The 133,059-nt window shown below is 37.0% G+C and overlaps 16 protein-coding genes and 1 long non-coding RNA gene across 29 annotated transcripts; 7 read left to right on the top strand and 10 right to left on the bottom strand.

Moving 5' to 3' along the window:
* The first annotated feature begins 4,118 nt into the window (after positions 1–4,118).
* On the top strand, positions 4,119–8,024 carry LOC133698172 (U-box domain-containing protein 15-like). The gene is made up of 4 exons (XM_062121020.1): positions 4,119–4,761; positions 4,886–5,002; positions 5,663–6,088; positions 6,263–8,024. Exons 1-4 carry the CDS (start codon positions 4,426–4,428, stop codon positions 7,316–7,318), a joined length of 1,935 nt encoding a protein of 644 aa, XP_061977004.1. The 5' UTR covers positions 4,119–4,425; the 3' UTR covers positions 7,319–8,024.
* Positions 8,025–11,851: 3,827 nt separating this feature from the next.
* On the top strand, positions 11,852–15,403 carry LOC133699494 (ubiquitin domain-containing protein DSK2b-like). Its single transcript, XM_062122750.1, has 8 exons — positions 11,852–12,338; positions 12,720–13,514; positions 13,819–14,036; positions 14,121–14,234; positions 14,396–14,451; positions 14,622–14,650; positions 14,782–14,871; positions 14,964–15,403. Exons 1-8 carry the CDS (start codon positions 12,086–12,088, stop codon positions 15,110–15,112), a joined length of 1,704 nt encoding a protein of 567 aa, XP_061978734.1. The 5' UTR covers positions 11,852–12,085; the 3' UTR covers positions 15,113–15,403.
* Positions 15,404–16,426: 1,023 nt separating this feature from the next.
* Positions 16,427–19,299, top strand: LOC133698613 (uncharacterized). 9 transcript variants are annotated; one of them, XM_062121597.1, is made up of 6 exons: positions 16,427–16,544; positions 16,752–16,794; positions 17,437–18,085; positions 18,171–18,254; positions 18,763–18,817; positions 18,941–19,299. In XM_062121597.1, exons 3-6 carry the CDS (start codon positions 17,437–17,439, stop codon positions 18,999–19,001), a joined length of 849 nt encoding a protein of 282 aa, XP_061977581.1. In that variant the 5' UTR covers positions 16,427–16,544; positions 16,752–16,794; the 3' UTR covers positions 19,002–19,299. The 9 variants fall into 9 exon arrangements, with proteins under 9 accessions (XP_061977581.1, XP_061977584.1, XP_061977589.1 ...); XM_062121600.1 differs by having other exon boundaries at positions 16,439–16,544; positions 18,763–18,785; XM_062121605.1 differs by having other exon boundaries at positions 16,439–16,544; positions 18,742–18,785.
* Positions 19,300–19,994: 695 nt separating this feature from the next.
* On the top strand, positions 19,995–20,951 carry LOC133698907 (zinc finger protein ZAT3-like). Its single transcript, XM_062122015.1, has one exon. It carries the CDS (start codon positions 19,995–19,997, stop codon positions 20,949–20,951), a length of 957 nt encoding a protein of 318 aa, XP_061977999.1.
* A 30,367-nt stretch (positions 20,952–51,318) lies between these two features.
* Positions 51,319–56,647, top strand: LOC133698355 (protein NLP2-like). 4 transcript variants are annotated; one of them, XM_062121249.1, is made up of 5 exons: positions 51,319–51,591; positions 52,186–53,090; positions 53,526–53,573; positions 53,674–54,682; positions 55,464–56,647. In XM_062121249.1, the coding sequence occupies exons 2-5, from the start codon at positions 52,233–52,235 to the stop codon at positions 56,384–56,386; spliced, it is 2,838 nt and encodes a 945-aa protein (XP_061977233.1). In that variant the 5' UTR covers positions 51,319–51,591; positions 52,186–52,232; the 3' UTR covers positions 56,387–56,647. The 4 variants fall into 4 exon arrangements, with proteins under 4 accessions (XP_061977233.1, XP_061977231.1, XP_061977230.1 ...); XM_062121247.1 differs by having other exon boundaries at positions 52,027–53,090; XM_062121246.1 differs by having other exon boundaries at positions 52,024–53,090.
* A 362-nt stretch (positions 56,648–57,009) lies between these two features.
* LOC133698884 (pentatricopeptide repeat-containing protein At2g17140) lies at positions 57,010–60,937 on the bottom strand. The gene is made up of 2 exons (XM_062121987.1): positions 58,206–60,937; positions 57,010–57,819 (listed from the first exon to the last, which is right to left on the bottom strand). The coding sequence occupies exons 1-2, from the start codon at positions 60,701–60,703 to the stop codon at positions 57,693–57,695; spliced, it is 2,625 nt and encodes an 874-aa protein (XP_061977971.1). The 5' UTR covers positions 60,704–60,937; the 3' UTR covers positions 57,010–57,692.
* Positions 60,938–62,602: 1,665 nt separating this feature from the next.
* LOC133699593 (pentatricopeptide repeat-containing protein At2g17210) lies at positions 62,603–65,068 on the bottom strand. Its single transcript, XM_062122893.1, has one exon. The coding sequence runs from the start codon at positions 65,050–65,052 to the stop codon at positions 62,803–62,805; it is 2,250 nt and encodes a 749-aa protein (XP_061978877.1). The 5' UTR covers positions 65,053–65,068; the 3' UTR covers positions 62,603–62,802.
* A 144-nt stretch (positions 65,069–65,212) lies between these two features.
* LOC133699594 (probable galacturonosyltransferase 3) lies at positions 65,213–69,501 on the bottom strand. 2 transcript variants are annotated; one of them, XM_062122894.1, is made up of 9 exons: positions 69,237–69,501; positions 69,094–69,131; positions 68,953–68,992; positions 68,173–68,223; positions 67,967–68,104; positions 67,611–67,754; positions 67,189–67,526; positions 66,150–67,095; positions 65,213–65,678 (listed from the first exon to the last, which is right to left on the bottom strand). In XM_062122894.1, exons 1-9 carry the CDS (start codon positions 69,312–69,314, stop codon positions 65,400–65,402), a joined length of 2,052 nt encoding a protein of 683 aa, XP_061978878.1. In that variant the 5' UTR covers positions 69,315–69,501; the 3' UTR covers positions 65,213–65,399. The 2 variants fall into 2 exon arrangements, with proteins under 2 accessions (XP_061978878.1, XP_061978879.1); XM_062122895.1 differs by lacking the exon at positions 69,237–69,501 and adding an exon at positions 68,653–68,720.
* Positions 69,502–71,097: 1,596 nt separating this feature from the next.
* LOC133698454 (probable serine/threonine-protein kinase PIX13) lies at positions 71,098–74,844 on the bottom strand. Its single transcript, XM_062121375.1, has 6 exons — positions 74,305–74,844; positions 73,443–73,792; positions 72,507–72,642; positions 72,209–72,351; positions 72,004–72,127; positions 71,098–71,859 (listed from the first exon to the last, which is right to left on the bottom strand). Exons 1-6 carry the CDS (start codon positions 74,372–74,374, stop codon positions 71,408–71,410), a joined length of 1,275 nt encoding a protein of 424 aa, XP_061977359.1. The 5' UTR covers positions 74,375–74,844; the 3' UTR covers positions 71,098–71,407.
* A 2,112-nt stretch (positions 74,845–76,956) lies between these two features.
* Positions 76,957–82,696, bottom strand: LOC133699059 (uncharacterized). Its single transcript, XM_062122188.1, has 9 exons — positions 82,110–82,696; positions 81,640–81,688; positions 81,483–81,549; positions 81,320–81,365; positions 81,128–81,226; positions 79,307–79,375; positions 78,915–79,227; positions 78,655–78,803; positions 76,957–78,323 (listed from the first exon to the last, which is right to left on the bottom strand). The coding sequence occupies exons 1-9, from the start codon at positions 82,602–82,604 to the stop codon at positions 77,313–77,315; spliced, it is 2,298 nt and encodes a 765-aa protein (XP_061978172.1). The 5' UTR covers positions 82,605–82,696; the 3' UTR covers positions 76,957–77,312.
* Positions 82,697–85,779: 3,083 nt separating this feature from the next.
* On the top strand, positions 85,780–87,910 carry LOC133698688 (uncharacterized). The gene is made up of 5 exons (XM_062121709.1): positions 85,780–86,000; positions 86,125–86,308; positions 86,858–87,064; positions 87,303–87,494; positions 87,582–87,910. The coding sequence occupies exons 1-5, from the start codon at positions 85,918–85,920 to the stop codon at positions 87,723–87,725; spliced, it is 810 nt and encodes a 269-aa protein (XP_061977693.1). The 5' UTR covers positions 85,780–85,917; the 3' UTR covers positions 87,726–87,910.
* A 4,361-nt stretch (positions 87,911–92,271) lies between these two features.
* LOC133699200 (uncharacterized) lies at positions 92,272–94,265 on the bottom strand. Its single transcript, XR_009843247.1, has 2 exons — positions 92,563–94,265; positions 92,272–92,457 (listed from the first exon to the last, which is right to left on the bottom strand). It is a non-coding gene; the product is annotated as an uncharacterized LOC133699200 (long non-coding RNA).
* A 1,235-nt stretch (positions 94,266–95,500) lies between these two features.
* Positions 95,501–97,011, bottom strand: LOC133699882 (protein EXORDIUM-like 5). Its single transcript, XM_062123386.1, has one exon. The coding sequence runs from the start codon at positions 96,931–96,933 to the stop codon at positions 95,863–95,865; it is 1,071 nt and encodes a 356-aa protein (XP_061979370.1). The 5' UTR covers positions 96,934–97,011; the 3' UTR covers positions 95,501–95,862.
* A 4,916-nt stretch (positions 97,012–101,927) lies between these two features.
* Positions 101,928–103,612, bottom strand: LOC133700198 (uncharacterized). Its single transcript, XM_062123742.1, has 3 exons — positions 102,910–103,612; positions 102,695–102,763; positions 101,928–102,284 (listed from the first exon to the last, which is right to left on the bottom strand). The coding sequence occupies exons 1-3, from the start codon at positions 103,429–103,431 to the stop codon at positions 102,216–102,218; spliced, it is 660 nt and encodes a 219-aa protein (XP_061979726.1). The 5' UTR covers positions 103,432–103,612; the 3' UTR covers positions 101,928–102,215.
* Positions 103,613–106,985: 3,373 nt separating this feature from the next.
* LOC133699173 (uncharacterized) lies at positions 106,986–108,542 on the bottom strand. The gene is made up of 3 exons (XM_062122330.1): positions 107,993–108,542; positions 107,765–107,821; positions 106,986–107,353 (listed from the first exon to the last, which is right to left on the bottom strand). Exons 1-3 carry the CDS (start codon positions 108,491–108,493, stop codon positions 107,285–107,287), a joined length of 627 nt encoding a protein of 208 aa, XP_061978314.1. The 5' UTR covers positions 108,494–108,542; the 3' UTR covers positions 106,986–107,284.
* A 1,928-nt stretch (positions 108,543–110,470) lies between these two features.
* LOC133699170 (uncharacterized) lies at positions 110,471–112,031 on the bottom strand. The gene is made up of 3 exons (XM_062122328.1): positions 111,482–112,031; positions 111,254–111,310; positions 110,471–110,838 (listed from the first exon to the last, which is right to left on the bottom strand). The coding sequence occupies exons 1-3, from the start codon at positions 111,980–111,982 to the stop codon at positions 110,770–110,772; spliced, it is 627 nt and encodes a 208-aa protein (XP_061978312.1). The 5' UTR covers positions 111,983–112,031; the 3' UTR covers positions 110,471–110,769.
* Positions 112,032–128,139: 16,108 nt separating this feature from the next.
* On the top strand, positions 128,140–130,632 carry LOC133699361 (uncharacterized). The gene is made up of 2 exons (XM_062122597.1): positions 128,140–128,276; positions 130,188–130,632. Exons 1-2 carry the CDS (start codon positions 128,140–128,142, stop codon positions 130,630–130,632), a joined length of 582 nt encoding a protein of 193 aa, XP_061978581.1.
* Positions 130,633–133,059: the final 2,427 nt, after the last annotated feature.

Below are 133,059 nucleotides of genomic sequence, written 5' to 3'. Positions count from 1 at the left end.
TGAATTAATAATGATATTTTGATTGGATTAATAGTTCTTTTCCTACGTCCACGTGGGCTGGCAACCGCAAAGAAAAGAGAACAGGTTAATAAGTCGTCATTAACTTTATTTCCCAGTCAAATCAATCATTAATTGATCAATTACCTCAGTCAATGGGTCCAAGACAGCAGCAGGCAACCTGAGCTGGCTCCCATTAAAGTCCACGCACTCCAACTTTTCATTGACCCCATGATGCCAATCAAGCAGGACTTTGGAATTAATTTGCGTTATGGGGATGAAAAGTCAAAAGGTCACTGCATGCTTTTATCGACAAACCAGGCGAGAACCAGTCAGACCACCCCTCTGTACTCACCAAAAATGGGAAGAGAAACACAAAAAGGAGCTCAAAAGTCATGTTTGGTGGTGATGTTGAATCTACTTTTGTTAAAAAAAAAATTAAAATTAAATTTTTTTTAATGTTTTAATGTTAAAAATAATTTTTAAAAAATAAAATAAAATAAAAATTTAATATATTTTTAAACAAAAAATATACTTTGAAAAATAATGTACAAGAGGCTAGATAATGGAAACCTATGCATGCATTGTTTAGTTAACAATATATTATTTTTTTCTCATGCTATACCAGAGGTTGAGTTAAAAAAATTTAATATAAAAAAATCCAAACTATGATAATCTAAATTAATCTAGGTTAACTTAACGAATACATGAGATATAAGGTCAAGATACCCTATATAATGGAAAGCAAAAAAAACCTATAAAACTCAAGGGCTAACAACTTAATCTCAAATGATAAAAAAAAAAATCAGAGGAAAGACTCGAGTCAACCTTAGTTTACTCTACTAACCCACCACCCACAACATGAGATTGAGATTAAAAAATTACACAGAAAAAATTATCAAATTTAAATAAATAAAAGCAAAACTTGAGTCACCCTGCGTTAGTTTGATTAACCCACGACCTAGGATAGCCTTATAAAAAAAAGACATAAAAAATATAAAAGCTCAAGACCTCATAGTCTAATGTTAAAGGGTGAAAATGATTTTTAAAAAAAAAACATTGATTTTTTAAAAAAAAAATGGGTTAATTTGACTAACTCATTACTCGGGATAACGCCATAAAATAAAAAAATAACAATTAAAAGAATGAGTATTATATTTGATATAAAAAATAAATAAAACTAAATGGAAAGAGATGAAATTGAAAAAAAATCCAAAACAAATAAAGACCAATAAAAAAAGAAGGACCACACTTGAAAGAAAAAATAAATGGGAGAACAACTTTGAATTTTGGCTAGCCTAACATGGATTTCAATAAGAGAAGAGAGAAAAAAGGAGGGAGGATAAAAAAATCTCACTGGCGTCAAACCATCGTGAATTATACTACACACGCTACTCCATTATCTTTATCGCCACTGGACTTTTCGCACGACACAACAGTTGGTCCTTTTTGACCATCGCAAGACACCACACTTGTTGCCTGAAAGGTGCAGGCCATGTCCAATATAGCATGTGCCACAACCACATTTTCTTTTCTTTTTTTTTATTCTTTTTATATGTTAAAAGACTTATTTTCTCTTAATTCAAATAGATCATAACAAAAAGAACCACGAGGAAAATATGAAAATACCCCTTGACTTCTTTATTTATTTTTACTTGAAGGACAATAAAGTAATTTTATTATGAAAAAAAAATGAAGCAAAAGACTTTGTTTACTTTTTAAGAGCATTTATATCATTTAACTATGCAAAAAAAGTTAATTAACTATTATATCCTCGATTAATTTCGTAATACTAGATAAATCTTCTATAAAAGACCATTTTACCTTGTAGATAAGAAAAAAATATTATTATATTGTAGTGATCCACAATACAATGAGTCTGGCTCAACAATAAAAGATCAATGGAGTTTAGATTTTTTCTTAATAAGATATGATGATGTATACAAGAGCGAGGTATAATGAGGTTTCTTACCGGTCAAAATATTAATATTCACTAAAAATACTATAATTATAAAAAAACAATCAAAATATTTAATTTTTTATTCAACTGTGTCTTCACTAATCATAACTCTTTATATCAAAAAATTAAAACCAAATAACTAGAAAATCATAATAATATAGAATAGAAAAATAAAAGAAAACAAAACTAAATGAAAAACTCGTAGACTAGTGTTTTCAATTATTATTTCCGGTCGAATTAGTGTTCCTTGCAATAATTCTAAATTACATAACACTTTTTTTATTTTTGTTGGGAGGCTTGAATTAATGCCTTCTGATGAAACACGTCATCACATGATCATAAAGTGCATAACAAATATGCATATTCTCGACCAAAAATAAAGAAAAGCAATGGTGTACCCTCATCAAGTTTTTCAATTATAATTCACGTGGGATAATTGAATTATTCCAACCTTAATTAAAATTATTATATAATTTTAATTATCCACAATAATAAAAAATAAGATATGTGTAATAAAAGTTGCTTTTCAAAGTTATTTTTATATTAATATATCAAAACAATTAAAAATCATTAAAAAAATTAATTTAAATTAAAAAAATTTCAAAAACATGATCAAATCACAAAATCAAAACAACTTTAACGCTTTAATGTGACACAAACATATATATATATATATATATATATATATATATATATATATATATATATATATATATATATATATATATATAACACGTACCACTTCAATCATATTTACATATTGGCGTGACTTTTTTTTACTTCTTTTTATCCCTTAAATAATTTCTTAATTAAGTAGTACACATTGAACTGGATTTATTCTTGCTATATAGTAAACAAAAATATATAATTTATATTGTCAATATGAGTTTTCCAACAAACAATACAAGAACAATTGTATAAATTAGAATCTTCATCTGAAAATAATAATAATAATAATATGGGGGTGTTATTTGCATGAAAGTTAGGATTTATGTAAAAAGTTAGTAAAAAAGTAATAATTTAGGGACCCATATATATATATATATATATATATATAAATAAAAGAAGCAAAGTGGGGTAGGCTTGCAGCTGTGGTGCTGCATGATCTATGTACGTAGATAGGACCGAAAAGCTACACGTGAAAACGCGTCACATTGTCTAAAAACCGCGTCTAGACTTTTAACTGTTTTTCAAATTCCCTTTTTACCTTCTTTTTTTCCCCACTCTGTAACCCCTGAAAACCCGCGAAACCTATTTGCATACCGTTAATCTCACTCCAGAGAGAGAGACTCATCGGGTTACTTTTTTTTTTGGAACATAATTTTATGATAAAACAAATCATTAAGAAATCAGCTTTATGTAACATAATTATTTAGTACGTGGTCTATCTAGTTCTAAAAATTTATTTTTTCTGTAGTATCAGGTTCGAGTCCTTTGATTGCTAATATAATAGCCACCGAAGACTTATATGGTCGTTAATTTTAGAGTCCGTGAAATTAGTCGAGGTATACGCAAGATAATCCAGACACCTACGTTAATAATAATAATAAAAAATAACAACATCAATTTTTTTCTTCTATAAAAGTACCGAACCAAAAAAAATAAAAATCTGATTTTCTGTATCTTTTGTTTTAAAAACTTAAAAATTTATTCTAAAATTATCTAAAAATAATTTTATTTTACTTATATTTTTGCTTTTTATTTTTCAATTAAACACGTTTTTATATCCATCCCATTCACATTAATTATTTGTTTATATCAAACCATTTTAAAGATGCATCTCTTATATCAATATGATATATTAAAAATAATAAATTCCACTAAATATTATTGATCTTAAGATTTTAATTAATAGCAATATCAATTACAATCTAATAACATGTGGTAAAGAAATTAATCCTTAAGTTATCACTGCAATTTATTCATGATATTTTACTGATCTTATTTATTTTAAAAAAATATGTGATTTTAAACCATTTAAAATGGATGTAATATACCAATAAATTTTAAATAAAAAAGCTTATATTTCATGGGCGCCGTTTATTTTACCTAAAAAGAACTTTCACTGTTGCAAACACCACCCAATATCGGTTCTCGTGCATGTATTTCACAGTAACATTGACAGACCATACATTGGATATAGACATAGCATATGGACGCGCGCATATGATACATCTGTCAAGTTTAGCAGTATCTTTGCAAATTTCCAAACCATTTATCCTTGTTTCAAGCTACCTAGCAAGCTACTGCTGTTTCTTACATTCTTTTCGAGAGGAATCAATGTATTTGTTTTTTATTCCAGTCATGAGTTGATTGGCATGTTTGTATATTATTTCTTTTTGGGATCCATCTATGTGTTGTCTTAATATTATAAGTTTGTCAGCAATTGTTTGATTGATTTAAGATATATTTTATAACTTAAAGATCCCCTTTGGGGCATTGAGCTTGGCTTGTGTGGCTAGTGAGAAATGGAGTGGCAGAAAGTGATGGAAAGAGGAGAGAGGGCAGGTGTGTCAAGTTCATCCAATGGTGGAGATGGAGTTGATGTTGTAAAGGAAATGATGGATGTGATTGAGACCGTTGGATTATATGTGGGGTACAGGAGGACACAGAGAAAGGAGTGCTTGAACTTGGTGAGGAGATTGAAGCTGTTAGTTCCTCTTTTAGAGGAGATAAAGGAGATTGATCATCATAAATTGAGCTCCAGTGAGGGTTTGAAAACTAGTCTGGTTAATTTGAAGAAAGCCCTTTTGGGTGCTAAGAAGTTGTTGAAGAAATGCAGCTGTGGAAGCAAGATTTATCTGGTTAGTATTTGTTTTTGTCTTTTGTATTCTTGTCTCTCTCTTGGTTTCTGCAAGTGGGTTTGTGTTTCTTATTGCTGTTTTTCAAGCTTTTGAAGTTTTCATTAATTGTGTTCAACTCAATCAGGCAATGGAGAGTGAGGCAGTGATGAGTAGCTTTCATGCTGTATATGACCGCTTAAATCAGGCTTTGGATGATTTGCAGTATGATGAGCTAGGGATCTCAGTTGAAGTTAAAGAGCAAGTCAGTCCTCCTCCTCTTCTATTTCTTTTCTTTGCCTTTAATTTCACTTTTGGTTCCTTTTGACTCGGTGTTTCTTGAGAATTCGGGCTTAATTAGTCAAGTAGTGCCCATTTTTTGTGACTACAGTGGGGGAAAGATTTGGCAAAACACGGTGATGGTTTCTTTCGGTCTTTTCCCACCTATATTATTATGTAAGAATGATTGCAAATCGAGCATTGGCATTGAATCATGCAGTGACAGATGAAGGGGACTTGGGTTAACAACTGATTTTGTTCAGATCTCCTATCAAACGCAATTATCTTGATGATTTATTACCTGCTTGATTGTTGCAATGTTCTTACGATTGGCATACCATACATGTTGATTGCCTGAAATATTCTGTAGTCAGATAAATGGTCCGTGTCAATTAATGGTACTGTTTCGATGTATCGAAAGTTTTCTGGTGACTTGTCTGACTGAAGATTATGTTGCCAAACATTATAAGAGCGTTCGGTTTGCACATACTAATAAAGATGATGTGGTTCATGAGTAGAAACTTTTCGCGTAAAATGGTCTGCATCATTGATTATTGAGAAAATAAATTTTGAACTGTTAGTTGCGATTCCAATTTTATCATATATCCAGTTTTACATTTGTGGTTGTGCAATTGATATGATTCAGGTTGAGCTAACACGGATGCAACTTAAAAGAGCTAAGAGGCGAACCGACACTCAGGATATAGAGCTGGCAATGGATATGATGGTTGTATTTTCCAAAAAGGATGACAGGAACGCAGATAGTGCAATACTAGAGAGACTGGCCAGCAAGTTAGAGCTACATACTATTTCAGATTTGAAAGCAGAAGAAGTAGCTGTCAGAAAACTAGTTAAACAGAGAGGGGTGCAGAATGCTGAAAGCATCCAGCAAATTAAAGATTTTCTGGGAAAATTCAGACATATTGCTGGGGTTGATGAAACCATTGATCTTGACGGTCCTATATCTTCAAAAAGCCTCCAGAAGTGTCAGTCTTTGCTTATCCCTCATGAATTCCTTTGTCCAATTACTCTGGAGATCATGGTGGATCCTGTCATTGTGGCAAGTGGACAGGTACTCTCATATTAAATGACTAAAATCCTTTCTGTCACACATGTCACAGTTGAACAAACAAATTTTCAAACAAAATTTTAATGTTACAGAAACTGAAGTAGAAACTTTAGATATTCCAGTTACTATGCTATGGAAGCTGAACCATTTTTTTTTGTTTTGTTTTTGTTTTAAAAGACTTATGAAAGAGAGAGCATACAGAAGTGGCTAAATTCTAATCATAGAACCTGCCCGAAGACTGGCCAAATTTTGGATCATTTATCTTTAGCGCCGAATTTTGCCCTCAGGAATCTTATACTGCAATGGTGTGAGAAAAATAAATATGAACTACCCAAGAAGGATTCTTGTTTGCGCTCTGATGGCTTTTCTGCTGAGTCTATAGAGGAAATCTCTTTCTTGGTCCAAAACCTGTCCTCCCATGAGTTTGAAGTGCGAAGAGAGGCAGTTATGAATATCCGTATGCTTGCAAAGGAGAATCCAGGCAACAGAATTTTGATTGCCAACTATGGAGGGATTCCTCCATTGGTTCAGCTCTTGTCCTACCAAGATTCCAAGATTCAAGAACACACTGTAACAGCTCTTTTGAACTTGTCAATCGATGAAACAAACAAAAGACTTGTAGCCAGAGAGGGAGCCATTCCAGCTATCATTGAGATTTTGCAGAATGGAACGGATGAGGCAAGAGAAAACTCTGCTGCAGCTTTGTTTAGCTTGTCGATGCTCGATGAAAACAAAGTGCTAATAGGAGCTTTGAAAGGAATCCGTCCCTTGGTGTACCTTTTGCAGAATGGGACTGTCCGAGGTAAAAAAGATGCTGCAACTGCACTCTTCAACCTATCTCTGAACCAAACCAACAAGTCCAGGGCCATTAAAGCAGGTATCATACCAGCGTTGCTCTGTTTGCTGGAGGAGAATAACCTAGGAATGATTGACGAAGCCCTCTCCATACTGCTTCTCCTAGCATCACATCCTGAAGGGAGAAATGAAATTGGTAGACTATCTTTCATCGAAACCCTTGTTGGAATCATAAGAAACGGGACTCCCAAGAACAAGGAATGTGCCGCATCCGTTCTTCTCGAGTTGGGGTTGAATAATTCATCGATCATCTTAGCAGCACTTCAGTATGGTGTGTATGAACATTTGGCAGAGCTTACAAAAAATGGAACCAACAGGGCTCAAAGGAAAGCAAACTCTCTATTGCAGCACATGTGTAAGTACGAACACCTTCCATGAAAATCTCCCACCAAATTAACAGATTGATATCTAGCTTCCTACAGAGAGGATGCCTACATGTGTGTATGAGGGCATACAGTACAAAGTTCTTGGGTGTCTAGCACCCAATGTGGCTCGCCTCTACAGGACATGTGCAACTGCAGAAGGTAGTCAGTTTTTTGCCCCCTTTACATCGGATTGACTCTGTATGTATTGTGAATACAGCAGTGAAAGAAACTTTTACAATGCTGGGGATGATAGAAATGTATGTAAAAGGGTGCCGAACGCAAATGAATGGTATGCCATTTAGTAATTTTATCAAAGCTTTTTATCAGACAAGTGAGAGACAGCTCAGTTGCTACTTGTTTGCAAAATGTAAAGCGACAAGGGCTGAAGAAGTGAAGCTCTTGATGGGATTGGGACGGAGGCTACAGGAGGTAGGGTAGGAATGTCAACAGCAGTACGCAACATATTAAGCCTTTCACCATCAAAGAAAATGGGACGAGCCCCTGTTGATAACCCTACAACTATTTGTCTGACAGCCTCCCCACTTGTATCACATTACAGTAATCAAACCTTTGCAGCCCCGAACCATTATGATATCCAATCTACTCGGTTACATTCCAGTTTTGGAGGCATAGTAATGAGCTTGTAATAACTCCCTCAGGCACACTGCTTGGGCTAGATCTTGAAAAACCATTGATCCCATAGCATGTCACTTTTGACTCGTCTTTTCTCCTTGAGTTTTGCAGTTGAAATGACCTTCTCAAAACCATAATCAACCACCCCTCCATCATCCCCATAACACCAACTTTTCTTCTCTTAGTATAAAATGGGCAGGTGTTTGTATAGTTATTAATCAAGAACAAAACAACATGTTATTAAGTATTGACATGCCGAACCCTTCATTTGGCTTGTTAATTTCCTGCAATCGGAAAACATCAACACCTTCTCGACCAAAGTACATAGGGTTTACTACAACATTGCCTATGAGTTTTTCAATGGAAAGCAAAGTTTTAGGTTCGAATAACTGATGTTATACACGAATCCTAACAACACTAACCTGACGAGGTTGGTTTAATAGCACTTCATCTTCCTTAATCATTAAGATCCAAACCTGAATTCCATTGAAAATACATTACCTTTTTGATCTATTTCTTTAATATCCATTGCTTTTCTAGTTTTGTTAGTTCTATGTTTTCCTTACTATGAATGGGTAATTCCTTGTGAATCTAGTTAACTAAAAAACTTGGCATGCCCTAGTGATCATGCATGAAACTTAAAAGAGTGTTTGAAAGTGTAGTAGCGGTTGTTTTTTAAAGTTTTTTTTGTTCAGAAATGTATTAAAATTTCTTTTTTATTTTTTAAAAATTATTTTTGATATCAACATATCAAAACGATCTGAAAATATAAAAAAAATTATTTAAAAAAAAAAGTCAAAATTTGGCCAATTTGAAATGCAATACCAAACAGAGGCTAAGTTATGGGCTAAGCACTACAACAACTACTAAAAGAACTCAGTGTATGACTGTTCACCCTTTCACTATTTACTTAGACACAAATTACTGTGGATTGGAGCAGTGTCATGGTGGAATTGTTCTTGCCAAAGAAACTTGTTAAGCATGCAGTTGGGGATAAGATTGTTAAGCTACAATATAGATACTGATTTGCCTTTTAGGGCACAAAATTTTAACCTTTGAGTTGAAAGCTTTTTTTTTTCTTTTTTTTTTAAAATAAAAATAGTGAAGATACAACCATGCTCATGAGGGGGGAAATATGCATGTGTTGAGGGGTTTCTCCATCCTTTTCTTTTATTAAAACAATTCAAATACAAAATTACCCTTGAGTTTCAACAAAAACAAGGTTGTATGTAGGGGTGTTTTCGTTGTTTTCATATGGTTTTATTGTAAATATCATGTGAGGTCAGAGGTAATTGAGTATTTGTATATATATAAATTATTATTTATATTCAGAAATGACTGACATGTGTTGAGCACGTACTAGCGGGCAGACGCTGCCCGTGCCATTCAGGTGGTGTGTGCCGCCTCGAAACAGAACTGAGCACCACTTTACAGGGCGACATTCGATGCGCCTCACTACCCCAGGCATAGTGGCGAGGCGCGTGTGCCGAGATGGCCCACAGAGGAGCTCTGATCAGGGGTTTTTCCCTCCCTCCCTCCCTTCTCTCCTTTTAGAAAATTATGTTGTCCATTGCAAAAAAACGTGGATCGGATATGATTGCCAAACCCAAGTAATGTGGAATTGACATGTTGCTAGATCCAAGATTTGAACTTGGCGGCCAGCCAGGTCCAAAGTAAAGTGGGTCAGACATGTTTGCTAGACCCAAGTAAATGAAGGGCAGATATGCTTGCTAGAACCAAGTAAACGTGGGTCTGACATGCTTGTCAGACCTAAGGCACCAGCCATATCCAAAGTGCGTGGACTTGATGGTCAGCCAAGTTCAAAGTAACGTGAGTCTGACATGCTTACTAGAACCAAGTAAACATGGGTCAGACATTATTACCAGACCCAAGACGTTTGGACTTGGCGCCAAGAAAGTTCAAAGAGCGTGAATATAGCGGTTAGCTAAATCCAAAGTAATGAGGGTGTGACATGTTTGCCAAACCCAAGTAAACGTGAGTCTGACATGTTTACTTATTACTGTTACTATTACAATTACTATTGCTATTACAATTACTATTGCTATCACAATTACTACTACTACTATTGTTGTTGTTGTTGTTATAAATATTATTATTTTTATTACTATTAATAAATTTTTAAAAAAATATTATTACTATTAAAAAAACCTATAAATTTGATTTGAGGGGTAAAATTAAAAATTATTATTATTATTGTTATTGTTATTGCTATCACAAACACAATTACAATTAACTATTACTATATTATTATTATTATTAATAATAAATTTTTTAAAAAATATTATTACTATTGAAAAAAAACCATAACTTTGATTTGCAAGGTAAAATTAAAAACTATAAGAACTTTGAAAAAAGAGCCAAGAAAAAAAAAGAAATCAAAAGTAGAAGGATTGGATTGAAAAACATAATATACACAAATTAGAATTGAAAAGTTAAATTGTAAACAAATAAAACTCACACAAAAGAGAAAAGGACCGAAATAAAAAATCAAAACAAAGATGATGGATTCTGAAACACCAACAAATAATAAGGATGAATTTAGGAGGATTGAAACTAAAAAGGAATAAAAACAAAATAAGAAATTAAAAGAATGAAAGCTAAAATGAAAAACAAAACATATAAGAAACTATAATTGAATGATAAAATTGAAAGAAAACAAAACTTCTATAAAAGAAATAAGGACGAAATAAGAAATGGGTCTGGCATGTTTGCCAGACCTAGGTAACGTGCGCTTGAATGTGGCGCCAACTAAGTCCAAAATGCATGGACCTAGCGGTTAGCCAAGTCCAAAGTAACGTGGATGTTACATGTTTGCAGACCAAAGTAAACGTAAGGCGCTTGGACTTGGCGTCAACCATGTCTAAAGTGCATGACTTGGCGGGCAGCCAAGTTTAGTAACGTGGGTCTGACATCATTGCGATATCCAAGTTAACGTGGGTCATATATGTTTGTTAGACTCAAGAGCCTAGCTTACTAAACCCACAAACGCCCGACCTGGATCTTTTTTTTTAATATATATATATATATATTAATTTTTCAGTTTGGAAAAAAATAATGCATTATTTTTGTATATTTTTTTTCAAATAAAATTTTGGTTTATATTCTTAATTTGATTCTTATATGAAATTCGAGATAGTTAAATAATTGTTTTTTCATGTTACTTATCCGTTGCTTGAAAGTCAAATCATATACCTCTTAATAGTGTTAACTCTTGATTGCATATTTAGAAAATGTTTTTTTTCTTTTAATTGTCTTACAATTAAAAAAAACACGTGTTTTTAAAAATAGCCTATGATAACACATGTCAACTTATCTCCTCTATGTTTATTTTAAGTTAAAAAATATTATTTTAAAAATTAAATAAAATATTATTTAAATTTTAACCGGGTAAAGTAGATCATAAGTTGATCCACTGAGTTAGCTGTGATTTGTCATAAAACTAAACCTAACTAATGTCTTAGATCGGTAATTATAAAAGGCAACCTGTCCAAATTTTACAATAAAAAATCAAATTAATAATTTCTTGAATAGAGCGGTATTCAATCTGAATTGAAAATATTTTGTTCATTATACTTCATTTATTAAAAAACAAAAAATGACATATTTACAAAAAAAGAAAATCTTTGGAAGCTGTAAAAAGGTCTTCTCATGAATATTTTAAACTCCAGTAAATTAGTCTGTTTTTAGCCAAATTAAAAATATAAATAGCAATAGGCCGTAAAAGAAAAACAAAGGCCCAAATAAGTCCGAAAAGCCCATCATTGCTGGCATGATTTCGTGGTACCAACATTCAAGAAAATACGTATATTCATACATTCATACATACGGATACAAGTATTGAATGACCAAAATTCGTACAAAGGAAAAGAATATTCTAGATATATTATAAAAACGAAAAAAAAAAAACTCAAATCTCTCGATCCTCTCTTTCGATTCCCAATTCCCTCTGATTTTCCATTTCTCTTTTCTTTTTGCCCCCCCCCCCCCTGAAATTCCTCTTCGATCTCTCTTACTTCGATCTCGATTTCACATAGAAACAAAATCACACTCGATTTTTATTTTTCTTAAAAAATTGATTAATTAATTCTAGGGTTAGGGTTTTTGATCGATTCTGCTGTAAAATAATATGGGAGGTGCTGGCGATTCGAGCGAGTCAAAAGTGAGTAATGAACAGGGGCAAGGGCAGGGAGAGGAGGGAGGTGTGGTGATTAACGTTCGGTGCTCTAATGGTACAAAATTTACTGTGAGGACGAGCTTGGAATCAACGGTTGGGGTTTTCAAATCTGTTCTGGCTCGAAATTGTGATGTTCCAGCTGATCAACAGAGGTTGATTTATAAAGGTCGGATTTTGAAGGATGACCAGACCCTTCTTAGTTATGGTGAGCTCTTTTCTTTCTTGTAATTGTCGTTTTCTTCCGGGTTTTTTTTTGTTTTAAAGGGGAAATGGGTTTTTAGCAATCTTTGGGTCTGATGATGAAAGACAAGAACTTTGGAAAAAAAGTAGGATTTTTCGTTGACTTATAGAGGGAAAAAGGAAAGAAAAATGCTGCAGCTTTTTGGTCTGTTTAATGGTTAGATGATGGTAAGAGCCTTGATTAGAAAAGGAAAGATCTGGGTTTTTTTATTTTTTAATCTTCTGATTGATTTTTTTTTTCATTATGAATCGAAGAAGGATGCAGTTATTTCATGTAGGATAAAGTTTGGAACTTCTTTAGCCCTTTTGTTTACATGTTTTGTTCGTTCTTAACTTTTTTCTGAAGGTTTGCAAGCTGATCACACCGTTCATATGGTTCGTGGTTTTGCCCCTGCTTCGTCGACTCCTGCTCCTGCTGCTGCTGCCACCGCCACCGCTGCTGCTGGTGGAAATCCTGATACTACAACAGGGGTTACACCGGGTGTTGGTTCTAATGAAGGTGGGGCTTTTGGACTTGGAGGTGCCGGTTTGGGGGCATCTTTGTTCCCTGGACTTGGGTCACTAGGTGGCGGGGGCGCGACTGGTTCATTTGGAGCTGGTTTTTCTGAATTGGAACAAGTGCAGCAACGGCTAACTCAGAATCCCAACATGATGAGGGAAATAATGAATACACCTGCTATGCAGAGTCTGATGAATAACCCCGAGTTGATACGGTCCTTGATGATGAGTAATCCTCAGATGCGCGAGATTATGGACCGGAATCCTGAGCTTGCACATGTGCTTAATGATCCTAGCATTCTTCGACAGACATTAGAAGCTGCTAGAAACCCTGAGCTCATGCGTGAGATGATGAGACACACTGACAGGGCTATGAGTAATATTGAATCGACTCCTGAAGGATTTAACATGCTCCGGAGAATGTATGAAAATGTTCAAGAACCATTTTTAAATGCTACAACAATGGGTGGAAATGCTGGCAGTGATTTGGGTTCAAATCCATTTGCAGCCCTCCTGGGGAACCAAGGTGGGACTCAAGTCAGGGATGCATCAAACAACCCTTCAACCACTGGTTCTGAAGCAACTGGAGGGCTCACTGCTCCTAATACAAACCCACTGCCCAACCCTTGGAACAATGCTGCTGGTGAGCTTCACACCTCTTTGCTTCTGGCAAATCATTTATGTATCTATTATTGTTCAAACCCATACTCTGAGGTCTGATTTAGGAAGTTCTAACAGAAAAAGACGATAATCTTTAAGACGCCTATGAAACTTGATCTTTGCTTTGGGAAACATAGTTCATGGTCCCGAGCAATTCTTGTTCGTGCACATTTATTTAGCTTTTCTTGAACATCTTTCTCTACACTTTGCTGGAAGAAGCTTTTTAGCACAGTTGCTGTTTTTAAATGATAACTAAAATGTTCTTGATGTTTAAAATGGTGAAATAGGAGGTACCCAGACAAACAGTACTACAAGGCCAAATCCTGCTGGGAATGTGAGGGCCTCAGGTCTTGGTGATTTGGGTCTGGGAGGGCTTGGTCTCCCAGGAATGGAAAGCATGTTTAATGGCATGCCTGATTCTAATCAAATGAATCAGTTGTTGCAAAATCCAGCTGTATCACAGATGATGCAAACCGTACTCTCCAATCCTGAATACATGAACCAGGTACTATTGTTGTTGAAAGTGATTTTAGCTTACACAATGATAATTGGCTGGGTTCAGTTTAGACATTTTTCTCTTGAATTTTAGATGCTCAATTTCAATCCTCAACTACGAAGCATGGTTGATTCAAATCCTCAATTGAGAGAAATGATGCAAAACCCAGAGCTTCTTCGCCAATTAACTTCTCCCGAAACAATGCAGGTATGTCCCTTTGAGCAATCCACATGAATGGACTTCCAACCACCCCCTCTCATCTGCATACACTCACACACACAAATCTTTTTCATTTTTTCCCTACAAGTGCTATGGGATGGTTTGTGCATTAGGATATGCTTGACCCTTTGTTACTCTTTTTTCAACAGCAAATGCTTGCTTTACAACAGTCACTTCTTCCGCAGCTCCGACAGCAATCAACCCAGTAAGTGAGGACATTCGTTTTGGGTTTTTTACCATGGCTGAAATCTTAGTTGCCTAACAACTGTACACTAGTCTCGAGATCATTAAAGGACTTATAGTTCATGCTCCCATTGCTCGACAAAATCATATTTTTGTTCGGTCAATACTTATCCTTTATTTGCTCATTTTCAGGGAAGCGGCACAGCCTGGCGCCCCTACAGGTACCCAAATAAATAAGAAATCTAGTCTGCATTTTATAATTTTCTTGAGCATTTCATTAGTGGTTTTATGATCTCTTTTAGACTCGTCTCTTTCCCTTCTAAGATTATACTAAAGTTTCTTAAATTAACAGGAACACCTAATAATACTGGGCTGGAGATGTTGATGAACATGTTTGGTGGTCTTGGAGCAGGCAGCTTATCTGCACCTAACCAACCTGATGGTCATTTTCATTTTTCCTTTCTCTCTCTATTTTATGTAATATTACACCATGTCAGTTTCTCATCATTACTGAAAATTTTGTTTCTTTTCTAGTGCCCCCGGAAGAACTTTATGCAACTCAACTATCACAGCTACAAGAAATGGGTTTCTTTGACACCCAAGAGAATATCAGGGCACTGCGTGCTACAGCTGGAAATGTACATGCTGCAGTAGAGCGTCTTCTGGGGAATCTTGGCCAATGAGCTGTTCTGGAAAGCAAAACCTTGGAAAGGGGGAAGGGAGGATCTTTCTGAGCAAGGGGTTCGCTATTTTCATGTTGAAGTCTCCGAAAACCTACAGCAGAATTGCCATCGTGAGGACACAAGAGTAGAAATTAAAAAAAGAAAATGTACAAATTAGTATTTTTCGCATGGCCACTGCATTTGATTCTCCATTTCTTCTCATCCCTCCTCTTCAGTTTCTTGGAAACCTATTTCTTTTTCTATGTAGAAATTATTATTAATGATCAACAGTGGATTTATTTTACAGCTCAATTGACTTTGTTACTCAGCGATATTATTTAGTTGGTCTTTAAGCGTATCATTGTTGGATTAAACAGTGAGATAATCCCTTTCCTCTAAAGTTTAAGCTTTTATCGATGTTGACTGTTTCTCTTGTCACGGTCAGGCTCAGCTGGATCGTTTATTACAAGATCGTAGGTAAAGCTAAATACCTCATTAAGGTTATGTTGGCAATGCGCTGTGAAATGCAGTATCTACTGGATTAGGAGGATCATCCCTTTCCGGGCATCCTTCTATCTTTCCGTGCAATGGTATGGACTAGCTTGGAGTTGCAAACAGTTGTGATTTTGGCATTCCTTCTAAGAGTCGACTACAAAGCTCACAAGCAAAACATTACTGGCCAGCCATGTAGAAGTCTAAACATCTTTATTCATCCAATAGTGAGTATTATCAAATATAATTACCATGGAAGTGGAGGAGTCTCCATCTCAGTAAGCATAGTAAGGCTACAATGGAATTGGTGAACAATTATTATGCATGCATGCACTTATTTGGTGCTGGTTTTGCTGTCGTATTCCTAATTTAAGAGTAACTTCAGCTACCCCAAACACATCAAGAGCTGTGACATAAAAAACCAGTTCCTTAGATTTGAGTCTAATAAAAAACCAACACTCCATCTCATTAGGCATTATTCTAAATTCCTCAATTGTTAGCGCAAGTGCTTGACAATTCCCCCATAAATCAACAATGAGTGTTTAGAAACGTGTTTTTGAAAAATTTAATTTTTTTTTGTTTTAAATTATATTTTTAGTGTTTTTAAATCGTTTTAATGTATTAAAAAATATAAAACATTATTTTAATATATTTTTAAACAAAAATAATTTTAAAATACAATTTTTATCTTCCTTTCAATCAGCCCTGAATAAAATGCGCTTAAGAGGATTAAAAAATAAGAAGTAATTTTTGTGGCACTTTTTTGAAAAAGAAGCTCAGAAGTTGGGACCCATCATAAATAGCTAGACCTACCGAGGCCTAAACAAAATAATTACAAAATAGAGGACTAATAAATCTCTTTAACTTTTTTTTTTAGAGCCAAAGCTTCTTTTGCTTTTGAAAACCCTCTCATCTCTCTATCTCGCTCTCGCTTTCCCACACTGCGCTTCAATGAGCTAATGTAATATTGCCTTTCTGTCTCTGATTTTAATTAGAGACCCTTTATTCTCTCTAGTCTAATACTCTTATTCTCTCATTTAATTCTTCCTTTTAAGGTTTTTCTTGGAGATTAACGATGAAAAATTGTCCAAAATGGATAAATTTTTAACTGCTTGTAGGCTATTTTTTTTTTTATTTGAATTTTGATTTGACGGGACTTTTTTTTTAGGTAATAAACATAACCCATGCTTCAAAATTGCTGATTTATCGTTGTAAGTGACGTATTTTCTACTCTGGCTTTCTGGTTTTTAGGCCACTTCTGCTTATTTTATCTTTAATGCTACTCAAAGATTAAGGTTTTGTGTAAGAAGAAAAGGAATTATCAAGTTTATGTTGCTATCACTTCTTTTGGTTTGTTTGTTCGCATTGTTGTTGCTGTAATGTTAATTTATTGGAGTTCAGCTTTTGCTGGTTATGCTTAATAAATGCCTTAATTGTGTTTTTTGGTTTAGTTGAAATTTTAAGATGGGATTTGTTGGGATTTACTTGTGAATCTAATGAAAAAGGAAAAATGCTGCCTTATGGCTTTGTTGATAGTGAGTATGGTGGATGAGTGTTCGGGAATGGTCGTCCCATGAGATTAAGCTCTGCAGCCAGCCTATGCCTTTCAGGCAGTTGATTTTCCCTTCTAGCTGTAATAACTAAGAAAGAAAAAGAAATTGTATTTGTTGGATCTGCTTCTCTTGGGTTCAATATTCGTTGACTTGGTGTTAAGAAATCTGAAACTTCCATCTTTTATTTCACTTACATGGGTGATTATACTAAACACAATGACTTCTTTTATTAGCTTGGCTTGTATTGTTTTCGTAGATTTCCAAGTTCCTCTGGATTTCTCATATATGTCTTTACTCCAGATGGTTCAACAAACGATAGATTCAAAATCTGGTGAGCATGGGCTTGGCAATGCTGACAATAACTCGTCCATACACGATAAGCACTTTCCACTTGTTGTAAAGAAGACAGCATTAAGAGATGTGCAGAATGAAAACAGAATTCCCAAATCTGTTGAAAACTCTCCTTTATCAAAGGATGGAGGAAAGACTATGAATGGCATTAAGGTTTCTGGAGCCAAGAGACCATCATCTGAGGACCTGATGTACCGTCCACTTCCATGCTATGAATCTTCTACTAGTGGCGCTCCAAATTTTCGTCTTGTTGATGCACGTGGGAAATCTGAGGCAGAAGTCGGCAAGCTTAGTCATCCAGAGGAGACTGCTCAACCAAAGCGTCCCCAGATAGAGTCAACGGTCTCTACTTTTCCAGCTTTGGTACCTATGCCCGTGGCTCCTCCAATAATTTCATCTGGAAAACCTTCAGTTCCTCTTCCTCTTGGACAGTCTAGCACGTTTTCACCAGCAGAATCCAGTTATCTTCCTGTTGGTTCTATTGTCCCTTCATCTAATCCAAAGGGAGAGAAAAATATGCATTGGGAAGAGCGGTATCATCAATTGCAGATTTCATTGAAGAAATCGGATGAATCTGATCTAGACGAATACGTCCAGAGTAAGTCCTAGAGCTTCAAACTAAGATAATCTATTTAGCCACTGCTAATCACTGATTTGCCTTCTCTTTTTTTTTTTGGCTGCAGTGCTCCAGTCAGTTTCCTCAGTTGAGCTTAGCAAGCATGCTATTGAGGTAGAAAAGAGATCAATTCAACTTTCACTGGAGGAAGGTAATGTGAATCTCTGTTTTTTCCGTACCTCTGTTTTCCTTTGAATGTGCGTGTGATAAGGTGGTCAAACACAACCTTCATAAACTGTAAGATGGATATGGCTGGGGAGAGTCTGCATGTTTGAGGTGGGCTTAATGTGCACCACATGTAAATGAAAGTGGCCTGCATGGGCATTATACTGCATGAGTTGCACAACACTATTCCAAATGGGACAATGGAGTCTTTCTAATGTTGGGGATCATTAAATAGTTTATCAATTAAATTCATGTAACCCAAATGCGATTGTCATATCTTCACTAGGGTTTCATTATGCATTTGTGACTTTGCCATCTTAATTTTTTACACTTCATTTGATTGCTGAGCAGACATCAGCAACTTTTACAGTTAGGTTGGACTGGCTGTTGTAGGATGGTGTGCTTTTTTTAGTTTTGAGTAAGTTTTTCCGCACATCTGTATTTTATATTTGCCAGCTATGTCTTTTTCACAGTGACTACGTAAGTTGTAACAGGTGGTGCCATTGCCTACTTTGAGGTCCGTAACTGTTGCAAATCTACATTTTCTTGGTACCATTCAAAGAGACATATTTGTTGCTAATTATGTTTGTGCATGCTTGATAAATTCTAGTCCAATATTCTGAGATTTCAGGAGGCTAATATATCTCTCTAATTCATTCCCAATTTTTACAGCAAAGGAGGTGCAAAGAGTTGCGATTTTAAATTTCCTGGGGAAATCCTTGAAGAATTTTAAAGCACCCTCAGCTCATCAAAGCCTATCAGAGAAATAAGAGGACGTTTGAATACCTTGCTCTGTTATATACTCTTGACTAAAGAAGGGTAAAAAAAGAAGAAAAAAGAAAACCTGTCTGCGCTTATTTTGACTCGACCGCAGTGGCCGTCCTCCTGCTAGACTGCCAATATTCGCCGTAATATTGCACTTGCAGCATCATCCATTCTTTAATCTCTAGTCCCAAAATATATTGACGTACCTGAATCCGAACCGTGTTGTAATATAATGTTAGTAATGTTCATTTTTATCCTTTTGTTTTTGTTCTCCCTTCTATCCCATGCTTCTAGCTAGTTTTGTATTGTTATATTTGTGGCTCTATTGAAAAAAACAAGTATCCCTTTGCAAGGGATTAATACAAATTAGCGTTGAACAATTGAAAGAATCGATGCCCTTTTGTAGAAGTCATCTGTAAATCCTGTAGTATCACTAGAAATTTGTGTTAATGGCGAATTGCCCCACCTGCTTTGGAACCCCATGTGGTTTCCAATACTATACTTCGTGATCAAAGTGGGTTCAGCTTGCCAAGTAGTGGGCTTCAAGCATTGCCCTCATGTTCCCACACTCACCCTCCAAACACGAAACAGAACTCGCCTACCACCTCCTAATTAGCCTCCACTAATCTTAGTTGGAGACGAGCTCAGATTTTTCAGAGAAATTTATTGGTATTTCTGTTGCTTAATTAATTAGCACAAAATCCTTTTTATGGCCACATGCAACCACAATCTGAGATTTTTGTGGATTAGGCAGTTAGATTAGTGCTAACAGATTAAGAGTCACCTTGTTTCAAGCACCTTGTGGATAACTACAAAACAAAAGCATAGAAACCGCCACTTTCTCAACTGCCTATACAACTGCCATTACATCTACATAAGCAACCTCTTCTCCTTTGGTTACACTTCTTTTTTCTTGTCCTTTCGAAATTCAATCTCCTTAACCTTAACTTCTCAAACAGGGATGACAAACCACAATACCGATCCCGACCCTGATTTCGGCCTTCCATCATCTTCTTCTATCCCTACCACATACTACCATCAAAATCCACGTAAAAAACGAACTAAGTTGATCAAGATTGAACCAAGTTTGCTCCCTTCTAGTACAATATCGAAGCCAAAATATTACAAAAAGCCTGACCCTTCTGCACCCAAGATCACAAGACCTTGTACCGAGTGTGGCAAGAAGTTTTGGTCATGGAAAGCACTCTTTGGTCACATGAGATGTCACCCTGAAAGACAGTGGCGTGGAATTAATCCACCACCCAATTATCGCAGGCCTACTTCGCCTATTCAACTGTTAAGTATTGTTAGTCCTACTAATTGGGAAGACATGTTGACCGCAGAGGATCATGAGGTGGCTTCATGTTTGTTAATGTTGGCTAATAGTGATGGTGCAATAATGTTGGAGCGTAACGAGTTTGGTGGTGGGGTTGTTGCTGGTAGTTCTCATCAAGCTCAAGATCATGATCAAGTGAATTGTACTCGTGTCGAGTGTTCGAGTTGCGAGAAGGTTTTTGGGTCACACCTGGCACTAGGGGGTCGTAGGGCCAGTCACAAGAATGTGAAGGGTTGTTTTGCTATAAAGAGGAATGATGGTTGTGAGGTAGTTGAGGATCATAGTGGGAGTGGTGATGTGAAGGAGAATGTGGAAGATAATAGCAAGGCATTGATGGTGTTAGGGCACAAGTGTAGTATTTGCTCGAGGGTGTTTCCTAGTGGACAGGCACTGGGCGGACACAAGAGATGCCATTGGGAGAAAGGGGAAGAAATCTCATCATCCATGAATCAAGGAGGACTTCATGTTCTTACAGAAAAGGAAGGTTGTGTGTTGGACCTCAATTTGCCAGCCCCAGTGGAAGATGAATCATCCTCTTTTTATTCCTCAGGTCTCACTTTGGACTTGAGATTGGGCCTCTGAAGGAAGACTGCATTCTTTTTCTTGTAAGGGTTCTTTTACCAAAACTTGGTATGTGATCACTGATCTGTAACGTTAGCTTTAATTAGTACATATTAGCATTCTGTATCATTGATGCTCCCGCGTCCCAAATTTGTTAAAGAGGCCGTATATGTATGCACTGACAAGTATGCAAAAACTCTTTATTACTGCCTATCAATAATCAGGACTGGTTTATGCTTGACGTAATATTACAGCCTACAAAAATTGGCTCCTGCCCTCATATTCTTAGTTGCTCTACTCTTTCACTGTGGTTATCAGTTTTTAGGTTATGTTAGCTTCAAAGTTAGAAATATGAACAAAAGTCAGATTTGTTTTGATCAGTCGGGAGTACTTAAGGTCCTTTGTCACACTGATAAGTAAGTGATAAGCTATATGAATGCAGTCCATGATTTGAATGTTCGAGCATAATCAGATTTATTATGGTTAATGAATTGCCAGATAAAATATATGAAAATGGTTCGGCTTTGGAGTTAGTAAAGGTCATGTCCGAGAAAGCAAGGGATTAAACTCATTGTTTCTGGTGATAATAACCTACATATATACACAAGTGGTCTTCCATTTGATTCGTTGATCAGTACAATATAGCTTAAACACATCGGTACGCGGCAAGTGGATGTGGACAAAATGGTATCTGTTGATTGTATGTTCTAAGAAATGATTTAGACCTGAACATTTAGCAGAAAGTGATGAATAAAGGAGAAGGTAAGAAATATGCAATCCAGGACTAGATATTGAAGTAGAAGGATGGAAAGTAAGCAGAAGAACAAAGACAATAATAGAGTACTAAAACAAGGTTGCAATATATATATATATATATATATATATATATATATATATATATATATATTAAAGGGAAGGATATGTGAAAGCTAAAAAAAAAAACCTGAATAAAGACAAATAGCAAATGAACTAATTGACTGATTTCTGAAAACTTTTTAATTGGTCAACTAGTTAATTATATATGAAAATATACTAAATAAAATCTCAATATTGGTATCTCATAACTCTCGAATGTGCCTAATGGATCATAAAAATAGGGCTTTATTAAATAGGATCGAACCAAATAAAAAATATCCTCACAAACATCTCGATGAGATTGATAAATCTGATGAAAAACTTAGTTATTTCTCTTATACTAGATAAAGTAAATCAAGGCTTAGAAGGCTAACCAAGCAAGTAGATATGTAAATTTCTTCTTCTTTTTCAGGTACGTGTATGCCAACTGAAATAGCTGACGCCATGTCAAAAAAGACCAACTCATAAGGGTCATGCTCGTGATAGCATGCCAAATTATAATAGAGAAAAGATACTGAAAGAATAAATATTCATGTGTTTCAACTTGTGACCCACAAAGAATACATATCAAAAAAGGAATGATCTGAAAAACATATAATCTATCTATAGTGTTGAGACGACTCATAGAGGCAGACCATATAATAAAAAAATATCTCAGCATGAAACTTGAGAATCTAAAACTTGAGAACAAGAAAAGATAATGCATAGAGTCTGTGAATTTAGAATCTCTAAAAACTTCTCATGCCAAGTCAATAAAAAACCTCCCCGATAAGTGTCCATTCTAGACATAGTGGTCTCATGAAGTTAAAAAATAATTGAGTTTTAAATAGGCTGGAGCCATAGACTGTATGATAGAAAAGCTCAAGTATACCATTAATAATGTTTGAGAACTTAATATTCCAAGGCAGCCCAGTTGAAATCAGCACCTTAAAAGTCACTAGTTGCATGTAGATTAATTTAAATATCAAATGATTTTTCTAGCTTTGCCATCTAACATGTTGCAGCTTTCAGGCCCCCCACTTTGAAATGATAATCATTTTTATAATGCAGCTTTTTAAAAAAAGCACCACAAACAGAATGATATGTTATTTTTTTGATCTGATAGGAAAATAATGCTGGTTTGCAAGTGTTGTGCACAATGATAAGAGGAAGGTTGGGTATCCTACGTCATGAATGCTGTAATCCAATCCAATCAGGAATCAGGAATCTATTTCTTACTAGAAATCCTTACAAAAATATATTGTCAAGTGATGCCCCCATTATTAGTTTAGTTTCTTTTGAACTGATTAGTCCTGACATGTCTCTGAAGAAGCAAACTCGATCTCTTGCAAGGAATCTACACAAGCTAATATTCCTCAACAGCTGCTTCTCAATTGGGTTGGTTATAGATTCTTGATGGTACAATATTGACCTAAGAAGTACAACGTTACCATTGCAAACAAGTTATGCTATGAAGGTGAGGTTTCAGGTCTTCTTTGTTGCCTCCAGGCTGTGGCACAAGCTGGCAAAACTTGCATGGCCAGTAGAGTTCAAGAGTCCTAGAAATAGGGTTAGTTTTATATCTATGAATCTTGATTGCAGTTATGCAGAAAACTAAAACCTGATTATTTCTGGTTTTGTTCCTGAACAGTTTTATTAGAGTTAATTTATTCACCGAATCAGTTAAAATATTCGGAATTTCTAACGTTTCGTAGAGAATGAGACCTAGTTATTGGGGTCCTTGGCTTGCATCATTGATAAAAAAGCTGTCAAGAAGCATTCCAGCTGAGTAAAATCTATCAAACAAGGACCGATCAATTCTAAGAATTGAAGCCAGAATGAGCACATCAGGGATAATCGAATTGTAAAAAAAAAAAAAAAACAAGAAATCACAGATCGATCACCACAAGGCTCCTAGTTGTCTGAAGGTCAAATCTAGATGACCACAATAGCTTGAAGGTATATGTTGTAACCCATTTTTGGGTCCAGCACAAAAAATAATAAAATACAAAAAAATCAGGAAAATATTATCAAAAAATAAATAAACAGTGAAAAAAGGATGCCAGAACACTCAGAAAATGTTCAAAAATTGGTTGAGGAGGTTTCAAAATACAAAAATTAAAATTTAACAATATTTTGTTGACTGATGAGAGCCCTGTTGACAAAGAAAATTCAATTTGAGGAAGAAAAGTCCAAAATCATGTGTTTATGGACTCAATTAAATTTTATTGAAGGTTTAATTGAATTTATGGAGAGTTTGATTGCAAGAAAAAATTGATTTTGGAGTCAATTTAGGCTTTAATTAGAAGAAATTAAAGTTCTGGCGTCAAATTATAATTTTTGGAAGTTAATTTGGTCAAATTAGGGGCTTAATTGCATAAATATTGAAGTTTTATGGCCAATTAGGGACTTAATTGAAGAAATCCGAGACCAAGGATCAAAATGCAAAAAGCGCGCAAATTGAAGGCTTGATTTTGAATCTGACGCGTATTGGGCGCCAAAATCCATTTAAATGAAACAACGCGTTTTGGGAAAAACGGCGCCGTTTCATATACTGTTCACCAGAAAAAAAAGAGAAGAAAGCTAGAAACGGTGCCGTTTTGAAACGGCACCATCTTCTTCTTCCCCTGGATGCGCGGAACAGGGGAAGAAGAAGATTTTTCTTCCTTCCTCTATCACCGCCCTCAGCTTTCCAGCCGACACCTTCAAAAAGACACCGACACCGCTTTCCACGTGTGGGACAGACGGTGGAGGGGCGGCAGCACAGTGGCCGCCCCGTCCACTTGCTCCCCTGTTTTTCGCCTATAAAAACAGGGGGGGGACGATGAAAAAAAAAGAGACAGAACAGAGAAGGGAGGGAAGAGAGAGACTGAAAGACTGAGAGAAAGAGACAGAGCAGAGGAGAGAAGAGAAAAGAGAGGGGAAAAGCTGAAAAAAGAAGAAGAAGAGAAAAGCAGAAAGAGAGCGTAAAACAGAGGAGAGAGAGAGAAGAAAAACAGTGTCGCCGACCACCAGCGCCGCCGCCTGTCGCCTCCAGTAGCACAGCCAACGGTTGCAGCCACCACATGTCAGCCCTTCTCCCCTTCTTCTTTCTCCTGTTTCATTCCTGCTACACCTCCACTGTTCACGTAGCATGTGAACAGTGGAGGGCACTGTTCACATGGGCTGGGCTGAGTATTTGGGCCTGATTCGGCCCATTGCAAGAAAAAAAATCAAAAATATTTATTTCAGTGTTTTATAATTTTTCCACGTAGTTTTTATGTTATTTTGATTAATATCAGGCAGTATTTTACATCATAAAAATACGAATCTAGTATTAAAATACCTAGTTTTCGTCAAAACTTTCAAAAATACAAAAAAACATTGAAAAATAAAAAAATATTTTTGTGCATACGGCCAAGTGTCTCAAAGCTAAAAAATTATATTGTGTTTTTCATACACCAATAAAAAAAACAATGTTTTAGCATGTATTTTGGCTTTAATAACCAGTTTATTAAAGTCAAGAGAACACTGGTCAAAATTTCAAAAACAACAAAAATTTTATTTTGTTTCTCATTTAGTATCCAGGATATGACATTACACGTAATGCGTATTCCGGATATTTAATTCTTTTTCGGACAATAGAACGATTAGGTTTTATCGCATTAAGATAATAATCTTCTTATTAAGAAGGACTTGTTTTGACCTTTAGACAGACCAACAATTAGAAATCACAACACGACTTTAAATTTTATCAGACAACAAAATAATGCAACCTATCTTAGGTAGGGCATAGTTGGGGTGCTAATACCTTCCCTTTACGCAACCAGTTTTCGTACCCGATCTCTGAGACCAGTTAGGGTTCTTAATGACCAGAATACTAGGTGGCGACTCCCAGTCCATATTTTAATGATAAAAGACAAGAATTCCTTGTCTCTTTATATTTTGCCAGAAATACACCACATTTCCATATTTTTTCCCTGAGAAGGGTGGATGATCGCCGCACACGTGCGACAGTATATATGAGATTTGCCCTATATTTTATCTTAGATTTCTTAATGTTTGTTATTATTAATTTCCCTCATGCATGAAATATTAACAGGTCTTGATATTGGTTTCTCCAAGAAAATGAAATATTAACAGGCACCCTAAACAAGAACACCACAAGCCTTGACTCATGAGGTTTCCACCTGTTCATGACCATTAACATTAAACTAACTATTTAACTTTGTAATTATTTCTAATCAGTAGTAATTAAATGCAGCAAATCGATCGGGCGTGAATAAAAAACAACTCATGGCCCCTAAATCTGGAGTGGAGAGGCATAACATGAAGTCATGAATAAATGATCCATCCATTTTATTATTTGTATGGCTGCGGTAGTTTTTTTTTTAAAATAAATAAATAAAAGCTGTAATTAATATTATAGGTGTTTTTAAACCAAAGTTTTAAGAAATTTGTTTAAATAAGATCCATACAAAATTATTATATGTCTAAATATTTTTAAATCTATAACTAATATAAGAATAAATCACACCACACCACACCGCATCGCAAAAATCAAATAGAACTTACTTTGATATTAACCTACCAAACTTGTCCCTCTTAACATATTATTATTTTATTATCTAGTGTATTCTGAAATGACTTGAAAATCAATTAATTTCATTTTTTTTATTGATTAGAATAACATATTGTATTTTTTTTTACTTTCTTGGATTTTGAAACAATATCAATGAAATTTCTCTAGAAAACATGGTGTACTTATACCATTAGATGAAAAAAAAAAAGCACACATAATATAGAAGAAGATATGCACGTAGTGAAAGCAGAAGAAATTATTTTTATAAGCATGAAGTGTCCGAACTTTTTGGGATCAAATGCATGCATGCTGGTTCCTGCTGATAAGAAAGGCAGAAAAGAAAACCTTGAGTTAATAACCTAGCTAGGTAGGTTAAGGTTAAAATGATTAACAATTAATCTTCCACTGAAAGAACTCGGTTTTTGATCAGTTGATTTAAATAAAAGCATGAGACCCTAATTCTCTGTTTACTTTAATAAGCATCGCTTCAGTTTTTGTACTTCAAATATTAATTTAAAGGCTTCATCTCCCTCTCCCTTTCTCTATGATCATAGGTCCCAATTAAAGTTGTTGATTATAATAACAGAGTATTCTCTGTGGGTGAGAATTAAACCATGGATGAAGATGGAAATCTTTGCTTAATTGCCCTTTGTTAATGCATCTAGCTGTTGTATACACACACAAATGCTAACAGCCTTCCTAACTTCAAACAAGAATAAATGACTGATAGTAACTAATAGAATGAAGCAACTTTGTCCTATTCTAAGGCAAGTAATTGTTGGAGCTGATCCATGTTTAACAGCAACACATGCCCACGTAGCTTTAGCCTTAATGCCCACGTAGCTTCATCCTGATGTATGGAGCTTAATTGCTTGCCTTCTCTGCATGAATGTGAACGTGGCTTGTTATCAATACCCCTCTCTTTCACTGGATCCTTGAATTTCTCTTGCATCTTATAAGTATTTTCCCAGGTAGCATCTTCAGCTGGAAAACCACGCCATTTAACTAAACTTTCCTCCGTTAACTTTGAGCCATGCTTAACCCATCGTGCCTCCAAAATGGATTCTGGAAATAATGTAATTAAGCTGTCCTTCATCCGTAACAGGTCGAAATGTGGAACTCGGTGTACAAGATTCACCACTTTTCTTTTCAGGCAAAGAAACGTGAAAAATAGGTTGAATACGTGACCCTTCTGGCAGCTTGAGAGGATAAGCTACTTTGCCAAGTCGCCTCTCAATCAAATAAGGGCTTCTGAAATGCATGTTTGAACACTGTTTGTTGCCGATGAGGATGTAATTTTAAATAAATTAAATCCCCTTCCTGAAACTTGATATCACATCATTTGGAGTCAGCAAGTTCTGCTTTAATTGCTGTAGCAGCACATCTCGCGCTAGCAACTATTGATCAATCTTATGAACTGGAGATTGGCCAATGTGATAATGAGGAATAGGAGGAGGTGAGCGACCATACAACGCCTGAAAGGGTGTCATTCCTGTAGAACCATGATAAGCTATATTATACCAGTATTCTTCCCATGGGAGCAAGGGGTTCCACTTTTACGGTTAGTCATGAACCAAGCAGCGTAGGTACTGCTCAAGTACCCGCTGTTCTGCTCGAGTAAAACACCAATATCACCGGTTCAAGCAATGAAGTATGTGCTTCAGTAGGAGAAACCTCGAATGGAGCTTTAAAGAGGACTTGCAGCTTTGAATTAGCAGAAATGCATTCCTTGAATAACCAAGGTGAACCAACCTTTCTAATTGTAAGCTCACAAATTCACAAAATAAGGTCAACCAATGAGCATATTCATCAAAGTCAGCTAGAAATTCCACCGCATTTTTGCCAGAGCTCACAAGGAGGAGGTGCCTTGAGAAGAGAATTAGGCTTGCAACCGAACTGGGGTTTAAGGGACTTGCAAAAAGTGATTGGTAAACGTTTCAAGATAGATGATTTCACAGGCATTGTTCTCAAGTATATGGATGATGATGGTGAATGGATTCGTCTGACCTGTGATGGTGATCTTGAGGAGTGCGAAGAGATACAGAGACTCTCTCAGAGCAACACAATCAAGATATACCATCACAAATATTCTTCTGCATTTGGTTGCCGAGACTCATTGTATGGCTTCAATTGATCTTGTAGCTAGTCTCTAGGACATGACTGGTTTGATTTGATTAGCACAATTCCCTTTCTGCTAACACAATTTCAAACTAATCGTGGTTAATTGGATCCCCAACCGAAGTGTTAATCATTAACACTTTATAGAAAGATGGATCCAAAATTTTGGACTTCTACAATCTTGATATACGCTTTTTTTTTTCATATATAGTAATTGAGAGAATATTAATAAGATTTAGTCAGTGCCATTAAAAAATTAACAAAAGGACTAAAAAAAAACTTATAGTTAAAAAAGCAAAGAAACAACAAAAAAAAATGTTAATCATTAGTAATGAAGTATGTGTAAAAATGTTAATCCTCATCATGCAATCTGAACATTTAGCTAGATTAATACCAGATTAATACCTGTATAAGTAAAATTTTGAAATCTAACTCAAAATCATTGAGCTAAACGATAAAAATTTAAATCATAAACTTTATCCCAATCAGGATCAACAACATTAAATACTAATTTGTTATGGGTAATCTAAAAAGACCACAGGATACCACAATAAAGCGTATAGATAGCTTTGTACTGAAATTTTCCATATAACAAATGATTTCATTCCTATAAAAGAAGCTAAACAGTTTTCGGTATACACCAATCATACTCAATTCATTGCATAAAACAATTATAAAACCTTCAAGTTACAGAATAATGAATAAAAAGATGATCAATGATCTGAGTTTCCATACCACAAAAAGAACAACAAGCATCATTATAATTAATAATTCTTTTATAGGCAAGAAATCCCCCAATACTCATACTGCCTTGCAATAATAATCTCAGAAATATCTTAATTTTAGGAGGAAATATACCTTGCTAGAGCAAAGTACCAAAATATTTAGATCCTGGATGTCGAATATCATCAATGAGAGCATAAGCCGATTTGACTGTGAAAATCCTATTTTTCTCTAATTGCCACACTCTTCTGTCAATTGAATCAAAAATAGATAAATTTCTTTCTACTTCAACAAGAAAAGGCTCCAATTGCTGACACTCTCTATCCCTCAGAGGCTGATTCCATGCCAATGTGACTAAATTGGTATTAGAATTATACATATCCCGTAACATCCTAATGGATTGAAGCTAAACCACCTGTTCAACCAAAACTGAATTGTCATGCCATTATAACAAACTTTATAGCAACAAGAAGTGGACAACTTCAACAATTCTCTCATTAGAAGTTAACACCATAACAATCCCTCTCTAGGTTAAAGAAAGATGATGAGCAAACATAGGAAGCCTATTTTCAAAAGTGGGTTGATATTTATGCACAATATAATCTTGCTAGCCTTCTAAATTACCAACCCTTAAATGTCATATCCATTTTAAAAGTAACGTCATGTTTTTATTATACAACGATCCAAACCCTAACCCACCTCCCCTCTTTGGCCAAATGACCTTGAATCATGTTACCTTACACATCTTGAAAGTATCTGAGCTACTACTTTACAAAAAACCTCTGAATAATAGCTGATATGGATCCAATGATACCCTTAGGCACAAGAAACATTGACATGTAAAACAAAGGCAAAGAATTCAATACTGACTTGATTAAGCTGACACGACCAACTATGCTCAGCATTTTACCTTTCTATTAAGCTAATATGAACCTGGTATTGGAAATGATTGGTTTTCATATAGATAAACGGTAAGGATTAACACTTAGAGGCAGCCCAAGATACTTCATTGGAAAAGCATCATCGCGACAAGAAAAACTACTAGCCATCCCTGAGATATAATCATAATCTAAATTAATCTCAATCAAAGAACTTTTAAAATAATTAACCCAAAGGCTAGATATGAGATCAAACCAGTGAAGGATCCTCTTAACATGTAGAAGAGAACCATAATCATTCGACAAAAAAAATAAGTGTGTCATTTGTATATTGAAAGAGAGATAAAAGCATACCATCATCCTCTTTTAGACCTCTAAAATGCCCAACATCTGCAGCTAAACTAAAAGGATAAAAGGACATTCAACTACTATATCAAAGAGAAATAGGGATAAAAGACCTCCTATCAAAGACCCCTCTGAAGACTGAATTCTCTACTTGGCGACCCGTTAATAAGGATGGCCATTTTAGATGAAGATAAGCATTCCTTATTCAGACTCCTTCATGGAATGCTAAACCTTATATAGACCATAACATCATCAAAGTAGTCCTACAAGACCGAGTCGAAGGCCTTGTGAAAGTCTACTTTGAACAAAAAATCATGATCTCTTCTGTTCTTAACTCCATAGACCCTTATTGACAATCATGAACCTATCTAAAATCTGTCTTATAGTAATAAAAATAGTTTAAAAAACACTAAAAACACTAGTAAGTACATATTTAAGTTTGAAAGATAACAATTTTGCCATAATTTTGTACAATTTGTTGATGAGAATGATTGGTCTAAACTCGGAAAAACATCTAGGAGATGATCTTTTAGGAATTAGCACCGCAAATGAGGAACTAGTCCCTTTAGGGAGTGTTCCACTATGAAAAGGCTATTAACCATAGCAAAGATGTCTGAATTGAGAAAAAACCATGTATTTTTGTAAAAGGAGAAAGTAAACCCATCTGGTCCTAAAGCCTTAGACCCATTACAATCCCGGACAACTTGTTTAACCTTTTCTATGGTAGGAAGACGTTTTAGCCAAGCCAATCAATAACTGAAAGTTTTTTTGAAACCTGAAGCACCGATGGCAACTTTATCAGTATTCAACATAGTGAACAAATGAGAGAAAAAATGAACAGCCGCCTCTTTTACATCTATAGGAGAGAAATAAATCTTGCCATTATATTCAATGTCTTTTATGGAGTTTCTAGACTTTAATAAGCAGAAATGTGGAAGAATTTGGTGTTCCTATCACCTAACTTACACCAATTAAGCCTAGAATTGTGCCTCCAAATGCCTTCAACCTTCTTGCGCACATCCCACTGCTCTGAAATAAGACTACTAAGCCGTTGCTTTTCAGATTCTATGAGGCCATGCTGCTGACCCAATCCTTCTAGAGCCTTAATGTCCTGTTGCATAACAAACAATTTTTGATCCTGGTGATCGAAAACTGTTTTTCTTGGTATACATACTAAGTTTAATTCTTGTTAGGACTTGAATCAGACACCTGCGCAGGTTTTACTGTCCTTTTATTACTAGGAGGAGAACTACGTCCGTGAATGCACGTGTATATGTATATGTATACATTTGATCCATTGTTGAGAACTGATGATGCTACTAAATATTGGTGAAGAGAAAAACTTGACCCTGGCCAGATTGATGAATATTGCTTAAAAAAAAACCCAGTCATCAATCGAAATCCAAACACAATCAGATCCTTGGACAAACCCTAACCATATAAAATTAAGAAATTTGATTTGTTACGAGTAGTCGTAGACGAAAGGAAAGTGCAGTCCTTTTTGTTGAAGTATCTGGTCTTATAGCCCAGAGAATAACAAGGGCTTTTGCTTCTGTTGGCTGATGTTCCTTGTTGGCCTGAGTCCATGACTTTTCTCTTTTGTGCTAGCTTGTCCATTATTACCTGATGCCTTTAGCATTTTGCACTCTGGAACCTTGTTAAACGAAGGAACCCACTGCTTTTTTTCTTGTTTTTTTTTTCTTTCTTAGGAAGTCCCAATATCTATTTTATATTTTATATATTTCTAATCAAATATATATATTTTTTCTGTTTTTTATATCACGAACGCAACCAAGATATTTTTTGTTTGGAGAAAAACTTCTCATTCCTTGTCACATAACAAAATATTGCTTAATGGACATAATTTTCCTAGTGTGAGCAAACTAAAAATATCCCTTAAAATCCATTTGCAAGACATGATGTTGCTGATATTTGTTGCTACCCAATTTTTGACCCATCTTTTGATAATTTTTTAGAAAAAAACCAAAAATAGCAAAAAAACAATGAAAACCCAAAAAATGCATTTTTTGATATATTTGTATCGTTTTTAGCATTTTCAACGTCATCTCAAAAGAATTTAAATTTTCAAAGGTATTTGAAACGCGTTCAACTTTTAACGCATAAATTTTATGATCATTGATTTTCCTTGTTGAGTTGACGTTGATATTGCTCGCTTTCAAAAAATACAAAAAAAATAAGAAAAATCAAAATTTACAAAAAAAAAAGAGGAAAAGAGAAGGAAAGGAAAGGTTGAGGGACTAGTTTGAAAACCTAGTAAAACTTTTCCTATAAATACCATGCTATACCGATTATGTAGGGGGGGCAATTTTGCAATTTGAAGGAGGCAACACAAAAGAGGGGAAAACCCTACTCTCTTCTTCCGAAAACCGCCGCCAGCCCCCCCATCCTGCTGAGGATTTTATTTTCTTCTCCCTCAACCAGCCATAGGATCAGCCCTCCCTATTGAAAAACTCTCACCCAAGCGGCCGATTCGTTTTCCAGCCGAAACCAGAGAAGCCAAGGCAAACCCCCCACCCTCCGTTCATTGGTCCTCCTCTCGGCCAAAAACAAACCAAACAGCGCCCCCTAGTCTTGATTTTTTTTTTCAGCCACCCGAAGACTCCACACAGCCCCTTTCCTCTGCATACAACCCCTCGGCCAGCACCATATTTTTGCCAAAGACAAACCAAACAGACCCCCCTGGTTTTGATTTTTCCAGCCGGCTGCAGGACTGACGTTCCCTTCTCCACCAGCCTCCATCGCCACTCTCCCCAGCTTTGGGATTCTTTTTTTTTCTTCCACACCCATTTCCTTCCCCACAGCAACCGAACACCTTCGTCTCCCAACACCAGCACCCCTTCACCAGATCGTCCTCCTCCCATCTCAGCCCTCATTTTCCTTTGGCCTTTGGACCACAACAGCTTCACTTCCCTCTCAGTTGCAGGAGCAAGAGACGAACCGAGCGGAGACCCAGCTCTCTCTCCACACGGCGGCGCCCGCAGACCCAACAGCCTCCAGCGGCAGCCCGAGCACAGCGGCGACACTAGCTGCTCCGGCCCCAGCAGCGCCACTCCCTCTTGGCCGTCACACCTTCCAGCCGCCAGATCGGCCACCGTGGAGTAACCCTCGTTCACAGCAGATCCAAAGCAAAGGGCTCTCCTTCACAGCAAAATCGTCTCCGGAGGAGAAGAAAAATGGAACCAAAAGCAGATCTGTAAAAATGAGGAAGTAAAATCGACTGGCTTGTGTTTTTTCTTCTTGTGCAGGTGACGGTGGGTGTCACTGCCGGCAGAAAAGTGAAGAGGGGAGGAAGCCGCTCCATGCACCCCTGACTTCTTAGATTTTCCAGCAGCGGCGCGTGAGCCCACGCGCCGCCAGTGGCGGTGGCGCGTGGAGCAACGCGCCCCTACTGTTCAGGCAGACCCAGAATGCATCCCATAATTGTTTTCCTGATTTCTTTGGATTTTTTTTTGTAATTTTCAAATTGTTTAATGTAATATTGGTGTAATTTTGAGTTTTTTTTTTTTTGTATAATTTGTACTTTGTGTAAATGTGGAGGTAAAGGAAAAAAAGAGAAGAGAAGAGAAGAAAAAAGAAATAATAATAGAAAAAAAGTTGTGTGTGTTTGAATTTTTTTTTTGTTATGTATGTTATTGAATAAAAAGAAAAAAAATGAATTTAATTTATATGCACAAATATCTAAAGGACAGATAAATATCTAAAGGACAGATAAAAATCATGTTGTATTTCCCATGAAAATGTAGAACATGTATCTACATATATTTTGGGAACTAATAACTGATTTATCAAAGCCTTAGAATTGGGCTAAAATTTTATTTTTTTAAAAAAAACATATCAAGTCCACGAAGCAGCTTACCTCAGGTAAGGTGCGTTAGGGGTGCTCATACCTTCCCTAATCACAACCAGTCCCTTACCCGTGAATCTCTGACAAGACCAGTATATCAGGTTTCCTAGTAGCCCTCAATAAATTACTAGGTGGCGACTCCAACGAACCAATCAAATCAAACAAAAAGCATAACAACGATAAGATCACCAGCCGTTGCCGCGCGTGATTTTCTGACGTGCGACAGAATGGCGACTCCACTGGGGACGGTATTGTTTTTGACTTTATTGGACTAAGCTTTGTGTATTTGATGTGTTTATGTTTTTGCATTTTGTCTTGTTTTATTTTTTTTTATTCATGCATTTTGTAGAATTGTCTCATGCATCACATATTTAATTTTTTAAAGCACACACAAGCTTCAGGTTAGGTGGGGGACTAGCAGCTTACCTTATGACTTTTAGTCAAGGTTTAAGTTTGTGTAAACCCTAACTCTTCGTTGAGTGCTTAGACTGGTAATAGTTGGACACGTGCCATCTCATTGCCTACAAGCCCCCATATTGCCTCCACGAGGGCAAATCACTGGGACAACAAGAGACCATTTTTAGAGACCAAATAGTAAACCTACCTTTTGTCTCACTTAAAAAGATTAGAACCTGCCTTTAGGATGTGTGCTCCGTATACATTGTTTTGCATCAGGGCAAATCCTTCTTGAGGCATCTTGAACTCAAGACTTTTGGGTGACCCAATGGCCGTCACTCAGAAAATTTTCATTGTAGAGTTTGGGCAAGAATCAAGATTCTTGTTTCATCATACAAGAGTTACGACCATATGTCACCCCTCGAAGGGCGAGTTGATCATATAGTTTACATGTTCATACATTTATCATGCATGTACCGAGAAGAAAAATAGGTTCCCCCGTCCGAGCTTTGCTACACTTGATTGAACAAAGATGATGGGAAAGGGGTCAGGGAGAGGCACAATGTCAAAATGAAGTTGAGAGCAGCAAAAGTGAAGTAGCTAGACTCAGATCTGCTTGAACAAGTGTTGAGCATCAAATGAAAAGAGAATGTCTGCACAGTCTTCTGTGGGAACACCGCTCGTCCACGTCCCAGTGAAGTTGCACCTCTCCTTTTCAGTCATGAATAACGACAACAATGCCTTCAGTCAGCAACTAATGACAACTTTTATTCTTGGTCAGATGCCCTGTTAATTGTTCATCACATCACATCTTCCAATGGCACTAAACAATTGTTAGCCTTCTGTGCATGGTTCATTAGCCTTATCTGAAGTTAACCCCACTGTGAGCTAAATTCCAGTTCAACATGATTAGACACTGAACTTCTATGTGGCAGAGCTCTCTCTGTAGAGATTTGTTTGGGGATCTGCAAGTGGGGAATGTAAGAGGGGATGGAGTACTTTCATACGCTACAAAAATTTGTCTCATCAGTTTCAACACTGAAACACTGGAGTAGGCCGAAGAGTCAGACCTAGTCTGAAAAAATGAGCAGTCGTTGAACTTTGACGTGTCAGAGCTCTCTCTACAAAAACCCGTTTATGGCTCTGCAAGTGGGGAATTCAAGAGGGGATGTAGTACTTTCAAATGCTACAAAACTTTGGCTCATCAGTTTCCGCACTGAAATACTGGAGTAGGCCGAAGAGTCAGACCTAGTCTGAAAACATAAGCAGACATCAAACTTCTATGTGGCAGAGCTCTCTCTGTAGAGATTTGTTTGTGGATCTGCAAGTGGAGAATCCAAGAAGGGATGCAGTAGTTTATGATCATCTATAATTTTCTCTCATCAGTGTTAGCTTGAAAATGCAAAAGTAGGGAAAAGAGACAGACCTCGGCTGAAAAATAGAAAGAAGCTTGAAACTTCAACAGAGCAGAGCTCCCTCTACAGGCGTCTATTTGATGTACCGTCAGTGAGGAATCAAAGAGGAGACAAATGAGTTTCATATTCATCAGTTTCTCCTCCAATAAAAACAATGCATGGTTTCACACATCGGCAGTGGCAGTGCTGCATGTTTCTGTGTGCTGCCAAGATTACCTAGCTGTTGGAAGGTTTCCAACAATCCTAAAACAACAACCACAGCATTGAAGGATTGACATGATGTTGTGAGGATTGCTGAAAGAACTAAACAAGCTAGAAAGAAGGGAAAGATTGAAGGTTCTGGCACGGATTCCAGAACAATGATGAGAGATGAATCAGAGGATGACTATGAAGGTGGGAAACCTTACTTATGAGGTCTAGTCAGATCTCGTTGTAGCATCAATTGCTCAAGTACCTTTGTCAGGATTGACTTCCCTCTGCCATGGGAGTTTATTTACCAGCATTTGCCAGATTCCAGATTTTTTTTTACTCCGACAAATCCCATGCAACCACCGTTTTCTAGGCGGTATAATCCAAACAAGAGATGTGATGTCAGGGTGAAGTCCTCGTCCATTTCAATTGAACAGTTGTAATAACTTCAAGAAGCGAGTCTGGAAGTTGGTGGGCAAGAGACAAGTGGAGTCTGTGAAGGAGAGTGTCATTGGGTATATTGTCCTCGAACATCTTCAGAATGACATGTGATCGAAAGTGCTTGGAAAAACACAGATATTGCCAGAAAAGCTGATTCAAGAATGGTGATGAACTATCAATCATATTGTTATGGGATTCTGCATTTTGTTTTGGGATCACATCTCATCCTTTAACGAAACATGTCTTATTTTTGTCTCTTTGTTGTTTTGAAATCAACAGATGTTTAGTATTTTATTCTAACAAAATATTTTGATCAAACTCCAACATGCGATAAAGGTTAATCGATCCTGAAGATTAAAAGTGTTTTGATTACAGAAATGACTCGATACTTGTTGAAATGACATGAGGTGACCGAACAAATTTTGAGCTCACACGCAAAATTGAACCACACATCATATAGCTAAGTTTTAGCAGTATGCATAATGACATGTAGTGGATTCAGTAGTTATGGACTCGTGAATCATGATTCTTACAAGTCCAAATCATTACACTGGATGAGGTCAAAATTTATCGGTTCTAACTGACCTTGCTTGAAATGAGAAAAGGCCATCTTTGATATCCCTTCACTTTCTAAAGATTATATCCCTTATAGTCCCATTTTGAGCTGGATAGAATATTTTTCATAAAAACCCTGACTAGGATCACAGCCCACACTAGGGAAAATGAGAGATATTTTGAAGACATTAATGGATAAAGGGAAGGCTTAAAACAAAAGTCCAATGATTAAGAAAGTGCTAGAAGAAGAAAAGCCATAGATTGAGGGTCATCCAAGAAAATTTTGAGGAAGGCTATAAGAAAAAAGAAGAAGTTGAAATTGCCTTCACTTAAAGGCAAGTCAAAGATAAAGGAAGGAGAACGCCTATCAAGTCTATGAAGAGCAAAAGAAATTTCAATCAAGGAAAGGCACAACAAAAGTCAATAGCAGAAAAAAGACTAAGCTATAAACGTGACTTTTGGTATCCATTATAAAGCCTCTGATGTTATTAGATGATTGAGGTTGGTTATTCATCAAGGAAAGGTGGATTTGCATTATGACTTATGTTAAGAGAAGTCTGATCTTTGAGGTTAACAAGGTTATATGTCGTTTCCTCTACAAGAACAACAATAAAAAAAGAGTTGATGAATAATTGATGTTGATCCTAGGTCTTTTAAACCCTCAAACACCTTTTGAGCCTTTGAATTTCCTTTCTTTCATAAGACATGAACCATAGCCTGCATTACGTGCTTTTAAAAGCCCTTTTTGATCAAGTAAGCAATTTGAACTGATAAATGGCGCTCTCAAAACTTGAAGAGCTTTTCCATAAGAGTCGTGGCTTCATGGATTAAGCTACTTGTTATTATGCATGCTGATAAAATTGGTGCTAAAAAAAAAAGAAAACAATCTTTCTTGTTGAATCCTCAAGTTTTGACTTGAGCCTTTTGTTTTCCTTGAAATCCACAGAAGGTCACCTCATCGCAGGCCATCAAAAGATATACACAAGATCAAAGATTAAAACTAATACAAAGAACCATGAAAAAGTCATTTTAATCTTACAACGGGTCATTTCTGTTTTCAAAATACAAGACAATCAAAGGATTACATTGAATGATGGGTGTTGGGTCTTTGACCAAAAGGCGTGATTTTTAAAAGATCTTTTCCAAAACTGACGTCTCTCTGATTTCATTTCGACAACTAGACTTTGAATAGACATGATCTTTGAAGTATGAGAGTTGATTCCAGAATAGAAAGATTGTCAAACAAGAAGAATATCGATCGAGTTTGCAAAATCCTTGACAAGAATGACATCAACACTTCTTGACACTCCTTGAAAAGTTGACCACCTGGGGGCAATACAGTGGACCCTGAGAAGGAAAAACAAGCAGTATTCAGATCAGCTATGAGGCAATGAAAGATGATTAAATGATGAATCAATGCACTGAGGACAATGGTGTTTAAAGAAAGCTAATCAGCAGAACAAGCATTCAGATCATTACTGGGGGCAATATTGTTCAAAGACGGTCAGTGATTTAGTGAACTTTAGCAGCAATTGATGAGCAACGCTGCACTTGAAGGGCATTTTATTATCGTCAGCTTGGGTTACCCTCTAAAACATGGCCATGACTCCTGACAGATGTTATCAAGTGAGTGCATTTGAATGAACATCTAACATATGCACACCACCAAGACTGACGGTGGATCAAAGATGTACCTGAAGGACATCTTCATTAGTCATCTTTTGAAGCGTGGCTATCGACCGATGTGGGCACATAACTGCATTAAATGAATGTCGGAAAGGGCACCCACCATGAAGACTGACCATGGGACAATTTGTTTTGAAGCTCAAATGCGCACTTCACTGCATGAATATGGGTGATGAACATCATTGATGATGCCAAATCATTTCTTTTTATAAGCTGATTTGACAAGCCAAGAGGAATCCATGAAGAAGAACATTGAGTTTACAACGATGAGTTTTTTATTGCAAGCTATGAGATGCATGTCCGGATGACTTGGCAATATCCAAGAAGGTTGATGATAACATATACTTGAAAAGTATTGTTTCAATTGGAGGCAAGTTCATTACTAGTTGACAATCTTGATGGGTGTTGGCATGATGCACACAATCAATCAGAGGATAATTCTCAGAAGAATCCAGGAGAGAAAATCCTTCATGATGAATCAAGCAACACCGCACTTGGGGGCAGAGTCAAGCTTGATAAACAACAAGAGCAGTAGCCGTCGAAGACAGCCCAGGATGGGCACTGCACTTACAACTGAGTGGATGGCTAGCACATGAATGAGCCAATCCATCGAAAGAACCAATAAAGCTTTGGAATGCAAACAAAGGCACCCTATGACGATGGATCATCAAAGGGGGGGACCTATATTTCGAATCAGGTAAGGATGCAAGCATGTCATCTAACGTTAAAACATTACACATATTTTTTATTTTATTTTGTTTTGTTGCGAGAAAAATCCTCAATGTGTTCAGCAAGATTGGGGACCAAAAAAAAAAGAAAAAAAAAACAAAAGAAAAAACAAGGGAGAATCATTGAGCTGATAATAACAGAGAATCATGGTTGTGACCTTGAAACGGGAAGAAGATGAGATAAACCTTACTGTTAGGAAAATCTCAAAGAAATGAAAAGATCAACCTTGCAATCAGGAAGCATCGAGTTTTCAAGCCCTGCGATCAAGAATTATCAAGAAGCACCAAGTTTTCCGGCCCTTCTTCTATCATCCCTTCAGGACTTCGCCAGGTAAGTCCCATTTTTCACACTTGTCACATCACATCTTTCATTTGGGTAGGTCACCCATAACAATGAGACCACTTCATATTTTTTCTATCCTCCACCTGGGTAGGTCACCCATAACAATGAGACCACTTCATATTTTTTCTATCCTCCACCTGGGTAGGTCACCCATAACAATGAGACCACTTCACATTTTTTTCTCATCTTCCATCTGGGTAGGTCACCCATTATAATGAGACCACTTCATATTTTTTCTATCTTCCATCTAGGTAGGTCACCCATTATAATGAGACCACACTTCACATTCTTTCCATTTGGGTAGGTCACCCATCATAATGAGACCATTTTTCACATTCTTTCCACCTGGGTAGTTCACCCATTACAATGAGACCATTTTTGTTACACATTATTCTTTGTTTTGGTTTAATGAGGTCGCCAGATGGGATCTCATGTAGCTTTGGTTAAAAGGAATCGCCAGATGGGACTTCAGGTTGACCGAGCTACACACATTCTTTGGCTCTGGTAGGAGGGGATCGGCGAAGGGATCTCAGTCTAGCCTAGCCATGAAGAGACTTTGGTTATGGTTAAAGGAGATCGGCGAAGGGATCTCAGTTTAACCTAACTGCAAAGGATTTTGGTTCTGGTTGGAGGGGATCGGCGAAGGGATCTCAGTTCAGCCTAACCACAGAAGATTTTGGTTCTGGTTAGAGGGGATTGGCGAAAGGAATCTCAGTCTATTCTAACCACAGAGGATTTTGGCTCTGGTTAGAGGGGATCGGCGAAGGGATCTCAGTCTAGCCTAGCCACGAAGAGACTTTGGTTATGGTTAAAGGGGATCGGCGAAGGGATCTCAGTTTAACCTAACTGCAAAGGAGTTTTGGTTCTGGTTGGAGGGGATCAGCGAAGGGATCTCAGTTCAGCCTAACCACAGAAGATTTTGGTTCTGGTTAGAGGGGATTGGCGAAAGGAATCTCAGTCTATCCTAACCACAAAGGATTTTGGCTCTGGTTAGAGGGGATCGGCGAAGGGATCTCAGTCTAGCCTAGCCACGAAGAGACTTTGGTTATGGTTAAAGGGGATCGGCGAAGGGATCTCAGTTTAACCTAACTGCAAAGGATTTTGGTTCTGGTTAGAGGGGATTAGCGAAAGGAATCTCAGTCTATCCTAACCACACAGGAGTTTTGGTTCTGGTTAGAGGGGATTGGCGAAAGGAATCTCAGTCTATCCTAACCATACAAGATTTTGGTTCTGGTTAGAGGGGATTGGCGAAGGGAATCTCAGTCTATCCTAACCATACAGGAGTTTCGGTTCTGGTTAGAGGGGATTGGCGAAAGGAATCTCAGTCTATCATAACCGCACACAGGGGATCGGTTCTGGTTGAAGGGGATCGGCGAAGGGGTCTCAGTTCAGCCCAACCACACAGATTTCGGTTCTGGTTAGAGGGGATTGGCGAAAGGAATCTCAGTCTATCCTAACCGCACACAAGAGTTTTGGTTCTGGTTGAAGGGGATCGGCGAAGGGGTCTCAGTTCAGCCTAACCATGCAGAATTTAGCTTTGGTTAAAGGGAATCGCTAGATGGGATTTCAGGTTGACCGAGCTAGACACCAATTTTTGTTCTTGTTAGATCGCCAGATGGGATCTCAGGTAAACCCAATCAAAAGGGCAGGTCGCCCGTGAAAATAGACCCGTGTGAGTGTGTGGGCAGGTCACCCCTGAAAATAGACCACTTTGAGTATGTGTGGGCAGGTCGCCCCTGAAAATAGACCAGTGTGAGTGTGTGGGCCGGTAGCCCCTGAAAATAGACCACTTTGAATATGTGTGGGCAGGTCGCCCCTGAAAATAGACCACTTTTCTTCAAAAGGGGCAGGTCGCCCAAGATAATGAGATCATTTTCCTTTTCTTTTCTTTACAAAGCTTACTATGCAAAACATTGAGGAGTTTTGCTTCGTAAGCATTGTAAAGAGGGGGCATCTGTTGCTACCCAATTTTTGACCCATCTTTTGATAATTTTTTAGAAAAAAACCAAAAATAGCAAAAAAACAATGAAAACCCAAAAAATGCATTTTTTGATATATTTGTATCGTTTTTAGCATTTTCAACGTCATCTCAAAAGAATTTAAATTTTCAAAGGTATTTGAAACGCGTTCAACTTTTAACGCATAAATTTTATGATCATTGATTTTCCTTGTTGAGTTGACGTTGATATTGCTCGCTTTCAAAAAATACAAAAAAATAAGAAAAATCAAAATTTACAAAAAAAAAAGAGGAAAAGAGAAGGAAAGGAAAGGTTGAGGGACTAGTTTGAAAACCTAGTAAAACTTTTCCTATAAATACCATGCTATACCGATTATGTAGGGGGGGCAATTTTGCAATTTGAAGGAGGCAACACAAAAGAGGGGAAAACCCTACTCTCTTCTTCCGAAAACCGCCGCCAGCCCCCCCATCCTGCTGAGGATTTTATTTTCTTCTCCCTCAACCAGCCATAGGATCAGCCCTCCCTATTGAAAAACTCTCACCCAAGCGGCCGATTCGTTTTCCAGCCGAAACCAGAGAAGCCAAGGCAAACCCCCCACCCTCCGTTCATTGGTCCTCCTCTCGGCCAAAAACAAACCAAACAGCGCCCCCTAGTCTTGATTTTTTTTTTTCAGCCACCCGAAGACTCCACACAGCCCCTTTCCTCTGCATACAACCCCTCGGCCAGCACCATATTTTTGCCAAAGACAAACCAAACAGACCCCCCCTGGTTTTGATTTTTCCAGCCGGCTGCAGGACTGACGTTCCCTTCTCCACCAGCCTCCATCGCCACTCTCCCCGGCTTTGGGATTCTTTTTTTTTCTTCCACACCCATTTCCTTCCCCACAGCAACCGAACACCTTCGTCTCCCAACACCAGCACCCCTTCACCAGATCGTCCTCCTCCCATCTCAGCCCTCATTTTCCTTTGGCCTTTGGACCACAACAGCTTCACTTCCCTCTCAGTTGCAGGAGCAAGAGACGAACCGAGCGGAGACCCAGCTCTCTCTCCACACGGCGGCGCCCGCAGACCCAACAGCCTCCAGCGGCAGCCCGAGCACAGCGGCGACACTAGCTGCTCCGGCCCCAGCAGCGCCACTCCCTCTTGGCCGTCACACCTTCCAGCCGCCAGATCGGCCACCGTGGAGTAACCCTCGTTCACAGCAGATCCAAAGCAAAGGGCTCTCCTTCACAGCAAAATCGTCTCCAGAGGAGAAGAAAAATGGAACCAAAAGCAGATCTGTAAAAATGAGGAAGTAAAATCGACTGGCTTGTGTTTTTTCTTCTTGTGCAGGTGACGATGGGTGTCACTGCCGGCAGAAAAGTGAAGAGGGGAGGAAGCCGCTCCATGCACCCCTGACTTCTTAGATTTTCCAGCAGCGGCGCGTGAGCCCACGCGCCGCCAGTGGCGGTGGCGCGTGGAGCAACGCGCCCCTACTGTTCAGGCAGACCCAGAATGCATCCCATAATTGTTTTCCTGATTTCTTTGGATTTTTTTTTGTAATTTTCAAATTGTTTAATGTAATATTGGTGTAATTTTGAGTTTTTTTTTTTTTTGTATAATTTGTACTTTGTGTAAATGTGGAGGTAAAGGAAAAAAAGAGAAGAGAAGAGAAGAAAAAAGAAATAATAATAGAAAAAAAGTTGTGTGTGTTTGAATTTTTTTTTTTGTTATGTATGTTATTGAATAAAAAGAAAAAAAATGAATTTAATTTATATGCACAAATATCTAAAGGACAGATAAATATCTAAAGGACAGATAAAAATCATGTTGTATTTCCCATGAAAATGTAGAACATGTATCTACATATATTTTGGGAACTAATAACTGATTTATCAAAGCCTTAGAATTGGGCTAAAATTTTATTTTTTTAAAAAAAACATATCAAGTCCACGAAGCAGCTTACCTCAGGTAAGGTGCGTTAGGGGTGCTCATACCTTCCCTAATCACAACCAGTCCCTTACCCGTGAATCTCTGACAAGACCAGTATATCAGGTTTCCTAGTAGCCCTCAATAAATTACTAGGTGGCGACTCCAACGAACCAATCAAATCAAACAAAAAGCATAACAACGATAAGATCGCCAGCCGTTGCCGCGCGTGATTTTCTGACGTGCGACAATATTCATGGAATTCATTTCATGTTTAAGATTTGATCAAACAAATGGCTTCTTCTCTAGTTTGTAGTTCATAATCTCTTCAGATTTCATCTTTCATTTGCTTAGTGGATGTGTGACTCCCACACGCAGACGCATGTTCTCCAACTAACTTGGCATTACATCTCTGTCACGTATCATTTCTTATTTTTCTTAAAGCTTTGTTAACTACAATAATGGAACTTAATTATTTCAGAAGAACTGTAGCTTAATTAAGTGCCGTACTTCCACTCTGATCTTATTCTAAAGGCATACTCCCGGTACTGTAATGCAGCACTCCTATAACAACTAGTGGCCGACAGCGGCTCCTGAATGTAAAATCAGCTTCTTCAGTAATGAAAAAGAAAGAGCAGAAAGGAGGATGAAGAGGGCATGCGCTTGATGAAGGGTTTTTCCATAGGAAAATACGAAGAAGAGAAATGATGGCTTGTAACGTTTCGGTTTCGGAGGATGATAAGGGAGATGATTCTACGTAAGGTCTTGCGTCATTCGTCGAATATTAAATTCAGGCACACATTGATATTTAGTGATGTCTCCCTTCTATATGCCTTTTAGAGTTTAATATATGTTGCTGCCTTGCCAATCTAGCTAGCTAGCTGCAGGACCACTGGCCTTTCTAAAGGCATACTGGGGACTATATGATGAGGCTCCCTCTAGCCGCATATCAACTATGTGGGGACTAGAGAAATTTGATACTGTAACAATGAGGAAGTGGAAATCTTATTAAAACATAAAATTGATAACCCTAAACTTTCAGATTTCGGAAATTTCTCCTTTGAAGCTGTACAGGTTTGGGAATAATGGTTTTTACCTTGAAAACTCCAAGTTTTAGGGTTAGTTTCCAACTCTACACAAGTTCACAAATCCAATGAGAGGTAATTAGATAAATGCCTAAAGACTTGGCTAAAAAGAACAAAGTTACAGTAAACCACATGGCAGCAACTTCACAGAAATGACGACCACACTCATCATGAAGCAATAAAAGAATTTGTCAGTATTTTAAATAATTACTAAAGCTGGAGCATATATCCCCAGGAAAATCGCATTCATAATATAGTCAAGGCTATTAGAGATGATTAAATGAAATAATTCTGAAACCAGCAAAAGTAGTGTTGCGCATATTATCTTGCAATAAATGCTTCTTTTGCGCCAGAAAGTTGAACTACAAGCTGGCAGGACCTGGAAGACCAATTGGATTCATCAAGTGTGCCAGAAGAAGAAACTTGTATTTCTGAAAGAAAAGATTTATATAAGGGCTCCTTTCAGAATCTGTATAAAACATGAGTTTTCAGATTAAATATTAGATTCTTTCAGTTTTCACCCCTCAAATGTTCATTTCAGAGAACTCTAATGAAAAAAGAAGAACAGATAATGGACAGAATATAACATTATATATATCAGAAATCCATTCTGTTGCCTTTCCAGGAGGATAGAGGTTACTTTGATAATTATGTGGGTCTTTTGAACTTTCAAAATCACTTTATTAATTACTATTAACGTACATGATTAATTCTTTATTAAAATTAGGATATATAGTGTAGTTGATTAGCTAAGCTGCCGTTCATGCTGGCGAACGCATTGATGACTGATCGATTAGTATATTGTTAAACCAAAAAAGACTTCTAATTCATTGGATATCTAACCGTGCAAATGCTCATTGTCTGCCACACAAGCACTTCTAGTTACCACTGTGCAAAAGAATGGTGGACCATGACATGAAGTGGATCATGAACTATAGCGCTGCTCTATCGCCCATCTCCAATTCGACTCTGGTGGAGAAGTCAAATGCTGCATTTCAAGCCTCAGAAAACACCAGAATTTTGATCAAATGGGTGTCTTGAGAAGTTGAAATTACTTGATATATACAGGGATAGAATATTTATGTCTCGTTACCGTAAATGAATGGTCTACTGTTTCTGTAGCTCACCACCTGGCTGCATGAGATGATCACAAGATTAATATAATATCTTTGTTAATCAGTTTTTTGTCCTATACTAGGTCTAATGTACTTGGTCTAGTGATCATGCCTTGGCCTAGGGTTTTCACCTATATATCTGTTTGATGTCTGCATCGGTTCTATCATCAGTAGTGCTCTTAGTTGAAAAGATTGCTAGAACTGAAAGATATATAATCTGCATCCTTTTCTGCCTTGGAAGCCTAATTGCTTGCCAGATAGATAAATCAATGGATCTGCCAATCAATTATAATACTTGCTGTTATCTTGCGTTGTTGCATCTTTTAGATTCTTCAACTGGTCATCTTATGTTATTAAAATAGTTATGTATCAAATATATTAATATATAATTGAGTTTTTTAAAAGGCTTTTCACCATTAAAATGCACATAAATAAAAAGACTATACTTACGCTGTTCAAAAAGTTATATCATTAATTTGGATCTTGTAGAGATGCTCTAATAACAATCATACTATCTATTTTCCTGGTGATCAGAAACACGAAGTGGAAATATTGAACAATATGTTCAATGTATATCTGAAAGAATATAATAACTTTTCTACAAAAAATTTAAAAGCAGAAACAGAACAAAATATTGAATAGCAAGGATCATCTCCTCCAGTCTTGATTTCATGAAATATATCTGCAGAATAAAGGTTTTGAACTATTCCTTGCCAGCTGCTTCAATCTCAGCATCAAACAACTGTCACAAATTCAGCTCATCTGTTGATTCTGAGAATATTAATGGGGTAAGCTAGATAGATTCTCCTAGTTGAATATCTTCTCTTGTAGCTAACCTACTCATTTCCCAACAAGATTAACATATAATAAGCAGCATTGACCATTCCACTCCTTTGCTTATATATATCATTAAAAAAAATGAAAGAATCTCCATTATGATTAAAAAAATAGAGTTGACAGATATCCATAATGAATCCCACTGGGATCTGGCATTGAATTTATTGGCTCTTGCAATCCACAGCCTCTTTTTTTCTAATTGAATATATATGACAATATGTGTATGTGTATCACTCTATGATCATATCATTATCATCTGAATCAAAGATTAAAAGAAAAATTAAAGAGCTGACTTTCTCAGCTGCTGCTGAACTAGAAGTCCTTAATATTTTTAAGAATCAACTAAACAGTTTCTTGAAGGCAACAATTGTAAGGGTTTCCTGGGATCACAAGTAATGTCACATTCAACATTAATCTTGTTTTAGACTTTGAAAACTTGTGAAGAGAACAAGATTGATCTGTCGACGAGACGATGATTACAGGTTTTTTTGGTTTCATATAGCAATACTAAGACCAGATATTTATCAGTATCTTCATTGAACTTGTTCTTTCAAATGAAATAGATGAGAGACCTGAACACATACTGCAAGATTCCAAAACAGTACAAAAAGCTTCTGAAAATATATCCAAATCTTGCCTATTATGCCAAGTTCATACACCAACTTACAAGGACAGGTCTATCCACATTGTTTCTTAACATTCAAATCCAAACCCTATCCATTAAAAAACTGTTACTGATACGGTGCACTTGTTACTGATGAACTACATAGTTTGGCAGTTTATATCAAAATTAATTTTCTGCACGAAGATTGATTCCATTTTCAAGTACCAACATCGAAATGGTGTGATGATCTAAGAGGTAAATTAAAATGGATTTGTCAGAGGTCATTTGAAGGTGGAAATGATTATCATCACCTGAAAAACACATTACATTCTGAACATTTTCTAGTTAACAAGTAATTAACTTATCAAACTCAGGCCTGAAATTTTCAACAAGTCACTGAGAGGCACCATTAAAAAGGGAAAAGAGTCAGTAACTCAACTCATGGGAATGAAAAGTACAGAAAAACTGAGTTCAGGACAGGGGGAAAAAAATCCCACCAGCATGAGGGCTTCCACACTTATTCAGTACCAAGAGCTTCTACAAGACATGATACTGATATAGTCAGAGAAGAGAAACTATTGGCAGGTGAAAAGGTGGAGGATACTGCTTCCTTGAATCCACCATTACATCATTCAATGATAATAAATAATCAGGCTTTACAAAGGAGCTTTGTGTGGAAAGCACGTAAGCACTAGTCACATTTTCTTAAAATTTCTCTCTGTGTTTTTAATCACACTGTGTGCTTTACACCACATCAACTGACATCAGTTCTGGAAAAGGTTGAACACATTAAAAAATCTTGGTAAGCTACAATCACCATTGTTATGAGTATTTAATCACACAGGTTGGCTATAGAATAACATTATATTTTAATGTCAATGACTAAGCAAAGTTAATAAAATATTATTACAAGTTGCAATTAATTCCATAAATCTGCTCTCTCCTGTTATTTTCTATTCAAGATCAATAATTGATGAGATTAGAGTTCACAATCTTGGATTGCTGATACGATACCCCATTACCCTACCTCATTAGCGTTCGGTTACCTTCTCGAAACACGAGAAGGGATGAAAATCACAGTGACATATCTTGTTTTGAAAATAAATAAATAAAATTTAAAATTATTTTAAAAACATATTTATTTTTTGTTTTTATCTTCTCGACTAAATACATATCTATTGTTTTTTTTGTATTTATCATTTTTATACCGAGACGCTAACCAAAGTCAATAATCTGATGGTTCGGACTGGATCTTCATCTTCCTTTTTCAATGATGGGGCCAAGATAGGTTATTAATTATTTGATTTGGTGAAAGAGTATGGTACTAGCTAGGGCTTACAACTTGATTTGATAATTCTCATCTTATAATCAAATACTTTATGCCTAAAACTCTGATAAACAGTGAAATTAATTGTTAATGTTTCCTCAAAAGCAACACATGGAAGTAGGGCCTGCAGCTGGTTATATATATATGCTCTAGCAATGGGGATTAAAGAGGCACCTTTTAAGAAATCACCTCGGGTTTTCCATTTATCAGGAATCACGATTGATGGCTCTTGAGGATTCCACCTCTGGACCATTATCATGCATAAAATAGCTATTAGATCAGCATGATTCATTATCCTGGACTGTCCTTCTTTGGCTAAACGCGGCGAACTGATCAGAAGGACTGGAAAGAGGTCATGGCCCCCTGGAAGCTTGAGGGGCACTTATTGACATTGGCTAACATTAATATCGCGACCCCATGTGGCGAATATATATGATTTCTTCAGGATTCTAATGGATTCTTGTGGAAAATCCTTGTTTGATGTTAATCATTAGCACCTGTGAAGTTTCTGGCATACAAGTAACTGTCAAATTTTGTTGAGCATGGAAATTTTTTCTGGAGGATCAACGAATTTGGTTGAGCATTGAACCCATTTTTGGAAGATGCATGAATTTGTCTTGAAAGATGAAGAGTTTCTTTAATAAGTTCATGAATAGTTAAAAGATTTTTTTTTTTTTTTAGTAATCTGGATATCAAAAATTGAGTTTTTAATTTGAAGATATCTATCATAATAGATGGAGATATACTACAAACATATTTTGAAGATGTTTTTATTGACCAATAAAACATTAATAAAATGTTATAATTTTTTTTTGAATTTTGGATTGAATTCTAATTTTTAATCGGTTATATAAGCCTGAAGATGATGTTTGATTCAATTTTATTTTTTTTATTTTTTTTCTGTTATTTTTTAATTAATTTCTAGCTACCTTTACTTTTGTCTTACGCTTTTGATTTTTTCTACCTTGTTAATATCAAATTCAAGCTTATATTAAGATTTGTAAACTCATATAGAGGCAGAACTTATCAAATTATTATTCTAGAAATAATTAAATATTTAAAGACACTTGTAAACCTCATATAGAGGCATAATTACTTACCAGATTATTATTATTTTAGAAATAAAAATATTTAAAGTTATTTAAGCTAATTCCATGTCGTTATATAATTGCTGCTATCCTTGTTGTGCTTACGTACGATGCATCAACTTTAATTTTCTCTTGATTAATTAGTCCATGCATGAATTAATTTTTAATATTTCATAACCTTTTCTCCCTATATAAGGCATATGCACAATGAGATCACACAGAAGTGAACAAAACTTGATGAAAAAAAAGAATTGTTTTCCTCCATGCATCTCTCCCTGCTAATTTTGAATGAGTTAGAAGCTTTTAATTAACGTATCAGCTTAATTAGTGATGGCTTCACTAAAATGGAATCCATTCTGACAAAAGAATGGCGCAACCCTTTTCAGGTTATATAGCATCACCTGTCTCAAAACATGAGGCAGTTTAGGGCATCAGATATACAAAACCAGCACTCATTTTAACGTGGTATATATGGTATTCTGATCAAACTTCAATTTGAACATGGAAATATTATACGCAGCAGGGTCCAGCTTTGCTCACAGCACCTTCTTTGAAAGCACATATATAGATAATAATGGGGTATTAACCTAGCCAAGGTCAGGGTTAAGTTCAAAATGGCTGTGAAGAATCTTGGAGTCAGTCAATAAACTAAAATAATAAAACAGGCTAGATTAAGAATCTTTCTCAAAGGCTGGTTCTTGGTGTTGCAGAACAAGTAGAAAAAAAAATAAGAAATGGAACTGCTACTTTGCTTTACTAGCGGATGTTAAATTCTGTGTTAGAATAATGTCACGCAAGGGCAGAGGAACCTGAACAAACAAGGTTAAACACCTCCATAACATCCAACATACCTTCATTATTAATTTTCGAATTCGAGATCTTAAATAAAAAATAGAATTCGCCATGACTAACCCTTCTCTTTACCACTGTGTTGAAGAACTACAAAAGGCCAAAACTATGGCACTGTCTCCAATTTAATCGTGAATATAATTAAAGAGTGTAGTTATATGTTCTATGCTGTATAGTTTTTAGCAGTTATGACCCCAATATTTAGTTAGTTCTTATGTGATAAATCTTGCTTGATGTTCATCAGAACTATTGTGAAGTTGTCCTCATTGTTGATCGAGTATGCACGCCCATTCTTTTTCTCTGCTACAAGAAAACTAAAACTTCAAGCGAATTAAAAAAATAAACTTATTTTTTTCCTTGCAAGTCCTGCGTGTACAAACAGGATACTCTGGTGGGGTCCCATGCATTCATGTTTGTGGCTTTGTGCCGTGATTTGTCATTGTTGGAGGTAGAAGATTCTTCACGCGCAATTGCCTGAGAATGAGGATATATATATTTTGGCATTGACAAATACCTGGCATACATCAGCTTCCTTCTGTAGACTCACTAGAGAGCTGCCTGTGCCACGGCTGAGAGGATAATTTCCTCTTTCTTTCTTCCACTCGTGGTGCTACTACTTACCCAGCCCAGATTCTCTTTTTACCACTTTCCTTTTTTTTTGGTCTTCTTGTCGAGTAACAGAATACCAACCCAACTCATATCCTTCACTGAACAGAATCTTTGTTGCTGCATATGTTCTCACTACAACTACTTCTTCCTGTTGTTCTGTCTGGTTTAGATTTGCTCATAGTTCTTCCAGACGCGTATAATATAAGTAAGTTACACATAGTACTCCCTTCTCTTTCTCTCTCACTTTTATTCACTACTGCTTCTTTCATGTTTTTTTCTTATCTTCTGCTACTTTATGCTTTGAACACAGTGTTTACTGTTGGCCTAGAGAAATGGGTTGTCTTTCTTTCTTTTTTCTTTGGTGTTTCTTTTTAGTTTTTTCTTTTCTCTTTTGGTTGCTTTCCATGGATCAATATGTGATAACTGACATCATGGCTTAACTGGTTACTTTGGTGTTTCTGGGGCTTTGTCTTCTTGTTTCTTAAAATTGTAGCTGGTCATAAATTTGTTAGGTTGTTTTTCTTTTAGACTACAATCGAGGAGGTCAGTCATATTTTCACTTGCTCATGGTGTAATTAACTTGTATAATGATAGTGTGGTAGGTATTTCTTCCTCTGAAATGCATTTCTGATTGCAGCAGTTCACAAAATCAAATTTTTGTTGGCAATGTTTCTGCAAGACGGGCATATTGGGTTTACGGATACAAGCACTAGCAATCCTTCCTGGAAGTTCCTCTTTTTGTTTTTCATCTATACTGTTCTTATGTGTTTCGGATCGTGATAAAAGTTTGCAAATTCAGATTTACTAGGCTTTGTTGGATACAAATCTTGAAGGCAAGTTCTCGATATGGATGATGGAAATGGTCCTAATTTTATTCCTGATTCTGCTTTCGAGAACTTCTCTGGCTCTTCCATGGACTTGAATTTCATGGATGAGCTCCTGTATGAAGGATGTTGGTTGGAGACTGCCGATGAGTTCAACTTTTTGCAGGCTGGTGCCATATCCTCTAGTGATCTAAATGACCCTCGGCAATATTTTCCTCTTTTTGAGCCCAGCAGCAGTAATTCGAATGTAAATTCTCATCAAGAGAACTATCAAGGTGTGGATGAACTTGGTGGGATTGGATCCCAAAACCAGAATATTCGTTCTTTAGACCAATCCGGAAGTTTTCCAGTTGAGAGCAATGAATTGGATAGAAGATTGTGGATTGCACCAACTGCAACAGGACCATCTTCTCCGGTAAGAGACAGATTGATGCATGCCATAGGACAGGTGAAAGAATGCACCAAGGATAGGGATGTCCTTATTCAGATATGGGTTCCGGTGAAGAAAGAAGGCAAGAATGTCCTTACCACTATTGGCCAGCCATACTTGCTCGATCGTAAATGCCAGAGTCTTGCAAGTTACAGAAATGTATCAAAAGACTTTCAGTTCCCAGCAGACGAGGACTCAAAAGAGTTGGTTGGTTTGCCTGGCCGAGTTTTCTTGAGGGAGTTGCCTGAGTGGACTCCAGATGTTAGTTTCTTCAGCGGGGTTGAGTATCTACGTAAAAAACATGCGAAGCAATTCAATATTAGAGGATCCTTCGCAGTTCCTGTTTTTGAACAGGGCAGCAGGACTTGTTTGGGGGTTATTGAGGTCGTAACGACCACTCGAGACATCAGTTATCGTCCAGACCTAGAAAATGTCTGCAAAGCTCTTGAGGTCTGTTTCTTTTTCTTCTTCATCTTCTTGTTCTTATATATATATCACATCTATAATTGTTGGTTTTTTTTCAAAGAACAATGGAGATTAGCATATGAACACTTGTTATGATCTGTTATATCTAACCAATTAATGTGCCCATCTGAGAACCTTTCTTCATTTAGAGACACCAGTGGGAATGTTTGAAGCTTGAACATGCACTTATCTATCATGCGTAATGAGCATTTTGTTCATTTATATATATATATATATATATATATATATATATATATATAAAAACTTTTTCATTGACTTTCTGTTGTAAAATATTTTTATATTGAGAAACCTTTCAAAAGCCCCAATAGCCATTGGTTTATTCATAATATAACTTATTCTACCTTTGAACCACAACTTATCCTGCCTCTTTTCCTGTCTAATAAGCATATTGACATGCAGGCTGTTGATCTTAGGAGTCCGCAAGACTTCTGCCCTCCAAGTCTGAAGGCGAGTGGATGATGTCTTCCAAGCACTAGAGACTTAAAAGTTTAAAATTTATGTTTAATGACTGAGATCACATGCATGTTTTTTTTTCTTTTTTGCACAGGTTTGCAAAGAGGTTTGCCAAGCGGCAGCTCCTGAGATATCAAAGATTTTGGAGTCTGTGTGCAAGGCACATAGATTACCTTTAGCCTTAGCGTGGGCCCCATGTTTCCGGGAAGGTAAAGGTGGATGCCGGCATTTTGATGAGAGCTATTCTTATTTCATTTCTTTGGTGAATTCTGCTTACTTTGTAGCTGAGAGAGACGACTGGGGATTCTATATGGCTTGTTCCGAGCAATACCTCTCCTTTGGTCATGGGATTGTTGGAAGAGCATTCGCAACAAACAAACAGTGTCTTTCAACTGACGTAGCAGCCTTTAGCAAGACAGATTATCCACTCTCTCACCATGCTAAAATGTTTGGGTTGCATGCTGCCATAGCCATTCCACTACAAAGCTCCTATGCTGGATCGGCTGATTTTGTCTTGGAATTATTCTTGCCAAAGGATTGCCGTAACACTGAAGAACAAAAACAAATGTGGGACATATTGCCTATCACCGTACAACAGGCCTGTCAGAGTTGGCATGTTATCATGGACAAGGAGCTTGAGGAAACAGTCAACAAGAAAATGGTAGTTGCTTCAGATGAGAGATTTCATAAAGATGAATCTCAGAAATTTACATCTTCATTGTTCAAAGATTCCTCTAAAGCACAGTCATCCTGGATTGCCCGTACGGTGGAGGCTCAGCAGAAAGGTAAAGGTGTCTCTGTCTCATGGGACCATACAAAAGAGGAACCTAGAGAAGAGTTCAAGGTAAAATCTCAATGGGGTAGGACTCAGGACGATATGTACCACAAACAGGCGTTTCCAGCGTTCGGGCAATTTCAGCAAAATTCTGGACCCAAAAGCAGTATCGAAGCTGGCACAGATTCATCTTCTGCTGGGCGCCACTCATTAGGCAGCATAAAATTTGGTGACAAGAGACGGACCAAGACAGAGAAGACAATCAGCTTGGAAGTTCTTCGACAGCATTTTGCAGGAAGCCTTAAAGATGCTGCGAAGAGTATAGGCGGTAGGAGACTATTTACTACGCTAGGAAATACCATATTTTTCTTCCACAGTTTGATTCAATTAAATATTACGCACTGAGCAAGCAAAAAATATCTAATAAAGAACTTAAAGCCTTTCTTCATCAACGCAGTCTTAGATTTAATGGAGACCTTCTTAGCATATCCACCTGGAAGCTTGACTACACAGTATGTTTGCATAGAGTTCAATCGTTCAGACTTTCCGAGTATGAGTAGCCTACTGCACTCATCTATTTTTAAGAGTTTGACATTATTTTCTGGAATTGGTTATTGCTTATTAAGAGAGGCAGCAGCCTCATTAAGAGAATTTCTTTAGCCTCTTGTCTATGCGTTTGGTGCTCATATGTTCATGCTGTTGTTACTTGAGGCCACAGGATGATGAAAATGAGCTTATGCACACATGCCAGACCAGACTGATACTTGGAGAAATGAATTGCATCTAGAAAGTAATTCCAGAATGAGCCTTCTTGACAATGTGCAATTCTTTTAGTCTCTTGAATTTGTCACCAAACTTTACTTTACCTACTTGATTCTCTTATATTCTCTCTACATGATGTTGAACATTTACTAGCTAGGCATACCATCTTTTGCTTCTTGATATTTGCAGCTCGTGTCTTTCATTGGATGAGTCTGCTATGCCCTTATTTGCACGATCTGACTTTTTTTTATTTCAGAAAAATACCATGTTGATTCTTTCTATCTATCCAGTGGATAGGCTACAGCCAGAGTGGTGCCTGTTGCTGATCTAGTTTATTACTAATGCAGTGTGCCCCACCACTCTGAAAAGAATATGCAGGCAGCATGGCATCACCCGTTGGCCCTCTCGAAAGATTAAGAAGGTTGGCCATTCATTGAAGAAACTTCAACTCGTGATTGACTCAGTACAAGGTGCTGAGGGTGCCATTCAAATGGGTTCCTTCTACGCAACTTTCCCAGAATTGACCTCTCCAAATCTTTCTGGTAATGGTGGTCTTCCATCAACCAAGACAGATGAAAATTTCAAGCAGTTAAACCCTCAAACTGAGAGTGGCATATTTAGTGCTGCACCTAGTGCTTTAAAATCCCCATCCTCATCATGTAGTCACAGTTCTGGATCGAGTATCTGCTGTTCCATTGGAGTAAAGCAGGACACAACCACCATTAATGGCTCAGTTAGCGGGGATCCATTAATGGTAGAGGACCCTGGTGATGTGCTCAAGAGAACACACAGTGATGCGGAACTGCATGCCTTGAATCGTGACGAAACAAAGCTTCTCGTGAGATCTCAAAGCCACAAAACATTTGGTGACCTTCCAAGTCCAAAGATTCCGCCGCCCCTCCCAAAAAGCAGTAGTCGCGTTATACGTGATGTGGGTAGCTTTAGAGTGAAGGCCACTTTTGGAGCAGACAAAATCCGGTTCACCTTGCAACCAAACTGGGGTTTCAGGGACTTGCAACAAGAGACTGCAAGGCGTTTCAATTTAGACGATATCTCTGGAATTGATCTCAAGTATTTGGACGACGATCAAGAGTGGGTTCTTTTGACATGTGATGCTGACCTCGAGGAGTGTAGAGATGTCTATAAATTGTCTGAGATCCATACAATCAAAATATCCCTTCATCAACCTGCTCAACCACATCTGGGAAGTTCATTGGAATCTAGAGGGCCACATCTGGGAAGTTCATTGGGAACTGGAGTGCCATTCTAAAGCCACAGCAAGTTTCTAAATTCTAATAGATCATGGCATTTAAGATTAACAGTGTAAATTTTCTTCTTTGGTGACTCTTGGTTTGATTGCCCTGCATCTAGTAGCTTGTGAAATGGCTTGGGATTCTGTAAGCAATTCTTTCCAGTTTCATGTTTGCATTTAGCATTGCAGCCATTGAATCTTATTTTACAGTTCATTGGCTATTTAGAGGAAATAAGGATATATTTAAATCATTGGTTCAAAATAAGCCTTTCGATTGCCCATACATCATGTAAATAATATCAGTAGGATTGAATTTCTACAATGGAAATGAATATCTTGTGTCAAAAGGTTATGTACTTGGCGTGGCTTGCCTTTGCTTGCCATTAGATCTATGCATGTCTCCTAATTGAAATCTATTCCAGGGAGCAGACTCATTGCTTGAAAGTTTAGATGATTCTCATATTAGCAAAGATGTTTCCAACGTAATTTGTGGATCCAGCAAGGAAAGAGGCCTTGCAAGCATTATATTTCCTGCGTACAGTCTCTCTCTTCTTCTTTTTTCTTTGGGCTTGGAGTTGGTTTTTGTGGGGCTTTTTTGTTCACCATAATCCACTAGCAGTCACCGCTCTTTGGACCTGGCATAAAAAAAAATTAAGCCTGCTCTTACCTTCAATATTCTTATTGAACTGCAAGACACTGAATGTACAATTACATTTCACTTGCCCTTTTTGTGCCAAAAAAGGACCTTAATAGAGACCATTTATTCATCTGAAAGTAACAAAAATGCATCTCATTCCACATGGAGGCTCAGCACTCCATCTTATATTCTATCCAGTAACTATAATAGCTGTTTTGGTGCCTACAGTATGCCCGCATGAGGGAGGAGACATCCTCATTCCCATAGTAACTTAGCAAGTGAAACTACTACCATATTAACAGTTACCTCCAACATCTACAAGAGAAGAACAAGCAGCCAAAACTATGGATATAACTAACATTAAGACTGATGAAGGAAAGGGCTATGAAGAAATCCAAAGCGGGCTCTCACTCTCTACCAAGTGGTTTCTGCAATTCCAATCTGATGATGCGTGGACCTCTGCAGAACTCTTGTACAGGCTCTTAACTTATCATTAGGCTGATTGGTTCTTGCATTAAAGAGAAATTTTAGTTCAACAATACTGTGTCCACTGCAAAAGCACTAATGAACAGGTCAGCATCATTTCCGCAGCCTCAGGTTTGGCATCAAACATACCATCAAGCCACACATCAGATGTTCAGTTTTTGCCCAGGAAACTTCAGCTTCAGTTCCAATGATCCAAATCATTTAACGACTACCTTCCCAGTAATCAAGGAAGTCATCTTTCTGGGGTTCCAAACTAGATATGCTTCCCTGATCCAAGCCTCTCTGTACACGCTTAAGAGCTTTCAGTGCAATTCCACTGCCATCATCTCTGTGAAACGAATCAGTAAGATGATATATCACGGTGAGAATAGAAAAGTAAGTGAACGGATAACCAAAAATTGGAAATGCTTGCAGGTAATCAGAATCTGACTTCAAGAGTCAAGATCAGTTTCTATTTCATCCAGTCATCCAGATGTATTATTCAATAACTAATACGTGTACATGATATGATCAGAATCTGACTTTTATACCTGGAACTCTTGATTTTAAATACATCTTACTTCCTCAATCAGAAACTTACAGGGCATTTCATCAAAAAACAGTTCAATGATTTTCCCACCATGGTAAATATGGTTGATAAAACCAGCCCAATCCAAATTTTGGTTAAATAAATAAGGTCAAACAAGAAAAGTAAATAATTCTTTATCAGCATACCTGTGTAATATGGTCTGCCATTCACTTTCACCATCCTTATTCTTCTTCCCTTGGATGGAACTCCTTGCATTTCGATGGACCTTATTTTTTACCTTACCTTCTGAAGCCATTTCCATCATTTTCTCTGCAAGTTCATCAGCCTCATGCTTGTTTCCTCTTTTACCAAGACCATCAATCACAGGCATGAATGATGCAGGATCGAACCAGTATCCTTTGTCAATCAACTTGTGTAGAAGGCAACTAGCATCATCCAACTTCTCATCTTTACAGAGATGGTCAATGAGATTCTTGTAGAGAAAATTCCCCACATCAAAAGATCTATCTAAGGCAGTTTCAAACAGCTCTTTAGCTTTGACAACTTCACCTCCAACAAGTAACTCATTGAATGTTAAACTGTAAAGGGCCTCCTTGTGGCCACAAACATTCAGAGCAATCTCGAATATCTCATCCACTGCACTAAAATCACAAGCCTTGCAAAAAGCTTTAATTAGTATACTGAAGGATGAAATATTCGGAGAAATGCCCTTTTGCAGCATCTCATCCAAAACAGAAGGGGCATCTTTAACCCTTCCCCCTTCACATAGAGAGCTAAGCACATTATTGTATATTGAGACATCAGGAGAAACCCCTCTTTCTCTCATCTCATCTATCAATCCATAAATTTCAAATATTTGGTTTTTACTCCCTAAGCCCATGATCAATGAATTATAAGTTTGCAGGGTCTTGTTGCATCCTTTTTTCTCCATGTCTTTGAGTACTCGAAATGCAGATGATATCTTACCCTCTTTGCAGAAGCTATGTATGAACACATCGTAAATAGCTGAATCAGGCTGCAGGTTTTTCCCCATCATCTCAATGAACTTCTTTTTAGCTTCACCAACCCTCCCAGCCTTGCATAAACCACTAATTATGGTTGAATATGAGATTAAATCAGGCATGCATTTTTTCCTGCTATCACTATCATCAACAAGGCCGATATATGAGTTCCCCAAGTTACCAAGAGCAGCACTTCCATGAGTCCACATCCCATTTACTATTTCAATTGCTTTGTCTAACTTCCCATTGTTACATAGACCATCAATCACAATATTGCATGTCACTGTATCGATGACGTAACCTTTCTCATTCATCTTTTGCAGCAACTCTTCCGCTTCTGATATTCTCCCCTCCTTCCACAGACTGTACAACAAAATGTTGCAAGTATAATTATTCGGGGAGCAGCCATCCCTCATCATCTCACGCAAAACATTGTTAGCTTCAGATACCTTCCCTGTATGACAGTACCCATGAAGTAAAGTGGTGTAAGTTACCGTATCAGGCAAAACACCGCTGCTTGTCATTAAACGCATCAGCATTCTTGCATCAAAGAGCATCCCATTCTTGCAGAGCCCATCCATCACAATATTATATGAGTATACATTAGGCTCCATGCCCATATCCACCATTTCTTTAAGAACTAACTGAGCCTCCAAGAGATTCCCAATCCTGACCAAACCCAGCAACCAAATATTGTAACTCTCTCTATTCATTAAATTTTCACTTGCTTTCATTTTCTCAAACAGGGCCCTAGCTTCTTCCAGCATTCCTTCCTTGCAAAACCCCCCAAGCATTAAATTATACGTAATAATATTAGGCTGAGGAAGCCCTAGCACTTCATCAATTTGCATATCCCTAAAAATTCTTGAAGCTTCAAGAACCTTCCCAGAACTACACAAAGCCGATATCCTAGCATTGAAAGTCACCACATCTGGAGACAACCCATCCTTCCTCATCTCATCCACCAATTTTTCAGCATCATCAGTTTTACCTTCCTTACAAAAACTCGAAATCAGAGTATTATAAACAATCTTATTGGGGAAAAACCCTAATCTCCTCATTTCACCCAAAAGCTCCAAGCCTTTACTAGTAAACCCAGCTCTACAATACCCACGAACCAAAATTCCAAAACTGTACTCATTCGGTTCACAACCTTTCTCAGGCATTTTATCAAACAACTCTCGAGCATCATCCAAACAACCCGAATCACAAAGCATACCAATCAAAACATTGAAAGTATAAGTCTCTGGAGATACCCCAGAAGCCACCATATCTTTACACAACCAAGAAACACAATCTACACGGCCCTCTTTAGTACATGATCTAAGGAGAACATTATACAAATAGATAGAAGGTGGGTTTTCAGGGAATCGAAAACGCAACGATTTAAATTGCGAAATGGCCTTACCAAAAAGACCCGATTTCGCTAAAACTGTTATGAATGATACAAGAGAAGTATGCAAGGTTTCTTGAGGCTGTGAGGCAATGAGAAGTTGGGGTAAATCGTCGAGTTCGTTAAGCATTTTGGCGCGAATGAGGATGCGGGTAATGATGGGAATGGATTGAGGACATTGTTGGGTGACTGGTAAGGAGAGAATGCGCTTGAAAAGATACCATGAAATCTTAGGATCGTTGGTGTTTTTGAGGAGAACTCTTGTGAGTTTGATTGTTTTAAGGTCCATTTTACAAGGTTGTTTTTTTAGGTTCCTTTTGTTTTAACCATCTTTTGATTTTGTTTCCCAGAGGAAAAAAAAGGCGGGAGAGAGAATCGGTTGGGATATGAGAAGGGATAGGATTGACCAGCCAAAAAAGAAAATATTAGTCGCGATTTGAGAAAATATAAATTTCTAAATTTTAAAGAAAGAGGTTTTAGTAAAAATAAATAAAAATAAAAATGATCGAAAATATATAGCCAAAGACATCATCAGTGGCATCAGATCCAATAGCAAATCCCCTTCCAACGGTAGTAGCAGTGTTGTCAGATACATTCAGGGCATCCGTTCTCTCATGAATGTGGTGACTCATGCCAGCCATCTCAGCAATTCCTCCAGCATTTTCATTGATTGGACATGGCAGTAAATTCATGGCGGATTCCAAAAGAAGAGATGAAAAAACAACGAAGGCATCGAATGATGGATGATTCGGCATAGAAGCCAAGAATATGAGATCCCATACCAGCAATATCTCCAACTTTATCGCCAACATTGCTAGCAATGACAGCCGGATTCCTGGGATCATCTTATGGATTGTTTCTTTCAAATTGATCTTCACCATGGTAATAATCAGGGTCTCTCAACTCGGCGTCCACACGAACATCAGAACCAGGAGAGAACCCCCTTAAATACTCGTTAGAATCCTTCCTATTTTGGCTAACATGATCATCTGCTACCTGTGATAGATGCAAATGATTTGAACAACTTGAGTTTCCATTAACCTCGGGAGGAAGTTTTGTTGTTTTATGTCTAGGAATTTCATCATTCGTGCCTTTAGGTGGCGCTACATTCCTTACAACGCCAGCACTATTTCTTGCTGGGGCGATTTCAGCTTTTGACCTAGGTTTAGCTACAAGGGGTGCTTCAACAACCTTTGATAAATTCACTTGTGGAAGCTTTCCCTCTTGAGTACACTTTCGAAGGCGCAAAAAGCCTTTTTTAGGGCTGAGGCCACAATACTAGGGGTAAGTCATAAGTGCCATTTTATGAGAAATTCTACTACTGGTATGATTTGGTCTATAAGAAAGCACATGTCACCTTTCAAGTATATTCCCTAGGATTAACCCTAACATCTTCACTTTTGGCGATACTCACACTCACTTCCCTTATGGGAATGGTGATCTTCTTCACAAGTCCAGCATGTTCTTGAAGCAGAGTCCCTATTATGAGAGCCATGAGAGGTCTTCATTGCACTGTGTGTTCATCAGTAGCTAGTTATGACCTGTACAGAATCAAGCCTTGCTAAAATGAGAGTCCACTAATGAGGTCTTTCATTTCCCTAAATCTACCTTCATGACTAGCTTGCGTATTTTCCAATTTTTATCCAGTAGCTTCATTACTTGCTCTTATTTTTGTGTTTGTTCCTTGTCAACAGCATCCAGGGAGTCTTCCAACCTTCTAAGATCTTAGGATCTTGTACCACGTGCCATACCTTAAGTTCGAAGATCCAAGGCTCTAATACCCACTTAGAACAAGCTTAATTGGAATTGTTCCTACTTGGATTTCTTCAAAGTATTTTGGTGAACTTTGGAAGCTCACTGTCAAGGCCAGCAATGGGATATAGTGGGTAACATTCATAGAAGAAGAAGAAGAGAGAAAAGGAGAGAGAGAGTGACCTAGGCCTGACCCCTGGTCGGGTTTAAAACTATGCTCTGAATAATTAAATATGAGAAGATCAAACATTCCTTTGCTTAGCTAAGTGTTTTCATTAATTTCTCTATAACAGAAAAAATAATTATAAAAAAGAATAGAAATTTGTTGATCAGAGAAACAAAGATGAAAATAAAAATAAATATTTTTCAAACAGTTTGGAGCAATCATGCACAACCTAGATGACCAAGTAATCTGCCATTAAAAACATACGAAGACTTGTATGCAAAGCACTTCCACCGTAAATGAAGCAAAGAATCTGATCAAATTCCATTTAAATATGAAGTTAATGATTTGCAATATGTAATCTACACGAGACTTAGCCAACTTGTTAATCTTTGTCTTGTCAACTTAGTACACCTTCGATTCACTTGATTCAAACTACCCCTTCCTAATGGAGTTATGTGCTACTAATACTGCTAGGTTAAGCATTCAATGACTGCTAGCCATGTATTTCCTTCTTTTTTTTCGTCAATCTTGATACAATCATGTAGCTGTTGAGCCATGGAGAATATCTCATCTGATCGTGGATGAGACCCGTCTCCAGCAACAAACCTACATGCCTTGTTATCAATGTGTACTAAGCTGTATCCAGCAACAACCTTCACTCCCTTCTCCTTTGCTAATACTCTTATCCTTGCTGCATCATCCCACAGACCATCAGCTGCATACATGCTTGATGCTACTAAATAGCCTGCTGAGTTCGAAGGCTCCAACTCAAGAACACGGGAGATGGCTTCTTTGCCGAGCTCGGTCAGGCCGTAGCTTCTACAGGCACTTAAAAGTGATCCCCAAATGCTTGCACCATTCTTTAGATTATCAGGCATCGTCTTCATCACTTCCATTGCAGTGTCAAGCTTTCCTGCTCGACCTAGCATATCAACCATGCATGAGTAGTGTTCGAACCCAGGCTCCAACCCGAGTTCTTGAACCATTGATTTGAAAAGGGAGAGCCCTTCCTCGACCAATCCACCATGACTACAGGCAGCCAGCACTGAGAGAGTGGTCACAGGGTTTGGCTTTAAACCATGCCTTTTCATTTCAGCAAACAAAGCCAAAGCTTCATGAGCAAGACCATTCATACCATATGCAGCAATCATGGCACTCCAAGTTACTACATTTTTCAAAGGGAGTTGATCGAAGGCCCTTCTTGAGGCCAAAATTTCTCCACATTTTGAGTACATGTCAACAACTGCAGTTCCAACTGTCACCTCTGATGCAAAGCCTTGTCTAATTGCAACTCCATGTGCCCACTTTGATCTCTTTAGTTCAGCTGTAACAGAACATGCCTCAAGAAGATTTATGATGGTAATGACATTAGGCTTTACAAGGTCTCTGTCCATCTCTTGGTAGACAGCTATAGCTTCATCAGGCTTGCCGCAATGAGCAAACCCAGAAATCATTGTGCTCCATGAAACAACGTCTCTTCTCCTCATCCTCGCAAAGACTTCCCATGCTATTTCAATAAGATAGCACTTCGCATAAGCATCAATCAGTGCACTTAGCACCAATTCATTTGCTTCACTGCCCCTACGGATCATCACGCAATGGATCGACTTGCAGTGAAATGGGTGCACAAAATACTTGCAGATTTGAAGAATATTCACTAGAGTTACTTCATCTGTCTCAACTCTTTCCTTCCTCATTGAAGAAATCAACGACTGAGCTTCTGAATAGTTTTCATTGAGGACAAATCCGGATAGCATAGAATTCCACGAGATGTTGTTCCTTTGAGATATCTCATTGAAAACCTTAAATGCAGAAACAGCATCCTTACATTTTGAATACATATCAATCAGAGAGTTCTCAACAAACAAATCACAATCAAAACCTCTATGAATCACCAGCCCATGCACCAATCTCCCAGTACAAACATCTCTTGAACTAGCACAAGCTTTAAGAACACTGACCATAACCACTCCATCTGGTTCAATCCCAGGTACCAACATCATCTTCCTAAACATCTGCAACCCAACCTGAGGTTCCTCCCACTGCAAAGAGCCACCAATCATCACACTCCAAGAGATAACATCTTTCTCATGCATTTCATCAAACAGCTCTCTTGCACACTCCATGTCAGCATCCACGTACATGCTCAATAAAGAATTTTGAACTGAAGAAATAGCCCAAAAGCCACTCTTGATTACATAACCATGTAGTATTAGCCCATCATGCTTAGTTCCAAGAATGCGACACGCCTGGATTACAAGCACCATCGTGGAAATATTGGGTTCAAACCCAGCAACCCTAGCATTAGTAAACCACCACAATCCTGCCACTAAGGCACCATTATCAAGGTGCCCGTGAATCAAAATATTCCAAGAAACTGAATCTCTGCTTCTTCTCATGGAATTAAAAACATCCACAGCAATGTCAAAGTCCCCACATCTAATGTAAAAACCCATGATGGAATTCCCAATGGAAGTGAACGAGTCAAATCCTTGCTTGATCAAACAAGCATGAAGGGACTTTCCATGCCTGTGAGACAGGAATGACCATGCTTTGAGAATGGGAGGAAACACTGAAACATCTACGGTTTGAATTCCTGCTTTTTTTATTTCATGGTAGTGGGAAACGACTTCTTGCCATTTTCCATTAGTTGATGATTCTTTGATTCTCAGAATCCAATTAGGGACTTTCGAACCTGAGACTATTGCTGAAAAACGCATTGCTTGGAAGCAAATCCTGGACAACGCCCATTTAGGAATATAAAACTAGCCATTTATGGCCGAACCATCAATACGATTGTGATGCTATTGATGCCATTTTTAATACACCCATGAGAACTTCAAGACCGAAAGCAGCCAAGGAAATGGTCAGGGACGATGATTTGAGTCTGATAATGAGTTGCTCAAGGCTTGCATTGACTGGTTATAACTCAATAAAACATGAAAATTTGGAAAAGCTACGTGAACAAGTTTCTTTGGGAGAAAAACAAATTTTTGTTGAGCTATAAGGCACTGTCAATTTCTTTCTTTCGAACTATTACATGAGAAAAAGAAAATGGGGACAAAAATCATTCTTCAACAATGTTGCATTGTTGAAGATAAGGATTATCATACTGTACATATCTAGACCAGTAAGGCTTGTACTTGGCAACAGCCAAATCCAACCATGGCTTGTAATTCCCATTGTAGTGAACTACAGCTGCATTCTCTATCTCAGTTTGGTTAAGAGCCGGGTCATAACCAAGTCCCAAGACATGCCAACTTCGGTCCAGTGGATAGGTTAGGTTATAGAAGGTTATCAGTCCCGGTGGCAACGAGCCCAATTTCCAAAGAGTTCTATCCTCATTCTGCAATACAAATTTACCAACCAGTTACAAAAGGAGTAATCATAAAATGATATAAAACTCAGATTAAAAGAATAAAATGTTGTGAATAGAAGCCACAGTTGATGAACTTGCCACTTCAACATTCAGTTATTCCTTCCCGGAGGGATGCAAAACCATAGCATACACCATCTCCCATTCATGAAACCATACCAAGTTCTCCCATGATATCAAGCATGTTTAAACCAGCTACCTTAAAACTGATTTCTTTACTTTCAATGACAGATATATGGTTATTTTAATAAAAACTAATACAAATGTATATGACAAGATGTTAGTTTCTTCTCCCCGTGTCATAACTGTAGTCGTATATGGCCAGTTCATGACTGCAAGTAATATTTCAAAATGCAATCCAAGAAGACATTGACATAGAACTTGCATAAGAAATAGTTAAAAGGTGGGAACTTATTAGAAGGATGAGATTGAAGCATTTACCAGATCTTGCCAGTGATGATATATCCCAGTGATATTCGACCTTTTCCACTGCTTCAAGTCAAACATGTTCATGCCAAATGCCCAACCGCAAGCATTTGGATCAAAATTGTTGTAGATCTTTGGATTCGAGAAGTTTAGATACTTGTCAAACCTATGAAAGCTCTCCTTACATGTCTCCACTGCACCATTTACCATCCCTTGTAGATCAATGGACCAAAGTGGTGTCAAATCCTTCTGAACTACAATGTCATCATCCAAGAAAAGGATCTTATCTAGTTTTGGATATACTTCAGGAAGATAGAATCGAAGATGATTCAGCATGGATAAATATTTTGGATTCCTATATTTGAGATTGTCAGCACCAGAAGCAAGAGAGGAAGGGTGATTAGCCTTGAAATAGTATTCTTTAATCCGGGCAGATTCAAGTTGACGTAAAACAGAACAGTAAGAGGCATTCAACCACTTAAAATCATCAATATTTTCAACTTGAACTGTTGCTTTGGCTGGAGGATTGACAATAAACCACATTTTCATCGCAGCAAAGTTCAGTTTATCTGTGACTATATGGAAAACATGTTTCTGTGGATCTTTTGCATGCTGCATGGTGGAATTGATAACCACAGATGTTGCGAGCACATTATCAGAGAAGATAGCATAGTGGAACAAAGACGGATCTTGAACCTTTTCTTTGTCCAAATACTTCTTGTTTTGATAACCATATAGGAAATAGTCAGCTGCAAGCTGCAGAGGAAGACAGTGTAATGGTTTTGGGATTGTTTTTGCTGCTAGTTGAATCAAGAACGCACTTTTTTTCTTCAAAGCATTTACATTCTCTTCATTTAACTGGAGCATGGCCCTTAACTTCCGAGACATTGTAGGACATTCGTATAGTTGATCCTTTGCTATAGACAAAACATGCCCCATTGCTTTTGCTTGAACAAGTGCGCTGGAGAAACATAACAGAAATATCCATCCATGAAAACCGAGAAACAAAACATATGCCTTGTAAACAAAGCAATAGACTACATAATGGACGTACCTTGGGTGAAGCTCTGCATCAGACATTGCTTCTCCAATAGCAAGCTGGCTTTCTCTCGACTGTTTCATAAGAGAGTTGTAAAGTGTAGTTACATTGTTTGATTTGGCAATATTTGCATAAGCTTTGGCCATTATAATCTGGTCCCGCATGAGTTTCAGAGTAGAATCAGAATTTGGACTATCAAAATCTCTCCTCCATATACTGTACTTTCCCTTGATAGAAGTGTCCAGGCTTTTGGACCATATAAATGCAGTTGCTTCTGTCTGGCTGTCAGCAGCTCCTTTATCTTGTTGAATTAGCACTGAAGTTCGGAGTACCCTCCTGTCCTTCCGTGCTGTCTGAAGGGCTAGGAACCATCATAATCTAAATCAACTGAGAAAAGCAAATACAGTGCATACAAGCAGAAGTTGTTGACAGTTCACCTGGCGCTGGAGCTTCACTGGGCTCATTGGTAACTTCCAAGAAGATGGGATTCCACCTTCACCATATTGATGATCCCTCACAGAATGCAGCACATCATCTTCATGTGTTGCTCCAGCTTTTGATGAATCTTCTAATCTCTGAAACTAATGGAGAGGTAGAGAAAAATGCCTTTCAGGTCTGCAACTTCATCTACTGAATTAAATCAAATAGGAAAATTGAGGTTGAAACATATCTTGAAATCTTAAAACTGATATTGCTCTTAAAGATTGTTGACACCGTTTCTCATGTTGAAAGTCATGACGCAAATAATCCTCCTTTCATAGTGAAGAAACTCAACAAAGTCACTTGAAGTTACCTGGGAAGTCTTTGGCTGATCATGATTTTTATCTGCAGGGTTTTCCAAGACCCAAGAAGGAGACAGGTCACTCATTTTCACCCTACTCGTTCGAACAGCACCAGAAGTGTCACTGTATGTTGCAATTATGTTGATATCCTGGGAAGCATAAAATAAATATAAGCATCGCTCTTAATTGATATCAAGTGAAAGATGCCGCAAGTTACCATTTCATCTGATTGAACCCCGTGCCCAGCCACAGAAGAAGCATCATGTTCCTGCTCAACCAAAAATAGGCCAGATGTCAGTTAAATATGTGTGTGTAATCTTTGGGTGTATGAATATTCACTCAAACAAATAATGTCACTCAAAGCTATGCATAAAGAGGGTATCTCAAGGAAGAAAAAAAAACGCATCCTTGTTGCAATTAAAAACTCAAGGAAACAAACACACAAAATCCTTTTCGGCAAGTTCATCAAAACACCTAATTACTCTACCCCCACTGAAAACCACGCAATCTTCAAACATAGAAGTAAGACTATATCACCTCCATAAACAACAAAAATCGAGCTCATCTGGAACTGAAAGATATGGAAACTTTTTAAGAAAAAACCACATTTACTTCACCAAAAAGTTTAAGTTTCCCGCTCAAAACAAAGGAAAAGGAAAAACTATGATAGGGGGGCAAAGTTATTTTCCAATCTAACCTTTTTCAAGAAAGCTGAGCACCCTCTAAATGACAGTTACACATAATATAGTCGAAGCAGTGAACCCCCTGATTAAGAAACACATCAATCGATCACTATTATTACCATCAATGCCTCAAAAACCCAAGTCATTGTCTTCACTATCTTCACAGCTCATGGAAAGATTATAAATTTCTCATTTAATGCCCATAAATAAATATTTAAAAAAAAAAGGAAAAATCACCAAAGATAGATGCAAGCTAAATTAGTCAATTTCACACACAAAGATGGGAATTTTGAATCAATGACAAGAGAAATAACCTGATGTAATCGCCGATGATGCGCTTTGGGCTCTCTTTGACTAAAACCAAAAAAAAAGAATAAATCAATAAATAGATTAAGCAAAGGGAGATGACGGGTTAAGGAATGATTAATTCAGAATGAGGAAGCGAGAGATCTTACAGAGTTGGATTATAATCTGATAAATCTGCACGAACAACCTGCACCAAGGAAGGAAGGATTTAATTAATTAGCAAATTAAGATTGAAAAAAAAACAGAGATTAGAGAGTATGATTATTATAAGATAATTAAAAATGAAAAATACCATGAAGAAGATCAGAAGAAGAGCTAGAGAGCTTGAAGTCCAGAATCTTCTTCTTCTCCTCCTTCTCTGTGCTTCCATTGAAATCAGAATTTCTCTTTTTTTGTGCAGTTAGTTAGTTTCCTTCTCTTCCACGCACTGTCTCTCTCCCTCCCCTCTTCACTCGGCTTGCATTACCGGCACGATAGCAAGACGGTTTGATGGCATCTTTTACTCCTATGGTACTAGGGTTGTGGGAAATTAAGGCTTGAGCTATCAATTTTGCTCAATTATATCCCCCAGACTGTTATTATTTAAACAAATTAAGTTTTTTGTTAGATTGAGCCGTTAAAATTAATGGTCAAACTCTGACCATCAACTTACCGCTTGTCAAAAAAAAAATATGTGTTTTTTTTTATAGTTTTAATATATAATATCAATAATTAATTTTAAAAAATAAAAAATATATATATTATTTAGTGGCATTTCTAAATAAAAAAATACTTTAATAAACAACAACTATCATAATACTTAACACATTCTTAAAATACTTTATACAATATAGTTTTGCAGCTTTCAGAATCTGATCAATAGTGTAATTAAATATGGTTGAAATTGTATTTTGTTGTAATTATAGTTTTAAAAATGTTTAGTTAATTAACACGTATCAAAGTTTTACATGAATCATACTGAAAATTATCTCTTAAAATTTTATTAAACTATAATTTATAATTTTTATTAAATTTACTTTTAGATTGAATTGTTAAAATTAATTGACCATCAAACTTAAAATACATGGTTTTGCAATAGCTAAGTAGTTTTTATTTATTTATTTATTTTATGACGCATGAAACTATTTTGGAATGCAAATACTAAACAATGCGTCCTTCCATGATAATATTTTAAAATTATACTTTAGATTTTCCTATCTAGAAGGACTTAATTTGCCTATAAAACAATGGTTTAAGGCTATAATAGAATAAATTGATAGTTAAGACCTTATTTTGTCATATCCGTAATAGTTTAGGAGTAAAATAAATGCATTAAACCGACGATTAGTGTGGATATCATCTAGACAACGGGTCGGTAGACAGGGAGAGATGGTTGTTTGCCACGTGGTGATTTTGTTTTCGTGCCGGGATGAATGACGGCCAGGTTTGGGCTGTCTTAATGGGCTTTAGAATTCAACGAAGCCTGCTAATTTAGATTTGGTCTTGCTTTTGCCTAGTGGGCTGGTCTGGGCCTAGTTTTTCTATGATTGTCCAATTATTTTATTGGTAGAGGAACGCTTACTGTTGATAGCACAGTTATAACACAGTTATTTATACTGTACAAAGCTTTGTTTTACTACCTGGAAAGTAGGTTGGCTAACTCAAAACCCGGATTAATTTTAATTAAAAAAATAAAAATAAAAAACCGATCAAAAATCCAACTTAATTCAATGGATAATTAGTCAAAATATTGTAATTAATTTTTTAAATAAAAATTTTAATTGACTCAAGTTAACTACTACCAATGACTTGGTACTTGTCTCGGAATCATGTTTTAAAACTACAGTGAAAAGATCAGTAGAAACGTGCATGGGTTTGTTATTCTGTCTCAAGTATAAATACAAGTCCAGTAAAGGAAGGAGGTGGGGCTAACTCAGTTGAATGCATTACCAACTCAGTACTCACAAGGCCATTCCTCCCACTATACATCGTTGATCGGCCTTCCTGAACAGGTTTAGTTCTTAGTAACGAGGGGAAGTCGAGGTAGCTTGGAACAATTTAAGACAGCATGAGAGTTATCTTGTTCTACAGAAGGTTCAGAATCTTCTGTCTTCAGATGAATTAATAGGAGACCATGAAAAAAGTGAAATAAATGATTTTTGCACCATAAGACAACATTGGAATCCGAGATTTGTCTGACTATTTAAAACTGACTACAGAAGGAAGGGATTTTATGGTCAGACACCATTGAACTCCCCTCCTAGATAGTAGGATTACATTGTTTACATGCTTCTTCTTACCACCACTCCACATCTCTGCTAAAATAATTACATTTTCATGGCTGACATGCTCATGCTCAGTGGCTCGTTACAGCAGCAAAACTAGCTATAGATTTTATGAATTACATAAACAAACAAATGAAAATTTTTAATGAAGAAACAATGATCGTAATTTGGAGGACATGTTCATTAGCAATGGCTATTTTCACCTTACGCGTGGAGAGTATTGGTGGCCTCGACTTCCATCTGTCAGAACTGGATGATGCGGAGAGCGATATTGCAAGGGTTGCTGGACGTTTTGGTGAGGCACAGAACGTTTTGGACGAGCTCTAGGCTCTACTGGTTTATCCTTGGCTGCTTCTATTCGTTCTAAAGTTGCCACAACTTCTCTCATATGCGGACGGTGCCTGTGTTCTGGTTCAAGACAATTTAGAGCAAGCTGTGCTATTCGCAGAGCTGCTTTGGCAGGATATCTCCCCTCTAACCGAATATCCATGATGCTTTTCAACTTTCTTTTATCAGATAAAAATGGCTTGATCCAATCCACCAGATTATGTTTCCCACTTGGACGGTTTGTGTCAAGTGCCCTTAAGCCCGTCAAAATCTCGACCAGAACGACACCAAAACCATACACATCGCTTTTAACATACAAATGCCCTGTTTTTAGCAAAATGTTAAGTGTCATGTAAGGTTTTAAAGTAGCGGTTTCTAAACATATAAAATCTAAGTGCAAATTTTTAGCCTAGCCAGACCATCAATCAATCAACCAAAACCAACAAAAGATCCAGGGGACTTGATTACCTGTTGCAACATATTCAGGAGCTGCATAACCATATGTTCCCATCACCCTTGTTGTCACGTGTGATTGACTAGCTGAAGGGCCTAACTTTGCCAAGCCAAAGTCTGATAACTTTGCTGTGTAAGACTGCATTAAAACCACAAATAAGAAAAAAGTCTAAAGTGATATCTTTCAGATCAGAATCATTAAATTCAATGAGAACAGTACCCCATCAATAAGTATATTTGATGCTTTAAAATCTCGGTAGATCACTTGCTTATCTGATGCGTGCAAGAAAGAGAGGCCTCTAGCTGCTCCTATGGCAATCTTGAGCCGTGTATCCCATGGAAGTGGCTGAACAGCTGAACCTCCTGCGCCATTAAAAAATTTATATTGTTTGATTAATCAAATGATCTTGTTTCACTGTCTAGCAAAAAATCAGTAAAAAATCCTTTTTGCGCCTAACTAAGAGCTTGAAAGGTGGGCAAATGTATTAGTTAAATCAACATTAACTATTAGCTCTTACTTCCAAATAAATGGTTCTCCAAGCTTCCCTTCTGCATGAATTCATAAACAAGAAGAAGTTCCTTATCCTCCCAACAGTATCCTATCAACCTTACAAGGTGAGGATGAGAAAGCCTTCCTAAGAAATTTACCTCTGCCTGCACCAACAAATGAAGAAATTAGGAAGTACATTTTTAGAATAACGCACTAGCGATAAACTAAGTTGATCAGAAAATAGGAGACAACATAGTGTTTGCTTTTTTACCAGTTATTACCATCACCCCATTCTCTATAACCTAAAGAGCATGAGGTTGAAGGTGTGATCTTTGATTTAATGAAATTGTCAAAAATCAGATGAAAAGACAATGATTACATGAGAACTATCTCAATGTACTCTGCAGTTTGATTGTACAAAGTTACTAACTGATTTTTTCATTAGTTTTCATGCTTTCTCCTCCAAGAAAAGAGAAGGTACTCTGATTGTAAAATAAGAGGAACCTCAACCACCACCTGTAAAATTGAAGCTCAATGGAAGAAACCTATCCAATTGAAATTTGCACACCAACCTGAGGTTGACTTCTCAAACATGGCCACTCAATTTTCAAGTGCTATATGCATAAATGTGCATCTAGAGTAGAACCACAAAAACATTTGGATCCACAGAAGCATTGTTTCAAAGCTATAGGTCAAGCATAATATATATGCCTAACAAACAGAGAAAATCCTCTAGAGCCTAGCCTCTTCCCAGCAACTATAAGAGAAAAATCATAAAGAACATTTGAGCTGATCCGATTTCACTTCCTGAAATACCATTATTAACCATCAAAAGTCTCCTACTCTCCAAATGATCAGAAATCCCAACATTTCAAGATATTGAACAATCGTGTGAAAATTAAATGATGATTTTCTATAAAACAGTCTACCAATGATTAGTTCTTTCTCAAGTTGGGTTGAATACCTGCCACTCTTCAAATCCTTGCAAGCTCTCAGAATTCAATCTTTTAACAGCAATTACAGTTCCACTTCCATTTCTCCCTGGCGCCTTCTCATCAAGCCATCCTTTGTAGACTTGGCCAAAACCTCCCTCGCCAAGCAATGTATCAGATTTAAAATTCCTGGTGGCAACCTTCAGTTCTGCAAAGGAGAATACCCGCAAGTTGGGGGTGGGCAAAATCTGCCCATTTGGAAACTCCTCGTCACCACTCCCAGCTGAAAACCGGCTGTGAGCAGAGATGTTGCTGCCCCTAGATGATGTTGCATTGCTGACCCCAAAAGAAGTGGTATTGCTAGTTGCATGAGATATCCCAGCTGCAGTTACAAAATTGAAGTTAGGTAACATATTTAAGGAAGTAAAAAACAACAAGTTCTAGGAAAGTTAGAAACACATCAAATGATTTTCTATTTCAATTACAATGAACAAATTTGTGGAAATCCAAAAGAAAAAAGTTAACAACTTTAAGGGAAAAAGAATTTCCGCTATTGATCAGACAGAAGTCCAGATAAAGTCCAACCTTGTTTCGGAATGAAAGAAACAAATTCCAAATACAATACAAAAGGAATCCACACCGAAACTGTAGAGCATCAGGGCAATCTCCTAGCGAAAGGATTGACATATCAAACTAGCTCAAAAGCAAAAGGGGAAAGAGAAAACCAGTTGTCTTGGTACTAAACAAACTTGACACTGAATCTCATCAAATTCTATTCCTTAAAAGTTAGAACAAAAACAGCAAAACCCAGATTACAAATTGGATTTACTAGATTAAACATTTAATGAAAAGGAAAAAAAAACATTACATAAAGGTAAGAGGGTTTTGTTTTACCTGAGCTTAGTTGACCAGTGGTTGAAGGTGTAGTAGGACCACGAGCAGAAAAACCCCAGCAATTCCCCATCTAAAAAAAAACCAGCTGGATTCTATCAAGATGCAAAAGATATAACCTTGCAGGAGTGTCCAGCTTAATTTCAAGAACTCAAAGATGGATACGGGAAAAAGGAAACAACTTTGATCTTGAGTCCAGCTTAATTTCAAGAACTCAAAGATGGATACGGGAAAAAGGAAACAACTTTGATCTTGATTATCTAGATTCTTCAAAAGGTTTACCCTTTTTTCCTTTTCCCTTAATCAAAATCTTTCTTGTTCTTCAACAACCAAATTAATGGGCTAAAATCTCTTTTCTTGACTAGAATTCCCCCTCTCTCTATCCACTAAAGTCTGAGACTCTCTTTTTGTGTGCGAGCCTAATCATCAGATATAAAAGAATGGGAATTTTTTTTTTTTCAGTGAACAAGACAGTTTATTTAATATTGAGAGAGATGAGAAGAGATAGACGGAGTCTTTCTGTGGTTTTGTTACGAAGGCAAGAGGTTTCGCGGGTAATGAAGACAGGAGAACGTTAGTCCAAGTCAACTGCCGTGTCAGGGAAATTTTATCAGTCAAAAGAATGGATTTTCTATCAATTAATTTCAACCAATTAATCCGTGAAAATCCGAAAATTAACTATTATACAGATTTTTAATAGTTTTGATATTTATAACACTTGAATTATAATTTTTTAAAAATTAAACTTAAAACCTAATTAATTAAATTATATGTTTTAATTTATTTATTTTTAATTAGTTTTATTAAATTATTTATTCATATTTTTTCCTTTTGATTGACGTTGATTGATAAAAAAACCAATAGGGAAGGCTGGAACTGTATTTGTTTTTCATACTATCTTGCTTTGGGTTCTAACTGAAAAGGCAAATATATGTCAAGATGCACCTCCATTCAGCGACAGAAAGTTACGTGTTGGAACCAACTAAGCAGTTGGTAGTGTAATAAAAGCTTGAGATTAAAAAATTTATTTTTTTATAATTTTAAATTTTAATTGTTAATATAATAATTATTAGAAGTTTTCATAATTATTAACTTTAATATTTATGAAATTAGTTGAGACACACATAAGCTAGCCCGGATACCCACATTAATTAAAAAAAATAAGTTATGTGTTAGTTTATGTACGGTGTTGCAGTGAAAATAATTTATTTTTATATTTATATCATATTAAGATTGTAGGAAAATATCTCAAAAATATATTTTATACACTAAAAAAATAAAAACAAATACAGTGGTTTTGATATTAGTTTCATTTATTATTTATTATAGTAGCAATAATGTTTTTTTATATAGAAATATGTTAAAATAATATTTTTATTTTTAAAAATTTATTTTAAATGTTAGGTTATATATAAAATAAAATAAAAATTTTAAATTTTAAAATATTTTTTCAACAAAAAACAATGCAAGGCCTGATTTATCTTCTCCTAGCAATGGATCCAAACAGGGCCTCTCCCCCTCTCTCTCTCATGTGACTAAATCATAAGCAAAACACACTTGAGAGCCTAGTTGTTGTGGTCAACCGTGTGACTTGTTCCGTCCCCGTCCCGGATTCGATCCTCTATGTGCACGTCTGTCACCCCCGCGGTGCCTAACCTGCCCCTGGGCTTGCAGGATGTCCAGTGGGCCGTGGGGAATAGTCGTGGTGCACGCAAGCTGGCCCGGACACCCCACATGAATCCAAAAAAAAATCATACCCAAAACAAAAAAGGATTTAGCCAGTGCCTAGCGTTAAACGTCTTCTGCTTTGTCTTGGAGGTGGACCCTTTGGAAAAGGGGGATCGCTAAACCAAACTGCGTTGAAGGAAAACCCTAGCTATGTTTATTAGAGACAGCCTGTTTTCCATTTCTCAAATAAAAGCAAGCAAGTTTGACCGAGTCCCATTTTGACCTCCGAGCTTACATGGGCCACCAATCGACCAGTCTGCCAAACTCCACCATCTTCAAACAATATAATATTGTCAACATTTGATGATATTTTATCCCTTATAATACTTTCCTATAATAATGGATTTTCATAGAAATTGCATGTTGTTAAACAATGTCGGGTAACTACTGTTGCGGCTGCGGCTTAGGCTTATGGTGGACAATAATCAATGACAAAGTCCCCTGTTCCCATTCAAGTACTCTGTTCTATGTATTATTAGCTACTCAAGAGCTGGTGTTTTTTTAATTCACTTACAAATAGAATCTAAGAATACAGATACCATGATGGATCTCAAATTTTATGTGAATAGAGAAGTAATACAGTAGAAGTATCTAGCATTTTCTTCTCTGTGCCTTGTGACCTGTCTTCTTCTTCTTCTTCTTCTTCTTATGTTGTCTGAATTTGGTTAGGATTAAGGCTGACTTAGTACAAGTTTTTTTTAAAGATGAGAAGACTTATGGATGACAGCAAAAATGACATTTGATGACCAAGTCCATGTTTCACAATTCGCCAATAAGCAGAATCCATTTGGTGCAAGAACTAGATAGAGATAAGAAGTCTCTACCTTGCATATTGCGCTCCAGAAAGCGTTGACTTCCGAACGGATATTGCTTTTCAAAGTTGAAAATTGTTAATATGAAATAAACATCTAACATCTTGAAACCAAATTCTAGGAACATCATGGTTTCTTTGGTTTCCAAGGTTACAAGTGAAATCCTTTTTTAAGCTTAGGAATCTATGAATCAGGATACATTAATCTGTACAGAAACAACCTGCAATTTTACAGTACAGTTAGCTGTGGCTCAGATGGATCCTTATTGAGGAGACCTTGACTTGGTCTAATCCCTAGGAGCACAAATGCCAAGCCCACCACTCTAGTGTTCTGTGCTGGTGCCAACGCTTGAATCCTGATTGAGTGGTTTGGGATTCAATACCAAACCACAGTCAAGAAGCATTGGCACCACTCTATGGTTAACTTAATCATCCGAGAAGCAAAAAAAAATAAAAATAGCTCTACTATTTCTTAGAGCTGCAAAGCTAAATCTGGCTGTGCTGAATCAATGCGACCAGAACTAGGAGAACCTGGAGACTGGTATCTGACATTCAAGTCAGGTGGGACAGCATCCGATTTCTGATGTGGTGATGAGCCTGAATCTGGTTTTGATTTTGGATATAACCCTTGCCAAGTTGGTTGAGGTTGGTCTACAGGTCTTGGGGCCTCCACTGCCTCGCTCACAGAATTTGGCAATGCACCATTGAAATTTATTGAACTTGAATTCTCAGGGAACTTCGTTTTCTCTGAGTTTAGGCTGTTTGCATTTGCTGAATGGACCAGGTTCGAACTAGTTCTAGAGACCATGTCGGCCATCTGAGATGAATGAATGTTTAACCCAGCAGGCCTAGAAACTCCAACTAGTTTTCCCATTTGGGCTGCTGCTAGGTTAAACCCATATGTGGCATTGAATCCAATCATGCCAGGGTGAATGGCTGGGTTCTGATGAAGCTGAAATGGAGGTCTTTGCCTTGCCACACCCGTACTACTGTTCAGCACATTAAATGCAGAATGGGAATTCAATTTCGCAAGTGCTTCTGCTCTTTCTGTGCAAGGTTCAGATTTATTGGCAGCAGAGGAGGTAGTCATTGAGGTGGATGGAGGAACAGGAGTTAAACGTGTATCTGACAAGTGAGTAGAAGGCACCTTCTTCTCTGATAAAACATCTTTCTCAAGTTTCACTGACAATTTCTCTTCTTTTGATTTAACATTGCAACGGGTGGCATTAGCAGCTGAACTTTCAAGAACAGAGAAGGGCCTTTGTGGTAGTGGTGGCAGTGCCGGCTGACTTGGAGGGGGTGAAGAAAATAACGGCCTTTGTGGTGTGATGTCGTTTTCTCCAACCCATCCAGGACCAAACTTAATTCCAGGTGCTAAAGACCTCTCTATTTTCTTAACTGCAATTGTCCAGGAAAAAGGTCCAATGTTCGCAGCAAATCGTGCTATGCTCCTTGCATAACCATGCTCTGTCAGAAGTCCCACCTAATTCATGTAAAAAAAAAAAGGACAATAAACCAACCATGATAAGGGCCAGTAAAAATTCCATTCCAAACACATACAATTTAACTACAGCATTACTACCACTTCTTATCATTGTTAGGATCTTTTATGATTAGTATTTTGCAAAGCAAAACTAAGTGACTACCTATACCAAATTAAATAGCCAAGAGATATAGGATTTTTTATTTTTTTTTCATTTCTATTCTAATTACCCTTGACCCACCCTCTATCTGTATGAGCCCCTTGCATGAATGAGGCTTTATTTTTCACTTCAAGGAATTAAATAGAAAATGGACATCAATGGGATACATACAGCAACTAGCTGCTTCCTTTCTGCGTCAAAAGTAGTCAGCACAGATGGCGCTCGTCCACCAGCAGAAGGATGGAATTGCTTATAAGTGTTACGCCTGTTCTCATCAATTGCCAAAGGCTTCTTACCATGCTTACCTTTAAGTGCAGAACCTGTAATAAAAGTGAAAATGTCTTGTCATTATGTTAAGTACAGAATTGGAAGAGTGCCGACAAATGAAGTTGAAAATGAGAAAAAAACAAACTACTATTGAAGTTCTGTACCTGCAGTTTCGTCATGCCTCTCAAATCTGTTTTCAGTCAGCGAATAAGCTTCATTGCGAGAACCATGAAATTGTTCTGAAGAATCTGCAAAACCAGGCTTCTCTGAAGGTCTATTCTCTCCACCTGTAGCAAGAGTCGCACCTGAGGGAAACTCAGAACCAGCAGGGTCTAGTGAAGGCCTGCCTGGTGATTTTTTTAAATTCTCTGAAGGTGGCCTCCCTCTTTTTACAACTTTATGTTCTGCCTCGTTATCATCAGTATCTTGCCTTAAATTTTCAAAGTTCTTTCTTGCCAACTCTTGTATGGATCGTGCCTGACAATAGTAGGAAATCTCAACAAACAAAAATGTAAGCCTGAAAATTTCAAATTCAAAGGTAAAAGGATGGCTTTACCTGTCGAAAATATATGGTATCTGGGGCATTATATTGCATTGCGTTCGTACATATTAAGAAAACATCTTTCTGCATGCAAAAAGATCAAAATCCAAAGAATTTCTTTCAAAATCAAATAAAAGAAAATGAAAGATTTTAGAATATCATTAGGTTGGGAAATTGTCCTAACTCAGAATCCAATTAAATCTTCTTTTTCCTTGTAAGACGCAGCGAGGAAGGCAAATTTCACATGTCAACATGCACATGCATGAGGCAGGAATTGGAATACTGTGAAGGTTTGTCTAGGACAAACCTCTTGCAAGTGGATCCACAATCAATTGGCCAACAAAAATGAAGAATTGCAATAAGTAGCAGTATATCAACCAATATATGATGGACATTAGGGGTGTTCAAAAAAAACAACCAACTGATTAAACTGAAAAACAATAACCAAAAAAACCGAACCGAGAGAAAAAAAACCAAAGAAACCAAATTAAAAGCTAGAAAAATTATTTGGTCTGGTTCGATTTCAGTTTCAGAAAGTTGAAACCAATTGGAACTGGACCAAACCAGTTCAACCTAATTTAAATAGAGAGAAAAAAACAGTATAAATACAAACTTTCATTAACCATATTCACTTGTCACTTTATATATAACAGTGATTGATCTTATAGATCTTAATCGCATGATTGTGCATGTCTCAAACTGATGCTTCTGCCTCTATTATGTATACTTCTATCCAAGAGATAAATTAATTTCAATGCCCATTCTGCATGAAACAGCTTGATGAAGTGGACATAGGAATGGCATATGAGGAACTCTCAGTTTATGGAAGGCTGCGAAAGATCTTTCGCTGGAAGGTTGTGAAAGACATTGGGTTTCCTGGTTTTCAAAGCAAAACAACTGACCCGAACCGAACCGACCTGAAATGGTTCGGTTTGAACCGGTTTTCAGTTGGGTCCGGGTTAAAATTACTAGAAATTAAAAATTTTGGTTTGGTTAGATTTTTTGGCCCGAACCGAACTGGATCGTGAACACCCCCAATGGACATGAACACAGAACTAGTACTCCTGCCTTTTTAGTCTCCCAGTTCCTAGTAGGAGATCCACAAATGCAAGAAATCATTCCTAGCTTGCAACCATTAAAAACACACCACCTACTGAAATAATTCTTGCACTTATCCATTTAATCAGACCAAGCATGGAGCTATTTGCATTACATTGGCACCTCTGTCAAGGGACATTTAATTCTAATAGTTTGGCACAAGAAGGGATTACAAATTGCTCACCGATTTCTATGGGGCTCTGACTCACTTAAAGTAACCAGTTCTTTTTTGTTAATGTGAAATCTAATTAAAGGTAGCTACCACAATGATCTGTCGATGCATGAAATGGAAATGATAGATTAGAATTGAAGACCAATTTAACAGTCTTCATGGAAGGAACAGGGACTCTTTAAGTATTTTAAACTCTAATATGGAAACACAATGTCTCAACTAGTAGAACACTCTATAGATCTATCTGCATACTAAAAGAACAAAAACCAAGCAGTTGAAAACAAAATCTGCTCATGTGAATGTATTAATTTCTGGTGTCATGCCCATGTCTCATAGAAACCAAATGAAATCAAAGGATGTTCATTCCTTATCTATTTATATCTATGTGTTCTTTCCATAAAACAAATGCAGGCACAATCAACAGAACCTAGTCTACATTTAATTCTATGGACTCTTCTGTTTTTGTATGGACATGTGTAGGTACCTAAAAACACAAATCAACCTAAATAAAAGAAAAAAGGGAAAGTTGGAAAGAGGTAATCACATTACAAAAATGATAAACGAACCTCAAATTGTTCCAAACTGGCATAAGCTCCATTCAAGAGTTTCTTTCTGACAGTTCCAAAATCCATGGGATGCTCAATGACTTCAAGGTAATCTGGAAGCTGCATAACAAGTCGGATGTCATCGACCAGAAATCAGATAACAAAAGCATATAAACAAGTCCAAAAGGCTAAATGCATCATCAAAACACTAACCTCATTTAGGTCCACTGGCTCGGAGAACACGCCATACGTGTCCTTCCTGCAATTTTAAATTGAAAAGAAATAAATCTCACCCACTTCACTAAAAACCTTAAAAGCAAACATCAAAAGAACAAAAATGCAAAAACTTTGAAAGCTGCTGAAAAAAAAAACACACTTTTGAAGCCTGTCCAGGATGAACAGCAATAGCTTTTTATCAGGTAAAGGTGTTGAGGGTCCAGAATCTGCAAAACAAGTAAGACATGAATCAAACAAAAGTTCCCAAATTCAGCCCTTTTAGACAAATGGATCTTCAAATCATTAACAACACCAACCTTTGACATTGCTTGTAGGGTTTGTTCCAGTTGTAGACTTCTGATCTCCCTGAAATTAAAAATAAAAAATAAAAAAACCCAACAATAAATTGACAGAAATAACAAACTACTATCAAAACTTTATGCTGTAATCGATGAGTAAGTGTTAAAAGGGACTTGCAAGCCGCCAAAAAAGGAAACTACAGTTACCATAAAAACAATTATGACTCTCTTACTGTTATTTCTGTTATTTATTTTTCTCATAAAAGACAAATTAAATTCCATTCGGAAAAGAAAAAAAAAGACTATTTTTTTCGAGTTGTTTAAAAAGATTTATACTAGACAACATTATTATTATTATTTTTCGAAAATAGAAATATTCAGAACCAAGTCAAATACTTACACAAGCCCGCTTTTCAAGGAGCTTTCTTACGTTAATTTCCCAACGTTACTTTCTTTGTTTTATCAAAAAGTTCGGATTTTTCACTTACCTTTTCACTCTCAGATCCATTGATCTTCCTCTTCTTTTTATTTGACGCCGTATTTTTCTCTTCTTCACCGTTCGATTCCTCTCCAGACGAGTTAAACGACGTCGAATTAGTGTCTGATTTGGGCAATTTGAGAACCAGCTTCAGCTTCTTCTCGCGGCGGCGCTTTCCGTTTGATTCTGCGATGTCCTCATCATCAGAGGAGTCGCGGCAGCTGTCGTCGTTGGTAGGGTTGCGGCGAGCGGATCGACGTGGAGGAGCTGTAGTGGTGGTGGCAGATTTGTGATTTTGAGAAGAATTAGGGGTGGTTGTTGTTGAAATGCTTGAACTGGAATGAGAGGGCGAAACGTTTCGATGACGATGATGATGTATGCGTTTCTTTTGCTGCTGCTGCTGCTGGTGGTTCTGCTGTTCTTTTAAGGAGCGTTTTTGGAGATCTAATAAAGAAGGTCTTCCTTTCTTCTTCTTCATCTTCTCTACTATCTTACTCTTACCCATTTCTTTGGGCTTCCCTTCTCTCTCTCTCTCTCTCTCTCTCCCTCCCTCTCTCTCTCTCTCACTGACTAACAAACAGAGCCTTACTTACTTTTACTTTCTATTTTATTTTTAAATCATAGTTTTTATTTTGGGGAAAACTTACTATAAATCCATCAACATTTCATTTCTGCTCCTATAGTTCAAGGATTTCTAATTTCACCCCCTCAAGTCTTGAAGAAGTTTCGATTTTGTCTTTTACTACCGAATAAGATATCTTAGGGCGTGCCCTCGTTCTTTAAACTGAACAAAAGAAATTTAGCTCATTTGATTATATTTTAGGTTGATTTAATTCTATAGTTTTTGTTTCATTTTGAAATCTTAGGGTGTTTTTTAATTTTTATTTTTATTTTTTTCATACTCTTATCACTCCTTACTTTTAAATCTCCATTTATGCTATAATATATTAAAAAAAAACACTCGAAACTCTTAAAAAAAAACACAATAATATAAAAGAGTAGGGCATTTGATTGCTAGTAGGGGAGAGAATAATATTTGAGAAATATAAAAATACAGGGGCAGAATTAGAACATTGAAGAATGTAGGGGGGGGGAATTGAAGTTTCGCCTTTTGTCTTGGTTTGTGCAATCATGTGACGTTTGGTACAAATGGTATATGACTTTTAAGTTTCAGCACTCGGCACTTAGCACTGAGAGAAGAGCATGCGTGGCACGTGACTTGGTCATGAGATGGTCGCACGTTTTATCATTTTGTGGCGGCTGGTTAGAGATTCATCAGAGCATTCCTGCGGCCTGCATTTTATTTTATTTTTATTTTTATTTTTTTTGTCTTTTAGAATAAGTGGGTGACGTGGCAGGAGAATAAAATTAGAAGAATTCTTGATTTCAACATGATTTGAATGGGATTATTGATTTCATCATGATTAGGAAGATTAAATGTGTGTGCTGTGCCTTAATGGCATGTTCATGGAATTTGCTAGCTACAACGAGCAATCCTTTATGTTTTGAATTTACATGCAATGCTATAGCCACGATAAATTTTAAAATACACGTCACGAGTTAAGTTAGACTAGTTAAATTTAATTAAAATTAAAATAATATTATTTTAAAAAATTAATTTACAAGATATTGTAATGAGCCGTTACAGAGGCTTGAAAACATAGCAATTTTAAGTAACATGTATGCAATTGTTTGATACATATATTTTTTTTAATCATGAGTGTCCGGATCAGCTTGTACGTATCTCGATTAATTTTTTAAAATTTTAAAATTAATAACAATATAAATTTTTAATAATTTTAAAATTTATAATATTTACACTAATAATTTCTAGAAAATAACTATATTAAAATTTGATATGTACGTAAATGGATGTTCTTTGTTTTTCTCCAGGTCTCGAGGTCGTTTGAGACCTTCGAAGGATGTATTGCCCTTTCAAGTAATATTGTGGAGACGTATTGATGAGCACTGCATGACGTTGATGAAGAAGCACCTGCTAAGTAAAAATTTAAAAGGCATGGAATTTTAACTGTAGAGCGGCAATGTTTGCACACATAAATATTGTGGACTTTTTGTGAATTTTTAATAATTTATTTTGATCATCAAAGTCCAGTTTTAAATGATGTAATCCCAATTAAAAACCAATTACTTTTTATTTCTTTATCAAGTGTGGAATTGAAAGAACATGGATCACAATGAAAAACACCAAAAATAGGGGTGGCGTACCAGAAATTTTGAGAGAGATAAACTTTGGTCATCACGTTTTAAAAATAACACAAATTATATAATTTCAGTAACTTAATATTTTTTCAATTTAATTTTGGTATAAATATTCTTTTTTTTATTTGTTTAGTCCCTAGTTGAGGGATGAAAAAGAGAGGTCATCAGATTTAGCAGTAGAAAGAGAAAGAATCGTTGATATCAATTTAAGCCACCAAAACGATCGATATTTGTGCCAAATGGTTCTATTTAACAAAAAGAGTTCTTATTAGGTGTTTCTTATCCTTAAAGTTCATGAAAAATCAAATAGAAGCTCGTGTTTATTTTTTTTTATTTGGAGTAGATTTTGTTTTTTGTGATGATTTTTGGGTTTTTTTTTTTTAAGTCATAGATAGGTTTATTATAGCTAAAGTGTTTTATAGGTATTTTAGGTTAAAATAGGTTGAAAAATGAGTTTTTTTTTATAAAAAAAACATTATGCTCATTTTTCTCGGGCACTATAGTGGCTAAATCTAGGCAAAAGCCAGATGACGCGTTGTCAACCCCAACATGCAACGTGTCATCTGCCTTTTTCTTTTAAAAAAATTTGAGATGGATGACATGTCGTCTGTCTCAAGTGAAAAAAATAAGGGTCCGGTCGTGCAGGCCCTAACAAATGGGTTAGGCAACACCTCGCCTTTTCTTTTTATTTTTTTTCTTTTTTTCTATTTTAAAAAAATTATGCTTCTTTTTTATATGTTTTTTTTTCAAAAATTTTTTTATTTATATTTAGATTAATATCCCTTCTCTTTTTTATTTTGCTCGGAAAGCCTCTTTTAATTGACGATTATTTTTATGTTATACATTTATTTTTTTAATTTTTTTTTATTCATCTATATTTTTTTTAATCTTTTGTATAGATGAACTTTATTTTTTAAAATAATTTTTTTTATTTTTAGATAATATTTCTAATATGTGCAGCATTGTATAATATTTTTTTTCTTTTTATTTTATTCAATCAATTTAACATCTATGTCTATTTTTATTATCATTTGATTGAATAAAAAAAATATTTTGATAAATAAATTTAGTAAACACAACATAATAAATGTCTCGTATTGTGAGATTAAATATTTTAATCTATATTTGTCCCTTTATTTTTTCAAATTTATTTTTGAGTTATCACTTATGGTTATTTCTCATTTATTAACGCATATAATTTTGGATTTATTTGATTTTATGTATACATTAATTTTTTTATTGTCACTTAAAAAAAATTTAACAACAAAAACATGTAAAAAAAGCTTATGTATAAAATTCTTTGTGTGTGTTAGAATCTTGAAATTATGGATGGACCACATTGCAATAGAAAAGAAGTGTGGAGGTGAAATTTTAAAATTCTCAGTTCATAGGTAGATATTATGAAATTTAAGGACTATTTTGTCTGTCAGATTATATCATTAAAGCAACGTGGCAGGATTCCTTTTCTGCACTTTGCACTGTAGCTGAAAATACTAAAATTTGGATCTTGTCTCTTGGGAAGTCAAAGGGAAACAGAGATGAAGGAAATACTAGCGGCGTAAGGAAAAAAATCCGAGCTTTTTCAGCGAGAAAACAACATGTGTATAGCAGTGTTTTTATGGCAAGCTCACCCTCTTTATCCATTTCTCTTGTTACTCAACAGAGATGAATATCACAGCCGGTTAGTCAAATGAAATCCCTCTCTCCCACTCTTCTTCCTTTCTTTCTCATCTGAAGTTTCTGTTTTTGTACGTCTGTTCAAAATTGTGGGGTTTGTTCAGAAATTTGTTTCTGTTTGGAATTAGGCCAACAAAGCCTCTGGGATGGTGGGAAGGTGGAGAGATTCTAGGTGGGAAAGATGAGCTTGCAGGTGGGACATGGCTGGGTTGCACCAGAGATGGTAAGATTGCTTTTATCACTAATGTTAGAGAACTTAAATCAATCCCTCAAGCAAAGTCTCGAGGTGACCTTACCCTTCGTTTTTTAGAGGTAAATTTTCTTTCTGTTTGGTTTTAATCATGTTTGAATTCTAATTTCTAATTGATGGCTCATTTCCTTTCTGCTTGTTATGGATGTTATGCCAGTGGTAATTGATAAAAGACCATTCCTTCAATTGTAAGGACTCTTGACCATTCTTCTCTAAACGGGGAAGCTTGAAAAGGGTAAATTAATTTTGGGATGTGATAGGTTAGGGCAGGAGAGACTTTGGGGTTAAGGTCATTGATAGCTTAAAAATTATATACTGATGTTGTGGGGCCTGAACAAATCCATCACTCGATGATTCATTGGTAGCTCTTTCACTCTTTAATCTAGTGTCAAACCTTGATTCTCTTATTTTTGCTCAATAAAGCATTTCAACTTTGTCTTCTTCACTGTGGCTCTCTCCAACACCTTAAACATTCAGGATTGATGAATATGATCATGCCCTTGCGTAGGACTAGGAGTGAATTCACAACATTTATCTTCAGATGTTAACTGCTGTGGCCTTTTTATTATCCATTTTGAAAGCTTTGGTTGTAATAGAATTTATGATTGCAGAGCAACAAGAACCCAAAGGAATATGCAGAGGAGCTTTCCAAGGAGGCAGATCAGTATAATGGGTTTAACCTGATATTAGCTGATATATCTTCTAAATCCATGGTTTACTTAACAAATAGGCCAAAACCAGAAAATTTCATAGTCATGGAGGTGACACCAGGGATGCATGTACTGTCAAATGCAAGCCTAGACTCTCCATGGCCTAAGGTAATACTGTCTGTCATGCTTTTGCTTCCATAATTATATTCCCTGGAGATATGCTTTGGCAGCCGTGAACACACTCGCAATCATTGCCTAAGGTTTGCCAAGGATGGCTTATCTACGAGATATGCATATCTTTATCACTGAAGCAGCTTAGTTTTTTTTTATATATATATGTTTGGAAGCCGAGTTTTAATTGTAATGGGTGCAACGCTCAATTGAAGTGGGTTTTTTTTTTCTCTAGGCACAACGTCTTGGCCATGGTTTTAAAGACCTCCTGGAAAAATATGGTGAAGCGGAACTTCCCACAAAAGAGATGGCTGAAATACTAATGACCAACACAATTAAAGATGATGAAAGCATGCTTCCTGGAATATATCCTTCTGAGCGGGAACACCAGTTAAGTTCTATATTCATCGAGGCAGACACTCCCCTGGTAAATCATTTTCCATTTCAAATACTCTCTCTGCTCCACATGCAATTCTGCTGGCTATCCCATCTCAATAATCTCCTTGATATGCAGGGACGATATGGAACTAGAAGTACTTGTGCATTGTCCGTAAAATCAAGTGGAGAGGTTAACTTTTACGAAAGGTATCTTGACAAGGACCAGTGGAAAGAGCACACAATGAGTTACCAGATCAAAAAGATGGAAGTACATGGGTGATTTAACTCAGTCCAGTCGTCCTTTCAATGAAAATAAGTGTCCTTTCAAAATCAGATAGGCTGAGTTACAAGATTATGTAACTTAATGGGTTTTTAATTGAAGGGCTTCAAATGTATAAATAAGTTCTTCGCACCTTCTTTTGTCTCCGACGGTAGTTCAATTAAAGCTTTCCTGTTTCAAGCGCGTCCTTCAAGTGTCAGCTTTGAGAAAGACAACAGTAGAGCCTGCATTCATGCATATTGATTAATGGAAACAACTCTAATTTTCCTTTGGACAAACCTCTTAACAGGAGTTCAAGGAGTGTTTTTTTTCTTTTAACACAGGAAAAAAATAGTAAAGTAACACATTTAAAAATAATAATCACGTAACTAGCACACTTTCACGTGTTGTAAATGACTAATTTCATTCGAATTTTAACCATAAAAACCCATTCCTCTCTTTTTTCTCCTTCTTTACTCCTCTCTCTTTCTTTTTCTCCCTATAGCCACCGCCTCTCACCATCACCTGGATCTCTCTCTACTCGCAGCCAAAAACATTCAAAGCAGCACTTCATCACCTATCTCTGTCTAGCTCTATCCACAATCACCATTACCACCAACATTCCATGTTTAAAGGAATATTAAACACTTTATCTCAATTAATGTGATGTAATTTATGTTTAAATAATGTTAATTTGGCTTTATTGAATGTTAGGGTTTTGAATTAAAAATTAGATCAATTAGATGTAATTTAGGTTATAAATTAGATATAATTAGGTTATTTTGTTAAATAATCAATTATTTTAGGTTGTTATTGATTGTGAATTAACAAAATTATGAGTTTGAATAGTTAGTGTTGATTTATGTTAAATTATGAATTAATTTAATTAGATATATTTAAGTTGATAGTAAGGTTATTTTGTTTATAATTGATGCACTTTGATTAACATATATTAATAAATTAGAATTGTATTTTGTTGTGTTGTTTGATAGAATGTTTAATAATTTAGGAATATTATGCTTTCATTGTGGTATTATTATTAATACCAACAACGATATCACTTATAATGATGGAAGTCATGAATTCATAACTGCTACATCAAACATATATGTTCCTTAACGAATTATCAAGAATATTATGTGATCAGCTTGGCTCGAATATGATTGAAATAGAAGTTGAAATTACTTGAAGGATGTAGTAAATTAGGGTCAGTCAAGTTTGTTATGTCGATGTACCAATATGTAGTGACAAGAGTGTGAATTCAATGTTTGGGTTTACGAGGATTGATGTGATTAATATGCTGGAGCTAGTAGATCTAGATAAGAAAACTCTTTTAGTATGGATTTGACTCGGTTTTCAAGTAACTCTCATATAACAACACAGACATTACGAGTAACTGGTCTATCTAGGTTGGGTGGTAATGCTAGTGAAAAATATTGGTGTAGGAAATTGTTAATATAGAACCTTAGTTGGGTACGACATGTGCTCCATTTTACTATGGATAATCCAAACCAAATGATGACGAAGATGAGTGTCACATTGATAGAGTTGTGGTTAAGGGGGAAGATGAGGATAATGGGAATGAAGAGTTAGTTGAGCATGTTAATCAACACATGACATCTCCTGCTCCTGAATTTGAGGTTGTTAGTGTGGATGACCAATATGGATGCAATAATTGGGCTGATAGTCATATGCATTTAAGCTTTTCAGTTAATGAATTGAAGGTTGGGAAAAGATTAAGAGACAAGTCTGAATGTGTTAATGTAGTAAAGCGATGGCATATAAAGAATCTTTGCAATATAAGGTTTATCATTCAATAAAATTCAATGTTCAGTTGTAGTGTGTTCAAGAATTGGTTTCTAGTGGAATTTGTGTGGGGGTATCACCAAAGATCTAATTCATGAGAAATTTTAAAATTGAAAAGGTCACACACATGTTTAAGTTGTTGATGACAGTTGCTTAAGATGCGAATAATGGAGTTTATCTATTTGTTTTGCTATTGTGGAAGAAGAGACAAACAATAAATGGAGTCGGTTTTTGGATTTGCTTCGTCGATATGCAATTGGGGGACAAGCCTGGTTGTTTTACATTCAACATTTATTAAATACTAGATTAATTTTATTGTTGATGATGACTACTAATTAGTTTTTAATGTATGTATATAGATTAATTACTTGGTACGAGAAGCTCGAAAAGCAACAACGACTATCTGTGAAGGTATCAATGAAATGAACGACTATCCGTGAAGGTATCAATAAAATGAGACGTATTGTGGTCAACATTACGCTCAATTTATATCGTGGTGGACTTCAAGAGGTTGGGGAGGTTGAGCGTCTTGAAGTGACGTTAACGGAAGATAAGATTACTGATTGTGGAAATGTTGAGGATGTTGGTCCGTCTATGAGTGTCTCATGCCCATCTACAAGCAACCTAGGTCCGTCCACAAGCGACCTAGAATGATATTGGTTCTTCCCACACCTACATGGATATTACAGACTCATCCTTGAGTTGGACACGTTAGGGTGATTCTCCACACTTGTCCACAAGTGCTCCAGACCCTTATACGAGCCGGAGTGATTATTAGATATAGTTAAATGTTATTATATGTTATGAGAATTATAAATAGATGTATAATTTGTTTAATTTTAATAAAATATTATATCATATTAATTATTGGTCTAAATTTGTTATTTACGATTGAATATATTATGTGTTGTTTATGTAAATTGTGTTTGATGCTAGAAAAATGGTAATTTGAATTGTGTGAACTGTTATTTTTTTTTTTTACAAGGAGTTAATGACAAAAGAAATTACTCTAAAATGAGTCTGTTAAAAAAATCACAAATACCTTCCACGACACGAGAGTCATAGATAGTATCTACAAGAAATATTTTTTCCATTAGTATTATTTTACAAAAAAATATATATATAATTTTTTTAAACTTTGCTAACTTACCAAATCACTCAGTTCAAAAACATAAACTTTGAAAGCCACGCACTTATTTTTATCTCGTCTCCAGCTGATGCATTCATGCACAAAACTGGATTTGAATTTTACAGAGTGGTGTAACCTTTTGGATTCGATTTCACTTATATGGTAAAAAGCCACTCCTGCGCATGAACTTGAAGCTGCTACTTATTGTTGAGCTAAATATTCAGAACCTGTCGCTCAGATACAGCTTTATCTTAGCTTCTTGTCTTCCGAGTCAGTCTCGCAAAGACAAATATCACATTGGCTGCATTTACTGACCAGCCATTGCACAGCTAGAGTCATACAAATAATAACTAGACTTTCTAGAAAAGCATGGAGATTACTAAGATGGAATATAGCTCGGTAATTGGTGGAAATGGGGGTAACAACTTTGAAGTTCATTATCAGGACTGCTGTTGTATTCCTCAACTGGCCTTTGAATTTCACTAATGCTCTTGGCACGTTAAGAGAGTCCTGATCATGACATATATCAGTACCGTCATTTCGATGAAAATTCTTGAACGAAGGACACCATCCTGTTGGAATCAAGTGTTATAAATTTGTAGAGAAAAAAGATTTTATTTCACAATTAAGAACGAACAATTTAATCCAGTAAATTCGATGCTGCTGGGGTGTAAAAATGCTGAGCTTCATCTCCAGGAGCATACCAGATTGGTTTGTAGATAAGTACTTGGCCCCGCCCCGGTTTTGAGGCTATAGAAGAAAGAAAATCATCGAGGATGATGCAGTGATAGAACCTAGCTAGTGCTCGTAATATGTCAACATGTGGATTTCTCTACTGGATTTCATGAAGAAACTCATTAAGGATGCTGCAGTGATAGAATCCATTTCCATTTTTGTATTGTTAAGGATGATTAACCCCCTATATAGATAGAAAATCCCATCTCTACTGTCTAGTGTAGCCTCCATGTGCTCGTCTACTTTCCTGCATTTTAGCTGCCTATGTTCTTTGGTTTTTGATTTCTACAATTAATTCTCTTCTCATTTCCTTTTGGTTGCTGCTAAGAATCTCTTTTAAGAGTCCTTTCGCTTTTCTTTAAATCTGGGGTGCCCTTCTTGTTGATCCTTCTGATTCCGCTCAGGATGTTTTTGCAGATCTCAGCTATCATGGCCTCTCCTTTAAGCACTTGCTAAATGAAGATTTTCATTCGAGGAAATCTCAAAACCAAAAGAGAAGCATTTGCACAAACATCCTCAAGCACACGCGCATAATAACATGGGAGCTACAACATAGTACTGCTTAAAAGTTAAGCACTGTTCCAGGTAGTTCCTTATTTAACTAGATGCTCATGCCACTCATCATCGATGAGATGATGGAGCTTGCCTTCGTTCTACTTGAGCTGGCTAAAGCTTCCCCTCAAGAACTGCAGGTCGGACAAGCACAATCAGCACCACACTTACAGTAGGCCTTGCCCACCCCAGTAGTCACCACGCTCCTAGGGCATGTGCATGGATTGCAGCCACAGTGCTCGCCACACGAGCATTTGTTGTGTCCAGCTCCCTCTCCGCTTGTGGCCTTCATTGAACTACACTTGTATGCATTATCAGGCAGAATGTTATGTTAAAAACAAAACAAAACAAAACAGAGAAAATTTTTTTATTAAATCATGGCAACTATCGAGACCCGCAGGATGTGCCACCAGCGCAAGGAACAGGACATCCACACCCATCATTGCAACCCACGGTACTCCTCTGGTATCTGCCATTATCCTCCTTGCTTTCTTTTGCCTCTCTCTCAAAGGGTATGCTGTAATTTGTATTCTTGAATTACAAGACACAGACAGTTAATAAATATAGCTGCAATCAAAATCTTATGTTGGCAATAAGTGGCACATGAAGTTCTGTCAGACTAACACATGGCCATACATGACAAGGTTTGACATGTAACTGCCCTCAAAGGCTGGTGAATAGCACAAGTGGACTGCAGGGATGTAGATGACTAACACCTGGGAATGTGAGTGGCTGTTGAAGCTGTGTGGTTTGCCCAATTCACGCATCCCTTGCCGCATCACAACAACATGGAGTCTAATCCTCCTCCAGATATGGAAACAGAATTCGAACAAGCAGATGACGTTTAAATCCTCACTGCGATGCTTGCCATGAAATCAGAATTAAGAACTTAATGATTTCTGTGTATTGATGGATACTAATTATTTCAGATAATAACAATTTCTGGTCCAACAGGGTATATTTATTTCAGCTTATAAAACAACAGTGCACCTGACCTTTATATTAATCTCAGAATTCATATAAGGTCAAATGAAGCAGGGAGGGAGATGATCATAAGAACAAAATAATATTTTGGGCCAACTGGAAGAGAACAAGGCTGAGAACAAAGGAAGGGCCAGAGATCATTGACCTTCACATGATAATGATTTGTCATAATCCTTTAGATGTTAACATGGTAGCAAATTACCGACATTAGCACTGTACTTGACAAGAGTGCAGGCAGAGAAATCTGACAAGTCACAGCAGGTGATCATGACCTTGCTCATGCACAGCAGCCGTGTTAAGGAATCTATGATGCGATCGCTATAAATATCATCAGAAGCTGAAAACATGTTCCATGGAATAAAAGAGTTTGAAATGTCGGTACAGCATATGCCTTTGATCATCTCATGAGTTTGGGCCACATTGTGCTGCAGTGCATATCCTGTTAACAAAGAAGAGATCACCATTCTAAATAACAATTTCTCAAGTTCCAATCAGTTTCGTCTTTTAAGCATGGAAAAAGACATTCTCCTGCATTGCAAGCCAGCCTACTACCTTTGGCCACATAACCATCGAACTGCCATACCATTAAACAGAACCAAATTCAATTTCCTTTATGTCGCTGCTAATTAACCAGATAATTGTCTCTTTCTGGATCAGCAACCCACAACATATATATTAGTTAACAAGCAAATGTCACGTAACAATTTTATTTGGAGTTCTATTTCGAGTTGGTGAAATTCTGTGCCCAAATTAAATCTCGTCTGGCATATTGTCTCTTTCTCATGCAAAGGCAGCCTCTTCATTACACTGCATGTGGCTCTCCAACTCATTGATTTGGACGGACTTTATGAGTGGGAGAGGGACCTCTCTCTCTATAGTGGGTCACTCACTAGCCATGAGATGGAATCAGCTATATGATGACGCTACATGTTTTTGACATTTTCCCATTTAACCTTTCACATAATCCCGCCTGTTCTTGTTTTATCTCATCCTGAAGCAGCAAATATCACCATCAACCAAGATTTACGGGGCAATATCCATACTACAAGTGTACATTGACCACAACACTTTGTTTTTTACTTCCATTCAAAACCCCTCCTCTTAAGATAATAACAACTTGATAGATGAGGAATCTCTTTAATCCACCTACTTTCACATCCTCCAAAGTTTTGTTTTTTTACTGATTGGAAAATGAGGGCATCAGTTTCTTTTGACAGTTTCTCGAGCCTTGCTGGGTTAGACCTTGAACCTTGGAGACCTGCTGACTTGCATCTTATATCATAATCTTCTTGCAGAAGCCCGACTACACAGCAACCAAAGCATCAAAACCTCTACCGAGCCGGGCCACCACTAGTAACATGGCATGGACCTGGAAAATCAGGGCAAGGCTCATAAGTGATCAGAATAATCAACCACGGTAGATGTGTACTTTTATGGGTCCCAAATATTAGCTGTGCATCACTCACTCACTCACGTTGCGTTAAAGTTTGTCTGATATAATAATGCTTTTCACTCCCAAATCTGCTGTGCAATTTAAAAAACAAGCACACATTTATACGATAATATTTATATATATATATATATATATAATTAATCTTAAGTTAAACTATCATCTCCACTTCCTTCTAACATACCAGTTAAAGGACAAGAAAATGTTTGACCTTTATTTGATCATAAATTCAAGCCATGATTTCACTTTCAAATTCTTGCCCATACCCTTGCCAGAAAATCAGGCAAGAGAAAAGAGAGAACAAACACCATCACTTCCACGAGTATCACGTGTATGAGAGGGGTTTGCTATTGGAGGCAAACCTTTTCCCTTTATCTGGCTTTGGATTGCTTAAAATTATTATAATATATGTTTAGTAGCATAATCCCAAGAACAAGATCACACTCCACTTCAAGTATCTTAACTTAGAAATAACAATTAACAAGTGAAGATTCATACCATCTCTTTTGGATTCATGTACACCAACATATTATCATCATTTTTCTGCACTATTTCGTATAGGCAGTTGTTTTTTCCAGTTTCAAATGGAACATGTTGACCCCATCTGGGTCATCTCTAACCTCTAGCAACACTGTAAAGCATGAAAAATCGTATTCTGTTACGGAATTATCCGCAGCTTCCCTCTTAAGTTCAAAGTAATCATCCTGTAGTCAAATTGCTTTAAACACCAGGTCTGAATCTTAAAACATGGAGTTTTTTCATTTCTATACATTAAACAAACACAGAATTAACAGTTTTTTCATTTCTATACATTAAACAAACACAGAATTAACAAAGTCCACTCGTATGTATGAATCTTGAAACACCAGGTCCTGAAGTTCAAAAGCAGACAGATGAAGAGAAATAGCATCCAAATCCAACAGATATTTATGAGGTCTACTAGTAAAATATGTTGCAAGTTGAAAAGTAGCCTCTTGGCAAGCGAGATCGAGAAAAGTATTCACAAAAAAAATATTTTTTTCATAACCATCTCAGCATTCAAGAAAAGTATTCAGTTGGCCTTTTGCCTGTGCTCAGGCAACATTCATCGCTTGCGGGGAAAATCTAAGCTAATAAATAACAATCAAATGCAAGTTTAAATATATAAATATACTTTTAAAATAGCATCAAAATCTAGCATCACCATCTTCTTCTTTTTTTGTACATCTGATCAACTACAATGATTTTTAATCATAAAAAGAAAAAAAATAAGTAAAAACTGAAGAAATACAAGAAAACAAATCTCCCCTCCTCCTTCCCCAACCTCCACCTTCTTCACTCGTGTATACAGGCAATTTCCACCACCAAGATAACCCCAAGAACTAGAAGAAATTGAAAGAAAAATCAAATTCAAGAGCATAGAACCTGACTTTTTTAACAATCGATAGTCTATTTCTCTTTTTCTTTTCTTTTTTTCTTTTTGTTTCCCACTTTTCAAGGTCCTAGAAAAGGCCACCACCTTATCAGTCCAAAGCATTAGGACCGGCACATGCCTTCAACTCGGGGCTCCAGATCCATTGCACCAAGAACTTCCTCCCTCTTCTACCATTCAAATTAAAGGTCCTGCCTTTCCTATCCCTCATCACCTGCCCTATATACCCACCACCGCCACCTGTCCCATACAACCCTTCACACAAATCCCCTATCTCAGTTGGTGCTGTTGGATCCTCCCCAGCATACCAAGCATTCACCAAGGGATTTGAAGACAACTCTGCAAGTTCATGGCCTATAACACTAATCATTCCATCAACACCCACATCCCCATTTGGTGGCTTCAAGGCTCCTGGTCCACCTCCACCCATATAACCAGGGACTGCAAAAGGGTAAGCACATACTTCAGGGCATTGTTTGCCTGAGTTACCAACCCAAGCATAAGGCAATGTGTAGCCAACCATTGATGGAAATGTAAAGTAATGGAACCCACACACTGCTCTACAGAAGTCTTGCATGGTCACATCTTGTGAGGTCAATATGAGGTAGATCCCATTCTTGTGATCTACTGGGAAAGGTGCAGATCTTACTGCTGAAGCTATCACTTGTTGGATTGTAAGTCTTGTTAAGCCAGTCCCATGTGAATAAGCACTGTCAGCATATTCGCCAGCTATGAGTATTGAACGTGAGACGTTAGCCCCAGTTTGATCTGTGTACAAAGACACAGTGCGCCACCAGTCAGAGACGGAGGGCTTGGCGGCAACAGTTGAGGGGGAGATGGAGTTAATGAAGTCCTTGATGAGAAGTTTTTGAGAATTAGCCCAACGGCCATACCAGATAAGGTAGATGTTTATAGGGGCTGAAGAGAGGACTGGACCCATATGGTAACGAAGGTTGACTAAATCTGATGAGCCCTCAAATTTCTTAGAGGATGAGAGGGTTCTTGGTGGTAGTTTTGGGTTTATAATATCTGGTTTTGTGTTCAAGGTTTGAACTTGTGGGGAACTAGTTGAAGAAGTTGAAGCATAGACATGGTGAATAGATAGTAATGGTATGAAAAGGGCACAACAAAATGAAAGGGGGGAATAAGGACGTTGTGACATTTTGAGTGGTGTGGTAGTGGTGGAGGAAGAGGAAGAGGAAGAGGAGGGGTTTGGTGGTAGTGATGAGAGGAGGGGAGGTGGGGGGGTAAATAAAGAGGGGTGAGGTGGGGAAAAACAGAGAATAGGAGGGAAATGGGCTGGAGACAGCTGCAACGTGTGGGCACACTTTACTTTTGAGACTAGTTGAAAGTTGAAGCCTCTGTCTGTTGGTTTGCGGTTGGGTGAAGTGTGATTTGTATTTTACTTTAATTATAGGTTTGAAAAAATATAATTAATTAATCTATATTATAGTTTTGTTTGAATGATGTAAATTTATTTATTTTTTAAAAAAAAATTGTGAGTTTTTATTTTTATGTTATAACATGTTTAATTATTTTTTACTTGAAAAAAATATTAAATTAATATTTTTAGATAACTTTAATATATTGATATTAAAAATAAAAAAATACTTATAAAAAATTATTTTTAAAAAAATACTGCTCACAATATAAATATTTTTTTTTTCCAATACCAAACAAACTTTTTCAAAAAGAAAAGGTTAACAAGAAGCCAAACATACAAAAAGAGTGTCTCCCTCTTTAAGAATGTGTGTCGGGTAGATTATTTTTAAAAAAATTTTTTATTTTAAAAAAATTATTTTTGATATTATTATATTATATGATTTAAACATATTAAAAAATATTCAAGTAAAAAAAATTTAAATAAATCACGAAGCGTGATTTTATCCATAAAAATAAATAACTCTTGAAACCGTGGTAAAAATAATTTTTAAAATATATTAAAATAATTTTTTATATTAGCATATCAAAACAATCCAATAACAAAAAAAAAATTAACTTGAAGCTAAAAAAATCAAAAATCTTGAAAAGCGTAATCTAACAGTAAGAACAAATACATCGATAGTGTTTGGAAATATGATTGATTGTGCTTTTACTAAAAAAAATTGAATTTGTTTTTAATATTTTTTTAATTATTTTGATGTGTTAATATTAAAAAATATTTTAATATATTTTTAAATAAAAATATTTTTAAAAATAATCACCAAGTAAAATGGAAGTGTAGCAGCCAAGCTTTCTAAAATGGGAGAATTATAAATTATAACTGAAGAAGAAATGGAAGGATCCCTTCTTTAATTCTCTGTGTTTCCTATCAACCGATAAATACGTTGAATCCTATTAACAGCTTTTATCATCAGCGATTATTTAATACAACTGCTATTTCCTGTAGAGATTCATTAATAAAATCGTGATTTCTATTAATAGTCACATGAAAGTATATTATTTTTATATTTTTAAAAATTTGACCAAACCGTGTTGGTATTGGAAAATACTTTTTTACCACTCTCCATGAAATGTTAATTGAAGAAACCCTGAGGGGTGTAGTTTAACTGGTCAGATCCTGAGTTTGCTTTCTAAAAATCACTAATTTGAGTTTCACAAACCTCAGAGCCACTGGAGATTTATATGGTCATTAACTTCAGGGCTCGTGAGATTAATCGAGATACGTACAAATTAGTTCGAACACTTATATTCAAATAAAAAAAAATTGTTCCATACACGTTCATATTTGAAAAAATCAAAACTGTTTTAGACATATATTTGAAAAAAAAAAAACCCAGCTATAAAACTTGTATTGGGTAGGTCAACCTAGGACCAGCTAATCAGGAGAAAAATGGGTAAAAAATTAACCCAGTTTACCCCCATAAAAAACTTGGATTCACTCACATAATCATAATAAAACTCGATTAAAAAGTTATTAAATCTTTTTTAAGAAAAAAATTAGTCAAAATAATATCACTTTAATTTTAAAAAATAATAATAAATTAACTCTCGTGACCTGTACAGGTCACTTAAGCCTTATTGCGAGCCAAACACAAGACAGGGTTTTAAAACTAGGGAGAAGACAAAACAAACTTGCTAAAGTCAGCCACTTCTTCAATCTGGAACTAGAAACTCGGTGTCCTCTGCTGCTATCTCGAGGCCAGGAATTGAAATCCCTTGGTAACCACAGAAGAGAAGCCTTGAGAGAATAAGACTCCAGATAAACTTCAAGTACAAGGTGTTAGAATATCAGAAACTTCATCGGAATCTTCAGTAGCAACTCCAGAAACTTGGTCAGCAACTTCAACAGAAAACCCAGTAGAATGGGCACCATTTATTCAGTCCATCCATTTTGTTACTAGTTCAAAGTAATCCAGCTCGTTACTTGATAGTTTCCTTGTTTTCCTCAAGTTTTTTTTCCCTTATTTACAGTTTAATTGTACAGTTATAGATACAATAGAAAACTACACGGCTAAGTGTGGAAGACAATTCAAAGATATCTCCTGTCTTCATCCCCCTGTTGTTTAAGTTGTTACATGGCATGGCATCAGAGCTAATATAAGCTAAAGCTTTTCAAATGATCCATTATAAAGCTTTCGCGTGATCCAAATGGCCAACACCAACAACACTTCCATCCATGATCCTATCATGATAATATTCTATGCCAGGGGTTCATCTTGGATTTTTCGGGCATTAAATTTCTCTTTCAACTTATTCTCTTATGATAAAATATTTTTCACTCATTTGATGATGTTATCATAACCGACCTCACTCTATCTATATTTTGATTAGATAATAAACGCTCTTATAATGACCGATAATTTACTGTAATTTGTACTCATTTCATAATAGTTCATCAGAATCTTTTAAAAGTTCAAAAAAACTAGATACATCTACATTTAGTTCTTTATCTACACGCAAACCTTCACTTGAATAACCATGATTTATTATCATTGCATTCACCATCATACCCCTATAACAATTACTATTATCATCTATAACTTTATGTATGTTGCTAGAAGTAGATGTTGAGCCAACAATCCTTTCTAACATGGTTTTATAAGGAACATAAGGTTCTCTATACGCAAATCAACACAAGTATTTCTCTATAAACTTTTTTTTAAAAGATGTGTCGCACCCGACATCACGGCGACCCACAAAATAATCTCGAATATGAAAAATGAACAGATTTCTGGGATCTTGTTTTTTTAGAAAAAATATCTTATTTAAGGAGTCGCCACCTAGTATTATGGTCACTAGGAACCCTAACTGGTCAACAGAGATTCTATGGTACGAGATTGGTTACGTAAAAAAGAAGATATTATCACCTCTTAAACGTTTTGCCTGAGGCAGATTGCATTGCTAATTTTGTCTTAAATTGCTAAATATTTATTGGTTTATGCTCTTATAGTTTACTTGTAATATTCCTGACTCTGGCGCCAATGAATATTCAACTATGAATAATTCCAACTCTGGTGTTGGTAAATATTACGTAGCTATAAAATAAATTTGGATTAATATTTTTATTCCTGACTCTGGCGTCAGTGAATAAACAAATAAAATAAATTTATTTTTACACATGCACATATTTTTTTATTTTTCTAGCTAAATAAAATAAAATATAATGAATAAAAATAATATAAATTTAAACCGGTATTTTTATTCCTGACTCTGGCGTCAGTGAATAAACCAATAAATTTATGTTATTTTTATTCATGCATACATATATTTTATTTTTCTATTTTTTCTACTTTTCTACTTTTTATTTTTCTATTATTTTTTATTTTTCTATTTTTTTTGGGGCTGGGCTGGGCTGGACCCAGCCGGCCCGGTCTCAAAACTAAAAAAGAGATCGGGTCACTGGTCCAAACCAGTGACCCGGCTGGATGGCAGGCGTGCGTAACGCACGCCTGCCCAATGAATTACAATTCACTTACTACAGTAGCAAGTGAATTATAATTCACTGCTACTGTAGCAGTGAATTAAAATGCAAAGGAGAGAAGGGAAGACTTACCAGTGGTCTGCTGCTCCTGAAGATGAAGACGAAGTTGAGGGCGGTCGGTGCTATTCCTCTTTTCTTTCTCTATTCTTTTGCTTCTGTCCGCACCGTCTTTTCTACTTTTTCTTTGTGTTCCTCTGTTTTCTCAGTTCTTGGGATGAAGGAATTAAGAAGATGACGATGCCGGTTCTCTCGGGTGGTTCTTCCTTTTCTGGTCACTGTTCGTCCTCCATTTTTCTGTGGTTCTTGGCCTGTTTCTCGATTTTTTCAGTTCTTCCTCTCTCTCTGTTTTCCCCGTTTTTTAGTTTTTCCACCTTGGGTCTGTGATTCCTTTTCAGTCCAATTCCCCTGGTTTTTTCGTGTCCTCCGATTGCTTTCGTTTTCCAGCAGCTTTTGAAATGATGAAGGAACTAAGAAGATGATGAAGACGCTGGCTAGATTTATTTTGACTGATTTCTGGGTCTTTCCTTTGTCTGCAGGGACGAAGACAATTTCAAGGATAATTCTCGTCTCTGTGTGTGCTGCTCTCTTGTTCTCTCCTTCTCTCTGTGTATTATTTTTTTGTTGCTCTGGATTTATGCTCTGCTTTTTTCTCTGTTATTTGCTCTCTTTTATTTGCTCCTTACGCCCTGTTTCTCCCCACGGTTCTGCCCTTTTTTTTTCTCCCTTTCGCGCGAGGTCGCCTTTGCCCAGCTTTTATAAAGCCAGCGGCGGCCTCGGTGGTGGTAACGGCCGGCCTCCTAAATGCTCTGTAACCGACGTCTTTAATGAAGAAACGTACGTGTTGGCTGCCAACAGACAAAACGTCTCTGCCTTTAATGGCAGAGCGGTTGCAGAGGATTGCTCACAACTCGATTTTTCATGATCGAACTAAGCATATTGAGATCAATTGTTATCTTACTCGTCATCATCTCAAGCATGACACCATTACTTTGTGTTTTGTTCTTTCTTCCTTGCAGATTGCAAATTTCTTTACCAAGACGCATTCCATCTTTCGTTTTCGTTTTCTAGTTGACAAACTCTCGATGCTTGTAGCTGCCGCATCGTGAGTTTGAGAGGAGATTTTAAATAATATTTATCTAGTCTTATTTATTAAGGGTAGAATATTATTTTCAGTTTAACCGATATATAATTTATTTGTATTTAAGTTAATTTAAGTACTCATAATAAACAGATTATTAAAAATTCTAGCCTCTTATATTTGATCTGAATTACTTTAACATTAATAACAATTCAAAATCCAAACATGGCTAAATACGTAGCCTCGTTATTCAAAATCCAAATACATGACAGATTCATAAAGGATAGAAACTTCGTAACCGGATACATGCATACTCTCTCTCTCTCTCTCTCTCTCTCTCTCTCTCTCTCTATATATATATATATATATATATTCCCAGATTATTGGGCTAAAATAATATGCTTGCATGGGTTTCGAAAGTCAGGACCATGCACCAAATCTTTCACATGATGGTACAGTTAGATACCGCTATTGCCGCTGCAACAACTGCCTGTAACACAGTCGCGAGGTCCTAGTAAAAGAAAGAGAGAAGCAAGACCAACAAGTTATTAGTATCAACAAGTCATGGGTCTTACCCCCGTAGAAAAATTAAAAAAGAAGAAGAAATAATCATAATGGGGTTTCAAGCTTCGTGATAGCTCAACTTAATTAGAGAGACGTGGACGTAAAAAAATATGACCTTGATGAAGAGAATCTTGAGATGATTGCTATTATATATAATAATAATAATAATAATAATAATAATAATAATAATAATAATAAATAGTGCTATATATGTACATATAATTAATTAGCTACCCGATCGTATATACTAATATATTTTATGTAGAGGGTTTCGTTTGATGATATATTCTTGCTGGATAATAGCAGATTTGACTGGACAATAATTACTAAATGATATATAAGAAGCAATCAACTCACACTTGGACGTCGCCTTTGATTATACAAGACAATTGCGTTGCTAGCACCCTTCTGCTCGCTAGGATCCACCTGAAATATAAAACCAAAATTGAGCTGGGTTTGATTTATTTGTTTATGTACAATATATATAGTTGTGACATGACAAGTGAAATAACAGAAAAAAAATATATACAAGTGAAATAACAGAAAAAAAAAATATAGCTTAGCTAGGATACCTGATGTTTCGCCAGTGCAGCTTCCATCTTCGCCTTTGCAGCTTTCATCTGCTTGATCTTCTTCTCCTTTTCTTCAAGCTTCACCTTCATGTTTTCAAGAATAATATAGTTATCCAAAAAATGTTTGTGGGGGTGGACATATTTTCCCCCAGTAAAACATTTACTGCAAAGATTGAAGGACTCATCATCATTAGCAAAGCAGTCGGTGCATGAGAAAAACGTTCCCTTTAGAAGCCCACCGCATCCATCACAGATTTTTCTTCCACTCTTAATTATGTAGAAGAGAGTCATCACTTCCATGAAATCTAGTTCGCCAGTTCTGCTTTTGTTTAGATAGTCGAAAAAGGGACGGTTCGCCATTTTTGTGTGACGTTCCCGCTTCATGTATGCCAGGTACTCTTGAATGCTTATTCGTCTACTCCCGTCATGATCCATCGTTTTGAAAAATCTTTCACCTTGCAATCTGCTCTCTTCATTGGCAGTGGTGTAATACGCCTTTGCAATCTTGTGCAGATCATCCATTATTTTTACCTTATCGGATCCAAATTAAATGGCTAGGAAATGTGTTCCTGCCTATATGTAAATATACACGTATAGACAACCCTAGTTTAATTATGTGTACATATAATGTATGTAAACAAAATTAAGGAAGACCAAGACATCGCATAGGTCTAGGTCTTTGTCGTCTTCTCCGTTACATATTTTTAGTTGTGACTTGATTTTTATAATATAATGTTCCCCTCAATCTCTCTTTACTTTTCTCTTCCAGTACATATAATGTATATAAACAAAATCATGGAAGACCAAGACATCGTATAGGTCTAGGTCTTTTCTTACATATTTTTTATGATACATCATTTTGTGACTTGATTTTTATAATATAATGTTCCCCTCAATATCATGCATGTGACAACATGTTACAATCTGCCATTGCGTATTTAAGAGGTTAATGATGTTGAGATTTCTGAATATCATGCATGCATGCTATGTATGCAGGGAAAATAATAAAATAAAATTATTCAGGATTCTCTAGTATTATGTTAGACGGATCTAGAATTATTTAGAAATTTATTTCTTAAAAATATGATCTTCTTTAATTTTAAAACAAACCACAAAAAAACTTGAACACATTAAAACACAAAGCTTAGTCCGATAATGTTAAAAACAATACCTCTCTACAGTGGAGTCGTCATTCTGTCGCACGTCCCCCCGCGCAACAATTTGATGATTTTTCGTTTCTTTGCTTGATTTAAGATCTTTGGAGTCGCCACCTACTATTTGATTGAGGGTTACTAGTAAACCCGGATTTACTAGTCAACCCGGATTTACTAGTCCTGGTCAGAGATTCAGGGATATAGGACTGATTGTGGCTAGAAAAAATATTAGCACCCCTAGCACACCCTACATGAGGTAAGCTACATTAAAGTTTGATGTGATTTGAAAATTTAAAATATTAATCAAATTCTAAAATTTTAATAAATCAATTATTAAATCCTCAAATATATGTACAAACATCTTCTTATATTTTCATGGAAAATATAACATGATTTTATTTATCCTTAAATATCTAACCATATTCAAATTAAACAATTAATTTTTTATTTAAAAATACAAATACATACTAATACACATCTCTTTTTATTGTGATTTTTTCATACACCATCTTTTACATGTTAAAAAATAACAAAAATTCAAAAAATCAAATACAATTTAAAAATTACAAAATAAACCCCAAAAAATCTACAAGAATTGAAGAATTGCAGGGACGGCCCTCTGCAACTGCAGGAACAGTGCCTGGAAGATTTCTGGGCATTTCAACAGTGGCGGCGCGTGGCGAAAACAAACGAGAAACAGGGGGTCTGTAACAGCCTCCTTCCCTCAAACGAGAAACAGGGGGTCTGTAACAGCCTCCTTCCCTCTTCGCTTCCCTGCCGGCGGTGACACCCACCGTCACCTGCAAAAAGCAAAAACTCAAGCAGTTGTTTTTAATTTTCTTTACTTTTTCACGGATCTGTTTTTTTTCCCTCTTTAGATCTGCTTCTTTCAGGTCTTTCTTGTTTCCCCGCTCTTCTTTGTTTCGGGTTGTCGGCGGTAGGACCTAGAGGCTGCCGGTTTGTGGGCGCTGCTGGGCTGTTGCTGCCGCTGGAGGCTGTTCGGCGGTGGTTGAGGGCGGAGGCGTCTGTGGCGCTGCTTGGTTGTTGCTGCCGCTGGAGGCTGTTCGGCCGCCGCTAGGGGAGGAGACCGAAGGGGAAGCGGACGTTGCCGATGGGGAAGGAGCCGCTGCTGCTGGAGGTTAAAGGGGCTGAGATGGAAGGAGAGCGTGGTGGCCGGCTGGTGTGTGAGAGGGAGAAAATGGGTGCTCTCTCTCTTCCTGGTTTGGGTCCAAAAAAGGAAATGAGGGGCGGGGCTCGTTTAAAACATGCAGGGACGGCGACTCTGCTTTGGCCTCAAGAGGAGAGCGGGTTGGTGGCTGGAGAAGGGGGTGCGGGTGTGGCCTTGGGTCTGGTCTGTGTTTTGGCCAAAGAGAGAGCAGAGACGGTGAGGTGGGGAACTCAACCAAAAAAAGGGAGCTGGCCGGTTGGCTTTGGTTAAGGGTCGGGCGATGCTTTGGAGAGGGGGAATTGTTGAGCAGGGGAGTCTTGGTCGGCAAAGGCAGGCGGATCTAGAACCTAAAGATATGATCTTCTTTGACTTTAAATAATTTTTTAAAGGTTTAAGTTGTTGCAAATCACAAGCCGTCCAATTTGTCTGGCCTCCAACAATAATCCATACAAATCACCAGTAAGAAATCTCTTAAATCTTTATTTAGAAGAGAGTGGTTGCTATGATTAGAGTGTTAGCTCTATATCATGTGACTTACATAGTTTTTCTGTCTAACATGAAACCCCCAAAAAATAAGAGGCATGACTTATTATTTATAGGAAAATCTGAAAAACCATATAAATTAGCAAAAATATCAATTTGTCCCTTGAATAATATCCACGTACTAATTCAGGATAATTTTACAAATTAACTCAATCAAGTCCTTGATTTTTCTAGGTCTAGAAATATAATATATGTATTAATTAATTTCTAAAATATATTTTAATCAAGTCATACTTAATTAAATCATCCTAGTTTAATTTCTGACTAATGTTTCTTAATGTGTGTGACCCATTAGGTTCCTAATATGATAGCTCGAATATAAATTCTAATTCTAATTAAATAGAATTAAACAATTTAATTTATTATCAAATCAATAATTGATTAATTTATATTTGAAAATTAGGTGCATCGCCTAGTAACGTGTCATGATCCATCAAATATTATAAAAGTCATTAGTGGTTTGACTGAACTTTTAGTAATAATTTAAAATAAATCAACTTTTGCTTTTGTTTTGGTTTGCTTTTTTATTTTTTATTTTTATTTTAGGGTGTGTTTTTTTTAGAAAAATTCCTTTTAAACCTCTCAGGGTCATTTTGTTTTTCTAGAAAACTACAAATAAGTGTTTTTTTTTTATGTTGCATATGGTTAAATCTCTAAAAAATATAACAAAAAGAATCATATCGTTTAATATTTTCATAGAAAAACAAAAAATATATGTGTTTTGGCATGCATTTTAGGAGGGGGGTTGCTGTTTTTTGCAAAGAAAATGGAGGAAGAAGAACGAATGGGGGAGGAGGAGAGGGGGGGTCGCTCAACATATCATAAATTAAATATTATTGATAGATTCATGGATGAATATTACCAACAGGTTTATTTTATCGGTATTTTTGTCTGTAAAAATGACACTTCATTATATCTCTTTTTTTTTTAATCATTCGTTTTCCACTTTAATTCCTCCAGTGTACACTAATAAAGATTTTTTGTCGGTGTTTATGGACATATATTAAGAGGAATTGTTTCGTTGGTAAAACTCACTGTAATCTACATATGAGAATTTTTCCATCAATATTTCTTGTTGATTTTTTTTCCTGTAGTGTTGGCTAAACACAAGGAAGGGAGATATATAAAATCTCTATATCAATATCCAGGTTTGATGATCATGCCATGCGTGATAACTGAGGAATAAAGGCAAGGAAAAAAACCCACAAACATAAAAATACAATAACCATGGTATTAATAACAATTCAAAATCCAAACATGGCTAAATACATAGCCTCGTTATTCAAAATCCAAATACATGGCATAAAAATACAATAACCATGGTATTAATAACAATTCAAAATCCAAACATGGCTAAATACATAGCCTCGTTATTCAAAATCCAAATACATGACAGATTCATAAAGGATAGAAACTTCGTAACCGGATACATGCATACTCTCTGGTTTATATATTCCCAGATTATTATGCTTGCATGGGTTTCGAAAGTCAGGACCATGCACCAAATCTTTCACATGATAGTACAGGTAGAACACGTTGCCGCCGCCGTAGCAAATGCCTGAAACACAGTCGCGAAGACCTAGTAAAAGAAAGAGAGAAGCAGGACCAACAAGTTATTAGTATCAACAAGTCATGGGTCTTACCCCCGTAGAAAAATTAAAAAAGAAGAAGAAATAATCATAATGGGGTTTCAAGCTTCTTGATAGCTCAACTTAATTAGAGAGACATGGACGTAAAAAAATATCACCTTGATGAAGAGAATCTTGAGATGATTGCTATTTTATATATATATATATATATATATATATATATATATATATAAAATAAATAGTGCTGTATATGTACATATAATTACTTAGCTACCCGATCGTATATATATACTAATATATTTTATGTAGAGGGTTTCGTTTGATGATATATTCTTATTGGATAATAGCAGATTTGACTGGACAATAATTACTAAATGATATATAAGAACCAATCAACTCACACTTGATCGACTTTGATTATACAAGACAATTGCATCGCTAGCAACCGCATTTTGGACCTGAAATATAAAATCAAAATCGAGTTGGGTTAACAAGTATCTAGGAAAATTATTATTATTATTGAAAGGAATTTGACACCAGTGTGATTGATTTATTTGTTTATGTACAATATATATAGTTGTGACATGATAAGTGAAATAACAGAAAAATATATAGCTTAGCTAGGATACCTGATAATTCGCCATTGCAGCTTTCATCTTCCTGATCTCCTGCTCCTTTTCTGCAAGTGTCATCTTCATGTTTTCAAGAATAATATAGTTATCCAAAAAATGTCTGTGGTCGTGGACATAACTGCTTTCAGTAAAACATTCACTGCAAAGATTGAAGGACTCATCATCAAGATCAAAGCAGTCGGTGCATGAGAAAAACGTTCCCTTTAGAAGCCCATCGCATCCATCACAAAATTTTCTTCCACTCTTAATTATGTAGAAGAGAGTCATCACTTCCATAAACTCTAGTTTGCCAGTTCTACTTTCGTTTAGATAGTCGAAAAAGGGACGATTCGCCATTTTTGTGTGACCGTTCCGCTTCATGTATGGCAGGTACTCTTGAATGGTTATTCGTCTATTCCCGTCATGATCTATGCTATTGAAAAATCTTTTACCTTGCGATTTGCTCTCTTCATTGGCAGTGGTGTAATACGCCCTTGCAATCTTGTGCAGCTCATCCATTATTTTTACCTTCTCGGATCCAAATTAAATGGCTAGGAAATGTATTCCTGCCTATATATATATATATATATATATATATACATGGACAACCCTAGTTTAATTATGTGTACGTATAATGTATGTAAACAAAATTAAGGAAGACCAAGACATCGTATAGGTCTAGGTCTTTTTCGTCTTCTCCGTTACATATTTTTGGTTGTGACTTGATTTTTCTAATTTAATTAATGTTCCCCCTCAATCTCTCTTTACTTTTCTCTTCCAGTACATATAATTTATATAAACAAAATTAAGGAAGACCAAGACATCGTATAGGTCTAGATCTTTTTCGTCTTCTGCATTCGAGGACTTGGCCCTCCGCCTCACATATTTTTGGTGATACATCATTTTGTGACTTGATTTTTCATTTTGAATGTTCCTCTCAATATCATAAATGTGACAACATGTTACAGTCTGCCATTGCGCGTTTAAGAGGTTAATGATGTTGAGATTTCTGAATAGCATGCATGCATGGAAAATAATAAAATAAAATTATTCAGGATTCTCTAATATTATATGAGACGGATCTAGAACCTAAAGATATGATCTTCTTTGACTTTAAATAATTCTTTAAAGGTTTAAGTTGTTGCAAACCACAAGCCGTCCAATTTGTCTGGCCTCCAACAATAATCCACACAAACCACCAGTAAGAAATCTCTTAAATCTTTATTTAGAAGAGAGTGGTTGCTATGATTAGAGTGTTAGCTCTATATCATGTGACTTACATAGTTTTTCTGTCTAACATGAAACCCCAAAAAAATAAGAGGCATGACTTATTATTTATAGGAAAATCTGAAAAACCATATAAATTAGCAAAAATATCAATTTGTCCCTTGAATAATATCCACGTACTAATTCAGGATAATTTTACAAATTAACTCAATCAAGTCCTTGATTTTTCTAGGTCTAGAAATATAATACATGTATTAATTAATTTCTAAAATATATTTTAATCAAGTCATACTTAATTAAATCATCCTAGTTTAATTTCTGACTAATGTTTCTTAATGTGTGTGACCCATTAGGTTCCTAATATGATAGCTCGAATATAAATTCTAATTCTAATTAAATAGAATTAAACAATTTAATTTATTATCAAATCAATAATTGATTAATTTATATTTGAAAATTAGGTGCATCGTCTAGTAACGTGTCATGATCCATCAAATATTATAAAAGTCATTAGTGGTTTGTCTTAACTTTTAGTAATAATTTAAAATAAATCAACTTTTGCTTTTGTTTTGGTTTGCTTTTTTATTTTTTATTTTTATTTTAGGGTGTGTTTTTTTTAGAAAAATTCCTTTTAAACCTCTCAGGGTCATTTTGTTTTTCTAGAAAACTACAAATAAGTGTTTTTTTTTTTATGTTGCATATGGTTAAATCTCTAAAAAATATAACAAAAAGAATCATATCGTTTAATATTTTCATAGAAAAACAAAAAATATATGTGTTTTGGCATGCATTTTAGGAGGGGGGTTGCTGTTTTTTGCAAAGAAAATGGAGGAAGAAGAACGAATGGGGGAGGAGGAGAGGGGGGGTCGCTCAACATATCATAAATTAAATATTATTGATAGATTCATGGATGAATATTACCAACAGGTTTATTTTATCGGTATTTTTGTCTGTAAAAATGACACTTCATTATATCTCTTTTTTTTTAATCATTCGTTTTCCACTTTAATTCCTCCAGTGTACACTAATAAAGATTTTTTGTCGGTGTTTATGGACAGATATTAAGAGGAATTGTTTCGTTGGTAAAACTCACTGTAATCTACATATGAGAATTTTTCCATCAATATTTCTTGTTGATTTTTTTTCCTGTAGTGTTGGCTAAACACAAGGAAGGGAGATATATAAAATCTCTATATCAATATCCAGGTTTGATGATCATGCCATGCGTGATAACTGAGGAATAAAGGCAAGGAAAAAAACCCACAAACATAAAAATACAATAACCATGGTATTAATAACAATTCAAAATCCAAACATGGCTAAATACATAGCCTCGTTATTCAAAATCCAAATACATGGCATAAAAATACAATAACCATGGTATTAATAACAATTCAAAATCCAAACATGGCTAAATACATAGCCTCGTTATTCAAAATCCAAATACATGACAGATTCATAAAGGATAGAAACTTCGTAACCGGATACATGCATACTCTCTGGTTTATATATTCCCAGATTATTATGCTTGCATGGGTTTCGAAAGTCAGGACCATGCACCAAATCTTTCACATGATAGTACAGGTAGAACACGTTGCCGCCGCCGTAGCAAATGCCTGAAACACAGTCGCGAAGACCTAGTAAAAGAAAGAGAGAAGCAGGACCAACAAGTTATTAGTATCAACAAGTCATGGGTCTTACCCCCGTAGAAAAATTAAAAAAGAAGAAGAAATAATCATAATGGGGTTTCAAGCTTCTTGATAGCTCAACTTAATTAGAGAGACATGGACGTAAAAAAATATCACCTTGATGAAGAGAATCTTGAGATGATTGCTATTTTATATATATATATATATATATATATATATATATATATATATATAAAATAAATAGTGCTGTATATGTACATATAATTACTTAGCTACCCGATCGTATATATATACTAATATATTTTATGTAGAGGGTTTCGTTTGATGATATATTCTTATTGGATAATAGCAGATTTGACTGGACAATAATTACTAAATGATATATAAGAACCAATCAACTCACACTTGATCGACTTTGATTATACAAGACAATTGCATCGCTAGCAACCGCATTTTGGACCTGAAATATAAAATCAAAATCGAGTTGGGTTAACAAGTATCTAGGAAAATTATTATTATTATTGAAAGGAATTTGACACCAGTGTGATTGATTTATTTGTTTATGTACAATATATATAGTTGTGACATGATAAGTGAAATAACAGAAAAATATATAGCTTAGCTAGGATACCTGATAATTCGCCATTGCAGCTTTCATCTTCCTGATCTCCTGCTCCTTTTCTGCAAGTGTCATCTTCATGTTTTCAAGAATAATATAGTTATCCAAAAAATGTCTGTGGTCGTGGACATAACTGCTTTCAGTAAAACATTCACTGCAAAGATTGAAGGACTCATCATCAAGATCAAAGCAGTCGGTGCATGAGAAAAACGTTCCCTTTAGAAGCCCATCGCATCCATCACAAAATTTTCTTCCACTCTTAATTATGTAGAAGAGAGTCATCACTTCCATAAACTCTAGTTTGCCAGTTCTACTTTCGTTTAGATAGTCGAAAAAGGGACGATTCGCCATTTTTGTGTGACCGTTCCGCTTCATGTATGGCAGGTACTCTTGAATGGTTATTCGTCTATTCCCGTCATGATCTATGCTATTGAAAAATCTTTTACCTTGCGATTTGCTCTCTTCATTGGCAGTGGTGTAATACGCCCTTGCAATCTTGTGCAGCTCATCCATTATTTTTACCTTCTCGGATCCAAATTAAATGGCTAGGAAATGTATTCCTGCCTATATATATATATATATATATATATATATATACATGGACAACCCTAGTTTAATTATGTGTACGTATAATGTATGTAAACAAAATTAAGGAAGACCAAGACATCGTATAGGTCTAGGTCTTTTTCGTCTTCTCCGTTACATATTTTTGGTTGTGACTTGATTTTTCTAATTTAATTAATGTTCCCCCTCAATCTCTCTTTACTTTTCTCTTCCAGTACATATAATTTATATAAACAAAATTAAGGAAGACCAAGACATCGTATAGGTCTAGATCTTTTTCGTCTTCTGCATTCGAGGACTTGGCCCTCCGCCTCACATATTTTTGGTGATACATCATTTTGTGACTTGATTTTTCATTTTGAATGTTCCTCTCAATATCATAAATGTGACAACATGTTACAGTCTGCCATTGCGCGTTTAAGAGGTTAATGATGTTGAGATTTCTGAATAGCATGCATGCATGGAAAATAATAAAATAAAATTATTCAGGATTCTCTAATATTATATGAGACGGATCTAGAACCTAAAGATATGATCTTCTTTGACTTTAAATAATTCTTTAAAGGTTTAAGTTGTTGCAAACCACAAGCCGTCCAATTTGTCTGGCCTCCAACAATAATCCACACAAACCACCAGTAAGAAATCTCTTAAATCTTTATTTAGAAGAGAGTGGTTGCTATGATTAGAGTGTTAGCTCTATATCATGTGACTTACATAGTTTTTCTGTCTAACATGAAACCCCAAAAAAATAAGAGGCATGACTTATTATTTATAGGAAAATCTGAAAAACCATATAAATTAGCAAAAATATCAATTTGTCCCTTGAATAATATCCACGTACTAATTCAGGATAATTTTACAAATTAACTCAATCAAGTCCTTGATTTTTCTAGGTCTAGAAATATAATATATGTATTAATTAATTTCTAAAATATATTTTAATCAAGTCATACTTAATTAAATCATCCTAGTTTAATTTCTGACTAATGTTTCTTAATGTGTGTGACCCATTAGGTTCCTAATATGATAGCTCGAATATAAATTCTAATTCTAATTAAATAGAATTAAACAATTTAATTTATTATCAAATCAATAATTGATTAATTTATATTTGAAAATTAGGTGCATCGTCTAGTAACGTGTCATGATCCATCAAATATTATAAAAGTCATTAGTGGTTTGTCTTAACTTTTTAGTGATCGGTTTCTCAGTGTAATTAAAATCTTTTCATCAATAATATCCTGATTTAACATTAAAGCATGAAGTATGTTTGTCATGTTAAACGATGTTTATTGTGTACTTGATAGTCATTGATAATTTAAATAAGAATTGAAACTTTTTTCAATTCTCATTCCACCTTGACCAAGGATTTCTCAGTCAATACTATTTGAGAACAAATAAAATATTTTTTCATAATTCACCTAGGGTGATGAATCCTATTTTAATCACTCAAGTACCTTCATATAGTCCATGTTATACTCAATGTATGCCCATTTGTTACCTTGATTAAGATAACATGTAATAGGATCAAAACATAACATTTTTTTATATAAGATAACTTAGTGATCTCAAGTCTAAGCATTACTTACACAACCATCATATGAGCCTTTCCATAGACATAGGTAAACTCTTTATATGGAATTCTTATGCGAGTCAATTTAGTGTACATATCTTATGCAAGCACCTATATATTAATTATATACCTCATCTTATGAGATAATTGCTTCCTTTCATAAAGAAAAGAATAAAATATGTACCATTCTCTATGGCTCTAATAAATATCCAATATTTAAGATAGTACATTTTAGGAACAATGTTTTGATACAATAGGAATCCTATAATTATAATAACTTTAAAATTTTCTTTGCAAAACATTTTTGTCTCATGGGCTTTATCTTTACTATAGATTCATAAATCAAATATTAAATTCATTAATCTAATATTATATGAATATTATAGTTAAATTAAGCTTTTATTAATAACAATTATGTGTTTACATAAATATAATAATGTCACATGTGTCGTACCCTCGCGAGAGCTCGATGTCGCGGCGACCCTTCCTGGTAGCAGGGATTGATGTCGGGGTCTTTGTTTTGTGAAAAAGGGAGTCGCCACTAGTATTATGGTCACTAGGAAACCTAACTGGTCTTTCAGAGATTCTAAGGAAAGGGACTGGTTGCGTAAAGGGAAGGTTTTAGCACCCCTAGTACGCCCTACCTAAGATAAGCTGCTTGGTGTTTGGTTCGCCTATAATTGCTATGGTGTTGATGTTCTCTAATCCCATCAGTTTCCTAGGATAAGTCTGCTATGATGAACGAACTTGGGTTTAAAGTCTACGGGAAAGAACCCTTGGCCAATACGGATCATACCTTTAGATATGTCTATAGAGTGCCAAAGAGAAACGGTGCAGATCTCTTGAAGTCTATGCTTGATTTGAAATAAATTTAGAATTTATGAATTTAGAGACATCTAAGATAGAAATCTGAGGAGATTCAATGCGCTTAAGAGCTCATTTTTCCCTTAGTATTTCAAGTGTTTCGCGACTCGTAAATCGCAGGGAAGAGAAACAAAAAAAAACTAAGTTAGAAATTTAAGGAAATTCAAGGTGCTTTAAAAGCCCATTTTTGCCTTAGTATTTCATATTTCCTTGACTCATAAACTGTGGAATCAAAATTTTGAAATGTCCCCAATTATAATTTAGGCTTCTTTCAAGGATGTGCGATTACATTGTTCTAAATAAAATTTTAGGCATAAATCTGCCCTTATATTAAAAATAAACAAGTTGTGTTCCTATTAACAATATTTTGGACATTTACCTTTCATAGGTTTTTTTGCCCTTATATTATTAAGGGATAATGACTTGTTATTCCTAAAAAATATTTTTTGATATTTACCCCTTGGGGTTTCTTTATCTAAATATTAACGATGAGCAATGGCGAATTATTCCCAATAATATTTTAAATATTAACCCCTTTTGGGGTTTCTTTATCCAAACATTTGTAATGAATAATAACAAATTATTCCTAATAATATTTTGGATATTAACCCCTTTGGGGATTCTTTATCCAAACATTACTAATGAATAACAAATTATTCCTAATAATATTTTAGATATTTATCCCTTTGGGATTTCTTTATCCAAACATTAATAGTGAATAAAAAATGAATTCCCAAAAATAAGATTTTTATATTTTTTGGAATATTGGCCAACACCCTTTGGAATTTATAAACATATTATAAAATCCAAGATGCAAGAAAAATAATTTTTTATGTTTAAGAAATCCATGCTAAAACACATTTTTTGAAACCTCGAATATTTGTCTTTAAAAAAAAACAATTTAAAATATGTTAGGGTATTGGCCGTATGCAGCACACAAAAACATTTTTATATTTTTGATAAAAAAAATGTTTTTATCACAACAATTAAATGCAAATATCACAGCCAAAGCTTGCAAAACATCATAAGAACAAGTTGTCACATGGGGTAAATTCCTGAAACTAACTTTTTGAACTCCAAAAAAAACAACGATTAATCGCTGTTATCCTAAAAAGTAACATTTTGCATTTAGGTGTAGTGGTAGTAACATTTTGAACTCCAAAATTCCGCAAAGATTAGTAGCTGAACTTCAAACTACAAAAGTAACATTTTGAACTCAACATCATATGCCAGTTTCGGTGCCCCACAACCCGTCCTCTGTCATTCTAAATTTGGAACACTGCCCTGCTCGTGAAAGGAAAGAAACTTGAGGGGCATGCTTTTATCCTATATATTAGAACCAATGGCCAGCTATCTTGTTTTAAAAACAGAGAACGTGATCTGAGAGTCTAAAGAAAACAACCCCTCCTGAAAAGGAAACTTCCCTCACGTTTTCTACTCTTCCTTCTGCACCTATAAGCCATAACTATTCCCCTGCAATATTCCAGTTGCACAGAGACGCTCAAACCAAAGGAAGGCGGGGACGGCGACAACCCTTTAAAACCTACGGTCTCTCACAGTCATCAAAACTGGAAAGCTAAACCAGCCTTACGACTCAAATCCTAAACATGGCATGACCCATCATTTTCAACAGAAAGGAGTAAGTTCGTATACACATAAAAATCAAAACTTTGAGACCCAATCCTATAGCATAAACCGTGAACCTGCCTCTCCCCTTTTCTTAACCTCAGGCTAATTGAGAAATAATTAGGAGGCTTGACCTAATAGTTAGCCAACCCTTTCTATATATATGAGTAGGGCAATATACAATAGTAAAGGTGGAGATTACCACATAAGAATATGATTACAATATTTCCTATATAGTTACATTCTATAATACGCCCCCTCAAGCTGAGGGTGGAGGATCAACCCGAAGCTTGAATCTAAAAGCAGTAAACGAAGAAGCAGGAAGTGGCTTAGTGAAGACATCGGCAAGTTGATCCCGAGAGGAAATAAAACAAATTTGAATCTCCTTCTTCGCAACTCTATCTCGGACAAAATGATAATCAATCTCAATATGTTTTGTGCGAGCATGAAATACAGGGTTTGCGGACAAATACGTGGCACCAAGGTTGTCACACCAGATAATAGGAGCAGAAGCAGTCGGAATCTGAAGATCTGTTAACAAGTACTGAAGCCAGATAACTTCAGCCGTGCCATCGGCTAAGGCTTTGTACTCAGCTTCCGTCGAAGAACGAGCAACAGTGCGTTGCTTACTCGATTTCCACGAAATCGGCGTCTGACCAAAGAACACAAGGTAACCACCTGTAGACTTTCTATCCTCAATACTACCAGCCCAATCTGCATCTGTAAAACCATGTAAAGCAAAGGAAGAGCTGCGAGTAATATGTAAACCATGTGATGCCGTACCACGAAGATAACGCAAGATGCGTTTCACGGCAGCCCAATGAGATTCTGTAGGAGCATGCATAAACTGACAGACCCGGTTAACAGCAAAGCAAATATCCGGGTGTGTGAAAGTGAGATATTGGAGAGCACCAACAAGTTGCCGAAAACGACTAGCATCAGAAAACAATGGATCCGGCATAATGGTGGCTTTGGATGCCGAAATGGGAGTATCAACTGGTTTACAGGATAACATACTAGCTCGTGTGAGGATGTCAAGTGTATACTTATGTTGGCAAAGCATAAGTCCCAGACCAGTACACTGTACTTCAATACCCAAAAAATAATGAACATCACCCAAATCCCGAAGTTTAAATTCTGAGCTCAGTAGCTGAATGAGGCGTTGTAGCAGAACAACATTATTACCCGTAAGCAGAATATCATCAACATAAACCAAAAGATAACAAATATCGCTACCAACCGAGAAGATAAACAATGAGGTATCCACTTTAGAAGCATGAAAACCAATGGATAATAGGAAGTCATTTAGACGAGTGTACCAAGCCCGCGAAGCCTGTTTTAACCTATATAGAGATTTATGCAATCGACATACATGACCTGGGAGAGCAGAATCAACAAAACCTAGAGGTTGTTTCATGTAAACCTCTTCATCAAGGACTCCATTTAGAAATGCATTATGAATGTCAAGCTGATGAATTTTCCAACCACTCGAAACTGCAATGGAGAACACTAAGCGTACCGTTGCCTGTTTGATAACAGGACTAAAAGTTTCTGAGTAATCAATACCTTCTTGCTGAGTGAAGCCCCTAGCAACTAGGCGCGCCTTATACCTCTCAATGCTACCATCAGATCGGCGTTTAATTTTGTAAACCCATCGGCTACCAATAACATTCATGGACGGATGAAACGACACTAAAGTCCATGTTCTGTTTGCGCGTAAGGCCTGAATTTCCTCACGCATAGCATTATGCCACACCTCATATCTGTTAGCATTAGGAAAAATAAGAGGCTCATGTGAGGGAGGAGAAGCTACCCGACTGAAGGAGGCAGCAGATGTGGCTGTCGTGGTGGTGGTCAGCGCTGTTCTTGGGCTGTCTCGGACGAAGAACCATGGGGTGTTTAGAAGCAGCAGGACATGGAGTAGCAGGACCTGTACCTGGAATGTGCTGAAGAGGATAAGAGGAGAGATCAACACAAAATTGCAGACCAGGAGGTGAAGCCAGGGAGGTGCTGGGTTGTGCCGCTACTGAATCCTGCAATTCAGAACCTGTTCCTGCACAATAATCATTGGAAAGACAAGCACGTGGTGACAGTATGGCTGTGTGGGGTGGTGAGGCAGGGTCAGCTGAATCAATGGGCAAGGGGGCAAGCTGGGGAGGTGCGGCAAGGGGCAAAGGTGAGTTGTGTGTTCTGCCGATTTGGGAAGGAATAGGCTGAAAACTGGAAAGGGGATGCAAGGATGGAAGGTAGGTAGGTGGAGTGGGGGGAACCGGGGGTGGTGTTACCTGTTCAGACTTTTTAAAAGGAAAGACACATTCATGAAAACGGACATGACGGGAGACATAGACACGACCAGACTCTAAATCAAGACACCGATAACCAAGATGAGACGAGCTATAGCCTAAAAACACACAAGGAGAAGACCGAAAATCTAATTTATGAGCATGATATGGACCTAAAAATGGAAAACAAAGACACCCAAATGTACGTAGGAAGTTATAATCAGGAGTGCGATGAAACAGACACGCAAAAGGAGATTTATTTTGAAGAACATGAGTAGGCATGCGATTAATAAGATATACCGATGATTCCATAGCATAGTTCCAAAAACGCAATGGGGCATTACACTGGCCTAAAAGGGTTAGGCCAGTTTCGACAATATGTCTATGACGACGTTCAACTGTGCCATTTTGTTCATGAGTATGAGGACAAATTAATCGATGATGAATACCAATGGTTTGAAAAAAATTATTTAATTTTCGATATTCACCACCCCAATCAGTTTGAACAGATTTAATTTTAAGAGAAAACTGACGCTCAACAAGTGTCTGAAAACGTTGAAATGTGGAAAATACATCAGATTTCGCAACAAGCGGATAATACCAGATATATTTAGTGTGCGCATCAACAAAGATAACAAAATAACTACTGTTACTCATTTTTGGACCCCATGTTTGCTGGAAGATTGACAAAAGCAAATGAAAGAAATATTTTTTTTCGAAACTCTGTTTGTGCTGTTTTCTGCTCTTTTTATCCTTCCCCTTTGCTGCCAAAATCATCAGGTTTTCTTAGACTGATCAGAAGTCTTCATAATGCCAAATTCATTCCTTTTTATAGGGTCTTTAAGGGTGAATAAATCCCTCAAAAGTGGAAATAAAAAGCCTGGTTCTGCTGCTGCCGCAATATTTTTTTTGTTCCAACTTAGGCCCTGATTCTAACTGGGCTTCATGCAATATCTGACCCTCCCTAACGGAATTATGTCACTCGTGACATGTTGAAGAATGGACCTACACCTTTATCGGGTCCTAGAGCTCACTGTTCTTATGGCAGACTCTCGGTCGAACTAGGATGCTTGGCATTGTCAGTTTCCTGAATTTAGATCGGGAGACCCTTTGTGACCAACCAGATTGCGACCCGATTTTGTCCGGTAAAACAATTATATCTCACCTTAAATCCCCGTGAAAGTTGTAGTCCTACACACATAGATGAATTTGGGTTTTCGAATCGCTCAATTTCGATATCAGAAGCTCAAGATATGCATGTTTGAATACCCGATGAGGAAGTGAAAATTCTGCCGCGTGTTTGTAACCTTTTTTTTGGGGTCCCTGCAAATATAATTAATAATAATAATAAAAAGGGGAGCAGAACCCAAAGCAAACGGCATTGTTCCTCCCTCCCCGCAGCATGCAGATGGAGACCCTAGGAGTGGAAAGCAGCGCAGGCGCGCCCTGCAAGGCCACGCCTATTGGAGACTTCGCCTGGTGTCCCCTGCTCCCCATGCGCAGCAGCGTCCCCGCTTCCCCCTTTGCCTATAAATACAGCTCTTAGCAGCTGCACCAGGGGGAGAGTTTTGGGGAAAAGGGGAGAGTTTTTGAAAAGGAGAGAGTTTTTGAAAAGAGGAGGGTTTTTGAAAAGAAGGAAGAGAGGTTTCAGTGTTTGAACGGGAGAAAAGGAAACAAAGGAGAGCAGGGAAGAGAGTAAGGAAACAGAAGAGAGGAAGGAAACCAGGAGGAAGAGCAGCAGCAGCAACGCCGGGAGCCGCACCAGCGCTGTCAACGACCTCAGCATCTCCTCCGTCCCAGCAGCAGCAGCAACGCCAGGAGCCACACCACTGTCAACGACCGCAACGTCTCCTCCATCCCAGCAGCAGCAGCAACGCCAGGAGAGGAGCAGCAGCAGCAACGTCAGGAGCCACACCACTGTCAACGACCGCAACGTCTCCTCCATCCCAGCAGCAGCAGCAACGCCAGGAGAGGAGCAGCAGCAGCAACGTCAGGAGCCACACCACTGTCAACGTCCGCAGCGTCTCCTCCATCCCAGCAGCAGCAGCAATGCCAGGAGAGGAGCAGCAGCAGCAACGCCAGGAGCCGCACCAGCACTGCCAACGACCTCATCAGCTCCTCCATCCCCACAGCAGCAGCAACACCAGGAGAAGAGCAGCAGCAGCAACGCCAGGAGCCGCACCAGCACTGCCAACGACCTCATCAGCTCCTCCATCCCCACAGCAGCAGCAACACCAGGAGAAGAGCAGCAGCAGCAACACCAGGAGGAAGGTTTCCAGCAGCCACGCCAAGAACCACGGAGAGGGGAAGAGATATCACAGCACCACCATCTTCGCTGTCTTCGCAAAAACCAGGTATGCCTACTGCCTTCTTCGTATAATGTTATGATAATATGCAGAAATGAAAAGAAAATCATAAGGAAACCATCACTGTTGCAACACTCTGTTATCCCGTTTTTTTTGTGTCATGCACTGTAATGCTGTAATGCAAAGGAAGGTGATGAACAGTGCGAAGGTGATTTAATTACCTTTGCACTGTTCATGCGCGTGTAAAGTTTTACACGTGCAGGTGCGGACTGGAGGGGCTGGTCATTGGCATGGGCCAGTGACCAGGCTGGGCTTGTTAGGCCCAGCCCAGCTATGCAGGCTGGCTAGGTCCAGCCCAGTCACATGGGCCGGGTGGGGCCCAACCCGAAAAAAATAAAAAAATGAAATCTTTCTTCAAAATTATTTCAAAAAAAATAAAAATATGTGATGTTCTCAAATTATGTTTATTGTATTTTGGATCAATATGGTTTGTATTTTTATATTGTAAAAATACAAATTCGGTATGAAAATACCCGGTTTTCGTCAAGATATCAAAAAATAAAAATGTTTCGTTTTCATGCATACGGCCAATACCCTAACATTGTTTTTATGTCTTTTATAAAAAAAAACAGATATTTGAAGTTTCAAAAATGTGTTTTCGCATGGATTTCTTAAACACAACAAAAATCATTTTTCTTGCATTTCTGGATTTTACAACATGTTTGTAAAACTCCAAAGGGTATTGGCCAATATTCCAAAAAATATAAAAATCTTATTTTTGGGGAATTCATCTATTATTCGCCACTTATGTTTGGATAAAGAAATCCCTAAAGGATGAATATCCAAAATATTATTGGGGATAATTTGTTATTATTCACCACTAATGTTTGGATAAAGAAATCCTTAAAGGACGAATATCCAAAATATTGTTGGGGATAATTTGTTATTATTCACTGTTAATATTTGGATAAAGAAACCCGGAGTGGTAAATATCCAAAATAATTTTCTAGGAATAATAAATCCACACACATCCTTGAAAGAAGCCTTGATTGTAATCGAGGACATTTCAAATTTTTTTTTACTGCACGGTTTGCGAGCACCCTAGATTTCGTTCATCAGAGCAGACTTATCCTAGGAAACTGATGGGTTTAGAGAACATCAACATATTAACAGTTATAGGACAAATCAAACACCAAGCAGCTTACCTTAGGTAGGGCGTACTAGGGGTGCTAAAACCTTCCCTTTACGCAACCAGTCCCTTGCCTTAGAATCTCTGAAAGACCAGTTAGGTTTCCTAGTGACCATAATACTAGGTGGCGACTCCCTTTTTTTCACAACAGAAAGACCCCAACATCAATCCCCGCTAAGAAGGATTGGGTCGCCGCGACGTCGAGCTCTCGGGAGGGTGCGACAGGATGGCGACTCCATTGGGGACGCTAGGACTAGGCTTGGTATTTTGTTTGTGTTATGCCATGTGTTATTGTTTTCTTATATGAATGATACTTTGTTTAAAAGCTTTAGCATGCATATTTACATCTTGTCATGCATGGTATATCAGATATGGATACAGATTTTATTTGCATCCTATCATGCATCACTTGTATTTTTTACTATCTTGTCAAGAGCACACATTAAACTTTAAGTTAGGTGGGGGACTAGCAGCTTGCCTTACGACTTGAGTCAAGGTTTAAGTTTGTGTAAACCCCAACTCTTTGCTGAGTGTTTAGACTGATAGTGATTGGTACATGTGCTATCCCACTATCTGCTGAACCCCCATATTGCCTTCAAGAGGGCGATCACTGGGACAGCAAGAGACCCTTTGTTTAGAGACCAAGTAGTAAACCTACCCTATGTCTCACATAAAGGAACTATAACCTATCCTTAGGGTGTATGATCCATAATACCTCTTGCATCAAAACAAGTCTAACCCCCGGCATTTTGAATTGCAGGACTTGTGATCGAAATGGCCACCATTACTAAATTTTCCATCATAGAATATGGGAAAAATTCTGAACTGTCACAATTGACTGAAGGAGACTGCCTTAGAAGCAATGCTAAGAAACTGTCACCAATCAAGAACCTGAATTGCATTATGAATGAGGTGAACAAGTTAACGACTCACTTTCATGATATGGATAAGGATGCATTTTTTTAATAAATACGGACGTTTGATGGAAATTGCAAAGGTAGAAGTTTTAAACCCAGCTGTGCGAGCTATAATTCATTTTTGGGATCCATACTACCGGCGTTTTTCTTTTGGAAGCATAGACTTATGTCCCACTATGGAGGAATATGGGATGTTGACTGAGTTTCCAAACAATCTGTATCGGATTTATTTGCCTTCGAGATCGAACAAGATCATCCCCGAATTGTCAAAACTGCTCAGAATCTCCAACTTGGAAAAGTTTTTGGAAAAGAATGCTACCGGTCTGAAATGGAGGATGCTAGAAATTGAACTAGAAAAGAAGTCAGGATTAGAAAAAGAGATTGATTGCCTTGGGCATATTTGGCCTTGTGTTGTTCCCAAGTCAGACAGGTTTAGTGAGTTTGGAGGCCGCTGCTGCTTATGTAGAGTATGAGAATACACAAATCAATCCAGTGGTTGCTATTTTGGCTGAAACCATCTTGACGCTTAATCATTGTAGGAGGACCGGGAAAGGGGCAATGAGATGCTGCACGCAGTTGTTGTATATCTGGATGGTTAGCCATATCGAAACAAAAAAACCTGTCTTCAATAATTTTTGGTGGTTCACCCAAAGACCCCTGAAGTTAGTAGAAGAAGAAGAATGGGGAGATCTAGACAACCAAGGTTGGGTTGACAAATTAGAAGGTTTGCCTAATAGTGATTTCAAGTGGAGAGCCCCATGGGTGACGACAGTGAAAGTCCTAATGAGTTGTGGACAAAGACGTTGGGTACCATTGATAGGGATTACAGGTTATGTGAGTTATGCTCCTGCCCTGGTGGTAAGGCAGTTTGGGGGCATGCAGTTTGTTCCAAGGACTATAGGAATGGCTCAATTCTTTGGTTTGTTCAAAGATCCCATTGCACAAGAAGTTTTGGAGATCATCAAACAAGATTGGAAGCATTTGGTTTTGGTTGAGATAGAAGGTTTAAAAGGTCCAAGTGCAAGCGAAGGATATGCAAGATGGAGAGACTTAGCTGCTTTAGCCATGCCTTGTGTAGGGGTCAAATCTCCCCAAACTGTAGAAGAGCCTATTAAGAGGAAAAGGGTTAATAATGAAGAGGAGTTGAGAAGACAAGTGGAAAAACTTAGAACAGAGTTGAGCAAAAGCAAAAAAGACAAGGCAATGTTGGAAGAAATGATGCTGAAAGAAGATAAAAGGAGAACATTTCTAGATGAGCAGATACAATCTAGAGATGCGCGAATAACAAAGCTTGAGTTAAAGCTAGGGGAGGAGAAGATTGCTAGGGAAAGAGGTGAGAAGGAGCTAAGCGAGATGAGTTTGGATTGGATGCAAAGTTGCTCTGAACTTGAAGCAATGGATATTGACTTTAACGATTGCCAAGGAAGTGCAGAATATTTCCAAGGAAAATTTGCACAAGTCCAGTCCGAATTGATGGATAGGATTGGGAAGTATGAGGATTTGAGCAAGAAATATATGGAGTTGGAAAGCCGTTTAATGGGGATTGCAAAAGAAGAAACTAAAAGGAAAGATTTTGAAGCTGTTGAAACAGAATTAGCAATTAAGAAGAATGAGATAAAAGTTATGAGGATAAAACTTGACAAGGAACGTGAAAAGGTGAAGTATTTGGACGAGAAGCTAGTAGCAATGGAAAAACACAAGGATCAAATCGACACCAACAACACTGCTTTGAACAGAACCAATATGTTGCTCATAGAAAAGATGAGCAAGACAGATGAGCAAATGGATGAAGCTGCTGCACATGCTCGAATTATTAGAATCAATGCACGGAATGTAGGAGGGGACATCATTCGCTATCGCCGAAGCCTAGCTGAAACCGATGCTTTTCTAGGGAAGATTGAGAATCGCGGTTTTACCTTCTTACCTTTGGCTAGAGAGTTTGTGGAGGAAAGGGGTTGACCCGCGACATTTTGTATTTCTTTTTTTAATGTAATAAACTTATCAAGTATTAATGAAAAGGGCGTTGACCCATCTTCTTATGCAAAATTTGTCTCTTGGTGAATATGATTCAAGCAAACGACTTGAAAGGCAGTACTCCTAGCAATGTGACGAGAACCTATGTTTATAAGGTGGTGGCTATTATTCGTTCACAAGAAGAGTGCATCCATACCCAATATACAAAGCATTCTCAATCATGCATTTTCTCATACATCTATGCACGCATTCGCAGATTAAGAAACATAGGTCCCCCTTCTAAAATCCACAACACTCGACAAAGAAAAAGAATGGAAAACGAAGAAAGGTCACAACCAGAAGCTCAGTACCAAAGGGAACTTGAAGGAGTTCGGAATGATGTTGCGCACCTAATCGGTTTGCTCAAGCAAGTGTTTTGAGACAATTTTTTTCCTTTAATGAGATCATGCATTTTCAAAAGTTCATCTTGATGTTTTTACACATCACTTTCCGTTTTCAAATCAGATCTTTCAAAACAAACATCTACACTTTACACTGAGAATGAATGGCCAAACTTAAGAAAGCATAGTAGCTATAGAAGAGGAAGAAGTGGATGAAAATAGGACAACATGAACAAGCTTGGAAACCCGCCAGAGAGGAACTTGAAACCACAGATGCGGGCAATGAAAAAATAAGAGAAAATTTGAAGATAGGGACTATGATTACTCCTAAAGAAAGAGAAGAGTTAATTACTTTGAGATTTTATAGATGTTTTTGCCTGGTCCTACAAGGATGTGCCTGGTTTGTATAGGGTACCACTAGTAGAAGGATGCAAATCGGTTAAGAAAAAGTAAAGGTAGAAATTGAAAAGCAGTTGAACGTCGATTTTCTAGAAGTAGTCAAATATCCACAATGGGTGTCCAACATAGTGGTATTACACAAAAAGGAAGATAAAATCAAGGTTTGTTTACCACGCATAGAGATGTTAGTTGACAATGCAGCATATAACTCCATATATTTTGATGGATTTTCGGGCTACAACCAGATAAAAATGACAAGAGGATATGGAAAAGACAACATTGGTAACGTCATGGGGAACCTTGTTTCAAGGTTATCCTATTTTGGTTAAAGAATGTCGGGGCTATCTACCAAAGGGCCATGGTAACTCTATTTCACGACATGATGCATAAAGAGATTGAAGTATTTGGGGATGACATGATTGCTAAATCTAGAGAGGGAATGAATCATGTCCAAATATTGAAGGAATTATTTGAAAGATTAAGGAAGTACAAGTTAATGCTTAACCATGCAAGGTGTTCATTCGGGGTGAAATCTAGGAAGTTGTTGGGATTTAAGATGAGTGACAAAAGGATAGAAGCGGACCTTGGTTAAGTAAAGGCTATTTAATCTATGCCAACTCCTAAGGATGAGAAGGATGTAAGAAAGTTCTTAGAAAGGTTGAATTACATTGCTCGGTTTATATCCCAATTAACCATGACTTGTGACCCAATCTTCGATTGTTAAGGAAGAAGAATCTCGGAATTTGTAATAAGAGTGTGAAGAAGCTTTTGAGAAAATCAAGCAGTACCTCCTGATGAAGATGTGTTTTCAGTTGAGGAAGGAAAATTAGATTGGTGGACTATGTACTTTGATGGTGTTGTAAACGTATGTGGTAATAGAGCTGATGCAATGATAATCTCTCCTAATAAAAAGTAGTATTCGGTTTTAGTTAAGTTGCAGTTTGGGTGCAATAACAACATAGGAGTATGAAGCTTGCATTCTCGTTTTAGAGGTGGCATTGGAGCTGAATATTAGAAAAATAAATGTGTATGGGTACAATAACAACAATATCCGATTTTGATTATTTGCCAAGTGAAAGGAAAAGGGCAAACCAAGGACGAGAAGTTGGGACCTTACCAAGAATACCTGTCTAAATTGGCTAGAGAAGTTGAGGAAATAAAGTTCACCCATTTAGGAATGGAAGGAAAACATTTTGTTGATGCTTGGGTCACATTAACTTCTATGGCTAGAATAGACTTTGGGCACAAGGTACAACCGGTACACAGTGATATCAGAAATAACCCAGCTCATTGTTGCTCAGTGTAGAGGGAAATAGATGGAAACCCTTGGTACTATAATATCAAGAATTTCATCCAAAAAACCAGACATATCCCATGAGGGCATCCAAAATCAACAAGAAGACGTTGAGAAGGTTGGCAAGGGATCTTGATGGGGAAACTTTGTATAAGAAATCATCGGACAGAACTTGGTTGAGATGTTTGGATGATGTAGAGGCAAAAAGTGGTGAAGAAATTTATTGAGAGATTTGATTTGTCAGTATGGTCCACCAGAAAAAGATTATAATTGATAATGCCCAGAAATTCAATTGGCAAGATGATAATAGAACTCTGCGCTAAATTGAAAATCATGCATCCCAATTCCTTGCCATGTAGGCCAAAGATGAATGGTGCGGTAGAAGCTACTAACAAGAATGTCAAGAAGATTATTTAGAAGATGGTAGTCATGTACAAGTGTTGGCATGAAATGTTGCCATTGACCCTTTACGCGTACCGCACCGCAGTCTGAACCTCAATAGGAGCCACCCCATATACGTGGGTATATGGAATGGAGACGATGATGCCTTTAAAAGTGGAAAAACCCCTCATTAAGAGTTTTAGTAGACTCTGAGTTTAGAAGAGGTGGAATGGGTAAAAGTTAGGTATGAATAGTTGAATATGATCAGTGAAAAGAGGATAGCTGCAATCTATCATCACCAAAGATGGCATAATCATATGATAAGAAGTTCCGACCTCAAGGATTCTATGAAGGAGATTTTTTTACTGAATATAACCTTTACCAGAAGAGGATCAAAGTAAATGGGCGCCAAACAATGAGGGCCCTTACGTGTTAAAGAAAACATTCTCAAGAGGAGCTTTATTTGTTATCTGGAATGGATGGAGAAGATCTAGTTAAACCTGTGAAGGCTGACTCTATAAAGAAATACTATGCTTCCCAATCAATAAAATAAAGTTTGGCCATGAATTTTCTCTGTAAAAAAACCTTTCTTCATAAAAAGCATGATCTTATAGCATTTGAAATCTTTTACTTAAAAGAGCTGTTTTAACGCATGACTAAGAAGATGACTCCATTAATTGGAGAGAATCAAACCAAATCAAAACTTGACATGTTTTTGCACACCACACTGGGGGCAAAGAGCGCACGAAGTGTACATAGGGGCCCAAAGTTAACCAAAACCCAAAAAGGGTATCATCATAATAACTTCGGAAAAAGCATCTTTTATGGGAATTACTAATTGCATTGAAAGTTTCAGTTTTCATGAACAAAACCAAATCTTTTGAGTTTTCCTTTTAAAATAATAATAAAAGACAATACTCAATGGAGCAAGAAAGGGCCCCAGAAGAAACCAAAGACCTCTTCACCAAAAGGATAGGAAGTGTAGCGCGTGGAAATAAATGGAAACAGGAGCTCAAAGACGGCTACAATGGAAAGGGGGACCTATGTTTCAAAAATAGGTAACAAAAGCATGCATACTATACTGTCATAAACATTAAACTGGCAGGAAAGGTGGCGAAAACCAAACTAGTTCCAAGTATTTGGGAACCACTGAGATACAGAATCTAAGGTCAACGAAACTACGGAGGAGATTGGTGAGCTAGCACTACTTCATTCCTTGAGGTCACCCGACATTGAGACCACATTTTAGAAAAAGCATGGAGTTTTTCTAAAAAAAGTCTAAAGAATTTTAAGAGGGGCTGGTCACCCGATAGTGAGACCATTCCTTAGAAAAGCGTGGAGTTTTCTAGGAATTTTAAGAGGGGCCGGTTACCTGATATTAAAACCGTTTCTTGGAAAAGCGTGGAGTTTTCTAAGAATTTTAAGATGGGTCGGTCACCTGATATTGAGACCGTTTCTTAGAAAAGCGTGGAGTTTTCTAAAGATCTTAAGATGGGCAGGTCACCCGATATTGAGACCATTTCTTAGAAAAGCGTGGAGTTTTCTAAAGAATTTTAAGAGGGGCTGGTCACCCGATATTGAGACCATTCCTTAGAAAAGCGTGGAGTTTTCTAGGAATTCTAAGAGGGGCCGGTTACCTGATATTGAAACCGTTTCTTGGAAAAGCGTGGAGTTTTCTAAGAATTTTAAGATGGGCCGGTCACCTGATATTGAGACCGTTTCTTAGAAAAGCATGGAGTTTTCTAAGAATCTTAGGATGGGCAGGTCACCCGATATTGAGACCATTTCAAATTTTGGAGTTTTTCTAGAAATCTGATAGGGATACCATTGTTTAAGAAAGGCAGTTGAGATTTTAGCAGGATCAGACGGTTTATCTTTACAACACTTACTACGCGAAGCACTTGACAAGTTTGGCTTCGTAAGCATTGTAAAGAGGGGGCAGCTGCTGTTACTCATTTTTGGACCCCATGTTTGCTGGAAGATTGACAAAAGCAAATGAAAGAAATATTTTTTTTCGAAACTCTGTTTGTGCTGTTTTCTGCTCTTTTTATCCTTCCCCTTTGCTGCCAAAATCATCAGGTTTTCTTAGACTGATCAGAAGTCTTCATAATGCCAAATTCATTCCTTTTTATAGGGTCTTTAAGGGTGAATAAATCCCTCAAAAGTGGAAATAAAAAGCCTGGTTCTGCTGCTGCCGCAATATTTTTTTTGTTCCAACTTAGGCCCTGATTCTGACTGGGCTTCATGCAATATCTGACCCTCCCTAACGGAATTATGTCACTCGTGACATGTTGAAGAATGGACCTACACCTTTATCGGGTCCTAGAGCTCACTGTTCTTATGGCAGACTCTCGGTCGAACTAGGATGCTTGGCATTGTCAGTTCCCTGAATTTAGATCGGGAGACCCTTTGTGACCAACCAGATTGCGACCCAATTTTGTCCGGTAAAAAAATTATATCTCACCTTAAATCCCCGTGAAAGTTGTAGTCCTACACACATAGATGAATTTGGGCTTTCGAATCGCTCAATTTCGATATCAGAAGCTCAAGATATGCATGTTTGAATACCCGATGAGGAAGTGAAAATTCTGCCGCGTGTTTGTAACCTTTTTTTTGAGGTCCCTGCAAATATAATTAATAATAATAATAAAAAGGGGAGCAGAACCCAAAGCAAACGGCATTGTTCCTCCCTCCCCGCAGCATGCAGATGGAGACCCTAGGAGTGGAAAGCAGCGCAGGCGCGCCCTGCAAGGCCACGCCTATTGGAGACTTCGCCTGGTGTCCCCTGCTCCCCATGCGCAGCAGCGTCCCCGCTTCCCCCTTTGCCTATAAATACAGCTCTTAGCAGCTGCACCAGGGGGGAGAGTTTTGGGGAAAAGGGGAGAGTTTTTGAAAAGGAGAGAGTTTTTGAAAAGAAGGAAGAGAGGTTTCAGTGTTTGAACGGGAGAAAAGGAAACAAAGGAGAGCAGGGAAGAGAGTAAGGAAATAGAAGAGAGGAAGGAAACCAGGAGGAAGAGCAGCAGCAGCAACGCCGGGAGCCGCACCAGCGCTGTCAACGACCTCAGCATCTCCTCCGTCCCAGCAGCAGCAGCAACGCCAGGAGCCACACCACTGTCAACGACCGCAGCGTCTCCTCCATCCCAGCAGCAGCAGCAACGCCAGGAGAGGAGCAGCAGCAGCAACGCCAGGAGCCACACCACTGTCAACGACCGCAGCGTCTCCTCCATCCCAGCAGCAGCAGCAACGCCAGGAGAGGAGCAGCAGCAGCAACGTCAGGAGCCACACCACTGTCAACGTCCGCAGCGTCTCCTCCATCCCAGCAGCAGCAGCAATGCCAGGAGAGGAGCAGCAGCAGCAACGCCAGGAGCCGCACCAGCACTGCCAACGACCTCATCAGCTGCCTTCTTCGTATAATGTTATGATAATATGCAGAAATGAAAAGAAAATCATAAGGAAACCATCACTGTTGCAACACTCTATTATCCCGTTTTTTTTGTGTCATGCACTGTAATGCTGTAATGCAAAGGAAGGTGATGAACAGTGCGAAGGTGATTTAATTACCTTTGCACTGTTCATGCGCGTGTAAAGTTTTACACGTGCAGGTGCGGACTGGAGGGGCTGGTCATTGGAATGGGCCAGTGACCAGGCTGGGCTTGTTAGGCCCAGCCCAGCTATGTAGGCTGGCTAGGTCCAGCCCAGTCACATGGGCCGGGTGGGGCCCAACCCGAAAAAAATAAAAAAATGAAATCTTTCTTCAAAATTATTTCAAAAAAATAAAAATATGTGATGTTCTCAAATTATGTTTATTGTATTTTGGATCAATATGGTTTGTATTTTTATATTGTAAAAATACAAATTCGGTATGAAAATACCCGGTTTTCGTCAAGATATCAAAAAATAAAAATGTTTCGTTTTCATGCATACGGCCAATACCCTGACATTGTTTTTATGTCTTTTATAAAAAAAAACAGATATTTGAAGTTTCAAAAATGTGTTTTCGCATGGATTTCTTAAACACAACAAAAATCATTTTTCTTGCATTTCTGGATTTTACAACATGTTTGTAAAACTCCAAAGGGTATTGGCCAATATTCCAAAAAATATAAAAATCTTATTTTTGGGGAATTCATCTATTATTCGCCACTTATGTTTGGATAAAGAAATCCCTAAAGGATGAATATCCAAAATATTATTGGGGATAATTTGTTATTATTCACCACTAATGTTTGGATAAAGAAATCCTTAAAGGACGAATATCCAAAATATTGTTGGGGATAATTTGTTATTATTCACTGTTAATATTTGGATAAAGAAACCCGGAGTGGTAAATATCCAAAATAATTTTCTAGGAATAATAAATCCACACACATCCTTGAAAGAAGCCTTGATTGTAATTGAGGACATTTCAAATTTTTTTTTACTTCACGGTTTGCGAGCACCCTAGATTTCGTTCATCAGAGCAGACTTATCCTAGGAAACTGATGGGTTTAGAGAACATCAACATATTAACAGTTATAGGACAAATCAAACACCAAGCAGCTTACCTTAGGTAGGGCGTACTAGGGGTGCTAAAACCTTCCCTTTACGCAACCAGTCCCTTGCCTTAGAATCTCTGAAAGACCAGTTAGGTTTCCTAGTGACCATAATACTAGGTGGCGACTCCCTTTTTTTCACAACAGAAAGACCCCAACATCAATCCCCGCTAAGAAGGATTGGGTCGCCGCGACGTCGAGCTCTTGGGAGGGTGCGACAATAACGAAAACCATCAGAAGAAAACATTGGAGCAGGACCCCAAACATCACTAAAAATTAATTCAAGTGGGGCAGAAGTTTTGTGACCCGTCGGTCGTAATGACAAACAGGATGACTTGCCTAAAGGACACGCTTGACATTGAGTAAAAGATCGTCTAGACGTACAAATAATTTTATTATCGGAAACTAACAAATTTAGAATGCGAGGAGTTGGATGACCTAAACGACGATGCCACAGGTCGGCAGTCGCGGACATGCAAGGAGACCAAAAAGCTTGAGGAACTGACGTAGCTGAAGACTCGGAGAGAACATAAAGGCCATGATGACTCCGACCGGAAAGAAGAACTTCCTTGGTGACGAGATCCTTCACATAAAACATAGAATCGTGAAATTCAAAATAAACATGATTATCACGACAGAATTTCTGAACAGATAACAACGGTTTGGTAATGTGAGGCACACGAAGACATTAGTTAACGTAAACAAGCGTTTTGGGGAATATAAAGTAGTATGTCCAACATGGGATATGTCAAGGGCCTTACCATCACCAACATACAAGAAATCATTACCAAGATAAGGAGCAGAATCAGTTAGAGTTGCAAGGTCAGGCGTCACATGTTGATTCGCGCCGGTGTCGGGAAACCAAGTCGTTGCAGCAGAATCATTCGCAACAGCAAAGTGAGCAGAGGGCTGCTGTGTGCTGCTGCGAAACTAAGAGCATTGAAGAGCTGAATGGCCAAGATTGGAACATACTTGGCAGCGTACCTGTCCAGACCACTGCCCCTGATTCGGCCTGAAATCTGCAGCAGAGGTGCGCCTGTTCTGCCACTAATTCTGCCTCCAGTCTGCAGCAGAGTGGCCTCTGTTTTGGGCCTGAAATCGGTTGTTGCTGTGATGCCAATTACCCCTATAGCGTCCCCTGTTTCGGCTGTGATTAGTCATGGCAAGATGAGCAGAAATCTGAGGTGTTGGTAGCAATGGTGGCTGCTGCGACAGAGAAGAAGAAGACAGCAGAGGCGAAGAGGATGAACCGACAGCCATGGAGTGAAAAGAATTCTTGTGCAGAAACTCATGGGTAAGGAGATGGCTA

This window comes from Populus nigra, chromosome 7 (genome assembly GCF_951802175.1).
Source record: "Populus nigra chromosome 7, ddPopNigr1.1, whole genome shotgun sequence".
Lineage (NCBI taxonomy): Eukaryota > Viridiplantae > Streptophyta > Magnoliopsida > Malpighiales > Salicaceae > Populus > Populus nigra.
The sequence above is the reverse complement of the archived record's forward strand: the minus strand, read 5'-3'. Positions and strand labels throughout refer to the sequence as shown.

What these genes read in the sequence shown, in the direction of transcription:
- LOC133698172 (XM_062121020.1), top strand. Translation starts at nt 4,426, where the DNA reads ATGGAGTGGCAGAAAGTGATGGAAAGAGGAGAGAGGGCAGGTGTGTCA. An exon ending in CAGTTGAAGTTAAAGAGCAA is followed by an intron (nt 5,003 to 5,662) that starts GTCAGTCCTCCT and finishes GATATGATTCAG; the next exon opens with GTTGAGCTAACACGGATGCA. An exon ending in TCATTGTGGCAAGTGGACAG is followed by an intron (nt 6,089 to 6,262) that starts GTACTCTCATAT and finishes TTGTTTTAAAAG; the next exon opens with ACTTATGAAAGAGAGAGCAT.
- LOC133699494 (XM_062122750.1), top strand. Translation starts at nt 12,086, where the DNA reads ATGGGAGGTGCTGGCGATTCGAGCGAGTCAAAAGTGAGTAATGAACAG. An exon ending in CCAGACCCTTCTTAGTTATG is followed by an intron (nt 12,339 to 12,719) that starts GTGAGCTCTTTT and finishes TTTTTTCTGAAG; the next exon opens with GTTTGCAAGCTGATCACACC. An exon ending in CCCTTGGAACAATGCTGCTG is followed by an intron (nt 13,515 to 13,818) that starts GTGAGCTTCACA and finishes ATGGTGAAATAG; the next exon opens with GAGGTACCCAGACAAACAGT.
- LOC133698613 (XM_062121597.1), top strand. Translation starts at nt 17,437, where the DNA reads ATGGTTCAACAAACGATAGATTCAAAATCTGGTGAGCATGGGCTTGGC. An exon ending in TCTAGACGAATACGTCCAGA is followed by an intron (nt 18,086 to 18,170) that starts GTAAGTCCTAGA and finishes TTTTGGCTGCAG; the next exon opens with TGCTCCAGTCAGTTTCCTCA. An exon ending in TGCAAATCTACATTTTCTTG is followed by an intron (nt 18,818 to 18,940) that starts GTACCATTCAAA and finishes CAATTTTTACAG; the next exon opens with CAAAGGAGGTGCAAAGAGTT.
- LOC133698907 (XM_062122015.1), top strand. Translation starts at nt 19,995, where the DNA reads ATGACAAACCACAATACCGATCCCGACCCTGATTTCGGCCTTCCATCA.
- LOC133698355 (XM_062121249.1), top strand. Translation starts at nt 52,233, where the DNA reads ATGGATGATGGAAATGGTCCTAATTTTATTCCTGATTCTGCTTTCGAG. An exon ending in TCTGCCCTCCAAGTCTGAAG is followed by an intron (nt 53,574 to 53,673) that starts GCGAGTGGATGA and finishes TTTTTTGCACAG; the next exon opens with GTTTGCAAAGAGGTTTGCCA. An exon ending in TGCTGCGAAGAGTATAGGCG is followed by an intron (nt 54,683 to 55,463) that starts GTAGGAGACTAT and finishes TTACTAATGCAG; the next exon opens with TGTGCCCCACCACTCTGAAA.
- LOC133698884 (XM_062121987.1), bottom strand. Translation starts at nt 60,703, where the DNA reads ATGGACCTTAAAACAATCAAACTCACAAGAGTTCTCCTCAAAAACACC. An exon ending in TGGCAGACCATATTACACAG is followed by an intron (nt 57,820 to 58,205) that starts GTATGCTGATAA and finishes TTCGTTTCACAG; the next exon opens with AGATGATGGCAGTGGAATTG.
- LOC133699593 (XM_062122893.1), bottom strand. Translation starts at nt 65,052, where the DNA reads ATGCGTTTTTCAGCAATAGTCTCAGGTTCGAAAGTCCCTAATTGGATT.
- LOC133699594 (XM_062122894.1), bottom strand. Translation starts at nt 69,314, where the DNA reads ATGGAAGCACAGAGAAGGAGGAGAAGAAGAAGATTCTGGACTTCAAGC. An exon ending in TTCTTCTGATCTTCTTCATG is followed by an intron (nt 69,132 to 69,236) that starts GTATTTTTCATT and finishes TCCTTGGTGCAG; the next exon opens with GTTGTTCGTGCAGATTTATC. An exon ending in ATCAGCCAAAGACTTCCCAG is followed by an intron (nt 67,755 to 67,966) that starts GTAACTTCAAGT and finishes CCTCTCCATTAG; the next exon opens with TTTCAGAGATTAGAAGATTC.
- LOC133698454 (XM_062121375.1), bottom strand. Translation starts at nt 74,374, where the DNA reads ATGGGGAATTGCTGGGGTTTTTCTGCTCGTGGTCCTACTACACCTTCA. An exon ending in GGAGAACCATTTATTTGGAA is followed by an intron (nt 72,352 to 72,506) that starts GTAAGAGCTAAT and finishes TTAATGGCGCAG; the next exon opens with GAGGTTCAGCTGTTCAGCCA. An exon ending in CAAATATACTTATTGATGGG is followed by an intron (nt 72,128 to 72,208) that starts GTACTGTTCTCA and finishes GTTTTAATGCAG; the next exon opens with TCTTACACAGCAAAGTTATC.
- LOC133699059 (XM_062122188.1), bottom strand. Translation starts at nt 82,604, where the DNA reads ATGGGTAAGAGTAAGATAGTAGAGAAGATGAAGAAGAAGAAAGGAAGA. An exon ending in ATGGATCTGAGAGTGAAAAG is followed by an intron (nt 81,689 to 82,109) that starts GTAAGTGAAAAA and finishes TTTTAATTTCAG; the next exon opens with GGAGATCAGAAGTCTACAAC. An exon ending in CCCTACAAGCAATGTCAAAG is followed by an intron (nt 81,550 to 81,639) that starts GTTGGTGTTGTT and finishes CTTGTTTTGCAG; the next exon opens with ATTCTGGACCCTCAACACCT.
- LOC133698688 (XM_062121709.1), top strand. Translation starts at nt 85,918, where the DNA reads ATGTGTATAGCAGTGTTTTTATGGCAAGCTCACCCTCTTTATCCATTT. An exon ending in AGAGATGAATATCACAGCCG is followed by an intron (nt 86,001 to 86,124) that starts GTTAGTCAAATG and finishes GTTTGGAATTAG; the next exon opens with GCCAACAAAGCCTCTGGGAT. An exon ending in TAGACTCTCCATGGCCTAAG is followed by an intron (nt 87,065 to 87,302) that starts GTAATACTGTCT and finishes TTTTTTCTCTAG; the next exon opens with GCACAACGTCTTGGCCATGG.
- LOC133699882 (XM_062123386.1), bottom strand. Translation starts at nt 96,933, where the DNA reads ATGTCACAACGTCCTTATTCCCCCCTTTCATTTTGTTGTGCCCTTTTC.
- LOC133700198 (XM_062123742.1), bottom strand. Translation starts at nt 103,431, where the DNA reads ATGGATGATCTGCACAAGATTGCAAAGGCGTATTACACCACTGCCAAT. An exon ending in CTGCACTGGCGAAACATCAG is followed by an intron (nt 102,764 to 102,909) that starts GTATCCTAGCTA and finishes TTTATATTTCAG; the next exon opens with GTGGATCCTAGCGAGCAGAA. An exon ending in ATCAAAGGCGACGTCCAAGT is followed by an intron (nt 102,285 to 102,694) that starts GTGAGTTGATTG and finishes TTCTTTTACTAG; the next exon opens with GACCTCGCGACTGTGTTACA.
- LOC133699173 (XM_062122330.1), bottom strand. Translation starts at nt 108,493, where the DNA reads ATGGATGAGCTGCACAAGATTGCAAGGGCGTATTACACCACTGCCAAT. An exon ending in CTGCAATGGCGAATTATCAG is followed by an intron (nt 107,822 to 107,992) that starts GTATCCTAGCTA and finishes TTTATATTTCAG; the next exon opens with GTCCAAAATGCGGTTGCTAG. An exon ending in ATAATCAAAGTCGATCAAGT is followed by an intron (nt 107,354 to 107,764) that starts GTGAGTTGATTG and finishes TTCTTTTACTAG; the next exon opens with GTCTTCGCGACTGTGTTTCA.
- LOC133699170 (XM_062122328.1), bottom strand. Translation starts at nt 111,982, where the DNA reads ATGGATGAGCTGCACAAGATTGCAAGGGCGTATTACACCACTGCCAAT. An exon ending in CTGCAATGGCGAATTATCAG is followed by an intron (nt 111,311 to 111,481) that starts GTATCCTAGCTA and finishes TTTATATTTCAG; the next exon opens with GTCCAAAATGCGGTTGCTAG. An exon ending in ATAATCAAAGTCGATCAAGT is followed by an intron (nt 110,839 to 111,253) that starts GTGAGTTGATTG and finishes TTCTTTTACTAG; the next exon opens with GTCTTCGCGACTGTGTTTCA.
- LOC133699361 (XM_062122597.1), top strand. Translation starts at nt 128,140, where the DNA reads ATGGAGCAAGAAAGGGCCCCAGAAGAAACCAAAGACCTCTTCACCAAA. An exon ending in GACCTATGTTTCAAAAATAG is followed by an intron (nt 128,277 to 130,187) that starts GTAACAAAAGCA and finishes AAAGGAGAGCAG; the next exon opens with GGAAGAGAGTAAGGAAATAG.